The sequence below is a fragment of the Aegilops tauschii genome, chromosome 2 (assembly GCF_002575655.3).
Source record: "Aegilops tauschii subsp. strangulata cultivar AL8/78 chromosome 2, Aet v6.0, whole genome shotgun sequence".
Lineage (NCBI taxonomy): Eukaryota > Viridiplantae > Streptophyta > Magnoliopsida > Poales > Poaceae > Aegilops > Aegilops tauschii.
Genome location: NC_053036.3, coordinates 564,699,227 through 564,842,671, shown reverse-complemented (window position 1 = coordinate 564,842,671; position 143,445 = coordinate 564,699,227). Strand labels below are relative to the sequence as shown.

Here is a 143,445-nt window from a genome sequence, read left to right as displayed (position 1 = left end):
ACGGCCTCCTGTAGCCATGCCCGCCTCGGGCTTAGGGGGTCGTGGGCCGCACTGTGGCCACACCACGTCATGTCGCCGTTATGTAGGAGTGGTTGTGGTCTTGGCCGGCTTCTAGGAGTCGGCGTCCTTCTTGGCCGGCTTCTTGGAGTCGGTGAGGCTGGGTCGCCTTCCGGGAGTTGGCTTTAGTGGTAGCCGGCCGGGGAAGGCGGCCCAAATGCTTGGAGTGCTTGAAGGCCCAAAGGCCTGATAAATTTTCTGAAGAGCCAGGGGTAGTCGGTGAGGCTACCCGTGGCCAAGTACTCCGACACCCTTCCCGCTCAATATTTGGGAAGAGGACCAGGGCCTATATAAGTAGAGCTAGCCACCACAGTAGAAACATCCGATCCGGTCTGGAGCCAACCCACGCTCTCACAAGAACACCTCAACCTCAGGAGGTTGTTCTTCCCCTTGTATTGTTTCTCATCAGCCCAAGAGGCAATCCACCACCACACACTGGAATAGGGTATTACACCACAACAGTGGCCCAAACCAGTATAAACCTCGTGTCTCTCTGTGTTGTGAGTTCGTCGAGTTCGTCCGTGAGATCTTAGCGAGCTAGGGCGTGGATCGGTAGGAGGGAAAGAACTTCGCGCGCACCCCAGAGTTCGAACCTTAAGGGTTTTGCCGGAACCCGAGATCCGACAGCGCTAACAAGCTCGGCAATGCGGTCCAGCCAGTCCTTGTAGAGGTCATCGATGGGGCGGTAGCGCAGGAGTTCTCGCGCCATGCATAGCGCGGCCTCTGCGTCCACGGGAGCGCGACAGACATGAGATGACGAGCCGGTCGGGGTCAGCGATGGAGTGGCGGTGCGGCCGTCCCGCCGCACCGAGGGGTGCAGCGAGGAGGCTTGCTTCTCGTTCCCTGCCGGGCCGGTGGCGGCGTTGACGGCAAGCGACGGAGAACGACGAGGTGCCCCGCCGACGGGAGCCATCTGGGTGACGCGGGTGGCGAGGGCGGCCCTGCGCTCAGCGCGGGCTCGGCGGGCATCCGCCATCGATGCGACGGAGCGATGGGACACGGATCACGGAAGGAAAACTCCGGCGCACCCCTACCTGGTGTGGCAAATGTCGGATCTTGGGTTCCGGCAAAACCCTTAAGGTTCGAACTCTGGGGTGCGCGCGAAGATCTCTCCCTCACAAGTTACGCCCTCACATGCTTCACGATCTCTAGGCTAGCTTGACGAACTTGCAACACAAGGGACACAAGATTTATACTGGTTCAGGCCACCGTTGTGGTGTAATACCCTACTCCAGTGTGGTGGTGGTGGTGGTGGATTGCCTCTTGGGCTGAGGATGAACAGTACAATGGGAAGAACAGCCTCCTGAGGAGACGTGCTCTTGTGCTTGGTGAACTTGAGGGTGTGTGGGGATTGCTCTCTTCCGTCCCCTCCTACTGTGGTGGCTAGTCCTATTTATGAGGCCCCGGTCCTCTTCCCAAATATTGAGCGGGAAGGGATCCCACAACAGCCAATTTGAAAGGGGACAGCTAGTACAGCTTATCCTGACAAAAGTAGTCTTCGCCTGCCAAAGGCTCTCGTGGTGACGCCGCCTTGGGCTCCACGGTGACCTCCGTCCTGTCGTCCTGCTGGTCTTGGTCTTGTTGCACCGATATGGAAACCTTTGCTTGACGCCTCGGTACTCCTCGCCTGCGCTTGCCCCCTTAGCACCAAAGAGGAAACAAGGACATTGTGCGTGTTGGCGCCCGCCTGGTCTCGATCGTCATGGCTCACGTCACGAGAACCTCGCGAGGTTTGCCTTGCCTTGATCTCTCTGCCCCTCGCGAGCCAGCCTGGTGAGGCCGCTCCCGAGGAGGTCTTGTGTCGTCCCCCTAGCGAGGCTTGGCCCCTCGCGAGGGTCTTGAAAGCTTGTTGGTGAAGATGGGTCGTACGGGCCCGCTCACAGAGCCACGCCGTGGGCTGCAGGCAGGCAAGTCTGGGGACCCCCGTTCCCAGAACACCGACAACAAGTGCTAGACCGGAAACACCTTCATCTTGAGTATATTCGGAGTCGGAGTGATAACTCCTTTCGGAGTGATGGTCGGAGTCGGAGCCGGACACCCATTCACCAACATGAGCTTGATGTCTTCGGTTATTGTAGCTCTTTGATGATTTGTCCTTCCTTTCCGAATCCTTGCTTCTCCGAGAGATTCTTTGTTCATAACGATCATCTCTACTCCTTCTCTCTCTTGGTGGTGATTCTTCTCTTCTACTTCTTCTTTTAGGAGAATCTTCTCTTCTTTTGTAGGGAGCCATACACTCATTGGAATAGTGTCCAGGTCTTCCACAATTGTAGCAATTACGCTCACGACTAGAAGATCTTTTGTCATTGTAGGACCTTGACTTGGAACTTCTTTCCTTGCTTCTACTCTTGTAGAACTTGTTGAAATTTTGCACCATTAGGCTCAATTCCTCATTGAAGGTTTGTTTCTCACTTGATGATGTAGGAGCGTCACATGAGGCTTTGTAAGCACCACTTGACTTGTTGTGAAGCTCTTCCTTATCCTTGAGTGACATCTCATGAGCAACAATTCTTCCAATGACTTCCGTAAGCTTGAGATCTTTGTAATTGGGCATCATTTGGATCAATGTGCACACGGTATCATATTTTCCATCCAAGGCTCTTAGGATCTTCTTGATGATGAATCTATCGGTCATCTCTTCACTTCCTAAGCCGGCAATCTCATTTGTGATGAGAGCAAGCCTAGAGTACATTTCAGCGACACCTTCACCATCCTTCATTTTGAACTTGTTAAGCTGACTTTGAAGCACATCCAATTTGGATTCCTTGACGGAGTCGGTACCTTTGTGCATATCAATCAAAGTATCCCAAATTTCCTTTGCATTCTCAAGACGGCTGATTTTGTTGAATTCTTCAGGGCATAATCCGTTGAAGAGGATATCGCAAGCTTGAGCAATGTATTGCAGCATCTTCAACTCTTCCGCGGTGGCTTCACGGTTCGGTTCTCTCCCATCAAAGTATTCACCTTGCAAGCCAATACACACAATAGCCCAAACGGCGGGGTTATGTCCAAGAATATGCATCTTCATCTTATGCTTCCAACTAGCAAAATTAGTACCATCAAAGTAAGGACCTCTACGGTGGTAATTTCCCTCACTAGACGCCATACTCTCCTAGGTTGTGAAACCAAGGCTATGATCACCAAAAGCTATGGAAATCAAGGTAAATGGAGACCAAAGCTCTTATACCACTTGTAGGATCGAAAGTATGTCTAGAGGGGGGGTGATTAGACTACTTGACCAAATAAAAACCTAGCCTTTTCCCAATTTTAAGTCTTGGCAGATTTTAGCAACTTTTCATAAGTCAAGCAATCAACCTACACATGCAATTCTAAGAGTATAGCAGCGGAATGTAAAACAATTGCACATGAAGGTAAAGGGGAGGAGTTTGAGGGAGCAAACACAATGTAGACACGGAGATTTTTTATCCGTGGTTCCGATAGGGGGTGCTATCGTACATCCACGTTGATGGAGACTTCAACCCACGAAGGCTAACGGTTGCGCGAGTCCACGGAGGGCTCCACCCACGAAGGGTCCACGAAGAAGCAACCTTGTCTATCCCACCATGGCCATCGCCCACGAAGGACTTGCCTCACTAGGGTAGATCTTCACGAAGTAGGCGATCTCCTTGCCCGAACAAACTCCTTGGTTCAACTCCACAATCTTGACGGAGGCTCCCAAGTGACACCTAACCAATCTAGGAGACACCACCTTCCAAAAGGTAATAGATGGTGTGTTGATGATGAACTCCTTGCTCTTGTGCTTCAAATGATAGTCTCCCCAACGCTCAACTCTCTCTCACAGATTTTGTCGGGTGGTAGGTGCGACATATGCCAACGGGTGGCTTATCATTGTGGGAGCCAGTAAGACATCGCCGGTGCCTGGAAACGGGATAAGTCGAAGACATGCACGCCGGCGGATCTTACCCAGGTTCGGGGCTCTCCGTGGAGATAACACCCCTAGTCCTGCTCTGCGGGGTCTCCGCATGATCACTAGATCAATACAAGTAGCTACAAGTGCTCCTTGAGCTGTTTGGCTAGGGGAAGAAGAAGGGCAAGGCTAGCTCTCCTTTTCTCTCTATGTGGTGTGTGAAACTATGTGAGATCAACCCTTTGCATGGGTGTCCCGGGGGTTTATATAGGCCTACCCCCCAGGCGTACAATGGTAATCCGGCTGGGCGCGGGTCCCAGCCGTCAGTGTCTGTGCTCGCCGGCTTCTCCGCCGGCCATTGGGGCCCGCCGACTGGTGGGTCCCGCCGGCTGCCGGCCTCTTGGCCGACAGGCCGGCCCCACCTCTTGGGGGCCTTCTCGGCGGCTGTTTACTGTTGCCTCACCTCTGATGACGAGGGCTTTGTCGAGGTAAGCGTGGCTACAGTGCCGCCGCCTTGCGGGCTCTCACTGTAGCCTCACCTCGTCTTGTCTCCTTAATGATGCACATGTTTCGAGGGAAGGAGGTAGCCAGCTATTGGGAGCCGGGTACGCCCCCGGTCGACTAGGGGAGGCCGGGCCACCTTCGAGCGTCTCTCTGGCTAAAGGGGCCCGCCGCCCGCGGGTCGTACTGGCGCCTGTCGTGGGTGACATTGAGGTCAACATGGCTACAGTGCCGCGCCGGACGGGGGATGGCTGACCCGTACGGCGCCCTGTGGCCATGCCTGTTCCGGGATTCGGGGGTAGTGGGCTGTACTGCGGCCACGCCCCGTCTTATCACCGTTACGTGGATGTAGTTTTGGTAGGTGCAGTCTTGGCCGGCTTCTGGGAGTCGGCTCTCTTCATGGCCGGCTTCTGGGAGTCGGTCCTCTTGGGGCCGGCTTCCTGGAGTCGGCCATCTCGTAGCTTTCTTCGGGAAGGTCTTTGAGGCCGGGTCGCCTTCTGGTAGTCGGCCCTGGGGATAGTCGGCCGGAGGAAGGCGGCCCCATGCTCTGGATGCTTGAAGGCTCGAATGGCCTGACAATTTTTTGAAGAGCCAGGGGGAGTCGGTTAGGCTACCCGTGGCCATTTACTCCGACAGATTTGGATATGGTGGAAAGATGATCTGAGTGGAAAGCAACTTGGGAAGGCTAGAGATCAAGATTTATGTGATTGGAATGGAATATCTTGGTCTCAACACATGAGTAGGTGGTCCTGTTTTCAGAAAATGAATGTTGGAAGTGTACGCATGTTCTGATGGCTTTCTCCATGAATGAAGAGTGGGTGGAGGGGTATATATAGCCTCCACACAAAATCTAACCGTTACACACAATTTACCAAACTCGGTGGGACCAAATCATGAAACTCGGTCAAACCGATTCAATTCGTAATGTGACCATTAGGCATTTCGGTGGGACCGACATGTCAACTTGGTGGGACCGATTTCATTAGGGTTAGGGCATAACGTAATCTCGGTGAGACCGATTACACAAACTCGGTGTGTCGGGGGGATGGACCCCGGGCAGGCAACGGAACCCGGGTCCTCTTCAAAAACAACAGGGCTGGCACCGCCCCTCAATACCGGCGCGCGCTTGGCCGGGTCGCTCGACCCGGCCAAGCCCCCCAAGCCGGCCAGAATAGCCGACCCGGCAAGACACGTCGACTTGGCCTCAACAACTGGCGCAAGACAGCCGAACCCGGCACGGCAAAGGCCTCCTCACCAAGCCAGCGCCACCCATGGCATGCTACGTGATCCAGCCGCGGGTCAACTCCCGTCCCATCCAGGCCGTATGACGGGGACAAGACTTCAATGAACGATGACCGAGGCAACAGTGCCCCGCCCATGCCTCTGGTCAGCGGGAACGTGGCAACAGTGCCCTCACCTACCCGCTGACCAGGGCCGGCGTGGCAACAGTGCCCCCACCCTCACCGCTGACGACAGAAAGCAGCAACCTGACGGAGAGCACTGTACGCGGCCTGACTCGGCCATGCCCTGAGGATCAACAAGACGGCGCACAGTCCCCCTAGGCTGGCAGGGCCCGCACCTAGGGGAACCCGGCGAACCACAAGCCCTCAGCGGGGCCCAGCCCGGGTCTCCCGACACCGACTACACGGACCCACCGACTTATAACATTAACATTGTACCCCCGAGGGGTTGGACTATAAAACCCCCGGGAGCCCACGATCATTCGGGCGGGGAAAAAGCAGGAGGACTAGCCACGAAACAGCAACACCGGAGAGAAGGAGCAGCCCAAGCCTTGGCCAGCTTCCTTCCTCCTTCATACAGCTCCAGGAGCAACATTGTACTATCGATCATCCAACTACACTCGGCAGGACTAGGGGTATTATCTCTCCGGAGAGCCCCGAACCTGGGTATGTCCAGCGTCCCCTGCCCGCTCATGCCAACCTCGCCTCTGGAGCCCACCAGCGCCCTCGAGCCTCCTCCTCTCTTTAGCCATCCCTTGGCATCTGCCGCGCGCCCACCACGACAGTTGGCGCCCAGCGTGGGGCAGCTCGAGGAGTTGGCCGGGAGCATGCTTCGGACGGGGCCCTTCTCCTACGCCGACGAGTCCGTCGCTCTGGCGGATGACGTCGTCGGCGCGCTTGTCGCCTCCTTCGCCGCACTGCGCATCTCCGATGCGTTCGCGGCCGACGAGTGCCCCAGCGAGGTGCTCAGCTACTCCGACTCTCCCCTCTCCCTCGGCGGCGGCGTTTCTGCCGGGGCAATGGACGTCCATGTGGAGGTCTTCGTCACCGGCGATGGCGCCTCCTCCTCGTCGAGCAAGACGAGGAAGGCTGCCGAAGCCAGGGCCGTAGCGGATCGGATCGAGCCGTCCGATTCGTTGCACGCCGTCATGCAGAGCCTCCGCATCCCCATCGGCACTGACGTCGACGCCACCAACATCGCTGAGGCCCAAACCCAACTCGAGGAAAGGCGCCAGCAGATGCTGGATCTATCTGAGACGCTCGCCGCCACTCAGCGTCGCCTGGACACCGCTCAGCTGGAGCGCGACGCCGCCTACGGATTCACGCCCGCCGCGGCCGAGCCAAGCCGGGTCGCCGATGTGCGTGCCCGGGGAGGAGCGATCGGCCGGGCCCTCGACGCCGTCCCAACCGTCTACGAGACCCCAGCGAAGAACATGCGCGCTGCCCAGGCAGCCGCAGTCGGCCTGGACTAGCTCGCGGGCGAGGAGCTGAAAGAGCGCATCGGGCGGATGCGCAAACTCCTCCACGCCGCCAACACCCAGCAGGACCACCTCAACCAGCTCGCCAAGCCGGCGGGGTCCGGCTCCACCCGCCTTGGCGGGCCAGGCGAACTTCTGCACACTGCTTCCTCGCCACCCGGCGAGGCGCACTCCGCCCAAGCCCGGACTCGGCGCGTTCTGGCCGCTATAGCCACCGACGGATTGGGCAACGAGCCCGTCCTAGAGACCCAGCGCGGACCCGGCCAGCATGGTCGGCGTCCGGCTCCAACCGACCCGGCCCCCCGTGGCCTGGCCGCAAGTCAACTCGGCCCGCGCGCCATCGACGACACCGACGCTCGCCACCGCCTCGATCAGCTCGCTCGCTCCCTGGAGGTGGAGGAGAGCTGCGCTATCGGGCCGGCGTGCTTCGGCCCGCGCATCCAGGAGGAGCCCTTCCCCAAAGGATTCATGCTCCCCCGCGACACCCCCAAGTACAACGGGACGGTGAAGCCAGAAGACTGGCTCACCGACTACACCACGGCCATTGGCATCACCTGTGCCAATCGTCGTCTCGCCGTGCGCTACGCACCGCTCATGCTCCAAGGGTCGGCCCGCACGTGGTTGAACAGCCTGCCGATGGGCAGCATCAACACGTGGGTGGACTTCGAGGAAGCCTTCGTCCGCAAATTCACGGGGACCTACAAGCGACATGGCCGCCCTAGCCAGCTCGCCATGTGCGTGCAAGGGCCTACGGAGACCGGCCGCGAGTACCTCGCACGCTGGACCGAGCTCCGGAACAGCTGCGAGGGCGTCCATGAAGTCCAGGCGATTTAGTACTTCGTCAGCGGGTGCCGAGACGGCACCCTCCTCAAGCACAAGCTCTTACGCTCCGAGCCGGCCACCATGGCCGCGCTCATGGTGACGGCGGACAAGTACGCCAACGCCGACTCCGCCATGAAGATCCAGGTGGCGCTGGATGAAGCCGGCAAGGCGAAGCCGGTTCCCCTTACAAAGCCGGCCGACGAAAGCAGCCGGCAGCAGCATCACCAGAACAACAAGCGCAAGGCCGACCAGCCGGCGCCGCGTCACGACAACCGGCTCGTCGCGGCCACTGAGCCCGCGGCGAACCCGGCGGCGAAGCGCCGGCAAACCGGCAAGACGGCATGGCAACCTGCCATGAGCTTCTAGCAGATGCTCGACGCCCCTGCAAGCACCACAGCGGCGCAAGACCCTCCACGCACACGCTTCGGCAGTGCGCCATCACCAAGCGCATCATGAGGGGTGTCGTCCCGCCTCCTCCGGCTCCGGCTCCAGGCGCGGGATAACCGCCTCCGCCTCCACCACCGCCTCCGGCTGACGGCGCGATGCGCGACGACGCCTACCCGGACCAGAGCGCGGCCTACGTCGTCTTCACCAGCCTCGGCGACGACAAGCGCAGTGAGCGCCTCCTTCGGCAGGAGGTGAACACCGTCGTCCCGGCCAAACCGGAGTTCATGCATTGGTCGGATCACCCGATCACCTGGACCCGGGAGGATCACCCAGCAGTCATGCCGAGCCCGGGTGGTTACGCCGTTGTCCTCAACCCCACCATCGTCGCGCGGCGCACATGCAAGTTCTCCCGAGTCCTCATCGACGGCGGAAGCAACATCAACATCCTCTACCGCGACACGATGACCAAGCTCGGCCTCAAGGCCGAGGACCTGGAGCCAACCCGAACGATCTTCCACGGCATCGTACCCAGCCTCTCCTGCTCCCCCATTGGTCGGGTCCGGCTAGATGTCCTGTTCGGTGACAGCGGCCACTTCCGGCGCGAACCAATCTGGTTCGAGGTGGTGGACCTGTCCAGCGTGTATCACGCGTTGCTGGGCCGGCCCGCGCTCGCCAAGTTCATGGCGGTTCCCCACTACGCGTATCTGAAGATGAAGATGTTGGGTCCCAAGGGCCTCATCACCATCGCCGGCGATTACTACAAGTCCCTGGAGTGCGCCCGAGACGGCTCCAAGTTGGCCGAGTCGCTGGTCATTACCGAGGAGCGGCGCCAGCTCGACCGAATCGTCGCCCTGGCAGGCGAGGCCTCCACCGCGTCAATCCCGACCCCGGACCCGGCCGACGAGGCCGCCTTCAAACCCTCCAAGGAGACCAAGAAAGTGAAGCTCAACCCAGAAGACCCCAACTGCAGCAAGTACGTTGTCGTAGGCGCCCGCCTCGACAGCAAATAGGATGGCGAGCTCGTCGACTTCCTCCGTGAGAATCGGGATATCTTCGCATGGACCCCCAAGGACATGCCGGGTATCCAGAGGAAGTACGCCGAGCACAAACTTCATGTCCACAAGGACGCCAAGCCTGTCCGTCAACCCCTACGATGATTTTCCGAAGAGAAGAGAAGAACCATTGGTGAAGAGGTCGCCAAGCTTTTGGCGGCCGGCTTCATAATGGAAGTATTTCACCCCGAGTGGCTGGACAACCCAGTCCTCGTCTTGAACAAGAACAAGACCTGGCGCATGTGTATCGACTACACCTGCCTCAATAAGGCCTGTCCCAAGGATCCGTTCGCCCTCCCGCGGATCGACCAAGTCATCGACTCGACCGCCGGGTATGAGCTCCTGTCCTTCCTGGACGCTTACTCCGGCTACCACCAGATCAAGCTGGACCCGGCCGACGCCCTGAAGACGTCCTTCATCACGCCCTTTGGGGTGTATTGCTACATCACCATGTCGTTCGGCTTGAAGAACGCCGGCGCCACCTTTGAGCGCTGCATGCAGAAATGTCTGTTGCCGCAACTCGGCCGCAATATCCACGTATATGTGGACGACATCGTGGTGAAGACCAAGCAGCACCTCACGCTCCTCGACGATTTGAAGGAAACCTTCACCAACCTCTGCGAATACAAGGTCAAGCTTAACCCGAAAAAATGCGTCTTCGGCGTCCCGGCCGGAAAGCTACTCGGCTTCCTCGTCTCGGAACGCGGCATTGAGGCGAACCCAGAGAAGATCAAGGCCATCGAGCGCATGCGCAAGCCGGCTCGGCTGCCCGATGTCCAGAAGTTCACTGGATGCTTGGCCTCGGTCAGCCGGCTGGGCGAGAGGGCGCTACCCCTGTACCAGCTGATGAAGAAGACAAGCCCGTTCGAATGGAACGGCAAGGCAGACAAGGCTTTCCAAGACCTCAAGTGCATGCTCTCCACCACGCCAGTCCTGGCCGCGCCGACCGACAAGGAGCCGCTGTTGCTCTACATAGCCGCGACCTCGCGGGCGGTCAGCACGGTGCTGGTGGTCGAGCGACCAGAGAAGGGCAAGATCCAAGCCGTCCAGCGCCCAGTCTACTACCTGAGTGAGGTGCTCTCCATCTCCAAGCAGAACTACCCGCACTACCAGAAGATGTGTTACGACGTGTACTTCACCGCCAAGAAGCTGAAGCAGTATTTCCAAGAGCACGTCATCACCATGGTCAGCACGGCGCCTATCGGAGAAATCATCGGGTGCCGGGACGCCTCTGGCCGGGTTGCCAAATGGGCGATCCAGCTAGCCGGCCACACCATCCTCTACAAGCCCCACACCGCGATCAAGTCTCAAGCCCTAGCCGACTTCCTCGTCGACTGGACCGAAACCCAGTACTTGCCGCCGCCTCCCGACTCGACGCATTGGCGCATGCACTTCGATGGGTCCAAGATGCGACTCGGTTTGGGGGCCGGCATCGTACTGTCGTCCCCGAAGGGCGACCGGCTCCGCTACGCGCTCCAGATCCACTTCGCCGCCTCCAACAACGTCGCCGAGTACGAAGCCCTTGCGCACGGCCTCCGGCTCGCCAAGGAACTCGGCATCCGGCGCATCCTATGCTACGGCGACTCGGACCTGGTGGTGCAGCAATGCTCCGGCGAATGGGACGCCCGTGACTCCAACATGGCAAGCTACCGCTTCCTCGTCCAGAAGCTGTCCGGATCCTTCGAGGGCTGCGAGTTCCTCCACGTCCCGCGCGCGAAGAACGAAGCAGCCGACACGCTCGCCAAGATCGCCTCGTCACGACAAGCCATCCCGCCCGATGTCTCCCTCGAGCACCTACGCAAGCCGTCCGTCAAGCCATCGCCGGACTCCGAGTCCATCCACGTTCCAGACAACCCAGCCGCACCTCAACCCGGCCCGGGGACTGCTGAACCCAGCCCGGGGGCTGCTCAGCTCGACCCGGCCACCATCGACCCGGACCCGGCCGTCGCCATCCCCGACCCGGGGGCTGCACAACCCGGCTCGGGGGCTGCCGACTCGGAACCCACCCTGGTGGCCGTCTTCGCCATGGTTACGGCTCAATCTTGAGCCCTCTCAATATCAGAACTTTTGGAGAACGGGGTTCTCCCCATGGACAAGACCGAAGCTCGGCAAGTGCAGCGCCGGGCGTCCGCCTATAGCATCATCAACAATGAACTCGTCAAGCACAGCTCCACCAGTGTGTTCCAGCGCTGCGTCGAGCAGGAGCCGGGTATCGACATCCTCCTCGACATACATCAGGGCGAGTGTGGGCACCACGCCGCATCATGATCCCTGGTGGCCAAGGCGTTCCGCCACGGCTTCTACTGGCCCACGGCCCTCCAAGACGCCGAGTCGCTCGTCCTCAAGTGTGAGGGATGCCAGCGCTTCAGCAAACGCAGCCACCAGCCGGCGTCAGCACTCCGCACCATACCGATCGCCTGGCCCTTCGCGGTCTGGGGACTCGACATGGTGGGACCCTTCAAAACCGCCCGAGGCGGCATGACGCACTTGCTGGTGGCAGTGGACAAATTCACCAACTGGATTGAGGCAAGACCAATCAAGAAACTGGACGGGCCAACAGCCGTCCGGTTCATCAAGGACATAGCGGTGCGCTACGGCATGCCGAACAACATCATCACCGACAACGGCACCAACTTCGCTAAGGGCACGCTCAAGCAATACTGCTCCATCTCCGGCATCCGCCTCGACTTGGCCTCCGTTGCGCATCCACAGTCCAACGGGCAGGTCGAGCGGGCCAATGGACTCATCCTGTCTGGCGTCAAGCCGCGACTCGTCGAGCCGCTCAACCGCTCACCCGGCAGCTGGCTTGACGAGTTGCCAGCCGTTCTCTGGAGTCTACGCACCACGCCGAATCGGTCGACCGGGTTCACCCCGTTCTTCCTCGTCTACGGAGCCGAAGCCGTCATCCCGACCGACGTCGAGTTCGACTCGCCGCGCGTCGCGATGTACACCGAAGCCGAAGCCAGAGAAGCCCGCGAAGATGGCGTCGACCTGCTCGAAGAAGCACGCCTCCTAGCGCTCAGTCACTCGGCCATCTACCAGCAAGGCCTGAGGCACTACCACAGCAAGAAGATCAAGCCCCTCGCGTTCCGCGAGGGCGGCCTCGTCCTCCGACTCGTCCAAGAGCAAGCAGGCCAGCACAAGCTGTCCCCTCCATGGGAGGGCCCATTCATTGTGAGCAGGGCCTTGCGCGACCGCAACGCCTACTACCTCATCGACGCACGCAAGTCGAGGAAGCGCAAGAAGGACACCGCCGGTGAAGAAACGACCCGGCCGTGGAACGCGGAACTCCTCCGCCCGTTTTACAGTTAGCCGCACGAGCGTATGTATCAACGCCTTTTGTAAACGCATGAAACTATGGGGTCCCCGAACGAGACTCGGGGGCTGCCTTTTGTCGACCAATTTATTGTGTCCCTATTCTCTTGCATCACTATACCACTGAACCCGGCCACCGGTCCGACTCGCTTGACCCGGGGGCTCGGGGGCTGGCCGGCTCGGTCGCTACCCCGCCGCCTTACTTGGTGATTCCTGATAAAGTTAGGATGCCGCAGTCCCCCACTTCGCCCTAAAGCCACAGATCCAGCTTTGGCTGTCGGCTGGCAAGCACAACGAGCCAAAGCTCCTTTACGCTTCATACACTAAGCCAAAGGTTGCCGGATCGATCAACCCGGTCCGCCATTCATCAAATGAACAGCCACACGACCGGCTGCTCGCCAACCGGCTTTGCCGGATTGCCGCCAGCTCGCCCAGTGGGTGGTTCGCTCGCGCTCAACGTTTCGAGGGACCCAAGTCCTGCGTGCTCCTCTCAAAGAACCAAACTCCTTGTCACGGACCAGAGCCTCGGCCGTCTGACTCGCGGGGGGAGGTTTGAGAAAGGAAAAGCACATGAAATCGGTCCAAAAAACGGAAGGCAAAAAAGCAAAGCACCCACGACATCTGCAAGTATTTAAGAAAACGCCCACGGCCCGAGTTCATTACACCCTAAAACCCGCAGTGGGTGGGTGGACCTGCTATTTAACAAATTTTACACAAAGTGTCTCAGGCATCTCCAGCGCCGCGTCGCGACATCGACGGCTCTCCCCTCGCAGCCTCCGGGTCCAGCGAGGTGCCGGTGCCCTCCTCAGCATCCGCGTCGCGGTAGACGCCCGTCTCCTCCGAGCTCCCCTCCGGATCATGGAGGAGCAAGCCGTAGTCGTCGCCGTCCATGACCCCGCCGTCTTCCGTCCGCTCCGGATGGAACTCGTCGTGGAAGGTGAACTCGGCGATGTTGCTGGCCCGGGAGGCGATCCGGCCGGCTTGCTCCTGCAAGAGCTGCTCCGAACCGGCCCGCTGACCCATCAACGCGTCCAGCTGCAGGTCCGGATGCCAGGACAGCGTGTACCGGAGCGCCATCTCAGCACCGGCACGAGCGGCAGAGATGCGCCACTCGCCAAGCCGGTCCAGCCCCATCTCCAACCAACGCGCCAGGCGCGAGAAGCTACTCGGTTGGATGGAGTCCGGCCATAGGGCCGCCGTCATCGCGGTGCCGGCCTGGGACAGCTGCCCCAACTATGTTCCCAGAACCTGCAGGCGGGCCTCAGTGGTGGCGATGATCTCCGGGAAGGTCCAGGCCACCCGCGGATCCGTCCTGGACCCAACGACGCCGGTCGGGTCACGCTGATAGCGGACGGCTTCCTCCGCCAGCCGCTGCGTCTCTGGGAAGGCCCCTGCCGCAAAGGAAGAAGCGAGTTAGAAGAAGAACAACAAGGCAGAAAGGCCGAATCCCGACCCGGCAAACGACAAGAAAAAAACACTTACTGGAGAAGGACTCTTCCAGGTGATGCGCCTCAAGCAACGTACCGCGCCGCTCCTGCTCGATGGCGCGGTCGCGCTCCTCGAGCGCCTTCTCCAGATCTGTCGCCTTGGCAAGGGCCGCCTTCAGCTCGGCGTCCTTGTCTTCGGCCGCCTTCTCGGCCGCCTCGCGGCGACGGGCCTCGTCCTGACGGGCCCCCTCAGCCGTGGTGACCTACCCCCGTAGGCGATCCACCTCGGCCTGGAGCCGGCCCTTGTCGTCGGCCAGCTGGCCGCGCTGCTGGTCCGCCTCCACCAGGGCCTGCTGCGCCTCTGCCACCTTGGCGGCTTCCGCCTTAAGGAGCTCCACCTCGGCCTCAAGGCGGCTCTTGTGACCCGCCAGCTGCTCATGCAGCCGGTAGGCCTCATCGAGAGACCGCCGAGCCGCGGCCGCCTCCGCCCTCGCCTGCGCCGCCTCGACGCCAAGACGGCCGGTGTCGGCAACGAGCCGGTCGTAGTGATGACCGGCCCGGAGCAGACGAGTCCGCCAGGACAGCACCTCGACTCCGGAAAAAAAGGACTCAGCAGAAGAAGAAAGCAAGACTTAAGATTTGGCCCAACTGTTACACAGTTGGCCCGAATCTCGGGGGCTACACCTAGTGGGTGCGCTAGCGCGCCCCCACTAGAAAAGAGCACAAGGATACCTGCGGCGACACGGAGCTCCTCGTCCTTGGCGGCAAGCCGCTCCATGAGCCCCCGGTGCTTGCCCAGGAGACGATTGTAGGCGGCGACCCGGAAGGCGTCGAGATGCTGAAGAAAGCAGAAATCAGAACAAGGCCAACACTCTAAAGATTCGACCCAACTACTACGTAGTTGGCCCGAACCTCGGGGGCTACACCCAGTGGGTGCGCTGGCGCGCCCCCACAAAGAAGAAAATTGCAAGAAGACTTACCAGGACGGCGCGCTCCAGGTCGCGCGTCCGCTCCACCTCGGCCTGGGCGAAGGCCTCGAGCCGTTCCGTCCGGCCTCGCAGGCGGCGACTGATGGCGTCCAGCGCCGCCTCCTCCTGGGTCTGAGGCCCGAAGACAACGGCGCCCCCGCTCTGCGCCGGCTACGGCACGGCAGCTCGGCGCTCTCCCTGCCGGGGCACCAAGGCGTGCTCCTCGCTGGCCGCTCGCGACGCGGCCAGCACCTCCTCCGGGACGCCCTGCGTCGCCGACCCTTACCCGGACGCCGGGACGCCCTGCGTCGCCGTCTCCGGCCCAGCTGCCGGGGTGACCTGGTGGCGGTGCCTCCTCCAAAACCGGCGGCGCCTCCGCCGCCGCCGCCCGCAGCGTCTCTTCCAAAACGACGCCGCCTCCACCACCATCAGCCCCGCTCACTCGACCACGTCGGCCCGCGGCGGGGTGTCATCCTCCACCCCCACGACCCCCGGTCGGGGATCACCACCTCAGCCCGGCCTCCACGGCCGCGCTCCCTCACCGACGACGGCTCAAAGACCGTCGCCGCCACCACCGTGCCCTCCGGCATCTCGCGCCAGACCGGCTCCGCGCCGGGTCGCGCCCATGCCGCCGCCGCGTCGGTCCAAGCTCGGACCGGCGCCGCGTCCAGCTCCGCCTCGGCCCGGTTCCTGTCCCGCCAGGCCAAGGCTTCGGCGTCATTCGGATCCAGGCCGAGGTCCGAGTCGGCCCGTCCCTCCGCCTCGGCCTGGTCGGCAAGGTCGGACCGGCTCTTGCGAAACGCGGCCCCTTCGGCAGTCGCGGCTTCCGCCGCCGCCCTCGCCAGCATGATTGGCGACCTAGAGAAGAAGACAGAATGAGCAGAAAAGAAACAAGACTAGCTCAAGAAAAAAAACCTTAGCGCAAAGAAGAGATGAAGCTTACCCTGCCAAGACCGGGACCGGGGTTGGCTTCCCGTGCCCGCCGCCGCGCTTCCTCTTGGCCGGCCTCCCGGCCCCGGCCGGGTCCACCGTGCGCTTCGGGGCCCAGGGTCGCGGCACGACGCTGTCTTTCCCATGCGGGCGGCTCGGCGCCGCCCCATGCGAGGACCCGGCTCCGCCCGCGTCGCCGCCTCCCCCGCCCAACGCCACTACACCAACAACTGGCGTCAGCACCGGCCGTTCCGTGCCACGGTCAGCAATTCAAGACACATGAAGAAAAACGCGAGACTTACCCGCGCGACGCCTAGCGCCGGCGTCGCACTCGGCCTCCTCCTCCCCGCCACGAGCCACGGGCTCCTCTGGCGCCACCGGCTCCACCTGCGACGGAGCCCGGGCGTAAGGATGCCGAATCGCGTTCAGAAGTACCCCCCGCGTCGCGTCAGGAAGGATGAGAAGGTGCACGGCAGCAAAGTGAGAAGACCAGACACTCACCTGCGGCGCCAGGTTCGACTGGCTGTACGGTGCCTTGCCGAACCGCCAGTCCTCCCCAAGGTTGGCCTTGGAGATGTCGTTCACACCGCGCGCGACCTGCTCCGCGGATAGCCGCATCAACCCCATGCGGTTGGGGTCTTGAAGGCCGACCATTTCGCCAATGAGGCAGGAGCGCCCCTGAAGCGGAAGGACCCGGCGCAGGATGAACGTGGCGAGGAGGTCGGTGCCAGTGAGCCCCTCGTGCGTCCTCATCACCGTCACCCGCTCGCAGAGATTAACGATCTCCTGCGACGGGCGCTTGGGCGAGTAGCCCTAGTTCGTCTTCGCCCGCAGCGGTGCGATGGCGAAGGCCGAAAGATTGATGCGATCCGCTCCAAGGTTGCGGACGTAGAAGAAGGAGTTCTGCCACTTCTTGGCAGAGTCCTCCAGTGGGATCTTGGGGAAATCCGCCCCGGGGGCTTCGAGATGACGGCGGCGCCGCAATCGGCGAACTCCCCGGCCGACGGGCCCTGCTGCTTCAAGGAGAAGAAGCGCGCCCAGAGGTCGATCGTAGGCTCGACCCCCAGGTACCCCTCGCGGAGGGTGACGAAGCCGGAGAGCTGGACAATGGCGCCGGTGCCAAGATGATGCGGGTGGAGCCCGAAGAACTCCAGGAAAGCGCGGAAGAAGGTGCTCGCCGACAGCCCGAACCCGCGCTCGAAGTGCGTGAGGAAGACCACGTGCTCTTGCCCCTCGGGCCGAGGCCTATGCTCGCCGCGCGGCAGGCGGACACCGACGTCTGTCTCCCGCTGCAGGCGCCGCGTCGCCCAGAGTTGGGTGATGTCCTCGGAGGTGACGTTCGAGCACATCCAGGAGCCCGATGGCAGCGACATGATCGAAGGAAGAAGAAGGAAGATGGACGGCGAAGGAGTTCTGCTCGGAGCAGCGGGCGCCGCAGTGCGTCTGTTGCGAAGAGCGGAGCGAGAGCAAAGGGACAGGAGGGCGCGAGCGAGAATAATGTCCGCCGCCCCCCGCCCCCCCCCCCCCCCCCCCGATTTATAACCCTCGGTTTGAACATGGGGAAGTGGGATCGTCTGCATGCGCCCGTTCCACTACCCCGCAATAAGTGCACGCATACACGCGCAGTAACTGCCTGGGGAAGAGAAACCGGCCCCCGGACGCCGCAATAAATCCGTGCGCTTGGGCCGAGGGCGCGCGGCGGCGGGCCCCAGCCCGTCGCCCGGTACCGTCACGCGCGTGGCCTGTCAGGCCCCTCCGGCTTCCGGGCACCACGTGGCGCCCACGCAAAGCCCGAGGGATTACCCCAAGATTCGGCGGACTTCTCGGTCCCCGCCATGACCGAGACGCCGCGATCCGGTTTCCGAGAAAACCGGCACACAGTGGGCGCTCGCAGAATCCACCTTGCTTAAGGGGGAAACTGCGAAGGCCCACTCATCCGAAGACGGCGGACTTTCACAACTTCGGGGACTACTGTCGGGGGGATGGACCCCGGGCAGGCAACGGAAACCGGATCCTCTTCAAAAACAACGGGGCTGGCACCTCCCCTCAATACCGGCGCGCGCTTGGCCGGGTCGCTCGACCCGACCAAGCCCCCCAAGCCGGCCAGACTAGCCAACCCGGCAAGACACGTCGACTCGGCCTCAACAACTGGCGCAAGACAGCCGAACCCGGCACGGCCAAGGCCTCCTCACCAAGCTAGCGCCACCCATGGCGTGCTACGCAATCCAGCCGCGGGTCAACTCACGTCCCATCCAGGCCGTATGACGGGGACAAGACTTCAATCAACAATGACCGAGGCAACAGTGCCCCGCCCATGCCTCTGGTCAGCAGGAACGTGGCAACAGTGCCCCTCACCTACCCGCTGACCAGGGCCGGCGTGGCAATAGTGCCCCCACCCTCACCGCTGACGACAGCAAGCAGCAACCTGACGGAGAGCACTGTACGCGGCCCGACTCGGCCACGCCCTGACGATCGACAAGACGGCGCACAGTCCCCCTAGGCTGGCGGGGCCCGCACCTAGGGGAACCCGGCGAACCACAAGCCCTCAGCGGGGCCCAGCCCGGGTCCCCCGACACCGACTACACGGACCCACCGACTTATAACATTACCATTGTATCCCCGAGGGGTTGGACTATAAAACCCCCGGGAGCCCACGATCATTCGGGCAGGGGAAAAGCAGGAGGACTAGCCACGAAAGAGCAACACCGGAGAGAAGGAGCAGCCCAAGCCTTGGCTAGCTTCCTGATGGGGAACGTAGCAATAATTCAAAATTTTCCTACGTGTCACCAAGACCAATCTGGGAGATGCTAGCAACGAGAGAGAGGGAGTGCATCTTCATACCCTTGAAGATCGCTAAGCGGAAGCGTTACATGAACGCGGTTGATGGAGTCGTACTCGCGGCGATTCCAATCGCGGAAGATCCGAACTAGCGCCAAACGGACGGCGCCTCCGTGTTCAACACACGTACAGCCCGGGGACGTCTCCTCCTCCTTGATCCAGCAAGGGGAGAGGAGAAGTAGAGGGAGAAATCCAGCAGCACGACGGCATGGTGGCAATGGAGCTCGTGGTTCTCCGGCAGAGCTTCGCTAAGCACTACGGAGGAGGAGGAGGAGTTGGAGGAGGAGAGGGCTGCGCCAGGGATGTGGTGCCACTGCCCTCCCACCCCTCCACTATATATAGGGGCAAGGGAGAGGGGGGCCGGCCCCTTAGATCCCATCTGGTGGGAGGGGCGGCGGCCAGGGAGGGTGGCTTGCCCCCCAAGTCAAGGGGGGCGCCCCCTCCAGGGTTTCCCCCAACCCTAGGCGCATGGGCCCTAGGGGGAGGTTGGTGCCCAGCCCACTTAGGGGCTGGTTCCCTTCCACCTACAGCCCATAAGGCCCTCCGGGGCAGGTGGACCCTCCCGGTGGACCTCCGGAACCCCTTCGGTGGCCCCGGTACAATACCGACATACCCCCAAATACTTCCGGTGACCGTATGATGACTTCCCATATATAAATCTTTACCTCCGGACCATTCCGGAACTCGTCGTGACGTCCGGGATCCTATCCGGGACTCCGAACAACCTTCGGTAACCACATACTATTTCCCATAACAACTCTAGCGTCACCGAACCTTAAGTGTGTAGACCCTACGGGTTCGGGAACCATGTAGACATGACCGAGACACCTCTCCGGCCAATAACCGATAGCGGGATCTAGATACCCATATTGGCTCCCACATGTTCCACGATGATCTCATCAGATGAACCACGGTGTCGGGGATTCAATCAATCCCGTATACAATTCCCTTTGTCTATCGGCATGTTGCTTGCCCGAGATTCGATCGTCGGTATCCCAATACCTTGTTCAATCTTGTTACCGGCAAGTCTCTTTACTCGTTCCGTAACGCATGATCCCGTGGCTAACTCCTTAGTCACATTGAGCTCATTATGATGATGCATTACCGAGTGGGCCCAGAGATACCTCTCCATCATACGGAGTGACAAATCCCAGTCTCGATTCGTGCCAACCCAACAGACACTTTCGGAGATACCTGTAATGCACCTTTATAGCCACCCAGTTACGTTGTGACGTTTGGTACACCCAAAGAATTCCTATGGTATCCGGGAGTTGCACAATCTCATGGTCTAAGGAAACGATACTTGACATTAGAAAAGCTCTTAGCAAACGAACTACATGATCTTGTGCTATGCTTAGGATTGGGTCTTGTCCATCACATCATTCTCCTAATGATGTGATCCCGTTATCAATGACATCCAATGTCCATGGTCAGGAAACCATAACCATCTATTGATCAACGAGCTAGTCAACTAGAGGCTTACTAGGGACATGTTGTGGTCTATGTATTCACACATGTATTACGGTTTCCAGTTAATACAATTATAGCATGAAGAATAGACAATTATCATGAACAAGGAAATACAATAATAACCATTTTATTATTGCCTCTAGGGCATATTTCCAACACTTCCTTCCTCCTTCATACAGCTCCAGGAGCAACATTGTACTATCGATCATCCAACTACACTCGGCAGGACTAGGGGTATTATCTCTCCGGAGAGCCCCGAACCTGGGTATGTCCGGCGTCCCGCGCCCGCTCATGCCAACCTCGCCTCTGGAGCTCACCAGCGCCCTCGAGCCTCCTCCTCTCTTTAGCCATCCCTTGGCATCTGCCATGCGCCCACCACGACACGGTGGGACCGATTTTGGTAATAAGCTAACCAGAGAGTTGGTCAGGAAAAGTCGGTGGGACCGATTCGCTCATCTCGGTTGGACCGAAATGTTACGAAGGGAAACAGAGAGTTTGCAATCCCATCTCGGTGAGACCGAGATCCCTATCGGTGAGACTGAAGTGACTAGGGTTTGTGGCAGTGGCTATGTCAACAGAACTCGGTGGGGCCGAGTTTGACTTTTGGTTTTAAGACATATGTGGATATGAGAAACTGGTTGAGGGTTTTTGGAGCATATCACTAAGCATTTTGAGCAAGCAGGCCATTAAGCAACACCTCATCCCCTTTTAATAGTATTGGCTTTTCCTATGGACTCAATGTGATCTTGGATCACAGAGTATTGAACTTTAGAGCTTGAGCCAATCTTTTGTCCTTAGCATTTTGAGGGGTCCACATTTCTAATTCATGCCATGCCAATCATTGAACTTTCCTGAAATATTTATCTTGAAATAGCATTAGTTCAATGAGCTATATGTTGTTAATAATTACCAAAACCACCCAGGGATAGTTGCACTTTCATATGCCAAGCTAACGGATGGGTCTTGTCCATCACATCATTCTCCTAATGATGTGATCCCGTTCATCAAATGACAAAACATGTCTATAGTTAGGAAACATGACCATCTTTGATAAACAAGCTAGTCAAGTAGAGGCATACTAGGGACACTATGTTTTGTCTATGTATTCACACATGTACTAAGTTTCCGGTTAATACAATTCTAGCATGAATAATAAACATTTATCATGAAATAAGGAAATAAATAATAACTTTATTATTGTCTGTAGGGCATATTTCCTTCAGTCTCCCACTTGCACTAAAGTCAATAATCTAGATCACATCATCATGTGATTAACACCAATAGTTCACATCACCATGTGATTAACACCCATAGTTCACATCGCCATGTGACCAACACCCAAAGGGTTTACTAGAGTCAATAATCTAGTTCACATCGCTATGTGATTAACACCCAAAGAGTACTTAGGTGTGATCATGTTTTACTTGTGAGAGAAGTATAGTCAACGGGTCTGCCATATTCAGATATGTACGTATTTTTCAAATTTCTATGTCTACAATGCTCTGCACAGAGCTACTCTAGCTAATTGCTCCCACTTTCAATATGTATCCAGATCAAGACTCAAAGTCATCCAGATCAGTGTCAAAGCTTGCATCGACGTAACTCTGTACGACGAACTCTTTATCACCTCCATAACCGAGAAATATTTCCTTAGTTCTCTAAGGATAATTTTGACCAATGTCCAGTGATCTCTCCTAGATCACTATTGTACTGCCTTGCTAAACTCAGGGCAGGGTATACAATAGGTCTGGTACACAGCATGGCATACTTTATAGAACCTATGGCTGAGGCACAGGGAATGACTTTCATTCTCTCTCTATCTTCTACTGTGGTCGGGCTTTGAGTCTTACTCAACTTCACACCTAGCAACACACGCAAGAACTCCTTCTTTGAATGTTCCATTTTGAACTACTTCAAAATCTTGTCAAGGTATGTACTCATTGAAAAAACTTATCTAGCATCTTGATCTATCTCTATAGATCTTGATGCTCAATATGTAAGCAGCTTCACCGAGGTCTTTCTTTGAAAAAACTCCTTTCAAATACTCCTTTATGCTTTTCCAGAAAATTCTACATTATTTCCGATCAACAATATGTCATTCACATATACTTATCAGAAAGGCTGTAGTGCTCCCACTCACTTTTTGTAAATACAGGCTTTACCGCAAGTCCGTATAAAACTATATGCTTTAATCAACTCATCAAAGCGTATATTCCAACTCCGAGATGCTTGCACCAGTCCATAGATGGATCGCTGGAGCTTTGTACACTTTGTTAACACCTTTAGGATCGACAAAACCTTCTGGTTGCATCATATACAACTCTTCTTTAAGAAATCCATTAAGGAATGCAGGTTTGACATCCATTTCCCAAATTTCATAAAATGTGGCGATTGCTAACATGATTCAGACAGACTTTTAAGCATCGATACAAGTGAGAAAACCTCATTGTAGTCAACATCTTGAACTTGTCGAAAACATTTTTTCGACAATTCGAGCTTTGTAGATAGTAACACTACTATCAGTGTCCGTCTTCCTCTTGAAGATCCATTTTATTCTCTATGGCTTGCCGATCATCGGGCAAGTCAACCAAAGTCCATACTTTGTTCTCATACATGGATCCTATCTCAGATTTCATGGCCTCAAGCCATTTTACAGAATCTGGGCTCATCATCGCTTCCTCATAGTTCGTAGGTTCGTCATGGTAAAGTAACATGACCTCCAGAACAGGATTACCGTACCACTCTGGTGCAGATCTTACTCTGGTTGACCTACGAGGTTCGGTAGTAACTTGATCAGAAGTTTCATGAGCATCATCATTAGCTTCCTCACTAATTGGTGTAGGAATCACTGGAACTGATTTCTGTGATAAACTACTTTCCAATAAGGGAGCAGGTACAGTTACCTCATCAAGTTCTACTTTCCTCCCACTCACTTCTTTCGAGAGAAACTCCTTCTCTAGAAAGGATCCATTCTTAGCAACGAATATCTTGCCTTCGGATCTGTGATAGAAGGTGTACCCAACAGTCTCCTTTGGGTATCCTATGAAAACACATTTCTCCTATTTGGGTTCGAGCTTATCAGGTTGAAGCTTTTTCACATAAGAATCGCAGCCCCAAACTTTACGAACGACAGCTTAGGTTTCTTGCTAAACCACAGTTCATACGGTGTCGTCTCAACGGATTTAGATGTTGCCCTATTTAACGTGAATGCAGCTGTCTCTACTGCATAACCCCAAAACAATAGTGGTAAATCGGTAAGAGACATCATAGATCGCTCCATATCTAATAAAGTGCGGTTACAATGTTCGGACACACCATTACGCTGTGGTGTTCCAGGTGGCGTGAGTTTGTGAAACTATTCCACATTGTTTTAATTGAAGGCCAAACTCGTAACTCAAATATTCGCTTCTGCGATCATATCATAGAAACTTTATTTTCTTGTTACGATGATTCTCCACTTCACTCTGAAATTCTTTGAACTTTTCAAATGTTTCAGACTTGTGTTTCATCAAGTAGATATACCCATATCTGCTCAAATCATCTGTGAAGGTCAGAAAACAATGATACCCGCCGTGAGCCTCAACACTTATCGGACCGCATACATTGGTATCTATTATTTCCAATAAGTCAATGGCTCGCTCCATTGTTCCGGAGAACGGATTCTTAGTCATCTTGCCCATGAGGCATGGTTCGCAAGCATCAAGTGATTCCAAAAACCCATCAGCATGGAGTTTCTTCATGCGCTTTACACCAATATGACCTAAACAGCAGTGCCACAAATATGTTGCACTATCATTATCAACTTTGCATCTTTTGGCATCACTATTATGAATATGTGTATCACTACGATCGAGATTCAGTAAACCATTCACCTTGGGTGTATGACCACAGAAGGTTTTATTCATGTAAACAGAACAACAATTATTCTCTGACTTAAATGAATAACCATATTGCAATAAACATGATCAAATCACATTTATGCTCAACGCAAACACCAAATAACATTTATTTAGGTTCAACACTAATCCCGAAGTAGAGGGAGTGTGTGATGGTGATCTTATCAACTTTGGAATCACTTCCAACACACATCGTCACATCGCCCTTAACTAGTCTCTGTTTATTTTATAACTCCCAGTTCGAGTTACTACTCTTAGCAACTGAACTAGTATCAAATACCGAGGGATTGCTATAAACACTAGTAAAGTACACATCGATAACATGTATACCAAATATACCTTTGTTCACTTTGCCATCCTTCTTATCCGCCAAGTATCTAGGGTAGTTCCACTTCCAATGACCATTTCCTTTGCAGTAGGAGCACTCAGTTTCAGGCTTGGGTCTAGCTTTGGGCTTCTTCACGGGAGTGACAACTTGTTTGTCATTCTTCTTGAAGTTCCCTTTCTATCCCTTTGCCCTTTTCTTGAAACTAGTGGTCTTGTTAACCATCAACACTTGATGCTTTTATTGATTTCTACCTTCGCCGATTTTAGCATCGCGAAGAGCTTGGGAATTGTTTTCGTTATCCCTTGCATATTATAGTTCATCACGAAGTTCTGGTAACTTGGTGATAGTGACTAGAGAACTTTGTCAATTACTATCTTATCTGGAAGATTAACTCCCCAATTGTAGTACCCAGACAATCTGAGCACATGCTCACTGGTTGAGCTATTCTCCTCCATCTTGTAGGCAAAGTACTGTCAGAGGTCTCATACCTCTTGGCACAAGCATGAGTATGAAATACCAATTTCAACTCTTGGAACATCTTATATGCTTCGTGGCGTTCAAAACATTTTTGAACTCCCGGTTCTAAGCCATAAAGCATGGTGCACTAAACTATCAAGTAGTCATCATACCGAGCTTGTCAAAACGTTCATAACGTCTGCATCTGCTCCTGCAATAGTTCTGCCACCTAGCGGTGCATCAAGGAAATATTTTTCTGTGCAGCAATGAGGAAAATACTCATATCACGGACCAAGTCCGCATCATTGCTACTATCATCTTTCAACTTATATTTCTCTAGGAACATATAAAAAATAAACGGGGAGCTACATCGCGAGCTATTGATCTACAACATAGATATGCTAATACTACCAGGACTAAGTTCATGATAAATTAAAGTTCAATTAATCATATTACTTAAGAACTCCCACTTAGATAGACATGTTGGAAATATTCCCTAGAGGCAATAATAAAATGGTTATTATTATATTTCCTTGTTCATGATAATTGTCTATTGTTCATGCTATAATTGTGTTATCCGGAAATCGTAATACATGTGTGAATACATAGACCACAACATGTCCCTAGTGAGCCTCTAGTTGACTAGCTCGTTGATCAATAGATGGTTACGGTTTCCTGACCATGGACATTGGATCTCGTTGATAACGGGATTACATCATTAGGAGAATGATGTGATGGACAAGACCCAATCCTAAGCATAGCACAAGATCGTGTAGCTCGTCTGCTAAAGCTTTTCTAATGTCAAGTATCATTTCCTTAGACCATGAGATTGTGCAACTCCCGGATACCGTAGGAATGTTTTGGGTGTGCCAAACGTCACAACGTAACTGGGTGGCTATAAAGATACACTACGGGTATCCCCGAAAGTATCTGTTGGGTTGGCACGAATCGAGACTGGGATTTGTCACTCCGTATGAAGGAGAGGTATCTTTGGGCCCACTCGGTAAGACATCATCGTAATGAGCTCAATGTGACTAAGGGGTTGGTCACGGGATGATGTGTTACGGAACGAGTAAAGAGACTTGCCGTAACGAGATTGAACAAGGTATCGGTATACCGACGATCAAATCTCGGGCAAGTAACGTACCGATTGACAAAGGGAATTGTATACGGGATTGATTGAATCCTCGACATCGTGGTTCATCCGATGAGATCATTGCGGAACATGTGGGAGCCAACATGGGTATCCAGATCCCGCTGTTGGTTATTGGCCGGAGAGATGTCTTGGTCATGTCTGCATGACTCCCGAACCCGTAGGGTCTACACACTTAAGGTTCGATGACGCTAGGGTTATAGGGAAAGTTTGTACGTGGTTACCGAATGTTGTTCGGAGTCCCGAATGAGATCCTGGACGTCATGAGGAGTTCCGGAATGGTCCGGAGACAAAGATTTATATATGGGAAGTCCTTATTCAGTTGCCGGAAGTGTTTGGGGGTCTATCGGTATTGTACCGGGACCACCGAAAGGGTTCCGGGGGTCCACCGGGAGGGTCCACCTGCCCCGGAGGACCCTATGGGCTGAATATAGAGGGGAACCAGCCCCTAGGTGGGTTGGGCGCCAAACCCCCCCTAGGGCCCATGCGCCTAGGGTTGGGGGGAACCCTAAAGGGGGCGCCCTCCTTGGCTTGGGGGGGCAAGCCTCCCCCCTTTGGCCGCCGCCCCCCCCTCTAGATCCATCTGGAGGGGGCCGGCCCCCCTCTCCCTTGCTCCTATAAATAGAGGGGGGTGGGAGGGCAGCCGCACCACATCCAAGGCGCAGCCCTCCCCTCCCCAACACCTCCTCCTCCTCCCGCGAAGCTTGGCGAAGCCCTGCCGGAGTACCACGCTGCTCCAACATCACCACGCCGTCGTGCTGCTGCTGGACGGAGTCTTCCCCAACCTCTCCCTCTCTCCTTGCTGGATCAAGGCATGGGAGATGTCACCGGGTTGCACGTGTGTTGAACGTGGAGGCGCCGTTGTTCGACGCTTGGATCGGAATCAACCGCGATCTGAATCGGTTCGAGTACGACTCCCTCATCCGCGTTCTTGTAACGCTTCCGTGTCGCGATCTTCAAAGGTATGAAGATGCACTCCCCTCTCGTTGCTAGTAAACTCCATAGATTGATCTTGGTGATGCGTAGAAAAATTTTAATTTCTGCAACGATCCCCAACAGTGGCATCATGAGCTAGGTCTATGCGTAGTTTCTATGCACGAGTAGAACACAAGTTGTTGTGGGCGTCGATTTTGTCAATTTACTTGTCGTTACTAGTCTTATCTTGATTCGGCGGCATCGTGGGATGAAGCGGCCCGGACCGACCTTACACGTACGCTTACGTGAGACAGGTTCCACCGACTGACATGCACTAGTTGCATAAGGTGGCTAGCGGGTGTCTGTCTCTCCCACTTTAGTCGGATCAGATTCGATGAAAAGGGTCCTTATGAAGGGTAAATAGAAGTTGGCATATCACGTTGTGGTTTTGGCGTAGGTAAGAAACATTCTTCCTAAGAAACCTATAGCAGCCACGTAAAAAATTTGCAACAACAATTAGAGGACGTCTAACTTGTTTTTGCAGCATATGCCGTGTGATGTGATATGGCCAAAAGGATGTGATGAATGATATATGTGATGTATGAGATTGATCATGTTCTTGTAATAGGAATCACGACTTGCATGTCAATGAGTATGACAACCAGCAGGAGCCATAGGAGTTGTCTTAATTTATTGTGTGACCTGCGTGTCACTAAAAACGCCATGTAATTACTTTACTTTATTGCTAACCGTTAGCCATAGTAGTAGAAGTAATGATTGGCGAGACAACTTCATGAAGACACGATGATGGAGATCATGGTGTCATGCCGGTGACGATGATGATCATGGCGCCCCGAAGATGGAGATCAAAAGGAGCAAAATGATATTGGCCATATCATGTCACTATTTGATTGCATGTGATGTTTATCATGTTTTTACATCTTATTTGCTTAGAACGACGGTAGCATAAATAAGATGATCCCTCGTTAAAATATCAAGAATTGTGTTCCCCCTAACTGTGCACCGTTGCTAAGGTCCATTGTTCCGAAGCACCACGTGATGATCGGGTGTGATAGGTTCTAACGTTCGCATACAACGGGTGTAAGCCAGATTTACACACGCAATACACTTAGGTTGACTTGACGAGCCTAGCATGTACAGACATGGCCTCGGAACACGGAAGACCGAAAGGTCGAACATGAGTCGTATAGAAGATACGATCAACATGAAGATGTTCACCGATGATGACTAGTCCGTCTCACGTGATGATCGGACATGGCCTAGTTGACTCGGATCATGTATCACTTAGATCACTAGAGGGATGTCTATCTGAGTGGGAGTTCATTAAATAATTTGATTAGATGAACTTAATTATCATTAACATAGTCTAAAACTTTGCAATATGTCTTGTAGATCAAATGGCCCACGCTAATGTTGCCCTCAACTTCAACGCGATCCTAGAGAAAACCAAGCTGAAAGACGATGGTAGCAACTACACGGACTGGGTCCGTAACCTGAGGATTATCCTCATAGCTGCCAAGAAAGCATATGTCCTTGAAGCAGCGCTAGGTGATGCACCTGTTTTCCTAGCAACTCAAGACGTTATGAACGCCTGGCAGTCGCGTAGTGATGATTACTCCCTCGTTCAGTGCAGCATGCTTTATAGCTTAGAACCGGGGCTCCAAAAGCGTTTTGAGCAGCACGGAGCATATGAGATGTTCCAAGAGCTGGAAATGGTTTTCCAAGCTCATGCCCGGGTCGAGAGATATGAAGTCTCCGTCAAGTTCTACAGTTGTAAGATGGAGGAGAATAGTTCTGTCAGCGAGCACATACTCAAAATGTCTAGGTTACACAATCGCTTATCTTAGCTAGGAGTTAATCTCCCCGGATGACGCGGTCGTTGACAGAATCCTTCAGTCGCTCCCACCTAGCTACAAGAGCTTTGTGATGAACTTCAATATGCAGGGGATGGAAAAGACCATTCCTGAGGTATATTCAATGTTGAAATCAGCGGAGGTGGAGATCAAAAAGGAACATCAAGTGTTGATGGTCAATAAAACCACTAGTTTCAAGAAAGGCACGGGTAAGAAGAACTTCAAGAAGGACGGCAAGGGGGTTGCCGCGCCCGGTAAGCCAGTTGCCGGGAAGAAGCCAAAGCATGGACCCAAGCCTGAGACTGAGTGCTTTTATTGCAAGGGAAACGGTCACTGGAAGCGGAACTGCCCCAAGTACTGAAGGAAATATGCCCTAGAGGCAATAATAAAGTATTATATATTTCCTTATATCATGATAAATGTTTATTATTCATGCTAGAATTGTATTAACCGGAAACATAATACATGTGTGAATACATAGACAAACAGAGTGTCACTAGTATGCCTCTACTTGACTAGCTCGTTAATCAAAGATGGTTATGTTTCCTAGCCATTGACATGAGTTGTCATTTGATTAACGGGATCACCACATTAGAAGAATGACGTGATTGACATGACCCATTACGTTAGCTTAGCACCCGATCGTTTAGTATGTTGCTATTGCTTTCTTCATGACTTATACATGTTCCTATGACTATGAGATTATGCACCTCCCGTTTACCGGAGGAACACTTTGTGTGCTACCAAACGTCACAACATAACTGGGTGATTATAAAGGTGCTCTACAGGTGCTTCCAAAGGTACTTGTTGGGTTGGCGTATTTCGAGATTAGGATTTGTCACTCCGATTGTCAGAGAGGTATCTCTGGGCCCACTCGGCAATACACATCACTATAAGCCTTGCAAGCATTGTGACTAATGAGTTAGTTGCGGGATGATGTATTACGGAACGAGTAAAGAGACTTGCCGGTAACGAGATTGAACTAGGTATCGAGATACCAACGATCGAATCTCGGGCAAGTAACATACCGATGACAAAGGGAACAACGATTGTTATGCGGTCTGACCGATAAAGATCTTCGTAGAATATGTGGGAGCCAATATGGGCATCCAGGTCCCGCTATTGGTTATTGACCGGAGAGGTGTCTCGGTCATGTCTACATAGTTCTCGAACCCAAAGGGTCCGCACGCTTAAAGTTACGATGACAATTATATTATGAGTTTATATGTTTTGATGTACCGAAGGTTGTTCGGAGTCCCGGATGAGATCACGGACATGACGAGGAGTCTCGAAATGGTCGAGACGTAAAGATTGATATATTGGACGACTATATTCGGACACCGGAAGTGTTCCGGAGAAGTTTCGGATTAAACCGGAGTGCCGGAGGGTTACCGGAACCCCCCGGGGAAGTATTGGGCCTCGGTGGGCCTTGAGGGGAGAGAGAGGGCAGCAGCCATGAGGTGGCGCGCCCTCTCCCAAGGGGAATCCTAGTTGGACTAGGAGGGGGGGCGCAGCCCCCTTTCCCTTTCCCTCTCCCTCTCTTTCCTCCCCCCCTTCTTTCCTAGTAGGACTAGGAAAGGGGAGTCCTACTCCTACTAGGAGGAGGACTCCCCCTCTCTCCTTGGCGCGCCTAGGGCAGCCGGCCTTCCCCTTGCTCCTTTATATACGGGGGCAGGGGGGCACCTAAGAACACACTTGATATACAATATTTTAGCCGTGTGCGGTGCCCCCCTCCACCAGATTACACCTCGATAATACCGTCGTGGAGCTTAGGCGAAGCCCTGCGTTGGTGGAACATCATCATCGTCACCACGCCGTCGTGTTGACGAAACTCTCCCTCGACACTCGGTTGGATCGGAGTTCGAGGGACGTCATCGAGCTGAACGTGTGTAGAACTTCGGAGGTGCCGTGCGTTCGGTACTTGATCGGTCGGATCGTGGAGACGTACGACTACATCAACCGCGTTGTGATAACGCTTCCGCTGTCGGTCTACGAGGGTACGTGGACAACACTCTCCCCTCTCGTTGCTATGCATCACCATGATCTTGCGTGTGCGTAGGAAAAATTTTGAAATTACTACGTTCCCCAACAGTGGCATCCGAGCCTGGTTTTATGCGTTGATGCTATGCACGAGTAGAACACAAGTGAGTTGTGGGCGATATAAGTCATACTGCTTACCAGCATGTCATACTTTGGTTCAGCGGTATTGTGAGATGAAGCGGCCCGGACCGACATTACGCGTACGCTTACGCGAGACTGGTTTCACCGTTCGGAGCACTCGTTGCTTAAAGGTGACTGGCGGGTGTCTGTCTCTCTCACTTTAGTTGAACCGAGTATGGCTACGCCCGGTCCTTGAGAAGGTTAAAACAGCACCAACTTGACAAACTATCGTTGTGGTTTTGATGCGTAGGTAAGAACGGTTCTTGCTAAGCCCGTAGCAGCCATGTAAAACTTGCAACAACAAAGTAGAGGACGTCTAACTTGTTTTTGCAGGGCATGTTGTGATGTGATATGGTCAAGACATGATGTGATATAATGTGTTGTATGAGATGATCATGTTTTGTAACCGAGTTATCGGCAACTGGCAGGAGCCATATGGTTGTCGCTTTATTGTATGAGATGCAATCGCCATGTAATAGTTTTACTTTATCACTAAGCGGTAGTGATAGTCGTAAAAGCAATAAGTTGGCGAGACGACAACGATACTGCGATGGAGATCAAGGTGTCGAGCCGGTGACGATGGTGATCATGACGGTGCTTCGGAGATGGAGATCACGAGCACGGTGCTTCAGAGATGGAGATCACAAGCACAAGATGATGATGGCCATATCATATCACTTATATTGATTGCATGTGATGTTAATCCTTTATGCATCTTATTTTGCTTTGATTGACGGTAGCATTATAAGATGATCTCTCACTAAAATTTCAAGATAAAAGTGTTCTCCCTGAGTATGCACCGTTGTGAAAGTTCTTCGTGCTGAGACACCACGTGTTAATCGGGTGTGATAGGCTCTACGTTCAAATACAACGGGTGCAAAACAGTTGCACACGCGGAATACTCAGGTTAAACTTGACGAGCCTAGCATATACAGATATGGCCTCGGAACACAGAGACCGAAAGGTCGAGCGTGAATCATATAGTAGATATGATCAACATAGTGATGTTCACCATTGAAACTACTCCATCTCACGTGTTAATTGGACATGGTTTAGTTGCTTTGGATCACGTAATCACTTAGATGATAAGAGAGATGTCTATCTAAGTGGGAGTTCTTAAGTAATATGATTAATTGAACTTAAATTTATCATGAACTTAGTACCTGATAGTATCTTGCTTGTCTATGTTAATTGTAGATAAATGGCCCGTGCTATTGTTCCGTTGAATTTTAATGCGTTCCTTGAGAAAGCTAAGTTGAAAGATGATGGTAGCAATTACACGGACTGGGTCCGTAACTTGAGGATTATCCTCATTGCTGCACAGAAGAATTACGTCCTGGAAGCACCGCTAGGTGCCAGGCCTCCTGCAAGAGCTACGCCAGAAGTTATGAACGTCTGGCAAAGCAAAGCTGATGACTACTCAATAGTTCAGTGTGCCATGCTTTACGGCTTAGAACCGGGACTTCAACGACGTTTTGAACGTCATGGAGCATATGAGATGTTCCAGGAGTTGAAGTTAATATTTCAAGCAAATGCCCGGATTGAGAGATATGAAGTCTCCAATAAGTTCTATAGCTGCAAGATGGAAGAGAATAGTTCTGTCAGTGAGCATATACTCAGAATGTCTGGGTATAATAATCACTTGGTTCAACTGGGAGTTGAACTTTCGGATGATTGCGTCATTGACAGAATTCTTCAATCACTGCCACCAAGCTACAAGAGCTTCGTGATGAACTATAACATGCAAGGGATGGATAAGACAATTCCCGAGCTCTTCGCAATGCTAAAGGCAACGGAGGTAGAAATCAAAAAGGAGCATCAAGTGTTGATGGTCAGTAAAACCACTAGTTTCAAGAAAAAGGGCAAAGGGAAGAAGAAGGGGAACTTCAAGAAGAACAGTAAGCAAGTTGCTGTTCAGGAGAAGAAACCCAAGTCTGGACCTAAGCCTGAAACTGAGTGCTTCTACTGTAAGCAGACTGGTCACTGGAAGCGGAACTGCCCCAAGTATTTGGCGGATAAGAAAGATGGCAAGGTTAACAAAGGTATATGTGATCTACATGTTATTGATGTGTACCTTACTAATACTCGCAGTAGCACCTGGGTATTTGATACTGGTTCTGTTGCTAATATTTGCAACTCGAAACAGGGACTACGGATTAAGCGAAGATTGGCTAAGGATGAGGTGACGATGCGCGTGGGAAATGGTTCCAAAGTCGATGTGATCGCCGTCGGCACGCTACCTCTACATCTACCTTCGGGATTAGTTTTAGACCTAAATAATTGTTATTTGGTGCCAGCGTTGAGCATGAACATTATATCTGGATCTTGTTTAATGTGAGACGGTTATTCATTTAAATCAGAGAATAATGGTTGTTCTATTTATATGAATAATATCTTTTATGGTCATGCACCCTTAAAGAGTGGTCTATTTTTAATGAATCTCAATAGTAGTGATACACATATTCATAATGTCGAAGCCAAAAGATGCAGAGTTAATAATGACAGTGCAACTTATTTGTGGCACTGCCGTTTAGGTCATATCTGTGTAAATCGCATGAAGAAACTCCATACTGATGGAATTTTGGAATCACTTGATTTTGAATCACTTGGTACTTGCGAACCGTGCCTCATGGGCAAGATGACCAAAACACCGTTCTCCGGAACTATGGAGAGAGCAACAGATTTGTTGGAAATCATACATACAGATGTATGTGGTCCGATGAATATTGAGGCTCGTGGCGGATATCGTTATTTTCTCACCTTCACAGATGATTTGAGCAGATATGGGTATATCTACTTAATGAAACATAAGTCTGAAACATTTGAAAAGTTCAAAGAATTTCAGAGTGAAGTTGAAAATCATCGTAACAAGAAAATAAAATTCCTACGATCTGATCGTGGAGGAGAATATTTGAGTTACGAGTTTGGTCTACATTTGAAACAATGCGGAATAGTTCCGCAACTCACGCCACCCGGAACACCACAGCGTAATGGTGTGTCCGAACGTCGTAATCGTACTTTATTAGATATGGTGCGATCTATGATGTCTCTTACTGATCTACCGCTATCCTTTTGGGGTTATGCTTTAGAGACGGCTGCATTCACTCTAAATAGGACACCATCGAAATCCGTTGAGATGACGCCTTATGAACTATGGTTTAGCAAGAAACCAAAGTTGTCGTATCTTAAAGTTTGGGGTTGCGATGCTTATGTGAAGAAACTTCAACCTGATAAGCTCGAACCCAAATCGGAGAAATGTGTCTTCCTAGGATACCCAAAAGAGACTGCTGGGTATACCTTCTATCACAGATCCGAAGGCAAGATATTCGTTGCTAGGAATGGATCCTTTCTAGAGAAGGAGTTTCTCTCGAAAGATGTGAGTGGGAGGAAAGTAGAACTTGATGAGGTAACTGTACCTGCTCCCTTATTGGAAAGTAGATCATCGCAGAAATCAGTTTCTGCGACACCTACACCAAGTAGTGAGGAAGTTAATGATAATGATCATGAAACTTCAGATCAAGTTATTACTGAACTTCGTAGGTCAACTAGATCAAGAACCGCACCAGAGTGGTACGGTAATCCTGTTCTGGAGGTCATGTTACTAGACCATGGCGAACCTACGAACTATGAAGAAGCGATGGTGAGCCCAGATTTCGCAAAATGGCTTGAAGCCATGAAATCCGAGATGGGATCCATGTATGAGAACAAAGTATGGACTTTGGTTGACTTGCCCGATGGTCGGCAAGCCATTGAAAACAAATGGATCTTCAAGAAGAAGACTGACGCTGATGGTAATGTTACTGTCTATAAAGCTCGACTTGTTGCAAAAGGTTTTCGACAAGTTCAAGGGATTGACTACGATGAGACCTTCTCACCCGTAGCGATGCTTAAGTCTGTCCGAATCATGTTAGCAATTGCCGCATTTTATGATTATGAAATTTGGCAAATGGATGTCAAAATTGCGTTCCTGAATGGATTTCTGGAAGAAGAGTTGTATATGATGCAACCAGAAGGTTTTGTCGATCCAAAGGGAGCTAACAAAGTGTGCAAGCTCCAGCGATCCATTTATGGACTGGTGCAAGCCTCTCGGAGTTGGAATAAACGCTTTGATAGTGTGATCAAAGCATTTGGTTTTATACAGACTTTTGGAGAAGCCTGTATTTACAAGAAAGTGAGTGGGAGCTCGATAGCATTTCTGATATTATATGTGGATGACATATTACTGATCGGAAATGATATAGAATTTCTGGATAGCATAAAGGGATACTTGAATAAGAGTTTTTCAATGAAAGACCTCGGTGAAGCTGCATATATATTAGGCATTAAGATCTATAGAGATAGATCAAGACGCTTAATTGGACTTTCACAAAGCACATACCTTGACAAAGTTTTGAAGAAGTTCAAAATGGATCAAGCAAAGAAAGGGTTCTTGCCTGTACTACAAGGTGTGAGATTGAATAAGACTCAATGCCCGACCACTGCAGAAGATAGAGAGAAAATGAAAGATGTTCCCTATGCTTCAGCCATAGGCTCTATCATGTATGCAATGCTGTGTACCAGACCTGATGTGTCCCTTGCTATAAGTTTAGCAGGGAGGTACCAAAGTAATCCAGGAGTGGACCACTGGACAGCGGTCAAGAACATCCTGAAATACCTGAAAAGGACTAAGGATATGTTTCTCGTTTATGGAGGTGACAAAGAGCTCATCGTAAGGGGTTACGTGGATGCAAGCTTTGACACTGATCCGGACGATTCGAAATCGCAAACCGGATACGTATTTACATTGAACGGTGGAGCTGTCAGTTGGTGCAGTTCCAAGCAAAGTGTCGTGGTGGGATCTACGTGTGAAGCAGAATACATAGCTGCTTTGGAAGCAGCGAATGAAGGAGTTCATATCCGATCTAGGTGTCATACCTAGTACATCGGGACCAATGAAAATCTTTTGTGATAATACTGGTGCAATTGCCTTAGCAAAGGAATCCAGATTTCACAAGAGAACCAAACACATCAGAAGACGCTTCAATTCCATCCGGGATTTAGTCCAGGTGGGAGAGATAGAAATTTGCAAGATACATACGGATCTGAATGTAGCACACCCGTTGACTAAGCCTCTTCCACGAGCAAAACATGATCAGCAGCAAGACTCCATGGGTGTAAGAATCATTACTATGTAATCTAGATTATTGACTCTAGTGCAAGTGGGAGACTGAAGGAAATATGCCCTAGAGGCAATAATAAAGTATTATATATTTCCTTATATCATGATAAATGTTTATTATTCATGCTAGAATTGTATTAACCGGAAACATAATACATGTGTGAATACATAGACAAACAGAGTGTCACTAGTATGCCTCTACTTGACTAGCTCGTTAATCAAAGATGGTTATGTTTCCTAGCCATTGACATGAGTTGTCATTTGATTAACGGGATCACCTCATTAGAAGAATGACGTGATTGACATGACCCATTACGTTAGCTTAGCACCCGATCGTTTAGTATGTTGCTATTTCTTTCTTCATGACTTATACATGTTCCTATGACTATGAGATTATGCAACTCCCGTTTACCGGAGGAACACTTTGTGTGCTACCAAACATCACAACGTAACTGGGTGATTATAAAGGTGCTCTATAGGTGCTTCCAAAGGTACTTGTTGGGTTGGCGTATTTCGAGATTAGGATTTGTCACTCCGATTGTCGGAGAGGTATCTCTGGGCCCACTCGGTAATACACATCACTATAAGCCTTGCAAGCATTGTGACTAATGAGTTAGTTGTGGGATGATGTATTACGGAACGAGTAAAGAGACTTGCCGGTAATGAGATTGAACTAGGTATCGAGATACCGACGATCGAATCTCGGGCAAGTAACATACCGATGACAAAGGGAACAACGTATGTTGTTATGCGGTCTGACCGATAAAGATCTTTGTAGAATATGTGGGAGCCAATATGGGCATCCAGGTCCCGCTATTGGTTATTGACCGGAGAGGTGTCTCGGTCATGTCTACATAGTTCTCGAACCCAAAGGGTCCGCACGCTTAAAGTTACGATGACAGTTATATTATGAGTTTATATGTTTTGATGTACCGAAGGTTGTTCGGAGTCCCGGATGAGATCACGGACATGACGAGGAGTCTCGAAATGGTCGAGACGTAAAGATTGATATATTGGACGACTATATTCGGACACCGGAAGTGTTCCGGAGAAGTTTCGGATTAAACCGGAGTGCCGGAGGGTTACCGGAACCCCCCGGGGAAGTATTGGGCCTCGGTGGGCCTTGAGGGGAGAGAGAGGGCAGCAGCCATGAGGTGGCGCGCCCCCTCCCAAGGGGAATCCTAGTTGGACTAGGAGAGGGGGGCGCAGCCCCCTTTCCCTCTCCCTCTCCCTCTCTTTCCTTCCCCCCTTCTTTCCTAGTAGGACTAGGAAAGGGGAGTCCTACTCCTACTAGGAGGAGGACTCCCCCTCTCTCCTTGGCGCGCCTAGGGCAGCCGGCCTTCCCCTTGCTCCTTTATATACGGGGGTAGAGGGGCACCTAACAACACACTTGATATACGATATTTTAGCCGTGTGCGGTGCCCCCCTCCACCATATTACACCTCGATAATACCGTCGCGGAGCTTAGGCGAAGCCCTGCGTCGGTGGAACATCATCATCGTCACCACGCCGTCATGCTGACGAAACTCTCCCTCGACACTCGGCTGGATCGGAGTTCGAGGGACGTCATCGAGCTGAACGTGTGTAGAACTTCGGAGGTGCCGTGCGTTCGGTACTTGATCGGTCGGATCGTGGAGACGTACGACTACATCAACCGCGTTGTGATAACGCTTCCGCTGTCGGTCTACGAGGGTACGTGGACAACACTCTCCCCTCTCGTTGCTATGCATCACCATGATCTTGCGTGTGCGTAGGAAAAAATTTGAAATTACTACGTTCCCCAACAAGTACTTAGCGGATAAGAAGGCCGGCAATACCAAAGGTATATGTGATATACATGTTATTGATGTGTACCTTACCAGCGCTCGTAGTAGCTCCTGGGTATTTGATACCGGTGCGGTTGCTCATATTTGTAACTCAAAACAGGAGCTGCGAAATAAGCGGAGACTGAGGAAGGACGAGGTGACGATGCGCGTCGGGAATGGTTCCAAGGTCGATGTGATCGCCGTCGGCACGCTACCTCTACATTTACCTACGGGATTAGTTTTAAACCTCAATAATTGTTATTTAGTGCCAGCTTTGAGCATGAACATTGTATCTGGATCTCGTTTAATGCGAGATGGCTACTCATTTAAATCTGAGAATAATGGTTGTTCTATTTATATGAGAGATATGTTTTATGGTCATGCCCCGTTGGTCAATGGTTTATTCTTATTGAATCTCGAACGTGATGTTACACATATTCATAGTGTGAATGCCAAAAGATGTAAGGTTGATAATGATAGTCCCACATACTTGTGGCACTGCCGCCTTGGTCACATTGGTGTCAAACGCATGAAGAAACTCCATGCAGATGGACTTTTGGAGTCTCTTGATTATGAATCATTTGACACGTGCGAACCATGCCTCATGGGCAAAATGACCAAGACTCCGTTCTCCGGAACAATGGAGCGAGCAACCAACTTATTGGAAATCATACATACTGATGTGTGCGGTCCAATAAGCGTTGAGGCTCGCGGTGGTTATCATTATGTTCTCACCCTCACTGATGAGTTGAGTAGATATGGGTATGTCTACTTAATGAAACACAAGTCTGAGACCTTTGAAAAGTTCAAGGAATTTTAGAGTGAGGTTGAGAATCAACGTGACAGGAAAATAAAGTTCTTACGATTAGATCATGGGGGAGAATATTTGAGTCACGAATTTGGCACGCACTTAAGGAAATGTGGAATTGTTTCACAACTCACGCCTCCTGGAACACCTCAGCGTAATGGTGTGTCCGAACGTCGTAATCGCACTCTGTTGGACATGGTGCGACCTATGATGTATCTTAACGACCTACCGCTATCATTTTGGGGATATGCTTTAGAGACTACCGCATTCACTTTAAATAGGGCTCCGTCGAAATCCGTTGAGACGACACCGTATGAATTATGGTTTGGGAAGAAACCTAAGTTGTCGTTTCTGAAAGTTTGGGGATGCGACGCTTATGTCAAGAAACTTCAATCTGAAAAGCTCGAACCCAAGTCGGAAAAATGCGTCTTCATAGGATACCCTAAGGAAACTATTGGGTATACCTTCTACCTCAGATCCGAAGGCAAGATCTTTGTTGCCAAGAATGGATCCTTTCTAGAGAAAGAGTTTCTCTCGAAAGAAGTAAGTGGGAGGAAAGTGGAAATTGATGAAGTACCGCCTCTCGAACCGGAGAGTAGCGCAGCGCAGGAAAATGTTTCTGCGGTGCCTGCACCAACTGGAGAGGAAGTTAATGATGATGATCAAGGAACTTCGGATCAAGTTACTACTGAACTTCATAGGTCCACAAGGACACGTTCAGCACCAGAGTGGTACGGTAACCCTGTCCTGGAAATCATGTTGTTAGACAATGGTGAACCTTCGAACTATGAAGAAGCGATGGCGGGCCCGGATTCCGACAAATGGCTTGAAGCCATGAAATCCGAGATAGGATCCATGTATGAAAACGAAGTATGGACTTTGACTGACTTGCCCGATGATCGGCGAGCCATAGAAAATAAATGGATCTTTAAGAAGAAGACAGACGCGGATGGTAATGTGACCATCTATAAGGCCCGGCTTGTCGCTAAGGGTTATCGACAAGTTCAAGGGGTTGACTACGATGAGACTTTCTCACCCTGTGACGCCCCCGATTTGACCGTACACTAATCATGCACGCAAATGTGTACGATCAAGATCAGGGACTCACGGGAAGATATCACAACACAACTCTAAAACATAAATAAGTCATACAAGCATCATAATACAAGCCAGGGGCCTCGAGGGCTCGAATACAAGTGCTCGATCACAGACGAGTCAGCGGAAGCAACAATATCTGAGTACAGACATAAGTTAAACAAGTTTGCCTTAAGAAGGCTAGCACAAACTAGGATAGAGATCGAACGAGGCGCAGGCCTCCTGCCTGGGATCCTCCTAACTACTCCTGGTCGTCGTCAGCGGACTGCACGTAGTAGTAGGCACCTCCAGTGTCGTAGGAGTCGTCGTCGACGGTGGCGTCTGGCTCCTGGACTCCAGCATCTGGTTGCGACAACCAGATAGAAAGGAAAGGGGGAAAAGAGGGAGAGAAGCAACCGTGAGTACTCATCCAAAGTACTCGCAAGCAAGGAGCTACACTACATATGCATGGGTATATGTGTAAAGGGGCATATCAGTGGGCTGAACTGCAGAATGCCAGAATAAGAGGGGGATAGCTAATCCTGTCGAAGACTACGCTTCTGGTCATCTCCATCTTGCAGCATGTAGAAGAGAGTAGATTGAAGTCCTCCAAGTAGCATCGCATAGCATAAATCCTACCCGGCGATCCCCTCCTCGTCGCCCTGTTAGAGAGCGATCACCGGGTTGTATCTGGCACTTGGAAGGGTGTATTTTATTCAGTATCCGGTTCTAGTTGTCATAAGGTCAAGGTACAACTCCGGGTCGTCCTTTTACCGAGGGACACGGCTATTCGAATAGATAAACTTCCCTGCAGGGGTGCACCACATAACCCAACACGCTCGATCCCATTTGGCCGGACACACTTTTCTGGGTCATGCCCGGCCTCGTAAGATCAACGCGTCGCAGCCCCACCTAGGCTCAACAGAGAGGTCAGCACGCCGGTCTAACCCTATGCGCGCAGGGGTCTGGGCCCATCGCCCTATGCACACCTGCACGTTGCGTACGCGGCCGGAAGCAGACCTAGCCCCCTTAATACAAGCGCGAGCTTACGGTCCAATGCGGCGCGCGCCACTCAGTCGCTGACGTCAAAAGAGCTTCGGCTGATACCACGACGCCGGGATACCCATAACTACTCCCGCGTAGATGGCTAGTGCGTATAGACCAAATGGCCAGACTCAGATCAAATACCAAGAACTCGTTATGCGTGTTATGTCGAAGTAACCGCGGACGCCGTCCAGGGCCAGGCCCACCTCTCACCTAGGCGGTCTCAACCTGCCCTGTCGCTCCGCCACCAAGATCCACTTGCGGGTACTCCTACGAGCCGACCCGACTTTAGTCATCACATGTGTCATGTATATAGTATATAAGTATATACCCGTGATCACCGCCCAGGTGATCACGGCCCGATAGTATAGCACAGCAGACGGACAAGAATGTAGGGCCACTGATGGAAAACTAGCATCCTATACTAAGCATGTAGGATTGCAGGTAAAGGTAACAACAGTAGTAGCAAGGATAGGCTATGCATCAGGATAGGATATCGGAAAGCAGTAACATGCTACACTACTCTAATGCAAGCAGTATAGAGAAGAATAGGCGATATCTGATGATCAAGGGGGGCTTGCCTGGTTGCTCTGGCAAGAAGGGTTCGTCGTTGATGTAGTCGATCACAGGGGTACCGGCAGCGGTCTCAGGGTCTACCGAAAAGAAGTAACGGAGGGGGAACACAATAAATAACAGAGTAATCAAAGCATCACAAAGCGTAACATGGCAATACACAGTGCTAGAGGTGACCTAACGCAGTATCAGGTACTACTGGAGAAGGGGGCACACATCCGGGAAAGTATTCCCGGTGTTTCGCGTTTTCGGACGGGCGGACCGGAGGCAAAATGTTGCATGTTCGCTATGCTAGGGACGTGTGGTGAACGAACGGACTGCGTATCCGGATTTGTCTCGTCGTTCTGAGAAACTTTCATATATAAATTATTTCTATCTGACTTACGGTTTATTTTATATGATTTTCCAAAGTTTTATTGATTTTCTGAAATTACAGATTTATTTTAATTCGAAAATTAAACGGGAAATTGCTAGGTGCACATGGTGCACTGCACCCAGAGTGCACCAGAGGGGCTGACTGGTGGGACCAGTCAACTGCACAGACAGCAGTTGACTGGTACACCTTGACCAGTCAAAGTGGCCGCCTGGCCCCACTTGTAAGTGACTCAGGGGGAGTTTTATTTAATCTAATGTTTTAGCTTAAGTTAATGGCCTTGGGCCCAGGTGTCAGTGGGGTTAGTGGGGGTGATTAGTAGCTAATCTAAGTGCCATGTCAGCGGCGCACCGGCGCGCTAACGACGGCGAGGCGGGGTACGCCGGCGACGACCGTGCGGTCGCCTCCGACCTCGGTTTGCCGCGCGGTTGTGTGCGTCAGGAAGCTGGCGAGGTGGCGCGTCGACTGGGACCGGTGGCGTCGCCGGAATTAGCCGGAGCTGGCCGGAACGGCGACGAAGAGCAGCGGTGGCGTTCGGGGAGGGGTGCAACGTCGGCGCTACGGGGCAGAGGTGAGGCGTGCGAGTGTGCGTCGTGCTCCTGGGAGCACCAGGAGAACGGTGCTGGGGTCGGGCGAGGCCCACGACGGCCATGGACGCGTCGGCGGAGCTCATCGGCGGCGGTGGGGGTACGGGCATGTCGCAACTACGCGTGCGAGCTCGAAATCAAGCCCGGGAAAAGGGGGAGAAGGAGCGCGCGCTCACAGTGAGGACGAGGTGCTGCTGGGCTTAAGCCGGGGCGGAGTGACGACGGCGAATCGAGGCGGCGAATGGTGGCGGCCGGAGGATGAAGAAGGTCCCGCTCCACTCGCTGCCGTGGCGCCGAGCTCGCACGGGGGCGCGTGGACGACGTAGGGGAGGCAGACGGAGCTCATGGACTGGATCTCGGAGCGCGGGGTCGACGTTAGCCGCGGCGGCGAGCAAAACCATGGCGACGGCGGCTCGGCAGTGCGCGGGAAGGAAGCAAAGGCGAGGGGGAGAACGAGAGGGGCGGCGGAGTGAGGAGCTAGGGTTAGCAGGAGGGAGAGGGGGCTTTTTGTACTGAGGGGGAGGTCGTGGATGGCTTCCACGCAGGGCTCGGGTGGCCATGGCCGGGGGGATGAGCGCCACGATCCCCCCTGCCTCCCTGTAGCAGAGGAAGGGGACGAGGGGGTGGGCTGGCCCCTTTTGGCTAGATGGGCCAAGTGGCCCAGGAGGCTCTCTTTTTGTTTTAATTTTTGTTTAGCCTTATCCTTTTTCATATTTTTCTTTTCTGATTTAATTTTATTTCCCAAATTGTTTTAGTTTTGTAAAATATTCATTTAGTACCTAAAATAGTAACATTAATTATACCACTGCCACAATAACTTTGGGACCTAGCTAAGGTAGTTTAGTATTTTATAAAATATAATAGGGGTATAACTAATTGTTTTTGCTGTTGTTGTCATCACTTTAGGGTATTTAATTATTTTAAAAAGATGTTGTTTCTCCACCAATATCATCCATGATTTATTTGTCACATTAACAACATTTTATTTTTAATATTTGAAAATATTTTATTGTTTGCTTGATTTTGAATTTGAATTCGAACCGGTTTCGAACTAACTCGAGATTAGCAACTATAATCGAGGTGACGTGGCATCATTAGCAGAGGTTCACTGTAGCTTAATTATCCGGGCGTCACAATTCTCCTCCACTACAAGAAATCTCGTCCCGAGATTTAAGAGGGGAAGTGACGGGAAAGGGATTTGGTCACGAAATTCTAACGAGCGTTCTCTATCTTGGTTGCTCTTCTCGAAGCGGTTGATCTATTACGTTGATGTCTTCATTTTCCTGCTTCAGGTCATCATGATGAAGCTGGCATCCTTTCTTCGGGAACTCCATCGTACTTACGAAGGACAAGGGGTAACTTCGGAATAACAGACCTCTGAACGGTTGACTATCTGGTTGATAACATCGAGGAAGGTGGCGGAAAGTAACTCTCGAATGGAAATTTAAGACAATATCGAGAGCAATGTAAGGAGGTATCGTGGGGAAGTTTCGAGCGGGTAGGCAATCGTTTGATGCCTGAAGGGTTCTGAGCAACGGGACTAAGTATTGTGTCTGATACCAAAATTGATGATCTCACGAAAGGTGGCACGTGAATTACATACGAAGCCAAGCGTGAGGAATAACCTTGGGAACAGGGGGTGTACAAGAGAGTCAGGTTTCGATCCTGTGGAACTGTGGGTTATGGGCCCACCATGTGGGGGTTTTTTTTTGAAGCAGTGACATGTTGCACGGTCATGATAGCAAGGCATGTCAGAGAGTACCCTGTCAGTTATGTCGGCAACACGTTGGTACCAAGGGCGAGGGACGAAGAGAACCATTTTCCTGCTCGTTGAAATGAGGCGGACCATTAGGCAAAGTTCTCGTCCATCGGTGGCTACCGGGATGTCATCAACAATAGTAACAGGGTCTTGCTGTCAGAATTGTACACCGAGGTGTTTACATAAGCAGGAGAATATTTCTGCTTAGCTCATATAGAACTCAAGAAGGGTTAAACAAAACAATGGAAAGGAAAATATCATCATCAGATTAAACAGAACAATGGAAAGGAAAATATGTTAAAACACATATTTCAGGGGTATTTCCTTCCCAAGGACCAGCAGAGCATGATATCCATGATAGGATATAATGTAGAAAACCATCTAGGTTAGGGGGGAGGAAGTTCATGACATTACCCAAACAGCGGTGTTTGGATAATTGAGCAGGAAACATTTAGCATTGGGCTTCAAATGTTCCTGTTGAAAATTGGAGTACCATAGACATGCTTCGAGATAGCATTGACATGGTCAACAGGTGAAGATCAGACTTTGGAAACAAAAAGAATCCATCAGGAACAACCTATAGAATAAGTCTTACAATTTCCTCACGGAAGAATGACTAACCTTGTCAAAAAGGAAACTATAACAATAGGTCCCCCGGCCAGGCGTGCTAGGCATGACATCACCTTACCGGGTCATATAAAGACCAATTTTATAACTCTTGGAAATATGTTCCAACCATCGTATCTGACCGAGATTCAGTTCTGATTGGTGTCAGGATACCTCAGACTTAGGATGCCTGAGAAGAAAAGGTGCGGCACCATTTGACGAGATGACATTGTAAGATTCTCGGGAAATGAACTATGGAAGCGAGTTCTGAAACAAGAGTCCATCAGTAAACCAACGAGAGGATGAGGAGGTGACTGATTGACTCAGCGATAATCCATTGAGATTTCCAAAAGATGGATTTCCACAACTATATGAACAAGGAGATAACACTAACTAGATCGAATGACTTAATGATTTATGCTCGAGGAAAACATACACAGTTAAACATTGGTTGAAATGTGCACCCGAAATATGGGCTAGGTAGCACGATCAATGTTCGAATGATGATTCATTAAGCCATAGACGTAGAATGAAACTATAGACCAATAACTTCAAAGCAATAGGGTTGCTAGAAGTTTAGAATTTACACATCACAGACCATTTGTCGGTATTTCGTTTAGAAACAACACGGGGACCCAGAAAGAATGGTGATGGCGAGAAGTATCACTGTACCAGGAATTCTTAAGAGGTGGAGTAATGCTCACGACATTCTTGACATCAAAGATGGTAATACTCCACGGTAGAACATAACATAAGTTGGATAGCAGGGAAATCAAGATACAACACAAAATATGAACAAGTTTGTGTTGGGGGGAGGCAAGAATGTTGTCGATGATAACACAATTCATCGAGGGGCAAGGATGGTATTTCTCATCCTGAATTTCAACACACAACTTGGAAGAAGTCAAATTGTTGACAATGATCACGACAAGTTTGTCGAGAGGTTTTCAAGAAGATGTAATTGATCGACGATGACATCAAGTCAAAGGAATGATGAAAGCGAAAGGTTATTGGAACCACGGTTAGGACACAAACTCGAAATCAAGTTTGCAGTTCAAGGAGAAGTGATATGACGAGGAAGATCGACGCAAGATTAGCTCACTGTCGAAATTTGTGTGCTGGGAAGGTCCGGGTAGCACAGTTAAAAAGTTTGCACGATAATGATATAGCCGATAAGGCTAGGAATGACTTGAAGGATTATTAAACTCGTAAGCAACAAGAATTTCTTAGAGTTATTGAATCGGAGTGCGGAATCGATTCGCTTATCGGTGTTCTCGAGTGACTAATAACTCAGAGCCCGTGGAAAATTGGAATCAGTGAGAATGTAGCACTTGATGAAAAACTCATAAGAAGTTATGCAGTTCCATGATAATCTCGAGATACCAGGGGGTAATACTCGACGACAGATCAAGGTAAAGGTTGGACTAGGGTATTGCCCTGCAGAAGACAAGTGCTCAAACTTGCACGAGAAACGGAATCAAGGAGAAACATGGTCAGAACCACGTCCACGGATACCAGATGAACTTATTACAAGGGGGTAATTAATATAAGAGAAGCTTCCATGATAGGATCTACATCGTGTCCACGGGCATGAACACAAAGGTTCAAGGTCGACTCCCACTTCTTCAATGCATAACCTTCCATTCGCCTCTCGTATTTGATAATGACATTAGTTGTCGAAAGTTTTACCTGGTGAAATACCAGATGAGTATGGCCTGTGAAATCTTTCGGGCTCACATAGATTAGGTAAGGCATTGGTTCAACCCATCGAGGCATCTTAGGAACATATACCACAATTTTTTTTGGAGTAATTAACACAAGCTCGAAAGTAGAGCATGGTTCACAAAGCAGAGGATACAATTTACCAAAGGCATCATGTATCCGAGGAAAAGCTCACAAGCTTATTTAATATGAAGGACATTGTCGGATAAGATCCGACAAAAGGGTCTGGTGGTCCACAAGGGATCTGATGTGAGCATTAGTACTCAACCAGAGGAAGAAAGAATGCCAGGAGATCAGATTATAGAAACAACTGACTAACTCAAAGCTCAATGCAAAGGAATTATAATTTCAAATTCAAGGGATCGGAAGCAAACGCTCTGATTAGGGATGGATAAGTTGAGTAGACTTAGGGGTACAATCGATGGCAAATTTGATTGGTCGAGATCCAGCTCACGTTTAAAATGACGTCTGAGCCGGAAGGATGAATACTAGGATCTGATTGAGGATTGCGAGCATTCGCAACAAATTGAATCAACGGTCTCAAAATGATAATGACAAGAGATGCCAATAAGATTACGAGACTTATGGGATTAACCATAATGCAAGCAAACAAGAATTTCAAGAGCAATAGGTTGCTGAGGATTTTCGAAAGATCGAATGGTATTTCGAAGACTTTGTGTAATACATGAATCATTTGGGGATGAGCGGATACTCGATAAGTGCGAGAAATTATTCGTAGGGGTATTCAGGTGGCAAAGAACTGCAAGGTAGTAGGCACAAAGTATTCTCGGGGTATTTTGTATTAACAAGATCGACTGGGAATAAAAGTAAGAATGACAGGTGTAAGTATTTATCCATAGGGATATTTTGGTGGTAGGGAATTGCAAAGGCAACGGGCACAAGATCTTGAGAGAATATCGGAGAGTATCTTCGAAATCTTCTGATGCAGTCGGCGATCATCTGGACTGAAGGGGCTCTCCGGGAGATAGTATTTTCGAGAACCTAAAGTTAGTTTTGTTTTTAGCAAAATCAATTTACCCGAATAGAAGAGAGTCAGAGTCCCAGAGTATAGACGAGGAATAAAAGATCCTAATACCACCCAATGGCGACGTGGGCCCGTAAGCCACACAGCCATGTTAGTAAAAGTTTTTCAATGACTAGACTCGACTTCGGCCAAGGAGTTGGAAAGGGGGATTCCTACAGGCAGTTGGCTCTGATACCAACTTGTGATGCCCCGATTTGACCGTACACTAATCATGCACGCAAATGTGTACGATCAAGATCAGGGACTCACGGGAAGATATCACAACACAACTCTAAAACATAAATAAGTCATACAAGCATCATAATACAAGCCAGGGGCCTCGAGGGCTCGAATACAAGTGCTCGATCACAGACGAGTCAGCGGAAGCAACAATATCTGAGTACAGACATAAGTTAAACAAGTTTGCCTTAAGAAGGCTAGCACAAACTAGGATAGAGATCGAACGAGGCGCAGGCCTCCTGCCTGGGATCCTCCTAACTACTCCTGGTCGTCGTCAGCGGACTGCACGTAGTAGTAGGCACCTCCAGTGTCGTAGGAGTCGTCGTCGACGGTGGCGTCTGGCTCCTGGACTCCAGCATCTGGTTGCGACAACCAGATAGAAAGGAAAGGGGGAAAAGAGGGAGAGAAGCAACCGTGAGTACTCATCCAAAGTACTCGCAAGCAAGGAGCTACACTACATATGCATGGGTATATGTGTAAAGGGGCATATCAGTGGGCTGAACTGCAGAATGCCAGAATAAGAGGGGGATAGCTAATCCTGTCGAAGACTACGCTTCTGGTCATCTCCATCTTGCAGCATGTAGAAGAGAGTAGATTGAAGTCCTCCAAGTAGCATCGCATAGCATAAATCCTACCCGGCGATCCCCTCCTCGTCGCCCTGTTAGAGAGCGATCACCGGGTTGTATCTGGCACTTGGAAGGGTGTATTTTATTCAGTATCCGGTTCTAGTTGTCATAAGGTCAAGGTACAACTCCGGGTCGTCCTTTTACCGAGGGACACGGCTATTCGAATAGATAAACTTCCCTGCAGGGGTGCACCACATAACCCAACACGCTCGATCCCATTTGGCCGGACACACTTTTCTGGGTCATGCCCGGCCTCGTAAGATCAACGCGTCGCAGCCCCACCTAGGCTCAACAGAGAGGTCAGCACGCCGGTCTAACCCTATGCGCGCAGGGGTCTGGGCCCATCGCCCTATGCACACCTGCACGTTGCGTACGCGGCCGGAAGCAGACCTAGCCCCCTTAATACAAGCGCGAGCTTACGGTCCAATGCGGCGCGCGCCACTCAGTCGCTGACGTCAAAAGAGCTTCGGCTGATACCACGACGCCGGGATACCCATAACTACTCCCGCGTAGATGGCTAGTGCGTATAGACCAAATGGCCAGACTCAGATCAAATACCAAGAACTCGTTATGCGTGTTATGTCGAAGTAACCGCGGACGCCGTCCAGGGCCAGGCCCACCTCTCACCTAGGCGGTCTCAACCTGCCCTGTCGCTCCGCCACCAAGATCCACTTGCGGGTACTCCTACGAGCCGACCCGACTTTAGTCATCACATGTGTCATGTATATAGTATATAAGTATATACCCGTGATCACCGCCCAGGTGATCACGGCCCGATAGTATAGCACAGCAGACGGACAAGAATGTAGGGCCACTGATGGAAAACTAGCATCCTATACTAAGCATGTAGGATTGCAGGTAAAGGTAACAACAGTAGTAGCAAGGATAGGCTATGCATCAGGATAGGATATCGAAAAGCAGTAACATGCTACACTACTCTAATGCAAGCAGTATAGAGAAGAATAGGCAATATCTGGTGATCAAGGGGGGGGGGCTTGCCTGGTTGCTCTGGCAAGAAGGGTTCGTCGTTGATGTAGTCGATCACAGGGGTACCGGCAGCGGTCTCAGGGTCTACCGGAAAGAAGTAACAGAGGGGGAACACAATAAATAACAGAGTAATCAAAGCATCACAAAGCGTAACATGGCAATACACGGTGCTAGAGGTGACCTAACGCAGTATCAGGTACTACTGGAGAAGGGGGCACACATCCGGGAAAGTATTCCCGGTGTTTCGCGTTTTCGGACGGGCGGACCGGAGGCAAAATGTTGCATGTTCGCTATGCCAGGGACGTGTGGTGAACGAACGGACTGCGTATCCGGATTTTTCTCGTCGTTCTGAGAAACTTTCATATATAAATTATTTCTATCTGACTTACGGTTTATTTTATATGATTTTCCAAAGTTTTATTGATTTTCTAAAATTACAGATTTATTTTAATTCGAAAATTAAACGGGAAATTGCTAGGTGCACATGGTGCACTGCACCCAGAGTGCACCAGAGGGGCTGACTGGTGGGACCAGTCAACTGTACAGACAGCAGTTGACTGGTACACCTTGACCAGTCAAAGTGGCCGCCTGGCCCCACTTGTAAGTGACTCAGGGGGAGTTTTATTTAATCTAATGTTTTAGCTTAAGTTAGTGGCCTTGGGCCCAGGTGTCAGTGGGGTTAGTGGGGGTGATTAGTAGCTAATCTAAGTGCCACGTCAGCGGCGCACCGGCGCGCTCACGACGGCGAGGCGGGGTACGCCGGCGATGACCGTGCGGTCGCCTCCGACCTCGGTTTGTCGCGCGGTCGTGTGCGTCAGGAAGCTGGCGAGGTGGCGCGTCGACTGGGACCGGTGGCGTCGCCGGAGTTAGCCGGAGCTGGCCGGAACGGCGACGAAGAGCAGCGGTGGCGTTCGGGGAGGGGTGCAACGTCAGCGCTACGGGGCAGAGGTGAGGCGTGCGAGTGTGCGTCGTGCTCCTGGGAGCACCAGGAGAACGGTGCTGGGGTCGGGCGAGGCCCACGACGGCCATGGACGCGTCGGCGGAGCTCATCGGCGGCGGTGGGGGTACGGGCATGTCGCAACTACGCGTGCGAGCTCGAAATCAAGCCCGGGAAAAGGGGGAGAAGGAGCGCGCGCTCACAGTGAGGACGAGGTGCTGCTGGGCTTAAGCCGGGGCGGAGTGACGACGGCGAATCGAGGCGGCGAACGGTGGCGGCCGAAGGATGAAGAAGGTCCCGCTCCACTCGCTGCCGTGGCGCCGAGCTCGCACGGGGGCACGTGGACGACGTAGGGGAGGCAGACGGAGCTCATGGACTGGATCTCGGAGCGCGGGGTCGACGTTAGCCGCGGCGGCGAGCAAAACCATGGCGACGGCGGCTCGGCAGTGCGCGGGGAGGAAGCAAAGGCGAGGGGGAGAACGAGAGGGGCGGCGGAGTGAGGAGCTAGGGTTAGCAGGAGGGAGAGGGGGCTTTTTGTACTGAGGGGGAGGTCGTGGATGGCTTCCACGCAGGGCTCGGGTGGCCATGGCCGGGGGGATGAGCGCCACGATCCCCCCTGCCTCCCTGTAGCAGAGGAAGGGGACGAGGGGGTGGGCTGGCCCCTTTTGGCTAGATGGGCCAAGTGGCCCAGGAGGCTCTCTTTTTGTTTTAATTTTTGTTTAGCCTTATCCTTTTTCTTATTTTTCTTTTCTGATTTAATTTTATTTCCCAAATTGTTTTAGTTTTGTAAAATATTCATTTAGTACCTAAAATAGTAACACTAATTATACCACTGCCACAATAACTTTGGAACCTAGCTAAGGTAGTTTAGTATTTTATAAAATATAATAGGGGTATAACTAATTGTTTTTGCTGCTGTTGTCATCACTTTAGGGTATTTAATTATTTTAAAAAGATGTTGTTTCTCCACCAATATCATCCATGATTTATTTGTCACATTAACAACATTTTATTTTTAATATTTGAAAATATTTTATTGTTTGCTTGATTTTGAATTTGAATTCGAACCGGTTTCGAACTAACTCGAGATTAGCAACTATAATCGAGGTGACGTGGCATCATTAGCAGAGGTTCACTGTAGCTTAATTATCCGGGCGTCACACACCCGTAGCAAAGCCGAAGTCCGTCCGAATCATGTTAGCAATTGCCGCGTTCTATGATTATGAGATATGGCAAATGGACGTCAAAACGGCATTCCTTAATGGTTTCCTTAAGGAAGAATTGTATATGATGCAGCCGGAAGGTTTTGTCGATCCTAAGAATGCTGACAAGGTATGCAAGCTCCAGCGCTCAATCTATGGGCTGGTGCAAGCATCTCGGAGTTGGAACATTCGCTTTGATGAGATGATCAAAGCGTTTGGGTTTACACAGACTTATGGAGAAGCCTGTGTTTACAAGAAAGTGAGTGGGAGCTCTGTAGCGTTTCTCATATTATATGTGGATGAAATACTATTGATGGGAAATGATATAGAATTCTTGGAAAGCATAAAGGCCTACTTGAATAAGTGTTTTTCAATGAAGGACCTTGGAGAAGCTGCTTATATATTAGGCATCAATATCTATAGAGATAGATCGAGACGCCCCATTGGTCTTTCACAAAGCACGTACCTTGACAAGATATTGAGGAAGTTCAATATGGATCAGTCCAAGAAGGGGTTCTTGCCTGTATTGCAAGGTGTGAGATTGAGCACGGCTCAATGCCCAACCACGGCAGAAGATAGAGAAAAGATGAGTGTCATCCCCTATGCCTCGGCCATAGGGTCTATTATGTATGCCATGCTGTGTACCAGACCTGATGTAAACCTTGCCCTAAGTTTGGTAGGAAGGTACCAAAGTAATCCCGGCATGGAACTCTAGACAACAGTCAAGAATATCCTGAAGTACCTGAAAAGGACTAAGGATATGTTTCTCGTTTATGGAGGTGACGAAGAGCTCGTCGTAAAGGGTTACGTCGATGCTAGCTTCGACACAGATCTGGATGACTCTAAGTCACAAACCGGAAATGTGTATATTTTGAATGGTGGGGCAGTCAGCTGGTGTAGTTGCAAGCAAAGCGTCGTGGCGGGATCTACATGTGAAGCAGAGTACATGGCAGCCTCGGAGGCAGCACATGAAGCAATCTGGATGAAGGAGTTCATTACCGACCTAGGAGTTATTCCCAATGCGTCGGGCCCGATGACTCTCTTCTGTGACAACACTGGAGCTATTGCCCTGGCCAAGGAGCCCAGGTTTCACAAGAAGACCAGGCATATCAAGCGTCGCTTCAACTCCATTCGTGAAAATGTTCAAGATGGAGACATAGATATTTGTAAAGTGCATACGGACCTGAATGTCGCAGATCCGTTGACTAAACCTCATCCACGAGCAAAACATGATCAACACCAGAACTCTATGGGTGTTCGATTCATCACAATGTAACTAGATTATTGACTCTAGTGCAAGTGGGAGACTGTTGGAAATATGCCCTAGAGGCAATAATAAAATGGTTATTATTATATTTCCTTGTTCATGATAATTGTCTATTGTTCATGCTATAATTGTGTTATCCGGAAATCGTAATACATGTATGAATACATAGACCACAACATGTCCCTAGTGAGCCTCTAGTTGACTAGCTCGTTGATCAATAGATGGTTACGGTTTCCTGACCATGGACATTGGATGTCGTCGATAACGGGATTACATCATTAGGAGAATGATGTGATGGACAAGACCCAATCCTAAGCATAGCACAAGATCGTGTTGTTCGTCTGCTAAAGCTTTCCTAATGTCAAGTATCATTTCCTTAGACCATGAGATTGTGCAACTCCAGGATACCGTAGGAATGTTTTGGGTGTGCCAAACGTCACAACGTAACTGGGTGGCTATAAAGGTACACTACGGGTATCCCCGAAAGTATCTGTTGGGTTGGCACAAATCGAGACTGGGATTTGTCACTCCGTATGACGGAGAGGTATCTCTGGGCCCACTCGGTAAGACATCATCGTAATGAGCTCAATGTGACTAAGGGGTTGGTCACGGGATGATGTGTTACGGAACGAGTAAAGAGACTTGCCGTAACGAGATTGAACAAGGTATCGGTATACCGACGATCAAATCTCGGGCAAGTAACGTACCGATTCACAAAGGGAATTGTATACGGGATTGATTGAATCCTCGACATCGTGGTTCATCCGATGAGATCATCGTGGAACATGTGGGAGCCAACATGGGTATCCAGATCCCGATGTTGGTTATTGGCCGGAGAGATGTCTCGGTCATGTCTGCATGACTCCCGAACCCGTAGGGTCTACACACTTAAGGTTCGATGACGCTAGGGTTATAGGGAAAGTTTGTGCGTGGTTACCGAATGTTGGTCGGAGTCCCGGATGAGACCCCAGACGTCACGAGGAGTTCCGGAATGGTCCGGAGATGAAGATTTATATATGGGAAGTGCTTATTCAGTTGTTGGAAGTGTTCGGGGGTCTATCGGTATTGTACCGGGACCACCGAAAGGGTTCCGGGGGTCCACCGGGAGGGTCCACCTGCCCCGGAGGACCCTATGGGCTGAATATAGAGGGGAACCAGCCCCTAGGTGGGCTGGGCGCCAAACCCCCCCTAGGGCCCATGCGCCTAGGGTTGGGGGGGAACCCTAAAGGGGGCGCCCCCTTGGCTTGGGGGGCAAGCCTCCCCCCCTTTGGCCGCCGCCCCCCCTCTAGATCCATCTGGAGGGGGCCGGCCCCCCTCTCCCTTGCCCCTATAAATAGAGGGGGGTGGGAGGGCAGCCGCAGCACATCCAAGGCGCAGCCCTCCCCCTCCCCAACACCTCCTCCTCCTCCCGCGAAGCTTGGCGAAGCCCTGCCGGAGTACCACGCTGCTCCAACATCACCACGCCGTCGTGCTGCTTCTAGACGGAGTCTTCCCCAACCTCTCCCTCTCTCCTTGCTGGATCAAGGCGTGGGAGACGTCACCGGGCTGCACGTGTGTTGAACGCGGAGGCGCCGTTGTTCGACGCTTGGATCGGAATCAACCGCGATCTGAATCGCTTCGAGTATGACTCCCTCATCCGCGTTCTTGTAATGCTTCCGTGTCGCGATCTTCAAAGGTATGAAGATGCACTCCCCTCTCGTTGCTAGTAAACTCCATAGATTGATCTTGGTGATGCGTAGAAAAGTTTTAATTTCCGCAACGATCCCCAACAAGACATCCCTCTAGTCATCTAAATGATCACGTGATCCAAATCAACTAAACCATGTCCGATCATCACGTGAGATGGAGTAGTTTTCAATGGTGAACATCACTATGTTGATCATATCTTCTATATGATTCACGCTCGACCTTTCGGTCTCCAGTGTTCCAAGGCCATATCTGCATATGCTAGACTCGTCAGGTTTAACCCGAGTATTCTGCATGTGCAAAACTGGCTTGCACCCGTTGTATGTGAACGTAGAGCTTATCACACCCAATCATCACGTGGTGTCTCGGCACGACAAACTGTCGCAACGGTGCATACTCAGGAAGAACACTTGTACCTTGAAATTTAGTGAGATATTATCTTATAATGCTACCGTCGTACTTAGCAAAATAAGATGCATAAAGGATAAACATCACATGCAATCAATACAAGTGATATGATATGGCCATCATCATCTTGTGCCTTTGATCTCCATCTCCAAAGCACCGTCATGATCACCATCGTCACCGGCTTGACACCTTGATCTCCATCGAAGTATCGTTGTCATCTCGCCAACTATTGCTACTACGACTATCGCTACCGCTTAGTGATAATGTAAAGCAATTACATGGCGATTGCATTTCATACAATAAAGCAACAACCATTTGGCTCCTGCCAGTTGCCGATAACGGTTACAAAACATGATCATCTCATACAACACTTTATATATCATCACGTCTTGACCATATCACATCACAACATGCCCTGCAAAAACAAGTTAGACGTCCTCTACTTTGTTGTTGCAAGTTTTACGTGGCTGCTACGGGCTTAGCAAGAACCTTTCTTACCTATGCATCAAAACCACAACGATTTTTCGTCAAGTGTGTTGTTTTAACCTTCAACAAGGACCAGGCGTAGTCACACTCGATTCAACTAAAGTTGGAGAAACAGACTCCCACTAGCCACCTGTGTGCGAAGCACGTCGGTAGAACCAGTCTCATGAACGCGGTCATGTAATGTCGGTCTGGGCCGCTTCATCCAACAATACCGCCGAATCAAAATATGACATGCTGGTAAGCAGTATGACTATTATCGCCCACAACTCTTTGTGTTCTACTCGTGCATATAACATCTACGCATAGACCTGGCTCGGATGCCACTGTTGGGGAACGTAGTAATTTCAAAAAAAATCCTACGATCACGCAAGATCTATCTAGGAGAAGCATAGCAACGAGCAGGGAGAGTGTGTCCACGTACGCTCGTAGACCGAAAGCGGAAGCGTTATATCAACGCGGTTGATGTAGTCGTACGTCTTCACGATCCGACCGATCTCAGCACCGAACGTACGGCACCTCCGTGTTCAGCACACGTTCAGCTCGATGACGTCCCTCGTACTCTTGATCCAGTTGAGGCCGAGGGATAGTTTCGTCAGCACGACGGCGTGGCGACGGTGATGATGAAGTTACCGGCGCAGGGCTTCGCCTAAGCACTACGACGATATGACCGAGGTGTTGAACTGTGGAGGGGGGCACCGCACACGGCTAAGAGATTGTTCGTTGTGCCTTTGGGGTGCCCCTGCCCTCGTATATAAAGGAGGGGAGGAGGAGGCCGGCCAACAAGGGGCACGCCAGGGAGAGGGGAGTCCTACTAGGACTCCAGTCCTAGTAGGATTCGGCCCCACCCTTTTTTCCTTCTACCGGAGGGGGAAAAGGGGAAGGAGAGGGAGTAGGAGAAGGAAAGGGGGGTGGCGCCCCCTTCCAAAGTCCAATTCGGCCTCCTCCCTTGTGGGGGGGCGCACCAGCCCCTTGTGGGCTGGTTAGCCTCCCTCCTATGGCCCATAAGGCCCATATCTTTTCCCGGGGGGTTCCGGTAACCTCCCGGTACTCCGGAAAAATGCCCGAATCACTCAGAACCATTCCGATGTCCGAATGCAACCTTCCAATATATGAATCTTTACCTGTCGACCATTTCGAGACTCCTCGTCATGTCCGTGATCTCATCCGGGACTCCGACAAACTTCGGTCATCAAATCACATAACTCATAATACAAATCGTCATCGAACGTTAAGCGTGCGGACCCTATGGGTTCGAGAACTATGTAGAAATGACCGAGACACATCTCCGGTCAATAACCAATAGCGGAACCTGGATGCTCATATTGGCTCCTACATATTCTACGAAGATCTTTATCGGTCAAACCGCATAACAACATGCGTTGTTCCCTTTGTCACGGTATGTTACTTGCCCGAGATTCGATCGTCGGTATCATCATACCTAGTTCAATCTCGTTGCCGGCAAGTCTCTTTACTCGTTCCGTAATGCATCATCCCGCAACTAACTCATTAGTCACATTGCTTACAAGGCTTATAGTGATGTGCATTACCGAGAGGGCCCAGAGATACCTCTCCGAAACTTGGAGTGACAAATCCTAATCTCGATCTATGCCAACCCAACAAACACCTTCGGAGACACCTATAGAGCATATTTATAATCACCCAGTTACGTTGTGATGTTTGATAGCACACAAGGTGTTCCTCCGGTATTCGGGAGTTGCATAATCTCATAGTCAGAGGAACATGTATAAGTCATGAAGAAAACAGTAGCAATAAAACTAAACGATCATTTATGCCAAGCTAACGGATGAGTCTTGTCCATCACATCATTCTCCTAATGATGTGATCCCGTTCATCAAATGACAACACATGTCTATAGTCTGGAAACATGACCATCTTTGATAAACAAGCTAGTCAAGTAGAGGCATACTAGGGACACTATGTTTTGTCTATGTATTCACACATGTACTAAGTTTCCGGTTAATACAATTCTAGCATGAATAATAAATATTTATCATGAAATAAGGAAATAAATAATAACTTTATTATTGCCTCTAGGGCATATTTCCTTCAGGAGGCGCTCCACGACCGCAGTTGGATCGCCGACCTTCGTGGGGCCCTGACCCCAGGTGCACTCGCCGACTACGTGCACCTGTGGAGACTGCTCCGGCCTATTGCTCTCTCCAACTCCCCCGACCGTCTGCTCTGGCGATGGACCGAGAATGCCAAGTCTTGTTACCGGCCTTGTACGCTGGATCTACTACGCCCCCTTTCTGGCGCCTGACGTGGAAGTGTTGGGCTAACCTGCACGTCAAGATGTTCACCTAGCTCGCCGACCTCGATCTTTGCTGGACCGCCGCTAGGCTTGCCCGGCATAGCCTGCCGCACAATGATCGTTCCGCCCTCTGTGACCAGGCGGAGGAGACCATGCAGCACATCATCATTGGCTGCCCATTTTCTCGGCAAATATGGCATGACGTGCTTGCTTGGGTGCGTGCTACCACCCCCCCCCCCCCCCATCCGGAGAGGAGGACTTCCTCCCTTGGTGCATGGCGGCCCTCGCTGGATCCCCTGCTGACCTTCGCAAGGGCCTTGCCACGCTCGCAACGCTCACGGCGTAGTCCATCTGGAAACACCGCAACTGCTGCGTGTTCGATGGTGATACCCCCTCCATCTCGAGGCTATTTGCGTCTATCCAGGACAAAGCTAGAACCTGGGCCAGGGCAGGCGCTCGAGGACTAAATCTTCTGCTAGCATAGGGATGTATTTGTACTTGGGCTGAGCATCCCATCTTCTAAAAGGCTCCGCGGCTCCTCGTCTTGCCTCTGAGCACAAGACTTCGAGCCCGCACCCCCCCCCCCCCCCCCCCTCTCTTCTGCTGTATGCTTCCTACCTATCAATGAAATGATATGCACTCTTGCGTATTCGCGAAAAAAAGGCAATAAGCAAGATGCAATTGCAATATTCCGTAATTAAAAGGTCGGGGGAAGCTCATCGGTTGCTTAGCGCCAGTCACGAGAGTGACACTCATGTGATAGCAAGCAGATAAAACTAACAAACCACTTGCAATAAAGAAGGTTGGCCCGGTCTTGGCGCCATCTGAGCTAACAAGATCGATCGTCCAAACCAGCAAACTCAGCCAAGAATCAATCAGACCTCGTCTTGGTTACAACCGTTGATAGGGTCAAGCTCCATACAAAAACGCCTAGCTAATAAGGGTATGGCCCTGAGAACAATGCAAAACCCGGCCGGCCTGAGAGCCGGAGCGAGGCGCTGCCCGCCAAAACCCACCATTTGGACGCACGCCGTGCGGCGCGACCTATTCCCGTTGTTGTCACCTCGGCGAATTCGTCCACGTATCAACGGCGGGCAATCGCCATGGCCCATGCCAACAACTGAGCAACAACCACCGGTGCAGCTGCACTGCTAACAGAGACCCGGCCCTTCTTCCGTAATCGCCGTTCACTGCCTGCGCCACTGGGGCACCCATGGCGCCGCCGTCGTCCTTGCTGCGCGACCTGCTCAGCGTCGATGGATTCAAGAAAAACCGCAAGCAGCCGGACAACAACCCCTCGGCCGCGCCGCGGACCACGAGCATGCCCCTCCAGCACCGGCGCCCCACCAAGCCCGCGCGGTCCCAGTCCGACGTCCAGCACCAGCAGGCCCGCGGCCGCCTCAACCTCGACACCAACGGGGACGCCGCCGGCGAGGAGCCGACCCCGCGACGGAAGTCGTCGGCGTCGCTGAGGACCGCGACGAGCTACAAAATCAAGGACGGCGGCAGCGGCCCCGGCGCGATACCGGCCCTCGACGAGTCCGCGCTCAGCGCGCTCATCTCCCTGGCCGCGGGCACGGTGAAACAGTTCGCCAAGGACGAGGCCTTCCGCGCGTTTCTGCGGAGCGGCTGCACGTCGTGCGTCGGCGAGTCCGACCACCGCGCCGTGCTGGACCTCCGCGTGACCGTGCAGACCGTGGAGAGGGCCGCCGCGGTCGGGGAGGCCCTGCTCGACCCGCGCGAGCTGAAGCGCGCCTCCCTCCGGCTGCACTCCCTGGCGTCCCTCGACGCGGACGAGGCGCTCGCGGTGACCGCGTCGGGGGTGCCGCACGAGCGCCTCGCCGCGTGCGCGCACCTCTACATGTCCGTCGTCTCCAAGCTGCAGAAGAAGGACCACTCCTCCGCCGTACACGCCCTGGAGGCCTTCTGCCTCGCGCCGCGCGAGGCACGGACAGTCCTTCTCCCCGCGCTGTGGGACAGGCTCTTCCGCCCGGGCCTCTCGCACCTCAAGGCATGGCGCGACAGGGAGTCGGCGGCGGCGAGATCGAAGCCGGACGCGAGGGTGAAGGACGTCGTGGAGAAGCTGTTCGTCGACGCGCTGGACGAGGGCACGCGCGCGCTCGCGTGCTACTACAGGGACTGGCTGCTGGGGCGCACCGAGGCAATGGCCCTCCCGTCCGTTCCCGCGCCTCCGAGCACGGCTCCTCCCGCCACCGCGCCGAGCACCGCCCCTGCCAGCGCGACGAGGTTCTCGACGTCGACGACGTACGACATCGGCTCGGACGTCGCGTACAGCTCCGGTACCCCGAGTCCTGCCATGTTTGTGATCGAGGAGACGCCGCGGCAACCTGAGCGGGTGCTGGAGGAAGGCAGGGCTGCAGACGCCGACAGCTCAGGGAGCGTGTTCCACGAGTGTGACGACGGCGAGGTGAGGAGCTGCAGTCCCACACCACGGGGAGAATCAAGCGAGCCCATGCCTCCTAATATGCTGGCCAACGAGGCATTTGAACCACGGGTAAGAGGCGATTTTATCTGGAAGGAAGCTCAAGTTCGTGCTCATGCATACTGAAAGAATTCACACTCCACAATCTTTCAGATCGAAGATGAACGGGGCAAGGGAGCAGAGGAGTCAACGAGCTACCTGCCGGCTCGCGACATGTCAGCCATTGACCTCCTCACACTCGAGTTCTGGTACGAATCCTTCTCACTCCGATTTCCCACTCCTTATCGGTACAACACATACTGATCCATGTTTGATTGGGTGTGAATTTTCCAGTGAAGGGCCGCTCCAGATCAGTGGCAGTGTCACCGACGGCGGCCAAGTCCAAGCCACCATTTTCTCCACCACCCCGAGCGACTTCCTCTGCCCACTGACGCGGCAGATCTTCAACCGCCCGGTGACGATCGAGACAGGCCAGACGTTCGAGCGGCACGCCATCGTGCACTGGTTCGACAGAGGCCTGCGGACGTGCCCCGTCACGGGGCAGGAGCTGGAGGCCCTGTCGGTCCCGGACACTAACCGCGTGCTCACGCGCCTGATCGACGCCTGGAAGGAGGAGCACTGCCGGAACCTGCGGGCCGCCGACGGCAGGGCGCCGGAGGAGAAGCTGAACGTGGCCGTCGTCGACAGGGTGCTCCATTCGGGGCTCAGCGTGTCGGAGCAGACGGAGAGGGCGCGGCACCTCATGGCGATCGGCGGCGTCGACTTCCACCTCCACAGGCTTCGGGACGGGAAGGAGGAGGAGCAGAGGGCGCGCGCCGCCGAGCACCTGCTGCTGTGCATCAGGGCGGAGGGTTCATGCAGAAACTACGTGGCTGTGAGGGTTCATGGAGAGAGCGTGGTCCGGCTTCTGCAGAGCGAGGTGGTCTCGGCGAGGAGCGCCGCGGTGCGTCTGCTCGTTGAGCTGCTCCGGCTGAGAAGGTAGAATTCATTTGTGATTGACATGAAAATACATACGTACATGGTTCTGTACTTGTCTGTGTTTTTGTCTGATGAATGAAACGTGCTAACTGTCGCAGGAGGGGAATGGTGGAAATGTTCATACGTGGATTGTGCACGGCGTTGGTCACCGAGACGATGGACGTGCTACTCCAGCGTCTTCGAAGCTCGCCGGTCGAAGAGCGAGCTCTCGTTGCTGTTCTGCTGTTATACTTCGATCGCACACTGTCACTGGTATGCTGCATCAGCCCTACACATTTTGTTGCTGCACACTTTTCTTGTCAGTGTCGTGGAACAACGAGATATAGTCTGAATATCTGTAAAAGCATGTTTTCATTCTGCTCAAGTACTCAAGAAGTATGACCAAAAACATACTAGAAGTATTCTGAAACTCAGTCTGTAAATTATGTGGCAGGACGAGCCTGACAGAAGAAACAGCAGCGTATACAGAGAAGAGGCAGTCAGGATCCTCACAGAGTCTCTGAGACGCTGCCTGATCGACGAAAACGTGGTGCCCAACACCCGGAAAGCTCTGCTGATGCTGGGAGGGCATTTCTCCTTCTCAGGCGACCTCCTCGCCGAGGACCGGATGCTGGAGCAGGCCGGCTTCGCCGACGACACACCTTCCTCCACACCCGTCACTTCCGACGCAACAGTGCAGGTACCGCGTGCAATACCGACGCATGGTTTCAACGGTTTCTGAGTTCTGACTACACTCACTCAACGCACTGGTGTTCTCTTTGCCGTGATTAGGAGACGGAGGCGGCCGAGACCGAGGCGTGGCAGGAGCACGTGACGGCGGTGCTCCTCGGCAGCGGGAGGAGGCCGTTCCTGGCGGCGCTGTCCGGGTGCCTGGCCTCGCCCGACGCCGGCCTGGTGGCGGCGTGCCTGACGACGGCGGGGTGGCTGAGCCGCTCCCTGGCGTCGACGCGGCTCCGGGACACGCACACGGACATGCAGCTCGCCGCGTTCTCGGCTCTGGTCCCGCGGCTGAAGCGGTGCCTGGCCGGCGGCGCCGCCCACCTGCAGCCCCGGCACAGGGTGCTCGCCGCCGTCACGCTGCACAACTTCAGCAAAATCCCAGGTAACTACTCTAATTATCACTTATCAGCGCCTCGTATCGACCACGAAAACCGCACGAAACTATCAAATCATTAAGCATTCATTGAGACACGACGTCGGAGCTGAACTACTCCATTGACTGACGGACTGAGCTACGTGCAGACTGCAGGGTGCTGCTGATGCTGCTGGCGGACGGGCTGCGGGGTCACCTGGCCGACCTCGCGGAGCTGACCCGGACGGCCGGTCAACTGTACGCCGAGCTCCACGAGTGACGACGACGACCTCGGGCCCGCACGCGAGTCGCCGGGGCCGGCCGGCCTCTCGTGCTCTCCGCGCGGAAGATTCAGCGGAGAAAAGTATGCGCGGGAGGCGCTGCTGTTCTTTGACTGTTTCAGGCCAGGGCGCACACGGATATGCACGCATGCCTGCTGGAAATGAAATTGTTCTCGACTCTTTTAGTAGCAGCTTCGTCGTCGACAGCGACGAGGGCTTAAAGGCTAAGATCCAACTGTGCAGTGTGATTTCTTGAAGCTTGTACAGAACACTGAGTATGTACGATGAGGCGCCGGCCGGCTGTAAATACGCAAGTTGATGCTTTAGACAGAGACACATTTGTGCAAGTTGCTTGTGCTTTTTCCAGGCCATGTGCTGCTTGTATATGAAATGAAATATCATCGGTCTTTGAATTGATTATTTCCACTTGGAAAATCTGTGCGGTGGATTAGGGTTGGCCTTTTCTGGAGCTACGAGGGCATGTACAATGGTGGTATATAGACACATATGTCCCATGATAAAAAAAAAATAGCTTAGGCATTATCAAAGAATATAAAGTAGTCTCACACTACACATCCAATCCTACTTTTCACTTCAACTTTTTCAACTTCATACATCAGACCCCACCTTTTCTCTTCAAGTACCTGCTTCCTGCAGAGGATTCCACATCCCTATGCGAACGTATTTTTTCTGACATCCGATCCTACATGACATGCGAGGCATCACCTTGAGGCTATGAACTGCCATGCCCAAACTTGCACACATAGCAAAATTCGGTCAACAAAAATGGATTTTGCTAGGGTGAGAGTCACTGGCGGAGCTATGTTGAGGCCGAGGGGGCCGCTGCCCCCCCAGCCTTGGACCACACTCTGAAGGGAAAAAAATTAGGTAGGGCTTAGATGAGATTTTTTTTAGCAATTTACAACCCCAAACACTCATGTTTTTGCATTGGTCCCCAGCAATACAACCCATTAACGGTCGCGTAAAGAGCGTCCTCTGGGTTATGCCACATCGATTCTACTGTCCCGAAGGAAAAAGTTAAATGTGATGGCCCATCGATCCCTGCACTTTTCATCGCTCACACGCAAGCCTCCCCTCGTCTCCTCTCTCATGAGCTCTCTCTCCCCCCACGACCCCTCGCTGCCGCCACCACCCATGCCAGCCGATTCCGGCGAGTCCCGGCGGTGGGTGACACACCAACGACTTCCCCTCGCGCCGCTCCTTTCTCCATCCATCCAAATCGGTCGCTACAAGCCTTCCACGCTCGCTCCTGACCCTCAGCCGTGGCTAGGGTTTCGGGTGCGGCGTCCCCTTCGTTGCCGGCAAGGCTCAGGCAGCATCCGGCGGCTCGTCTCAGCTTGGGGCAACTAGCGCTGGCGAGCAACCCTCCCCCGTTGCTAGGGTTTTGGCCTCCGCGTGCGGCTGCTCGAGCTCTGTCACTTCCTCCCAAGCGGGGCTCGTCTGGTTGAGCGGTGGCGGAGCAGGCCTGAGCGCGCGGCCACCAGATCGGCACAGGCATAGCAACAACGAGGAACAGTGGCGTTGGCGGATGCCCTCACTCCCTTCTTATGTCTTCTCTCTCTATCCCTCGGCACATCCTCTTTGAATCGGGAACGTCTCTGCCGTCTTACTACTACACCTTAATATGTTTCGCATGATTTGCTTCATGAATTACTTTGATGTGCCTACTTTGTGGAGAGACCTTTTTTTTCTTCCTAGATGTTCATCTTAGCTTACTACTGCCTGATGCCTGAACTTTGAATTCTAATCGGCAACAAGTAGTTGTATACATGCAACAAGAAAAGAAATCTCACTTGTATATTTTCGGTTTCAACACATGCACCATGGCAATCTTTGGTAGAGTAGGAAAAATGCTCATAACTATGTATTAATCATAGTTTCTGACGATTGTTTCTGACGATTCGTTGGTCATTTATTTTGCAGAGATCTGCTTGCAGTTCATACTTCATTGGTACCATAGTTTAATGTACTATCTATCATGTATGTATATGATGACTCCTTTTATCCTTGAAGGCATTGGAGTTCTTAAAGGGAAATGTTAATGATGGTGTATGAAATGGTATGTCGAAAGGTGTGCTTGTTTGGGCATTATTATCCCTAACTGAAGTTCTGTTGTGTTGTTATATTCAAGAGTACAATTCTTTGCTTCCAGTTTCTTGAAGGTAGCCATATTCTGTTACTTATTCCCTGATGATTTTAAAGGTTATGTGTACTATCAAACTGAATGTGACAACACTGGCTTATTCGTAGTTCTCTTTTCTTTGCCTAGAATTTATGATTTATGGCTGATGTCAATTCCATCTTTTTAGGTGCTTGTCAAATATAGGTGGAAAGCTTGACATGGAGGAGCCACAGAGGTTTGCAGAATATGTTTCTAGGTTGGCCCTTGAGAGGGAGACTGAAGCAAACTCCAACATGTTTCAGGTGCACGTCCTTTGTCCCTTGTGGCCGTCTCCCTAGCAAACCTGGAGCATTGTACACTTTGGTATATGTGGTTAGTCACTGATTTTAATGGCACTTATGATAGTCCGAGCACATACATGCTTGGTTTTACTTCAGTTAAATTCGTGGCATTCTATAATTACTAAGAACTAATTTATGAAAATTGGACCTGAAGAAAGTGTGCCTCTCTATTTTGTGCAGATAACGACTTCAGGTTACATATTGTGACTAGATTAATTAGGCTTACACACTGAGCTTTTTCATTGTTTCACTTAAAGAAATTGAACTGTTGTTGTGTTAATATATTTAGGCATCTTTGAAGACTTTCTTGTCACCGTCCCTCCCCGGTGATCTTGAGGGACAAATCAGGTAACCGTCTACTTCTATATGTTCACAAATAGACTGGTTATGTATCTGGTATAGATCGTTAGTACTTTGCAATAATTTGATAAGATACTAAAATCAAAGGTATGGCCGCTATTTGGTGAGCAGGGTCAGCTATAAAATCGAGAAGAAGACAGGGAGGAGTGATGGGTCTGCACATACCTATAAGAAGATGGCCTGAGGTGATTTGCTTCTGTTTTCATGATATACATGTGTAGGCTCTGTTGCTACAAAATTTTGTTGATGCCGTGTTATAAATTTCCGTTCTTGTAATTTATCTCATCTAATGATCTCGAATCTAGGTGAGAGTTTGGTACTGCAATTTGGTTACTACGACCAGTAGCATTTTCTTATATGGAATTAACATGTCGTAGTTTGTCAATATCATCTGAATTGGACCATCTGACATTTACATCAAGGAGAACAACAAAATGCTTAGAGGTATAGATTTCTGTTCGTTTAGATTTCAGCACATAGTATTTTAGTTTTTTGCACATCTCTTTCATGTTGTGACGTTGTTTCATTAGTGTTGATTATAAGTTTGCTGATTTTGCGCCCGGCACATTTGGAGGATCATGAGACTGGCACCATGGTTTTAGTTGGAACATATAAAAGATTGTCAGAAAACCTAAAGATAATCATATCATAACCTGCATTTTCTAAGTAAGAAAATAAGGATGCACTGATTCTCCATAAGCTCATCAAACGACTTGTGCAAGACGATACAAATGGGTGGAAATAGTAACTCAGAAAGTCGAACCAAATAATTAAAACCAGTGAGGTACTTTGTTCATTTTTGTATGGAAACTTTTAAAAGATATCATAACCAGCATACAATGGGTGGAAATAGTAGGTCAGAAAGCCAAACCAAATAATTAAAACCGGTGAGGTACTCTGTTCATGTTTTTTTATGAAAACCTTTAAAAGATGCCATTACCAGCATGTGGATTTGCATTTCTTTTTAACTGTCCAGCTCTTAACAATTGTTGCTTTGTAGTGGCCATAGATGAAAACTACTTTTAGTCAGATTTCCTATTGCACACTGAATTAGTTCCATGTATGCGTTTACACCTCTTTTCAACTATGTGATACTGTAGAAATCAAGAACCGTAACAATTCACCATTTAGATACTTCATATCTCACTTGCAAATATGTTCCCTTCTTTGTACCCTATATATTAGATATTTTTTAATAATTTTAGGGTCATCCTAATTATTTCAAATTTTAGGCCATTCTAAACTATTTGGAATAGTTTGCCAGCATTGCTGGAGACAAATCCAATATGCATCAGTTACTGTAATATTTCTGGAACCATGTTATCACCACATATTTTAACTGAAATGAATGTGATTAAATTCATATCCTTGTTAAGATAAGGATAGGTACAAGTGGTATGATTATGGGAGTACTTAATAAATTAACAAAAATAATGTATTAGACAATTCCTTTGAACCTTCAAAAGGATGAATTCGATTACCGCATTCAAAAGATAGCTAAATGATTCAGTTTAGTAACTCTACATGTAGCATGTTCTGCAATAACAGGGAGATATTTGATTGTGATCAATCCTGCAGCTAATTGTCACAGGATTCATTGTCTGCTTGGATTCCTTTCTGTCTTTGCTCATCATTATGCCTGCAAGAATTGTGATGACTGTTTGGCGAGCTGAAAACTAGGTGGGTTCACGATGATGCCGTAAACTTGATGATTTACACATAGATTATGTGCATTGCTATGGAGTATTATTTTGTTATGTACAGATTAGTCAGGGTGTGTACTGCTATGGGAGAGGAGCTCCCAACTCACGCCCTAGAGTGTGTGGAGGAAGCAGGGGGCGGTGGCCTTGGAGAGAGGGTTGGGCGTTTGCGACAGCGGAGGAGGAGCCACGCTTGCTGGCTGCAACAACTGCTCAGAGTGGAGGTGGAGCGAATCAGCGGGTTCACGCAAGGCCTGGCCGAGGGCAGCGAGTTTAGGGGCAGCCGTGCCTTGCATACTTCCAGGGTAACTTGTGCTAGCTTTTAGATTATTCATCTTCGTTTTACCCTGTGAATGATCTACTCGGATTAGTTACGAAAGGACACAGCTCAGCTGCTCTAATCTTGTTTTTTAATAGTTGTCGTAGATCTCTTAAGATTCATTTTCTTCGGTGTCAACTTTTTGCGTTGTAAGAAACCATTGCATAAACACGTGTCATGCATGGCCCAAACAGGAAAGTGAAAGGGGCGCTATCCCATCTGACACCGCCGAGCTTCCGCTCAGGCGGCACGCCACGGGCGCGCCCCAACCACTAGTTTGTACCAAGCTCCGCCACTGGTGAGAGTGAGTCATAGATCTATTGGCAAGATGGCTTTAGATGCTCGTCACTGTCTGTCCTTCGCGTGTACGCCAGCGTAATCTACTTTGGTCTTCAACTTTCCCGTGCACTAAACAGGTAGGTTTTGGCCTTATCACGGCGATTCACATGGCGTTAGGATTAGTCTTTGCACTGTTTCTCCTCGATGAAGAGCAGACTTGCAAGCATAGCAAAGACAATCCTGACTTGTTCCGCAAAAATAAAATAAAAATACAATCCTAAGAGCAACTCCAATGGGGTGACCCAAACGGACGCGCGATTTGTCCACTTTTTATCTGTTTGGGTCGGTCAGGCGGACGTGCGCGTCCGCATTTTAAAATGGGCCGGCTTGACCGCCCAATGGGGAGGCCGACCAAAATGTGCCGCCGTGAAAAAATAACAAGTTGCACGAAATAAACATAATTAAACATAAAGTGGCCGGTCAAACGCCAGCCAAAGTCCACCTAAATCTAATAAACATTAAATAAAACATTAAAAAAAGTCCTGAACAGGGCCTGCTGCCGCCCCGCACGCTGCCCTAGACGTCGTCGGCCTTGCTCTTGCCCTTACCGTCGACGCCGCCGTCGTCGGTGAGGTCGATGAAGACCGGAGCAGGGCCAGCCCACCCGAACGCCGCCTGGTACGCTGCCAGGGCAGCCTGCTCCGGCGTCTGCTGGGGCGGCGGCATTGCGGCAAGCCGCGCGCGCTCCTCCTCCTCGAGCCGGAGCGCCTCCGCGTCGCGTTGGAGCATGGCCTCGTAGCGCATCTGCTCCTCGCCGTCGGCCTGCTCCTGGCGGAGCCAGTGCTCCTTCCACCGCTCGAGGTGGGCCACCTCTTCCTCCGGCGTCGCGGCGAAGTGGACGGGAGGCGCACTCACCCACTCGCGGTACTGGCCCGTCCACGAGTAGGCCTCCTCCGACCAAGTGGGTGGAGGCGGGGAGCGCTTACGCGTCGGCTCCGGCTCCGGCTTGGGCTGGACGGGCGGCGACAGTGGCGGTGGCGGCACGAAGAGCGGAGTGTGGACGGAGTGCCCCGCCGCCGGCAGGGCAAGGGCTTGCTCCAGCCCATCCCAGTGCGCGTCCTCCGCGAGGCGGCTAGCCTCCAGCGCGTGTTGCAGGGCCTCCTCGAGGGCGGCTTGGTACTCCGCCTCCGCCTCCATGTCCTTCGGCTCTACCTGCGGGGGCGGCGGTGGGAACGGCGGCGGGACGGCGTCGACACCCGAGCGTCGTTGCTCCTCGTGTTCGAGGGCGAACCACGCCTCCTAGTTGGGGGAATCGGCGGCGTACTCTGGCAGCCGACGCTGCTCCGGCGTGAGCTGCGCGCGGCGCATGCGCACCTCGTCGTCGTGCGCCCGCTGGGTACGCGGAACCGCCGGCACCGGGATCCGCTGCGGATCCAGATGCCAACGGTGCGGCAGCGTGACATCGGGGTACGGCAATGGCTGCCTGTACTCCCAGTGCCACCGCGCTTGGTGCACCGGGATGTGCAGGCACCGGCGACCAGGGCGGAAACGCATCGCCGCCGGAGGAGGAGGGGGAAGGGGAGCACGGGAGGACGAGGCGCCGGGGGTGCCCTTGCCCTTGCCCTTGCCATTGCTGCTGCCGAAGAGGCCCATGGGCGCGCTAGGGTTTGCGGTCGCCAGCGAGGAAGCAAAGGGAGTGGTGGGGGGCCAGATGTGGACGAGAGAAGTGGATGAGGCCGACCTTGCCGCATGCGTGGTTTAAAAAGGACGCTTCCACTGGCTGACGCGTGGGCCCGCTGTCGGTGGTCGTCATAAATAAGACAACCGATGGCGGTTGGTGGCCACCAGGTGGGGACGCGGCGGACGGCGAGGAGACGCGCGGCGCGTCCACGCCGACGCATTCCAGGCGCAATTTTGGGCCGGAAATGGGTCGGCGCGGACGCTAGGCGGACACGATTTGAGTTTGGGTCGCCGCGTTGGGCCGCCATTTTTGTCCGCGCCGACCCAAACGGACGCTGGCGGACGAAATGGGTCGCCCCATTGGAGTTGCTCTAATTTCCTGAGTCCCAGTCACAGATATTATGCAGTGCATGCATGCATCACAGAGGACCTGACCGTAATTATTCCATACGATGGCTTTGGGGGCAAAATTTCGTGTTTTGACCCTTTTCACGTATAAAATCGAGATCTGACCCCGTTATGAATTTTTTTCGACATTTGACCCTTTTGGCTACCGCCGTAGACCCCGACGGTAGGGATGTACAGGCTACCGCCGTCCACCCTGGCGGTAGGTTGCTTTGACGGCCGTCTGGCCGTTAACGGGGTCTGACGTGGCAAAGGGGCCTACCACCGCCCGCCTTGGCGGTAGGCTCCAACACCCTACCGCCGAGGTCTCTGGCGGTAGGGTCCTGGAGGATAAGGTTTGGTGGGGTCCACTCACCACCCACCCACTCCACTCATCTTCTTCCTCCCCGAGCTCTCACTCTCTCCCCCTTTTCTCCCCCACCCAAGCACCCACTAGATCCCCCTTCATTGCTTGAGATTTGTCCCGTGGATCGAGGCCATTTGCATCACCCAAGGTACCTCCCCCATCCCCCCTTCATTTGGTTGGTTCAAATCATCTAGTTTTGTTGGAATCAACTAGTTTTGCAACCCCCCTAGTTCTTCCTCTAGTTTAGCATTTATTGTGCATTTATGGCACATTTATGGGGCATTTATGGTGTATTTATGGTTGACCTAAGTAATATGTGTCACTCTTTGTTGTGGCAAGCTAGCTTAAGTGTTAGGGTTTGGGGTTTAGTTAGGTTAGGGTTAGGGTTAGGGTTAGTGCTATGATTAAGGTATAGTAGATCTTAGATTCAAATGTTATATTTTAGATGGTTCATCCATATGAAATGGCCGGTCCATGGATGACTCAATTTTGTTTCGTTGTTTTTAGATGGATAAACTAGTGAATGTGCATTATTTGGACAAGGCGGCTTTCATGGATGGAAATGCCGACGAAGGGGAGGAGGCCATGGTTTTTTACACAAGCCCGAGCTATGATGATATTGTCGTGGAAATGAGAAACGTCCTCAATTGGATTAACCCAAGTGATGGTGTGAAGCTTATTGAGCGATATGATGTGGGAGTGGGAGTAAAATCCCGATTAAAGAGTATGCCCATCACCTCTCAATTGCATTGGGATGTGTATAAGGAGAAAGTTGAGGGATCACAAGACAAATCACTTGAGTTATTTTCCACAAGACAAGTAAAGGTTGAAGTTCCTCGGCCACTACTCGACTTGAACCGAAATGTGTCCTCCCCAATACATGATGCTGTCGTGGTGTATGACCACAATGCGGCTAGCCAACCACCAAGTAGCCAACCAAATGAAGAGGACATCAATGCTAGAGCAATAGTTCTTGTAGGTGATGATCATGTTGGAGATGAGGCCGTTGCTCATGTTGATGGAGATGCTATTGCTCAAGATGATGTGTATGCGGAAGAAGAAGAGATTCATTACAATCCCATTGGTGACTTGGATGTCATTGTGCATCAACAAGACATGGACCGGAACCTCCCTTATAGCCGTATGTGTAGGTATGAGTCGGATGATGAGGGTCCACCGGAAGAATTGGATGAGGATGGATTCACGCCGCAAGAAAATCAAATTTACAAGAAGGTAATGGTAAGGAAAGAGGACCCTCTTTGTTTCGTGATCTTAGCCTTGCCGACAAGGCCGTTGTTGATGGTGGCATGAGGTTGGGCTTGATTGAACCATCACCTTGCCCGAGGATGGGTGATCCAAGGCCACCGGGTGAGGACGAGAATGCTCATTTAAAGAAAGGGATCAAGTTTGGTTGTTTGCAAGAGTTCAAGATATGGTTGAGTGACTATGCCATTCGAAACCATGGGCCGTTCGTTGTTGGTCATTCCAACAAAAAATTGCGCTACACAATCAAATGTGACAAAGAAGGTTGCCCATGGAAGGTCCGTGGAAGAAAGATCAAGGAAACCGGGCAATGGGAGTTGAAGAGTTGTGTGGCCACCCACAAGTGCATACCACCGGAGAAAGCGGACCGAAGCAAGGGACACCGCCAACTCACGTCCGAGTATCTAGGCTATAAATTGTTGAATGAGATATCCCATGATCCAACCGTGAAGGTGAAGTTCATCATGAGTTCGGTCTTCGAAAGATTCGGGTACCCGGTCAAGTATGGAAAGGCGTGGATGGCGAAGGCAAACTCTATAAGGATGTTGCATGGTGATTATGTCGCCCCGTACAACATTCTTCCGAGAATGTTGGGAGCCATTGCTCATCGGAACCCGGGCATGCGCCATAGGGTCGACTCAATCGAGGGAGTGTTTCATCGAGCTTTTTGGAGCTTTGGGCAATGCATCGATGCATTTAGGCATTGCCGCCCCGTGTTGTCAATTGATGGCACGTTCTTGACCGGAAAGTACAAGGGCACGTTGATGGTAGAAATGGCCCACTCGTCCAATGGCAATGTGTTGCCGGTGGCATTTGCATTGGTGCCTTCCGAGCACGATGATAATTGGCAGTGGTTTATGGATCATGTGGGGACGAAGGTGATTGGCCCCAAAAGAGAGGTGTGCATCATATCGGATCGCCATCATGGGATTCTCAAAGCAATAGAAGTTGACATTCCAGGCTATCCGAAGGTCCAACACCGTTGGCGCATGAGGCATTTCGTGGCAAACTTTTACCGTGCATGCAAGAGTAAGGAGTTTTGCAAAGATCTTACCCATGTTTGTGTGGCATTCAACACCGACACATTCCAAAGCCGCTATGATAAGCTATTCAAGGCGTTGGAGAAGAACAAAGGAGGGAGAGAATTCTTGACAAGGAATTTTCCGGAGAAGCATAAGTGGTCACGTGCTTACGACGAAGGAGGTTTCCGATACGGAGACATGACAAGTAACATGGTGGAATGCTTCAACAATGTGCTCAAGGGTGTCCGTTCCTTGCTGGTCACTGCGATAAATATACCTTCTTCAAGCTCAACGAGTATTTTCTGAGGCATTCCGAAGAGACGGCCAAATGGATAGGTGAGAAAATGGAATTTCCCTTCAAAGTTGAGGATTGGTTGAAGCATCAAGCGCGCAAGTCTTGCCGTCAAAAAATCATTAGTTTCAATGAAAAAGAATAAATCTACCAAGTCGATGAGCCGGGTGGCACAACAAGGGACAGCATGACTTACGGTGGAGTAGCATATGAGGTGCGCCTCAAGACCCGGTGGTGTCAGTGCGAGAAACCTCACAAGTATCATTGGCCTTGCTCGCATGTCATGACCGCCGCAAGGTTCAAAAACTTGAAAGTATCCGATGGTACCACCTTGCGGTTGCATGAGTTCACATTGGAACGAACGAGGTTGACATGGGCTCCTAGGTTTCATCCCTTCCTAGATCAGTCACAATGGCCTGAGTATGATGGGCCACACATCGTCCCCGACCCCGAACTCGTGGTGCCTACAAAGGGAAGAAGAAGAAAGAAGAGGTTTAGGGGTGACATGGATGACCTAGCTGGATACACCGGAATGAAACAATTTGGTAGCGGCCATTTCATGGAGGCACCGGACATCAATAGTTGTGGTAAATGTGACGAGCCGGGACACAATGTTAGGAAATGCACGAAAAAGCCACGAACCGATGCCAACACTCCGGATCCTAGTCAAAGTGGTGCCCGAAGAGGAGGTACCGGTGGCACACGAGGAGGTAGGAGTGGTGCGCGTGGAGGACAGACGAATCTTGGCGGTAGTGGACGAGGAGAGAGTATTAGAGGGCATGGGGGACGGTCGGGTACCGGTGGCCGTGGTCGTAGGACGAGAAGGGTTGCTAGAGGAAGGCCTATTGACATCTTGCTTAACCCAGATGGTTGAAATAATGTGAATGGTACTTGTTATTTGGTCTTGTTTATTTGTTTTTGTTTTTGCATACATACATGTTATTTTACTTTACTAACTACCAAATTTGTCTTTATAGGCATGGCTTCTTCCAGTTCCGTGACGAGGCCACCGTGTGCTAACCGTGAGGACATGCCGGACAAGTGGACAGACGCCGAGTTGGATAAGGTGAAGGACAAAGATATGAGAACTCCATCATGTTGGTGTGGAGATGTTTGCAAAGTTAAGGTATCCACCGACCGCAAGAAATCATGGACGGAAGGAAGAAGATATTTTGTTTGTCCCAACTATGCCTACGGTCGTCTGATACGTCCATTTTGCATCATGCTTTTATATCGATATTTATCGCATTATGGGCTGTTATTACCGAGCGAAGAAAATACCAGAGGGGGCCCACACCCTGGCCACGAGGGTGGGGGCGCGCCCTACCCCCCTGGGCGCGCCCCCCTGCCTCGTGGTCCCCCTGGCAGGCCTTCGGTGCCCATCTTCTGCTATATAAAGTCTTTAGTCAGAGAAAAAACCATAAGCAAGCTTTCGGGAAGAAACTCCGCCGCCACGAGGCGGAACCTTGGCGGAACCAATCTAGGGCTCCGGCAGAGCTGTTCTGCCGGGGGAACTTCCCTCTGGGAGGGGGAAATCATCGCCATCGTCATCACCAACGATCCTCTCATCGGGAGGGGGTCAATCTCCATCAACATCTTCACCAGCACCATCTCCTCTCAAACCCTAGTTCAACTCTTGTATCCAATCTTTGTCCCAAAGCCTCAGATTGGTACATGTGGATTGCTAGTAGTGTTGATTACTCCTTGTAGTTGATGCTAGTTGGTTTATTTCGTGGAAGATCATATGTTCAGATCTATTATGCATATTAATACTCCTCTGGTTATGAACATGAATATGATTTGTGAGTAGTTACGTTTGTTCCTAAGGACATGGGTGAAGTCTTGCTATAAGTAGTCATGTGAATTTGGTATTCGTTCGATATTTTGATGAGATGTATGTTGTCTTTCCTCTAGTGGTGTTATGTGAACATCGACTACATGACACTTCACCATTATTTGGGCCTAGAGGAAGGCATTGGGAAGTAATAAGTAGATGATGGGTTGCTAGAGTGACAGAAGCTTAAACCCTAGTTTATGAGTTGCTTCGTAAGGGGCTGATTTGGATCCATATGTTTCATGCTATGGTTAGGTTTACCTTAATACTTCTTTTGTAGTTGCGGATGCTTGCAATAGGGGTTAATCATAAGTGGGATGCTTGTCCAAGAAAGGGCAGCACCCAAGCACCGGTCCACCCACATACCAAATTATCAAAGTAACGAACGCGAATCATATGAACGTGATGAAAACTAGCTTGACGATAATTCCCATGTGTCCTCGGGAGCGCTTTTCTCTATATAAGAGTTTGTCCAGGCTTGTCCTTTGCTACAAAAAGAATTGGGCCACCTTGCTGCACCTTGTTTACTTTCATTACTTGTTACCTGTTACAAATTACCCTATCACAAAACTATCTGTTACCGATAATTTCAGTGCTTGCAGAGAATACCTTGCTGAAAACCGCTTATCATTTCCTTCTGCTCCTCGTTGGGTTCGACACTCTTACTTATCAAAAGGACTACGATAGATCCCCTATACTTGTGGGTCATCAAGACTCTTTTCTGGCGCCGTTGCCGGGGAGTGGAGCGCCTTTGGTAGGTGGAATTTGGTAAGGAAAAATTTATATAGTGTGCTGAATTATCGTCAAGCTAGTTACTATGGAACATAATCCTATGAGGGGCTAGTTACTATGGAACATAATCCATAGTAACAAGTGACAGTAAATTTACTGTCACTTGTTACTATGGAACATAATCCTTTGAGGGGCTTGTTCGGGGTATCTTCACCCCGACCAGTAGAGCAAAGAGTTGCTCCTCAACCTACTGAACCTACTGAAAATGTTTACTTTGAAATTCCTTCGGGTATGATAGAGAAACTGCTAGCTAATCCTTTTGCAGGAGATGGAACATTGCATCCTGATTTACACTTAATCTATGTGGATGAAGTTTGTGGATTATTTAAGCTTGCAGGTATGCCGATGATGTTATCAAGAAGAAGGTCTTCCCTTTATCTTTGAAGGGAGAGGCATTGACATGGTATAGGCTATGTGATGATATGGGATCATGGAACTACAAACGATTGAAATTGGAATTTCATCAGAAGTTTTGTCCTATGCATCTTGTTCACCGTGATCGTAATTATATATATAATTTTTGGCCTCGCGAAGGAGAAAACATTGCTCAAGCTTGGGGGAGGCTTAAGTCAATGTTATATTCATGCCCTAATCATGAGCTCTCAAGAGAAATGATTATTCAAAATTTTTATGCTCGGCTTTCTCTCAATAATCGCTCCATGCTCGATACTTCTTGTACTGGCTCTTTTATGATGAAGACTATTGAATTCAAATGGGATTTATTGGAAAGAATTAAACGCAACTCTGAAGATTGGGATCTCGACGAAGGTAAGGAGTCAGGTATAACACCAAAGTTTGATTGTGTTAAATCTTTTATGCATACCGATACTTTCCGTGAATTTAGCACTAAATATGGACTGGACTCTGAGATAGTAGCTTCTTTCTGTGAATCCTTTGCTACTCATGTTGATCTCCCTAAGGAGAAGTGGTTTAAATATAATCCTCCCATTGAAGTAAAAGTAGTTGCACCTATTAAAGTTGAAGAAAAGACTATCACCTACAATGATCCTATTGTTCCTACTGCTTATGTTGAGAAACAACCTTTCCCTGTTAGAATAAAGGATCATGCTAAAGCTTCAACTGTAGTCAACAAAAGTAATATTAGGACACATAAAGCCCCTAAGCAAGTTAAAGTTGAACCTAATATTGCAATGGTTAAAGATCTCTTGACTGATAATATCGATGGGCATCTTATTTACTTCTGTGATGAGACTGCTAGAATTGCTAAACCTGGTGCTAAAGATAAACATAGACCTGTGGTAGGCATGCCTGTTATTTCTGTTAAAATAGGAGATCATTGTTATCATGGCTTGTGTGACATGGGTGCTAGTGCTAGTGCAATACTTCATTCTTTATACGAAGAAATTATGCATGATATCGCACCTGCTGAGATAGAAGATATCGATGTTACCATTAAGCTTGCCAATAGAGATACTATTTCACCGATGGGGATTGTCAGAGATGTTGAAGTCTTGTGTGGGAAGGTTAAATATCCTGCTGATTTTCTTGTTCTTGGTTCCCCACAAGATAGCTTTTGTCCCATTATATTTGGTAGACCCTTCTTGAACACTGTTAATGCTAGGATAGACTGCGAAAAGGATGTTGTTACTATTGGTTTGGGTGATATGTCTCATGAGTTTAAATTTGCTAAATTTAGTAGACAACCCCGTGATGAGGAATTGCCTAGTAAAGATGAAATTATTGGTCTTGCTTCTATTGTTGTGCCTCCTAATGATCCTTTAGAACAATATTTGCTCGATCATGAAAATGATATGTTTATGAATGAAAGAAGGGAAATAGATGAAGTATTCTTTAAACAGGGACCTATTCTGAAACACAACTTGCCTGTTGAAATCCTAGGGGATCCTCCTCCACCTAAGGGTGATCCCGTGTTTGAGCTTAAACCATTACCTGATACTCTTAAATATGCTTATCTTGATGAAAAGAAGATATATCCTGTTATTATTAGTGCTAACCTTTCAGAGCAGGAAGAGGAGAGATTATTGAAAACTCTGAAGAAGCACCGTGCTGCTATTGGATATACTCTTGATGATCTTAAGGGCATTAGTCCCACTCTATGTCAACACAACATAAATTTGGAGAAAGACGCCAAACCAGTTATTGATCACCAACGACGGCTAAATCCTAAGATGAAAGAAGTGGTAAGAAAGGGAATATTAAAGCTCCTTGAAGCAGGTATAATTTATCCCATTGCTGATAGTCAGTGGGTAAGTCATGTCCATTGTGTCCCTCAGAAGGGAGGTATTAGTGTTGTTCCTAATGATAAAGATGAATTGATTCCGCAAAGAATTATTACAGGTTATAGGATGATGATTGATTTCCGCAAATTAAATAAAGCTACTAAAAAAGATCATTACCCTTTGCCTTTCATTGATCAAATGCTAGAAAGATTATCCAAACATACACATTTTTGCTTTCTAGATGGTTACTCTGGTTTCTCTCAAATACCTGTGTCAGCTGAGGATCAAGAAAAGACCACGTTTACTTGCCCTTTTGGTACCTTTGCTTATAGACGTATGCCTTTTGGTTTATGTAATGCACCTGCTACCTTTCAAAGATGCATGATGGCTATATTCTCTGATTTTTGTGAAAAGATTTGTGAGGTTTTCATGGATGATTTCTCCGTTTATGGATCATGTTTTGATGATTGCTTGAGCAACCTTGATTGAGTTTTGCAGAGATGTGAAGAAACTAATCTTGTCTTGAATTGGGAGAAATGCCACTTTATGGTTAATGAAGGCATTGTCTTGGGGAATAAAATTTCTGAAAGAGGTATTGAAGTCGATAAAGCTAAAGTTGATGCTATTGAAAAGATGTCGTGTCCCAAGGACATCAAAGGTATAAGAAGTTTCCTTGGTCATGCCGGTTTTTATAGGAGGTTCATTAAGGACTTCTCAAAAATTTCCCGGCCTCTGACTAATCTATTACAAAAAGATATACCTTTTGTTTTTGATGATGATTGTGTGGAAGCATTTGAAATACTTAAGAAAGCATTAATTTCTGCACCTATTGTTCAGCCACCTGATTGGAATTTACCCTTTGAAATTACGTGCGATGCTAGTGATTATGCTGTAGGTGCTATTCTAGGACAAAGAGTTGATAAGAAATTAAATGTCATTCAATATGATAGTAAAACTCTAGACAATGCCCAGAGAAATTATGCTACTACTGAAAAGGAATTTTTAGCAGTTGTATTTGCTTGTGATAAGTTCAGACCCTATATTGTTGATTCTAAAGTAACTATTCATGCTGATCATGCTGCTATTAAATATCTTATGGAAAAGAAAGATGCTAAACCTAGACTTATTAGATGGGTTCTCCTACTACAAGAATTTGACTTGCATATTATTGATAAAAAGGGAGCTGAGAACCCCGTTGCAGACAACTTGTCTAGGTTAGAGAATGTTCTTGATGACCCACTACCTATTGATGATAGCTTTCCTGATGAACAATTAAATGTCATAAATGCTTCTCGTACTACTCCTTGGTATGCTGATTATGCTAATTACATTGTTGCTAAATTTATACCACCTAGTTTCACATACCAGCAAAGAAAAGGTTTTTCTATGATTTGAGACATTACTTCTGGGATGACCCACACCTTTATAAAGAAGGAGTAGATGGTGTTATTAGACGTTGTATACCTGAGCATGAACAGGAACAGATCCTACGCAAGTGTCACTCCGAAGCTTATGGAGGACACCACGCTGGAGATAGAACTGCACGTAAGGTATTGCAATCCGGTTTTTATTGGCCTACTCTCTTCAAAGATGCCCGTAAGTTTGTCTTATCTTGTGATGAATGTCAAAGAATTGGTAATATTAGTAGACGTCAAGAAATGCCTATGAATTATTCACTCATTATTGAACCATTTGATGTTTGGGGCTTTGATTACATGGGACCGTTTCCTTCCTCTAATGGGTATACACATATTTTAGTTGTTGTTGATTATGTTACTAAGTGGGTAGAAGCTATTCCAACTAGTAGTGCTGATCATAACACCTCTATTAAGATGCTTAAAGAAGTTATTTTCCGAGGTTTGGAGTCCCTAGATATTTAATGACTGATGGTGGTTCACATTTTATTCATGGTGCCTTTCGTAAAATGCTTGCTAAGTATGATGTTAATCATAGAATTGCATCTCCATATCACCCACAGTCTAGTGGTCAAGTAGAGTTGAGTAATAGAGAGATCAAATTAATTTTGCAAAAGACTGTTAATAGATCTAGGAAGAATTTGTCCAAGAAACTTGATGATGCATTATGGGCCTATAGAACTGCATATAAAAATCCTATGGGTATGTCTCCGTATAAAATGGTTTATGGAAAAGCATGTCACTTACCTCTCGTACTAGAACATAAGGCATATTGGGCCATTAAGGAGCTCAATTATGATTTCAAACTTGCCGGTGAGAAGAGGTTATTTGACATTAGCTCACTTGATAAATGGAGAACCCAGGCCTATGAGAATGCCAAATTGTTTAAAGAAAAAGTTAAAAGATGGCATGACAAAAGGATACAAAAGGGTGAGTTTAATGTAGGCGATTATGTGTTGCTATTCAACTCTCGTTTAAGATTTTTTTTGCAGGAAAACTTCTCTCTAAATGGGAAGGTCCTTACGTTATCGAGGAGGTCTATCGTTCCGGTGCCATAAAAATCAACAACTCCGAAGGCACAAATCCGAAGGTGGTGAACGGTCAAAGAATCAAACATTATATCTCAGGTAATCCCATAAATGTTGAAACTAATGTTATTGAAACCGTAACACCGGAGGAATACATAAGAGACACTTTCCAGAACGGTTCAGACTCCGAAAAGTAATAGGTATGTGGTACGGTAAGTAAACCGACTCCAAAATAGTTCTAATGGCAATTTTTCTCCGTTTTGGAATATTTAGAAAAATAGGAAAATAAGAAGTAGTCCGGGAAGGACACGAGGCTTCCACGAGGGTGGAGGGCGCGCCCCCCTGCCTCGTGGGCACCTCGTGTGCCCTCCGCACTCCGTTTTCTTGCACGATACTTCTTTTGGTCGGTAAAAATTCATTATATAACCTCCCGAAGGTTTTGACCACCGTATCATGCAATTATCCTCTGTTCTTGTTTCGAGCTGTTTTTCTGACAGATCTAGATCACCATGACGTCTCCAAGTGCCCTCAAGGACAAGTTCTTTGAGAAGGTCATCAACCCCTACCTCGCGGAAGTGCTGCAACATCCTCAAACCATTGAGATGCATGAGGGGTTGCTGCACATCCGCGATGTTGAGGGACCAAGGAGGACCGGAAGCGTGGAGACAAGGCTCGAGGCAATGGAGCAACAAGTTTTCAAGTGTCAAGAGATGGTGTAGCGTGGACTCGACTCCAATCACATAATGATCACGGAGTTTACCAACAACCACAAGCTAGACGCCAAGGACATTGGGGAGGCCATCTTCAAGCTTCATGAGAAAATCGAGCACCTCCAAGCCCAGATCTATGACCTGCAAAACCAAAACTGTGAGTATGAATATAGATTCAAGAGGATGAGTTTGGCTGCAGATTTAAGGATCCCGGAGACTCGATCATCCTTCTATGATGGTGAGCCTATGCCTTGGAAGAGGGACGACAAGCCTACATCATCAACAATTCCTTCACCAACAAAAGAGATATGATCACATGGGTATGGGCACTCCCCTTGGCGACTGCCAAGCTTGGGGGAGGTGCCCCGGTATCGTATCACCATCACACTCCTATCTTTACCTTTTTCTTAATTTGATCCTTTTAGTAATATCTTGATCTAGTAGAATAAAGTTTTAGTATGATTCAGTTTTGAGTTTTGCCTTATGATCCCTCTATGTAATCGAGTCCGTGAGCTATATATAATAAAGATTAGTGTTGAGTCAAGGACTTGATTATCTTGATATGATCTTGAGGGAATTAAAGAAAAGAGAAAGAATAAAAAGAAATAAAAGAGATCATATTGATCTTATTGAGAGTAATGACTTCACATATAAAGAGTATGATGATTAAAAGTTGTTGAGGGTTGACAAACATAGGTTTGGTCATCGTTGCAATTAATAGGAAGTAATAAAGAAAGAGAGGTTTTCACATATAAATATGATATCTTGGACATCTTTTATGATTGTGAGCACTCATTAAAATATGACATGCTAAAGAGTTGATGTTGGACAAGGAAGACAACGTAATGGGTTATGTTTTCTTATATCTGAAATAAAGTATATTGTCATGGATCACCCAACATGTTGAGCTTTCCTTTCTCCCTCATGCTAGCCAAATTCTTTGCACCAAGTAGAGATACTACTTGTGCTTCCGAATACCCTTAAACCCAGTTTTGCCATGAGAGTCCACCATATCTACCTATGGATTGAGTAAGATCCTTCAAGTAAGTTGTCATCGTTGCATGCAATAAAAATTGCTCTCTAAATATGTATGACTTATTAATGTGGAGAAAATAAACTTTATATGATCTTGTGATATGGAAGCAATAAAAGCGACGGACTGCATAGTAAAGGTTCATATCACAAGTGGCAATATAAAGTGACGTTCTTTTGCATTAAGATTTCGTGCATCCAACCTTAAAAGCACATGACAACCTCTGCTTCCCTCTGCGAAGGGCCTATCTTTTACTTTTTGTCTTATTCGTTATGCAAGAGTCATGGTGATCTTCACCTTTCCTTTTTACATTTTATCCTTTGGCAAGCATATTGTGTTGGAAAGATCCTGATATATATATCCAATTGGATGTAAGTTAGCATGAATTATTATTGTTGACATTACCCTTGAGGTAAAAGGTTGGGAGGTAACACTATAAGCCCCTATCTTTCTCTGTGTCCGATTAAAACTCCATACCTATAAGTATTGCGTGAGTGTTAGCAATTGTGAAAGACTAAATGATAGTTGAGTATGTGGAATTGCTAAAAAGCTCTTATATTGACTCTTTCCGATGTTATGATAAATTGCAATTGCTTCAATGACTGAGATTATAGTTTGTTGGTTCTCAATGAAATTTCTGATTCATACTTGACATTGTGAATAGATTATTACTTGAGCATAAGAAATCATATGACAATATCCATAAATGTTGCTGTTATAAGAATGATCATGGTGCCCTCATGTACGTATTTTATTTTATCGACACCTTTATCTCTAAACATGTGGACATATTTATCGTTATCGGCTTCCGCTTGAGGACAAGCGAGGTGTAAGCTTGGGGGAGTTGATACGTCCATTTTGCATCATACGTTTATATCGATATTTATCGCATTATGGGCTATTATTACACGTTATGTCACAATACTTATGCCTATTCTCTCTTATTTTACAAGGTTTACATGAAGAGGGAGAATGCCGGCAGCTAGAATTCTGGGCTGGAAAAGGAGCAAATATTAGAGACCTATTCTGCACTGCTCCAAAAGTCCTGAAACTTCACGGAAGTCATTTTTGGAATTAATAAAAAATACTGAGCGAAGAAAATACCAGAGGGGGCCCACACCCTGGCCACGAGGGTGGGGGCGCGCCCTACCCCCCTGGGCGCGCCCCCTGCCTCATGGGCCCCTTGGCAGGCCTCCGGTGCCCATCTTCTGCTATATGAAGTCTTATCGTCCGAGAAAAAACCATAAGCAAGCTTTCGGGAAGAAACTCCACCGCCATGAGGCGGAACCAATCTAGGGCTCCGGCAGAGCTGTTCTGCCGGGGAAACTTCCCTCCGGGAGGGGGAAATCATCGCCATCGTCATCACCAACGATCCTCTCATCGGGAGGGGGTCAATCTCCATCAACATCTTCACCAGCACCATCTCCTCTCAAACCGTAGTTCATCTCTTGTATCCAATCTTTGTCCCAAAGCCTCAGATTGGTACATGTGGGTTGCTAGTAGTGTTGATTACTCCTTGTAGTTGATGCTAGTTGGTTTATTTGGTGGAAGATCATGTGTTCAGATCTATTATGCATATTAATACTCCTCTGATTATGAACATGAATATGATTTGTGAGTAGTCACGTTTGTTCCTGAGGACATGGGTGAAGTCTTGCTATAAGTAGTCATGTGAATTTGGTATTCATTCGATATTTTGATGAGATGTATGTTGTCTTTCCTCTAGTGGTGTTATGTGAACGTCGACTACATGACACTTCACCATTATTTGGGCCTAGAGGAAGGCATTGGGAAGTAATAAGTAGATGATGGGTTGCTAGAGTGACAGAAGCTTAAACCCTAGTTTATGAGTTGCTTCGTAAGGGGCTGATTTGGATCCATATGTTTCATGCTATGGTTAGGTTTACCTTAATACTTCTTTTGTAGTTGCGGATGCTTGCAAATGGGGGTTAATCAAAAGTGGGATGCTTGTCCAAGAAAGGGCAGCACCCAAGCACCGGTCCACCCACATACCAAATTATCGAAGTAACGAACGCGAATCATATGAACGTGATGAAAACTAGCTTGATGATAATTCCCATGTGTCATCGGGAGTGCTTTTCTCTATATAAGAGTTTGTCCAGGCTTGTCCTTTGCTACAAAAAGGATTGGGCCACCTTGCTGCACCTTGTTTACTTTCATTACTTGTTACCCGTTACAAATTACCCTATCACAAAACTATCTGTTACCGATAATTTCAGTGCTTGCAGAGAATACCTTGCTGAAAACCGCTTATCATTTCCTTCTTCTCCTCGTTGGCTTTGACACTCTTACTTATCAAAAGGACTACGATAGATCCCCTATACTTGTGGGTCATCATCGTCCTCGTCCAGCTCACGCCTATGATGTACCGCCGGTAAGTTGTTCAAGTTAAAAAATGTTGTCAACCATTGAATCTATCTTACTAATGACCACATTTGTTCTTTATTCGTACGTAGTCGCCGCCTCCACTTTGTAAGTACTTCACATGGATAGATCAAGATGTGCCAGAAGATGTTAAGAAAGATCAACATCGAGATTGTCTAAGGAAGCAGCGGTTGTTTGAAGAAGCATTTCAGAGAGGCTTGGATGAAGAGCGTCGTGAAAAGGAGAGGATGGAGCGAAAGAAGTGTGAAGAGGAGAGGGCACGCAAGGAGAAGATTGCTCGTCAAGAGGAGAGAGCAAGAAAGCTTGCAAGGGCTCGTGAAGCCCAAGAGAAGGATGAGGCACGCGACAAGAAAGGAAAATGGCCTCGTGTGACTCAATAAGGCCTTACTTTCGAAAAAGTAGTCATGAACTATGCCTTCGCTTTGAGAAACATGTGATGAACCGTGTTTGATTTGTGAAACTTGTGTTGAACTATGTACTTTATTTGCGAAACTTGTGTTGAACTATGTCGTCAACCGTGTCTTTGATTTGTGAAACTTGTGCTGAAACTATGTCATGAACTACATATGTTATGCTGCTATTTTTGCTGTCAATTAGAAACGATGAACACGATGGAAAACAGAGTAAATTATAGCTCTGCTTTGCACCCTACCACCAGAAGCCCCGGCGGTAGGTTATGACACCCTACCGCCATAAGGCCTGGCGGTAGGCCGCGAATCCCAACAGCTAACCTGCTGGAGCGCAAAATCTCCCTGTTTTGCGGTAGGGTTGGCTAGCCTACCGCCAATGGCGACGGCGGTAGGGTGGCCACCCAAACGGCTGCTCTGCTGTGACCAAAATATGCATTTTTTTGGCGGTACGGTTGGCCACCCTACCGCCGCAGTCCCTGGTGGGAGGGTGGCCACCCAAACGGCTGCTTTGCTTCTTCTCCTGTGATCAAAATATGCATTTTTTGGCGGTAGGGTTGGCCACACTACCGCCGTAGCCTATGGCGGTAGGGTTGGTCACGCTACCGCTGTAGCATATGGCGGTAGGGTGCTGATCCATGTCCCACTTCATTTATTTTATATCCCTTTTCCTTTCCATTTCTTACAAACTTCTATGAACTAAGCATCCACAAATGATCGAGTAGCAAAGACATAAATAACTGAGCATAGTTCATTACATCTACAAATGACACTCTTCTAGCGATTCATGTCCCCCTTCTAACGATTCGAATGACATAAGTTCAAACTACAAATGATCAAGTAGCAAAGACATACATAACTGACCCATGTCCCCCTTCTAGCGATTCGAATGACATAAGTTCAAACTACAAAGCTCAAGCTCGAGCATACATTTTCTACTTCGGAAAGAAAGATCTAAAACGCATAAGACGTTCAATTTGTGCGTCACGATCAGGATTAGGCTTCAGTTGATAATCCGACGATCCCGCCCAATTCTCCAACACACCTTTCGTTTCGCCGAACCAGGCCCATCGAGCACGGCGTTCCGGAATCTCTGACTTGCCTTGTCTAATTGCCCATCCAATGACCTGTCCGGGTTTTCTCAAGTCCAGCTTGCGGAATTCTTCTATGTTCACGGAGAAAAAGATCTCCGTTGCCACAGAATGTCTGCAAGCATATTCCTTCTCATGCAGCTCATTAAGTATCTTCTGTTTTTCTTTCACAAGCCTACGGAAAACTTTTCTCTCCTTAAGATCAGAAGGTTCCTCCATGAATGGATACTTGTTGAAATCCATCATGGCAGCAAACTCCTCATCATTGCTCTTGAACCATGCTTCAAGCTCCCTCTTGATACCAAGTTCTCGCTCCGGTACAATCTTCTCAGACGCTGCCGCCAAACTCTTAGATGCAATGCCACAACACTTCTCATATACTTTCTTCAACTGCTCCGGGGTCATGTTTTCCATGCTACATGAAATGGAACAAACCATAACTCAAATCAAATGATACAATACAAACACAAAGCGTAACTTATTTATAATGACCTAGGTTACATAATGTTCTCACTGGTTCAAATGACATAGGTTGCATAAATGATAAGGGTACATGCCATTACAATCCAAATGACACTACAACATCATTTGTTTCAACCCCCTCTACTACTCCATCAACAATACATCTTTGTCGTACGGCCCGGGGTTGCAACAAATGACATCATTTCTTTCACGGACCCAAGCCCAACGAGTTGCCCGACTAAGTATCGCCGACGATGGTTGCCTAACTAGCCAATCAATGATCTGGCCAGGGTTGTTAAAGTTCATCTCATTCACTTCATCCCTTGTTCCACACAATGCAATTTGTCTTGCAAGAGCGCGTCTATGATTTTTCTGTTCATTCTTGAGGTTGCTTATGTTTTTCTCTTTAGCTTGGTATAACTTAACTCGGGCATCGTCGCACTTCGACACATAATACTTTGAAAAATCTCTACAAGCCGCATTCAATGCATCAACGGCTTTGACCCACAAGTCCATCTTTTCCTCAATGACTGCACGTTCACGCTTCATCGCCGCCTCCGCGGAAGTCTCAACAAAGATGATCGATCCCATCCTACAAGTCGAGGGATTACTATAACGGTCATCCAAGGCAAAAATCCTAACCGTCTCTTGACAAAAACTATAACCCTAGGAGTAGATCGAGCTATAATTCGAGAGGTAGCTACTCTAACAAAACCCTAATTAAACTATAACCATAACGTACGTCATATAGGCATTTACTTAAGCATAACCATAACCTTAACTCTAACCATGTCATTAACCCTAACAAAACCCTAAATGATATGTCTTACTACCCAAACAATGCTAGTGACACAATACATTGTCAAAGCACAAACATTACCCTAAATGCATCATATACATTGATTTCACCACAACAAAACCATGAACTAGTGATTTCAACAAAATGAGCAAAATGCATGATTTGAACCAACCAAATGAAGGGGGGATGGAGGAGCTACCTTGGGTGATGCAAATGGCCTCGATCCACTAGCCAAATCTCAAGCAATGGAGGGGGATCTAGTGGGTGATTTGGTGGGGGAAAGAGGGGGAGAGAGCTTGAGCACAAAAGAAGAGTGGGGTGAATGAGTGGGTGGGGGAGCAACACAGCCCCCTCCCTCACAACCTTATCCAGGAACCTACCGCCAGACTGCCCGGCGGTAGGTTGCGAGAGCCTACCGCCATAGACGGCGGCGGTAGGTCCCTTTGCCACGTGTACACGGCCGTTAACGGCCAGACGGCGTCAGGCAACCTACCGCCGGGGTGGACGGCGGTAGGTCCCTTTGCCACGTGTACACGGCCGTTAACGGCCAGACGGCGTCAGGCAACCTACCGCCGGGGTGGACGGCGGTAGCCTGTACATCCCTACCACCGGGGTCTACGGCGGTAGCAAAAGGGTCAAATGTAAAAAAAAAAAATCATAACGGGGTCAGATCTTGATTTTATACGTGAAAAGGGTCAAAACACGAAATTTTGCCAGCTTTGGGCTGTACTAGTATTAAGACCTGCGATCGCAATCTTGGCCTATTGTCCTTGTTTTCTCTTTTCTCACTTCGAGTACAAGATCTAAGCCGATCACGGATGACACGGCCACATGAAGGCGCGTCTGCTTCGCTCGCCAGCGGGTGACCGATTGGAATCTTTGCCTGGACTCCTTGCCATGCGACTGTAGAAACCACACGAGTCCTCGCTGGCTGCTACAGCCAAGGTCTATTCAGATTCACCCATCCGGACAAACATCTCGCCGTCCTCCCAAGCCGGGGCGCATGTGATGAGCGCGGCAGTGCACCCTAGCTAGCGCCTAGCGGCGTGCAGGGCAGGGAAGGCAACGCATCTCTTTCCCGGACGGAACCCCGCACGCGGCTTCCAGACACCAGATCCATCATTCGTTCGTTCAAGCAGTTAGTTGCCGTGGCGCGTATGATGCAACAATCTAATCTTGGAGCCGTTATCTATCCATTCCATGTGCGGGTCGTCCCCGACCATGATTGCGGCGAGCATCGTACGTTGTAACCAACGCCCGCGTAAGGCTGGCCTTGCCAGCATCAGCACAGTTTATTAATGTGCTATATGAAAAAATTATCATTCCGCGTAAGGTTCGGCGCGGCATCATTGTCCGTCACGGCGACAGTGAGATCGAGCATCACCCCGCGGCCGCAGATCATGTCAACTCCTTTGTGCTACTAGTACCCCCAATTATATCGGCCCTCAAAATAAAAATAGAAAATCGACCCCTTCCTTTCGGCATTGGAATATCTTGCTCATTAAGCTTGTCTGACGAGGCTGGGACCTTCGTACGCAAACAAGGTATCCGGGGGGATCTACCAAGCATCTTTCTACTTCAGTCGATCGATCTAGAGAGGCGCCTTTTGTTGTCGTGGAGAAGGATACTCCATCATGGAAGGAAGAAAGTTACGGAAAGCAATAGGGGAAAGAAAAAATGGAAAAGGGGACGCCGGACCTACATATATACAGTAGGTTCCTACAGAAAAGAGGCAAAGGCGCTGTCTATTGGTACTGCATTTGCTTTTCAGAAAGTGAATGAATATCCTGCAACTTGCACGAGCGGGGAACAGCTCTATTTCTGTGGATAAAAAGGTTTTACGTCTGGGAAAGGAAAGGGGACGGACAGGCATGGTGTGACCGGTGGAGGTGCTAGCAGGATTCAGATTATAATTCGATTCGTGTCACAAACGATAAAACCTTGGTGGTGACGGCACGATCGTTTGCCGACGGCTAGTGGCTCACCAATTATCTTACTGATGACATGGATGATAAAGGATGTGCTTTTGTTATCGACACTACTGTTGTTACTTTTGTTAGTCCCGATGGCTAGGACCGCGGAGGATATTAATGTCGACCACAAAGATGTAGACGGTGGGAAGCTTGGTAACCAGGGGTGGATTAACGAGTTGTTTGGCTCGTTAAGCTCGTGCTGGTTAAGTTTGTTAAGCTTAACAATCAAAAACCTTGTTTGGCTCGTAACGAGTTGTTTGCCTTTTTTATTTCTTTTGCGAACGCGCAACAGATTTCACGTCTTTCCGTGGTTAGAGAGCTTCCACGGAAGCACAAAGGTGGGCAACCCAAACACACCAGTGAAACACACAACGCCCTACACACAGATAGGTCCTACCTCCAAATGTCCGACAACCCTTTTGCACCAGAGAGCTTCCAAAGCTCAACCCCGGCACCTATTCGTCTGCAAAGCTCATGAAAAACCACCGCTGATTGCTGAAAAACGCGACCATTGCACTCCTTCCAGAGCACCCACACGGTGAGAAGGACCATGGAGTCGAATCCCTTCCTCTTGGCTTTGGGGACGATTGCATGAGTAGCCAGCCACCACTCCACAATGGCGTCGTCAGCTTCTGGCATGTGTTGATCAAGACCGCAGCGAGCGAGGCCATAGTGCCACACCTCTATAGAGAACACGCACCCCAATGCAGGGTGATTAGATGTCTCATTGTCCTGGTTACATAGTGGGCAGGTGACATGCGACTGTAAACCATGCCTCATGCATTGTTTTCTTGTTCGGCTCGTGCTCGTTAAGCTCGTGCTTGTTAAGCTCGCGAGGTGCTCGTTAGTAGGAACTACCCACTTTTGTATTAGCTACAAGGTTTGTGGCCTATAACTGGTGTGATTTTTATGAAAGGGGATGATGATCACATGAGGAGATGCATTAGTTGATGCCTCCTATGAACTGGGTTGGGTCGATTAGATTAAACAGAGGAGTTGAGGTGCCACCAAATATTGCCACTTAAGATAAAAAAAGACATGTTGTGTTGTACAACCGAGTTTAAAGAGCTACTCGTCAAACTTGTTAACTCATTAACTTTGAGGTCCAGTGTGTCGTGCTGATCTTGAGGATCTTCGACATATGTTGTTCTCTTGTGATAGAGCAAAAGCGGTGCGGGATGAGCTAGGCCTGAGAGCCACCATCGACACGGCTACGACACATGGGCGGTCAACAGATCTTCCGGGCAAGGTCAAAATCCCAATTGCAAATGGAATTGAGATGGATATGGTCACATGGTACTTATGGTGGGATCGCTGGAAAATCACTCATGAAGAAAACTATGGTTCCCTGGTGTGGTCACCTATGAGCATACGAGGTATCGTGGCGAATGCACTTGCTACTAAGGTGAAAGCACCAATGAGAAAATCAAGGTGGGTCAAACCAGCATCTGGACTCATACAATTGAATGTAGATCCTAGCTATCATGTTGATGATGGTGCCGGAGCTACGGGGGCACTGCTAGTACATTGGTTTCATTGCATCATCTTGTTCATATAAACAACACGGCATGTATGTCGGTTCTATGGAGGCGTACACACTATTGGAAGGTTTGCGGCTCGCCGATGAGTTGGGCATATTTCCAGTTGCTCTGGAGAGTGATCCCCTGAAGATTGTCCAACCTATTATAGATCCTTCGGAATACCGTGCATCCATGGCGGTGGTAACAAATGATTGCCCTAAGTCGATGAGTTCTTTGGGCAGGGCGATGATTGCGCATTGTGTTCGGGAAAGTAATGCTAGCGCTCATTATCTTGCTCGAGTGGGTTACAGAGGGAAACGTATTGGGGTGTGGCTAGTGGCGGAGGCAAGGGGGTGCTGGCAGGGGCCTTGCCCCCCCCCCCCCCCCCCCTATGCTCTCACAAATACACCTATATGTACTCCTAACCCTCCACTTGTCAGACAAGATTACCTAGGTTTAGGTGATTTGGCCCCCTCTAACATTATACGACATGTTTTGGCCCCCTCTATATTCAGTTTCTGGCTCCGCCACTAGGTGTGGCGCGAACATCCCTCTAATTTCTTATATGATTATTTTTTAATAAAGGTCATCCAAGTTTTTGTTTTAAAAAGGAAATAGGCAGAGCTACCGTTGGTTTTATCGGAGAGAGAAAACACATAGAACAGGATCAGGCTATGCGCGCACACGGATGAAACAATGGAAACACACTCACTACAATCAGTCCGTGAAATGTGTACGCGTACCTAGTGCTGCCAGTCAAAGATTCTACAAGTCAAAGCCAGCAAATTCACATGTTCCTGCACCCATTTTTAAAGTTGAACTCTTTGCTTTGATACTACCGTAGATCTGATCCCATGCATGAGCGGATAAACATTGGGTTATCTGCACACCACACTCTCCTGTGCCTTGCACGTACACTCAGAAGCTTCCCCTCGGCTGGAGCTGGAGGTCACATCCGTGCACACGGAACACAAATTTCCTCGTGTTTCATCCGTATCTTGCTTGTATCGCTCTCTATATGTACCCCTTCTTTCTTGTTTATTTATACGTATATAAAATGAACATCTCTACGCGGAAGTGTCGTCGGTATATGCCTGCATCCGTCTTTCTACTTTCTGTGCTCAAGCTGCTTTCGCCGAAGGACAGGACGGCCAGTGAGGCAAGCAACTTTATCTGAGCTGCTGGGCAAGCAGGTCCGACGTCAGAACGGCGCACGCCAAGCCGCCGTCACGGACACGCGGGGCCGCGCCGCCCTCGGGCCCGCACGCAAGCGACACGCAGACGGGCGGGGCCAGTCGACGTGAGCAGCCGAGGGAGAGAAGCATCGGCGCAGCCCGCAGCCACGGCCCACGGACAGCCGCACGGCACCTACCTACCCGCCGGCGGGCGCGCACGTTGCCTCGGGGCCGGGGTCGGGGCGGTTCATCAGGCCTTTCCGCGCGGTCTACGCACGGCGGGTCACCGGCGCGCGGGTCCACCCGTCCCAACCCCCACCACCACCTGACCACCCCCAGGCCCCAGCTGCCATGAGTAGAGTTCAGTGTACCTGTCCTCTTCGCAAGAACCGAGGCGGGGTGCCGACCTCCGCCTTCGCGTCACCTTCCATCCCTCCCCACCACCCGCAAAAATCCAAGGCGACGCACGCAAACGCAAGCTCACTGTACCAACTAAATAAACCGGCGTATCCTTCCTGAAATCGAATAAATAAACGGCTCTCCTTTTTCAAAAAACAGCTAAAAATAAACGTCATTCTTCCAACAAAAAAGTTGAAAAAACAGCACTAGTTTTTCCGAGACGGTGATCTTCCTTTACATTCCCCGCGATCGCACGGACGGCGAGGCTGACGGCCGCACGCACCGCGGTGCAGGTCGCGGCGCCAGCGTACGTCCGTCCAAATACGTAGGTCCAATCAATCCACACGCTCCGGGTCCGGGAGAGGCAATCCAAACAGTGGCGCTACTAGCTGTTGGCACCCGCTAGCTGCTTTCCCAGGCCAAACGTGACCGCCGGGTGGAGACGAGAGGAGCGGAGAAGAAGCCGCCATGAAGCAGCCTCTGCCTTTCCCACCTCCTCGATAAATCCATCCTCCCCAACGAACCCCACCCAGCTCCCTCCCTCCCTCTCCTCTCCTCTTCCCTTCCTCCTCCACCCAGCCAGATCAGACTTCAGAGCAGAGGTCGGTCTCGCCGCTTTTGCTCCCGCTGACGGTCCCGTGAGAGCGAGGCGAGGCGAGGCGGCAACCACCAACCAACCGGGGCGTGGGCCGGAGCTGCCTTTGATGCGCCAGGCGCGGCCTCCCCCCGTCCTTTGATGGGCAACGCATGCGGCGGCTCCCTTAGATCCAAGTACCTGCACAGCTTCAAGCACCCCGCCTCCCAGCGCCACGACCCCGACCGCGACTACGACCACACCAACCCCGCCGCCGACTCCCCGAAGAAGCAGCAGCCCGGCTCCCAGCCGACCGCCAAGACGGACGGCCACGCGGCCCCCGCGCAGCCCGCCGCGGCCATGAGGCGCGGCGGGGCGGGCGCCCCCGCCGACCTCGGCTCCGTCCTCGGCCACCCCACGCCCAACCTGCGCGACCTCTACGCGCTGGGCCGGAAGCTGGGCCAGGGCCAGTTCGGCACCACCTACCTCTGCACCGAGCTGGCCACGGGGGCCGACTACGCCTGCAAGTCCATCTCCAAGCGCAAGCTCATCACCAAGGAGGACATCGACGACGTGCGCCGCGAGATCCAGATCATGCACCACCTCTCCGGCCACCCCAACGTCGTCGCCATCAAGGGCGCCTACGAGGACCAGCTCTACGTGCACATCGTCATGGAGCTCTGCGCCGGCGGCGAGCTCTTCGACCGCATCATACAGCGCGGCCACTACAGCGAGCGCAAGGCCGCCGAGCTCACCAGGATCATCGTCGGGGTCGTCGAGGCCTGCCACTCGCTCGGGGTCATGCACCGGGACCTCAAGCCCGAGAACTTCCTGCTCGCCAACAAGGACGACGACCTCTCGCTTAAGGCCATCGATTTCGGCCTCTCCGTCTTCTTCAAGCCTGGTGAGCTACTGCTGCCTGCTGCGCCTTACTAGTACATTAATCCTTCCTGCTCTAGTCGGTCAACGACTACGATATGCTTAATTAATTAGTTTGGTACTCCTACTACTGTACAGTAGGAACGAAACTAATGCCCGCATAATTAACTGTGGTTTGGCCCGCGATTGGATTTGGATAGTACTCCTAGATGCTTATCTGTAATCATGTCACTAAACTATGAAGGATTAATGAAGTATTAATGGTAATAAGTCATGAGAACTTTTACGCGATGACACTGGACAACATTCCCTTGATGCGATTTCACACTAGTCTTTCTGAAATACTACAAGTTCACCGGGAAACTCATCCTAGATTCCTAGTTGAATGGCAGTGGGAAAGTCTGAAACTGATGGAAGGCTGCCTTGCATTTAATAGTCATCCGGTAATGGATATTTGGGGGGAGAATATTCTCTAGCAGTCTATTCTAGAATCTACATGGAGACTTTCCGCTTCATATGGTTACCGTAAACTTTGTGATGCACTCTACAATCATGCCTCCCTTTCTCATTCTTGCATGTACTAATTCTTTCAGGCCAAATCTTCACCGATGTTGTTGGAAGCCCATATTATGTAGCCCCAGAAGTGCTCTGCAAAAAATATGGGCCAGAAGCTGATGTATGGACCGCTGGTGTAATTCTCTACATTCTGCTAAGTGGTGTACCCCCATTTTGGGCAGGTGTGATATTCTTAACCCTTCAATTAACTTGGAGCTTGTCTTCTGACGATTGTAGGCTTACCTGTTTTATGAACGTATATAATGCAGAGACACAGCAAGGAATATTTGATGCTGTACTGAAAGGTGTAATCGATTTTGATTCTGAACCCTGGCCTGTGATATCTGACAGTGCAAAAGATCTGATAACAAGAATGCTCAATCCTCGCCCAGCTGAACGCTTGACAGCACACGAAGTTCTATGTTAGTTTCTTTCACTACCTTATACTCCTGGTTTCACTCCTTCTATACTCCTCAATGCGTTTTCATTTGACATACTTGCAACCGTTGCATTCAGGCCATCCATGGATTCGTGATCAGGGAGTTGCTCCTGATCGTCCTCTTGACACAGCTGTCTTATCTCGCATTAAGCAATTCTCTGCGATGAATAAGTTGAAGAAGATGGCTTTGCGGGTGAGTTCAATTATTTTTAAGCTCAAGTTTTTAATTGCCTGTTTTGGATCCACGAGCTTGCAAGGAGGCTATTTTTGGCATTCGTCTCTTCAAAAGATTCTTGTTCGCTCTGTCAGAATTGCTTTACATATTCATTCTTTGCCAGTTGTTGAATGATCTTCTAGACGAAATAGTACTTTGGCTGTTCTATCTGTTCTGTTCAAGCTACCTATGATTTTTATTGGGCTGTCAGCCTGTCACCTACTGATCAAAGTGCTTACCTGACTGGATTCACATTATCTTGTACTAATATGAGCTATATTCTTGATCATATGCTTCCATTCTTCCTTTGTATGACAATATGACATGAGGGAGTTGTCAAAACAAACTGTATTGAGTACTGAAATACTCCCTCCGTCCCATAATATAAGACCATTTTGCAAGCTATGTTAGCTTGCAAAAAGGTCTTATATTATGGGAGGGAGGGAGTATGTCGTTGTGTGATGAAGCATACCTAGTGAATTATGCATTAACTAATATTTCGTGATAATTCTACCAGGTAATAGCTGAGAGCCTCTCAGAGGAGGAAATTGCAGGGTTGAAGGAAATGTTCCAGACTATGGACGCCGATAACAGTGGTGCAATTACATATGATGAGCTCAAAGAAGGCTTGAGAAAATATGGCTCCACATTGAAGGATACCGAGATTCGTGATCTTATGGACGCGGTGAGTTAGCCAAAATCTAATAATACTGCCTTGGATTTCTTAGTCTTAAATGACCTAGTACGGTAGTACCTTAAGTCCCCTAAGCTTAAATCCTTGTGAAGTAGAAGCTTTTAAAGTCTCTTGGAAACTTGTGCTGCCTCCGGCCAGCTCATATATTACATGAATATGAGGAAATTGGGAACTAGGCTACTTAATGTGCAAGCTGTTCTTATTATAGTTGCATATTTTTGTTGGTGGCTTTCTTTAGGGCATATATGATTAGGAAGCATGCAGTAGACACCATTTTACCTTTAGATTATTCCCTTTGTCTGTTTTGTTGCAAATAGTGGTATAGAACTGTACTTCTGATATGCAAAACTGGATTTCTGAGAGCAAGTGCTATAATACATTGTTGATACCATTTTAAAGCACCTGGCATTTGACGTGTCCTGAGAATTTGTGCTTGTGCACCAGCAGATGCGTATCTGTGAAAGTTATTACTTAGGTGACTAGTGTAGTAAGTTTACAGAAATTTCCTCTGATGGCTGATAAGTTATAACATGGAAAACGAAGAAACTTACATATCCCTTTTGTACCATTTGATTCATTAGGCGGATGTGGACAACAGTGGGACCATTGACTATATAGAGTTCATCGCTGCAACATTGCATCTGAATAAACTGGAGCGTGAGGAACATCTAGTGGCAGCCTTTTCATATTTCGACAAAGATGGAAGTGGTTACATCACAGTGGATGAACTGCAGCAAGCTTGCCAAGAGCATAACATGCCAGATGCTTTTCTTGATGATGTCATTAAAGAAGCTGACCAGGACAATGTAAGTGTGGTCTTAATTCTGTATGTTTATTATTCTCTAGATATGGTATATCTTGGTTACCTTTTAGCCAATTACTGTCTTCCTAATAGCTGGGATATGTAAAATCAATGCAAGTTGTGGGATGCAATAGAGCTTATTCAGTAGTCCCTCAGTAAAGAAATATAAGAGCGTTTAGATCACTATTTTAGAGATCTAAACGCTCTTATATTTGTTTACAGAGGGAGTACTAGATACTTGCAATTAGGAACAAATACTTGCTGGGTGTGGGAAACAATAGTAGGCCAAATACTTGTCTAATAAATTCCACTTCAAGATGTGCACTCTATTTGAGCACGGTTTTTGCGGAATCATTTTTTCAAATTCCAGTGGATATAGATTTATGCCGTATAGTGCTGCTCCAAAAGATAGTTTGGCCCAGAGAGGCTGTCTTCATCAGCCAACGCAGCTCATTTGCTAATGAATGTTTACGGTTCTGTTAGTAACAAAAATAAGTTAGTTGCGTGAACTGCCTGACCTGATTTTGCTCTCTTTTGTCAGGATGGGCGCATCGACTATGGAGAATTTGTTGCCATGATGACCAAGGGCAATATGGGGGTGGGGCGAAGAACAATGAGAAACAGCCTGAATATCAGCATGAGAGACGCACCTGGTGCAATCTAGACTTCCACGATGTACATACAGCTTGTGGCTTTAGCTTCTTCCTGTCTTCCTGCTCTACCAAGACTTCCTGCGATTTTCGAATCTTGTAAAATGCCTGTGTGGATGTGTGTTTCTGGGGATTCTGATTTAGCTCGTCAATTGATTCGACGGAACGCATGCTAAGCTGGGTTGAAATGATCTCACACGTTGCTGCTGCTTAATCCCTGCAAAATGTTCAGTGAATTACCTCCTACTATATCTCCCTGGAATTGTTAACTCTTAAAATGGCTTGTCCCAATGAAGCATGTCCAGTTTGATGAACAGTCCTGGATGTGATGTTACTTCCTTTTCTCTCTACATATCACTCGCCATGCAACCGTGTGAACTCGATATGCTTATTGTCAATATGGCATGACCAAGCCTCTGTTTTCTAGTGTATGCTCGCTGTCCCTGGCATCCCCACTGCATTCTTTGCACATAGCTATCACATGGGTTTTTCATCGGTGCTTTCAAGGTTCAAGGAAACCAACTGGCGAACCTAAACCTCAGACAAATAGTGGACAGATATAACACGCATAATAATCAAAGAGTAGAAATTTTACTCCTCTGTGGTCTCAATGAATCTGACAGGCTACAGAGCAAAGAACTAGAGGGAGTTTTCTGTGGTCACCAGTAGTCCCCGCAAGAGCAGGAACCACCTTTGAAGTGGTGAAATCGAACGGCATCTCGAATCACAAACTCCCGACCAGTCACCGTCGATATCAACTTGATCACCGTGTGGCAGTCACCGCAAATGCGCAGGTTCTTCATTATGTGGATGGGCATCCAGGCAGGCAAGTTCATGATCCCAAAAGCCACGGCCAGCTTCTCGCTGTGATGGATCTCAGACCGCAGGGACTCGGTCCTCACGTATCCGAGGTGCGCGATCTTCTCCATGAGTTCATCCAGCTTCTCCCGAATCGCGATCACCTGAGGGTGGCTCACGTCTTCTGCTTTGAAGACGTGAACTTTGTTCTTAACTTCCATCCAGCTGTAGCCGGGATTTTTCTTTATCCCTTTGTCTCGCATTAGCTTCCTGACTTGTGCGGAATCATCTGATTTGCCAGCATCAGCATAGATCTTTGCCAGAAGCATGTAGCCTCCAGAATCAGGCGAGTCCAGGTCGAACAAGTGCTTAGCTGCCAATTCTGCGAGGTCATTGTTGCCATGTGTCTTGCAGGCGCTAAGAAGAGCCCCCCAAACCTCAGCGGTTGGTTTCATGGGCATCTCGTCGATGAGATTCTTGGCTTCGATCAAATTCCCTGCACGGGCTAGAAGGTCCACCATGCACGAGAAATGCTCCAACCCTGGAGATACGTTGTGGTCCCTCTTCAACATATCGAAATAAAACTTTCCCTCCTGCACGAGTCCAGAATGGCTGCAGCTTGACAGAACTGCAACATAGCTTATGTAGTCAGGTTTTGCCCCTTTCTTCAGCATGTCATCAAATATCTCTATAGCTTGCTTCCCCATGCCGTGCTGTGAATAACCGGTGATCATGGCATTCCAAGAAACCAAATCCTTCCGACTTAGAAGCTCAAATATTTTTCGAGCTTCTGATATCCTTCCGCATTTGGAGTACATTGTGATAACCGCATTCACGACTGAGGTGTCTAAGATGAGACCAACCTTTACAGTATGACCAATAATTTGATCTCCAAGTTTATTTGCACCCATATCCGCACACCCTCTGAACAATGTAACATAAGTAACCCAGTCAGGTATGACATCCTTCTCAGTTAGCATAGCACTATACATCTTGAGGCCATCTTCCTCAGCTCCATGTTGTATGTATGCCCCCAACATTGCATTCCATGTAATTACATTCCTTGTGGACATGCCATCAAAGAACTCACGAGCTTTCCCTATGTTCCCCACTTGAGAATATGCAGTAAGCATGCCAGTCCATGATACAATGTCCCTTTCGGCCATCGAAGTGAATATAGATTCAGCATTCTGGAGATTGCCACATTTTGCATACATAGAGATAAGGGAATTAGAGATGACAACAGCTCGGGTGTGACCACTTTTCAGAGAAAGAGAATGCAGCTGCCTCACAAGACACATATCCATCCTGTTGGAGCAGCCACTTATTATAGTTGCCAGTGCAAACTGATCAACTGTCATCAGCTCGGCTCTCATCTGATTGAACAGTTTGAGAGATTCACTGAAGCAACCATACTGCAAGAATCCCCCAATAAGAACTGTCCATGCCACAGTGTTCCGACCGCGTAAGGAACTGAACACTCTCCTTGCTTCCTTAAAACAGCCACATTTTGCATATAGTTCAACCATAGCACTGGCAACGTATGGGTCAATGTGCGGTAGGCTCCGAATCACCTGAGCATGGAGTTGCTTACCCCATCCTAATGAAGACAATTTAGCACATGCAGTCAGAGAACTAGTGTATGTTGTTGAATCAAGACGCACACCTCTATTGTGCATGTCTACAGCCATACAGAGGGCTTCTCTGGCTCGCCCACTCTGAGACAATGCGGATACCATCATGTTCCATGAAACAACATCTCGTTCAGGCATGCTCTCGAAAAGCTCAAGAGCATGATCAACACCGTATGACTTGGCATAGCCCGCTAGCATACTGTTCCGGCAAAAAATAGTTGGCCTTTTAATCTGACTGAACTGCTTCGAAGCAAAATCCACAGCCCCACATCTCACGAACATGTCAACAATGGCAGTCGCAACGTCAGGGTCGTCCTCGAAACCAAACTTGGTTAACAACCCAAGCAGCTGCGGCGCCACTTCCTGCCACCCGAGAGCGCCGCAGGACTTCATGGTGCAGCCGAAAGTGAAGGCGTTTGGCAAGGAGTCCCCGCTTCGGTGCATGGACATGAAGGTCTCCAGGGCATCCATGAACTGGCCGCTCTGGAAGTAGCCGGACATGAGGGTGTTCCAGGAGGTGACATCTCTCCTGGGCATTCTGCCGAACAGCTCCACCGCATCGCTCAGGCTGCCCAGCTTCGCGTACCCGTTCATCATTATGTTGTGGGTGATGACGTTGGGCTCGTTGATCTCGCCGCGCAGCAGGCTTCGGGCGTCGGGGAGGGCTCCGCAGGAGAGGTAGGCGTGGAGGAGCGTGTTCTGGAGGAAGACGGCGGACGCGAGGCCCACGCTGACGAGGCGGCCGTGCAGCGCGCGCGCGCCGGAGAGCGCGCCGCGGGCCCCGCATGAGCGCAGCGCGTCCGCGAGCGCCTGCGTGACGGCCATGTGGGAGGCGGCGGCGGGAGCGGGGAGAGGAGGGGGAGGAGGAGACGGCGGTGGCGCCCATGGCGTCGCCACCATTCAAACGCAGGCCGCGGCGGAGGTGAGGTGGACGTGAGGCGGAGTATGACAAGTGGGACCGAGATGTGTGAACCTTGCCTGGGTGTGGACCAAAAGGTACGTACTGGCGCGGATACCGTTTTCCAAATGTGAAAGCGTAAAGTGTTCCTTGCCTTGCCTGCTCGCCGCCTTCTGTAGTTCTGCTCCGTCGTCTGCGTCTCTCTGACCCTGTCCTTGCTCGCGAGGCGCGTCCCAGCTCGATCCCACGCCGGGCGAGGAAGAGGAGCGCTAGGGTACAGGGTTTGGGGGCGAGGCCATGGAGGAGGGGGGAGACGGATCCCTGGAGGCGCGGCCCGGCGTCCTGCTCGTCGGCGCCCCCGGCGTGGGCAAGCGAACCATCCTCTCCCGTGAGATCCCGCCCCCTCTCGCACTCCTCCCTCTTACATCTGTACATGTCCTGATTGCGGTGCGTGCTTAGAGTTCGAATCCGCCGTTTCCCGATTACATCGTGCTGCTAGTGAGAAGATTTCGTGGTCTGTTGGTGATTACTGATTTCAATAGGTTAGTAATATGGGGTTGACGGGGGAGGAGAGAATCAAGTGTTGTAGTAGCTGATAATTTAGTTCCATTTCCAGTTTCATCACTGGCTTGACAAATTCCTTCGTGGAGTTTTAGGTTTATATGATTTTGCACATCGTGTGTATTTATTCACATGAACTGCAGGGTTGCTTGGACACCTCTTATTTTCTTATCATCTCCATATCATCATGAACTGCAGGGTTGCTTGGGGCGGAAGTGCCGGACACATCCGACTTGTCCTCCGGTGTGCTATGTCAGGGGTATGTGCTTGAACGCCTACACGGCGAATCATTGTGTGGTGTACTTGCAGAATTAGTGGACCTAGTTTTCAGTTAAGCTGACATATGACAGAACCTCTGTTGCTATTGATTGGTATCCAGGTGGAAAATTGACACCAAGTACTACTCTGCTGATATTTCCATTTGGACAGCACATCTCAAGGAAGGGTTTTCTCTTGGCTCGCTCCCTCATCTGGACCAACTGGCTGCTCTTGTTATGGTCTTCGATATGAATGATGTCAGAACAGTGAACCCGTCACACATTCTTTGATTCTTACTGTTATGTCTAGTTCCATTCTCAATCTATAATCCTTTATTCAACTCTTTTGAACCTTGTAATTACTGGTGTTCAATTGTTTGATCCTCAATTCTGCAGTAGGCTAATCGTATCAGCAATTATGCAGGAATCGTCCTTACATACCCTCCGAAATTGGGTTGGTAATATTGATGTCCAGAGGTTTGAAGTTGTGCTGTGCATCGGAAATAAAGCAGATCTTGTGCCTGGCCATGGTGCGCATGTAGAGTACAGGAGGCGCATGCAAAGGATTGGCGAGTCAAGTAGTGATCCACATCCTGAATATTTGGATTTTGGGATAAATGAAAATGAAGGTTGTGGTTTGTTATCAGAGGAAGAACCACAAATAGAGATCAGAGACTCCACTTTGAAGTGGTGCATTGAGCATAGTATTGAGTATATTGAAGCTTGTGCTTCCAATGCTGACTTTGACAAATGTAAGTAACTAAGTTGTCCTGTGGGCTGCAATTGTTCGACAAAACCACATTATTTTTATCTTTTACCATCATCTCACCCTACCATGTGTTTAAACTGAAGATCAGCTAATTAGGTGCACACTTAGTATATAATGATAATGCTCATCTTCAAGTCAATTGGCTCTTTTATGACTTCTTACTCGTCTGTTTTTTCTGATACTTAACATACTTCTGCATACTATTTTGCATCACACTTTGGGGTGCCATCAACCTGCTTTTCACCATCGTACATTTATTTACCATCTCTATTGTGTATGATTCACTTAGCACTGTGCTTCTTTTTGACATTTTTCTGTGGTGATTATGATCCTTCTTGGAGGGCCTATGTTTTGTTAGTGGCATCGTAAGCTTGCCTTCTTAGTGAAGCTCTGGACATCGAGCTTCTTAGTAGAAAAGGTCATGAAGCTTAAACTTCTCTGGAAAATGCATGTAGCGGAACCGTGTTTGGGAAGATTTAAACCTTTGTAAGCTTAAACTCAAGCCAGACCAAATTTGGCCTATGTAGATTCCCCATTTTTTTTCAGCGCTGTAGTATCTTGGAGATCAGTAGCACCCAATTAATTAAAAGTCACATTTTATATTGGTATTGGTCTGTTGATCAAATTGCATTTGGTATTTTTCATGGTAATTTATGTCTGAACCTGCAAAATTGAAAAGGCAATTCAAGTCCATATTGTTTTATACCATATTACTGCTTAGTATTAAATGCCATACACCAAAAGGCTAACAAGTTAAATGGTTGATCCACATGCATGGCATCGGTGGCTGTTTTTATTGTGTGTGAATTATGAAATTTTATTATAATTGTTTGACGGAGTCTAATAAAAGGCACCTATTTTCTATCCAAAGTTGAATATTGCGTGTATTTAAATAGATCTTTTGGATGCTCTTTCAATTCTGAACTGTCGTCTGTTTATAATTACCAACAGGCCTATCAGTGGATGGTGATAGCCAAGGCCTAGAGCGACTCTTTGGAGCCCTTTCTGCACACATGTGGCCTGGAATGATTCTGAAATCTGGAAATAAAATTACTAGTCCATCCTTGGTCGAAAAAGATGGTGAGTTATATAAGAAAACAATATAATTACACGTTTAACCATAAATTATTAAAGTAGCGCCATGGTTTTGTGATGAGTCATGCTTGCTCTAACAAACAACCATATGATGTGCAAAGCTGGAGCGATTTTGATAATTAGAATATCTTGCCCTCTACAGTTCCATTATTGAATTTAGAACCCTGTATTTGGCCTTAATTATTCTGTTTTCTACTGACAGAATCTACAGATGATGAATTGACTTATGAATTTGACTACGAGGTCCTATCCCATGCATCTGATGAGCAATGGGAATTCGTCGGTGAATCGAGTACATCAAGAAGCTTGGAAGGATTGGATGAAGCTAAATCTATGCAGGACAACACACAGCAAGTTGTGAACGGCAATGCTAGTTCTTCGGCGCCCAACCCTCTTCCAAATGACAGATCTACAGAACCTGCTGAAGAAAATCCTGTAACTCAGAGTCACACAACTGAAGATAGTAGTAATCATGTGGATAACACTGGAGCAGATACTTCTGAGGACCAGCGAACTGACACCCCAGAGGTCAATGCACTGTTTGAGGATGATCATTATGGCGTAGATGATCTGGAGCGACTAATGTCAGAGATTGGCAACATGCGCTCCAACCTAAGGCTCGTTCCTGACTTCCAAAGGAGGGAGATGGCTGCCAAGATAGCCATGAAAATGGCAACCATGTTTGGTGATAGTGACGACGAGGGCTTCCATGCTGTCTAAGCTAAATTGCTTATCTTCACACAGGATTACAGGTTATGGCAAGCCTATTTGTACAGGGAGATCGGCATCATGCCACCTAGGCATTTTTTATAAAATCCTGATGCCATTTCCCAGCAACACAAATTTTGTACCTCATAGTGCTTCCAGATATTTAGTCATTTTACCTTCTATAGAGTTATTCATACTTTCTACTGTTATAGGGTTTGTGCTGTATCATTAAGAATTTAATCTCTCTTGATTCTTGAATCAACTAGCTATTGTATATGTAGCTTATCAAATGTTCTGTTACTATTGAATTGCGCAAAATATGAGTGATAAATGAGAGCATCCAACCAAATTATCGTATGGTTCTACGAGGCTGAAAATGAGATGGTGCATCTGGAGATCTTCGGGCAAAGAAAATATCAGATATGCAACAGCACATAACAATAACAGTGCCCCATATCATGTGTTCAGTACGTAGGTCTATTGTTCCAAAACTCCTCTATCTACAGCTAAAACCTGACAACACTACATAACAAAACGAAATGCCAAGGGGTTTATACAATTCACACTGTTACTGCCCTTCCAAGCTTTTTGATAGTGAACCATTGTCAGAGCTCTCGGGCTCGGGCTCGGGCTCATGCCCTAACATTGGTTGGCCATTTTGGTCATTCACCATGTCAGGTTTAGACTGTTGCAGATTCCCAGATGGCTCGTCTGATAACTTCGATGATCTTGCACTATGTTGCATACCCCTTGGACCGTTAGAGAATGGTTTTACCTGCGAAACATGGTAGAGATCAGGGAGAGTTATTCCAGACGGCATGGTAAAACAAATCAAACTATTGCTAGTTCAGTTATCAGATTGAGCTTCAAACTTCTAAAACAACTCATTTATCCTGCCTGCAGAGAGATCTGTAAACAATATATTAATTTGAAATAGTAGCATACTTTTTTCTGGATTGTGGCATCGGGCAAATTAAGAATACTAAGTTAATTGCAAACACTCACATCATTTGAAGCCTCTAGCCTTGCCCGCAAAGCTTCATGTTCAGCTTTAACACGGGATGGGACGCCATCCTTTTGATAAACATTCCTTTTGGCAGTCTCCTCATCTACTTCAACCGAACCAGCAGCAAATGGGTGGTTTACTGGAATCCATCTAACTGTCTCTGGATCGACATCTGGTGGCAGGGGATCACCTTCTTTAAGAAACACAGTGGGCCTTTTCCACTGATATGCATGTGATCTCCTTTTCTGATGCATTGTCTGTTGTTCATTTGTAAGCCGGACAGGAGCCATGCGGTACTCCTTGCCAAACATCTGAGCAGTAGAAGTACCTTCATCGATCTTGACTAACGAATTATTGAAAGGATCATTGTACACACGTGGTTTTGCACTGCAGGAGTTGCCTTAGTCAAAATTATTGCACGATTTAAAGAAAATATTAGACAATTACAGTAGAAGAGTTTTCACAAAAAAAGAAAAGAAAAAGATAGGTTAAAACTTAAAAGTAGGCTTGGAAACCAGCAAAACAATTTTTGTCTATCCCTAAGGTTTTATTGACCATGATCACTATCACTAGTCACATAAAGTAATATTACAATTTCCATAGCAGCCAACAAGAGTGAGACGTGGATTTACAATGGCATAAAGCTAGTTACTAGACACATGAAAAAGATGACAGTTCTTCCTCAGAGAAGAATTCACCCCCTATAGTTTCACATGAACAAGATATATTAGTTCTGAATGTTTTGTAAACATGATTCAGAATACAATAAAATGTTCTTAGAAAAACAACCAATTCCAAAGCATAACATCAAAAGTGGATTTGAGTATGAATTCATTATAATTTAGAGCAATAAAAGATGTAGTCAAACCACATATTCCAAGAAAAATAGGTTTCTATACTGTCTTCATAAATACTCATTTGAGTAAACCTCTAAGCCCAAATCATCATATGAAAAACTATGGCAGACAGTGCAGAAGAGAATCCAAACTGAAGTTTGACAAGATAGCAAGACATACATCCCACGTTGCCCAGATTTTAGATGCCCGCGCCTTACTAGATCAGAAACAGAACCACTACTATCTTGCTGTTGAGTTCTTATGATGACCTGTCTTGCGAGAGCAGCCAAAAATGCAATGCCGAAACCGAAACCGGCAATGGAATTTAGTCCAATGGTTTTCCTCATCTGCATGAAAAGATAAATAAGAGAGTATTTCTTATGTAAGGATAGAACACCATACGACATGGTCACATGAGTATAACATGGTACAGTATTGGGTACTGGTGAAGAGATAATTTAGGTCTTATTATGCTGTAAAGAAAAGAAAAAGGCCACATCTCAAACTGCCCAAACTGCCTAAAATGTCAAAAGCCATGTGACTGCTGGGGGTCCTGATGCATTGCAGATTGCTCATGAGCAGTGAACTAAAAGTCACCAAAGGAAGAAAAAACAGCGGGCGTGGGGGCAGCAATCCGATGACATGCTATCATTAAACATCTCACTCTAAGTACCAAGGCCATTTTTCCCACTTAGCATTTCAACAAACCATTAAATAGACCAATTTCGGTAAGGCGTCATTTCAAGGTAAGCCCAGACTACAGTTTGAGTATTTTTCATACATAATATCAAGGTAAGAACATACAGTACACATCTACACAAACTTATCTTCTTTATATCTGCCACATTTTTGTGCACTAGGCTAACTACATTTCCACAAGGAAAAGCCCTAGCAAGTTCAAACTGTTTACAAGGCGCCACATCGTCCCCCCCTCTACCAATTTCCTGAACAACAAGAGCTAAACCTAACAAGCAACCACAGCTCAGGCCTGACAGTGGCCAACCCTCACAGTCCAAATGTGCAGAAATAACAAGCAAGAGAAACGGGCCGCGTTACCGAGACAACAGCAGGAGGCACCGAGGCGACAAGCGCCCTCAAATCCCCCACCCTCCTCTCCAGAGCCCCGATCCTCCGCTCCCCGTTCGGGGCGCCATTCGTGTCGCTCGAAGCCCTGATTGGGCGGGATCGCCTCGGCCTCCCGCGGAAGCATCTGGGCGGGATTAGGCGGACGGGGGCGGAGAGGGAGACGGCGAGGGAGGCGGCGAAGGAGGCGGGCGCCATTGCCGCCCTCGCATGGAGGGGGTAGCTAGCTAGGCTAATGGCCTGGGACTGGGAGTGCTCAGGGACGGTGGAGGTAGGGGGAGAGGGGATGGAGAAGACGGAGGAAGCAAATGGAAATCGCAGAGGGGTCACTCGCAGCGGCCAGCGGGCCTGGGCCGGCCCTGTATGGAGTGTAAGCATCGGAGAGCATCCTGATCGTTCATGATAAAGCTGACGGCGAAGATCAGCCAGCGGCCCAGGGTTGTCCTACCTATCCGTCGGAGGAATATGCTGATGCTGGACCGAGCGATGCAAACGGCTGGAGAGAGAGATGAACCAAACGATTCGGGATTGGATCGAGCGCGACCCGTCCCATCCCGTCCCGTAGTTCCCCCACCCACCTCCCTCCGCCGGCCGGTAGGCGACGCGCCCCGGAGCTGCTAGCCCCCTCCAAGCTTCCCGGCCCGTCTCCCCTTACCAGCGCGACGAGGGTCCCGGCGGCGACCGGGGTCCGGCAGCCCTAGGTATGGGACACCAAATCACACGATTCTATCTCAGTTGATTGATGTATATATTAAATTGGACGGTTATATGCATATCTGTGGTTGCAAACGATATTTAGTCCATCCTTTTCGTTGTAGCATCAGGGTTCCCCGTCCACACATTTTCCTTCGCTCCCAGATACGGCAAAAGACAAACACTGCATTGTGTAGGCTGCAACAAGTTCAGTTGATTTTGCCGTGACGTTCCTGACGCTTGAACAATCAAAACCATCGTTTACTGATTTTTTCTGCGTAATTTTGGAAATTGCGATTCCGAAATTTCATTATTCAGTGAATGTGCAGTTAGTCTTGCAGTCTTTTTTTTATGTCATTTAGAAATTGCTGCAATGGTAGTCTTACGTGAACAATTTGTGCAAGATCTCATCGATGGAAATTGCAGTTTTGCAGCTAGAAATTTCAAGTGCTTGATTTATTGCATGTCTCCGTACATTTCTCACATTCGCACTATGCATGGATTTAATTTGTTGCCAGATTCTTGCTTTATTAATCGGGTCTCTAACTGTTATGCCAGGGAATGAACTTGGGACAACATGCCGATGACATGCCGGGTAATAATGGTAGTGGCAAGCAGGCTGTTTGGACAACTGCCATGTCGTCCTTTGTGCTTAAGTTCATGGCTAACCTAGTGACTAGTGGAACTAGAGCCTCCAACAGTTTCAGGCAAGTTCACCATAAAAGCTGTGCAAAGGCTTTGAACGAGCGTTTCAAGCTTCAAGTAACTGCTGCTCAGATTTCTAACCACCTTCGGAAGTGGAAAAGAATATGGGGAAGGGTTAACAAGCTCAAGAACTTAAGTGGTGCTCTTTGGGATGAGCATACATGCACCATTGTGCTTGATCAGGAGCATTATGCCAGTCACGTTAAGGTAGGATTGCACCGTATGTTGTTTCCACATGGTGGTGTCATTGTTGCTTCTGTTTTGTCTAATATTTTGTGTATTACTTGGCAGGACCACCATAGTGATGCAGACTTGTTGAACACTCCGATTGAGCACTATCATCAGATGGCTACAATCTGTGGCAACGGTATGGTTTCAGGTGTATATGCTAGCAGGAGTAGCAATGAGCTTCTTTCCACAGACGTGGCTGATGATGAATTTGAAAATGAAGATACCAATGGGGAGAGTGACCCTCTTACTACAAATGTGACTGAGAATGAAATGGAAAACAGAAAAACTAGTGAAGCGAGTAACCCTCTTGCTATAGTTGTGATCGAGAATGGCAAAACCTGTGAAGAGGCCACAAAATCTTTTACTAACACTGATGGAGGAAACTTTGGTGATCCCTCTGGCAGCTTACCACCACCAAAGAAGGCCAAGGTAAACCATGATGACATGCCCAAATAATATTGATTGTACTTGTATAGTTTCAGCTATATCTGGTTAAATTCTAAAAGGTTATCCAACAAATGGAGTAGTTCTAACTGAAATGTGGTAGTTACAAACTTTCACAGCTAGTATCAATTGTTACAGCTCGATACCTGTGGTCTCGCAGTTAGCATCTGGACACTGATCACCAATTTATCTCCAAATTATATGTAGAAGTCAATCATTTAGAGAAATACAAAAAACACAGATGACACAGATGATTTGAAAAAACGTTGATGATTGGGGAACTTGCAAATATTCAACTTGATCACCTGATGGACAGTGACAAGAGTTCTTTGTCATGCTTACTTCATCATGATACATACAGCATAGACCTACTCTTATTCTCTGAAGATAATGCCTGCCTTGATGTATTGATTTTTCTATGTGAAATTTGAATGCTGCAGTTTGCTACTAAATTAAACCTGTATTATGATTATACTTTCTCAACAAAATAACATCTCCTTATTTATCCCAGATGTCTCACTTGGATTTATCACAACAATGCGATGCTCCAGCTATGCAGCCAGACGTGGGTATATCACATGTAAGCTTTCTTCAAAGTGCTTTCACCACACAAGGACTTGCAGCCCACTGTCACAACAAAATAAGTAGAATGCATGCCAGCAATTGCTCCAGTCGGCTTCTCATTTTTATTTGGTAGATCCCTTCACCACTTACCTAGCTAGAGCCAGAGGTCCTTGACATTGACTGTCTGGGGTAGCTTTGTAAAAAGGATATTAACCTCCTATAGCCACCGATTTGAAATGTGAGTGTCAATTTGAATTCTTGATGATGCAATCCCATTCTTCCCCTTCACTACTCAAGTGGACAATGCCATAGTTGCATCACAATTGGGTTCTTTCACAACGGAAGGAAAGAGCCACTGTTTTATTCTACTGGGAAGTACCTGGGCACCTCACATGTGTAGGTAGCGGGGAAAATATCCAGTGAAACCAAGTCATGATGAAAACTCCATAGAAACCATGTATAAATATAATAGTTCTATACACATGTAAAATGTTGGGAGCATGATGTTCTACACATGTAAAATGTCAAGCTCGAACTCATAATCATTTGGGAGGCATGTAAAAACAGATTCAGCATGAATAGTGATGTTTACAGTTTGCAACCATTCATCATTGCTGAATTTGCTCATACCTCTCAAATGAATTTGACTTGAAATTTTACATGTTTGTAGAATCTCACCTCCCCAACATACTGTTTTGTTTCCTTCTCTACCGGACATTTTTCCTGTAGGTTGCATATGGATTAGGGAGGAAGTACATGATCATAGACACATGCTCAAATTCCAACAACACCTTGCCAAAATATCGGTTCTCAAAACCACTATGACCATTAGTTTGTAATGCCTATATGTAAAATATTGTTGTTATCATTTACTATAATTTTGCTTATTTATAATTTATTTGATATGGTTGGCAAATTATTGTTTATTACCAGATTCTTGTTTTCTTAATCAGATCGTGTTGTTAATTCGTAGGGAATGAACTTGGAACAGCATGCGGATAACATTGGGGGTACTAATGGTGGTGGTGGGCAACTTGTTTGGACAAATGCCATGTCAACCTTTGTGCTTCAGTTCTTGACTAACCTAGTGGCCAGTGGAACTAGACCCTCTCATGTTTTCAAGCAAGTTCATCTTAAAAGTTGTGCTCAAGCTTTGAGTGAGCATTTCAGGGTTCAAGTGAATGCTGCACAGATTTCTAACCATCTTAGGAAATGGAAGAAAATGTGGAAAAAGGTTAACATACTCAAGAGTTTAAGTGGCGCTCTTTGGGATGCGAACACTTACACCATTGTGCTTGATCATGAGCATTACACAGCTCACGTTAAGGTAAGATTGAAGCTTATGTTGTTTCCCGGTTTTGGTGACATTTTTGCATGTACTTTGTAATCATTTTCGTGTATTACTTGGCAGGACCACCATCATGATGCCGACTTCTTGAACACTCCAATTAAGAACTATCGTGAGATGGCGTCAATCTTTGTCAAAGGCATGGCTTCATCCAGGCCAGCTAGGAGTAGCAATGAGTCTCTTGCTAGAGACGTGCTTGAGAATGGAATCGAAAACGAAAACGTGAATGGAGGGACTGACCTTATTGCTAAAGGAGTTGAAGGGGCCGCAATGTCTTTTACTAACACTGATGAAGGAGACAGCGGTGATTCCTCTGGCAGTTTGCCACCCCCACCCCGACCAAAGAAGGCCAAGGTAAAAAATGATGACAGCCTGCTATGCACGATGACCCGTGTTCTCGATCGCCTAGCAGAAGCCATAGAGAAGTGCAGTAGGAGAGACACTGATGTCCCCGACGACCTTTGGGCGAACATGAAGGGCCTCCCGGGGTTTGAACAGGAGCATCTTGCCCACTACTATGCTTATTTGTGCGAGAATGCTCACGTTGCCAGGGCATTCGACAAGCTTAGCGTGCCTCACAAAACGATCTGGGTTAATAGGTACATCAAGAACCACCTCTCGGCCTAGTTGGTACCTACAATGGTAGGGTTGGGCTATGGTAATACTTCTCTTGTAGTTTTTTGTATGAACCATGACATAGAAATGCGGCTGATCTTTATATGCGTGATCCTGTACATGCTAGAAGATGCCATGGTTTGGTATGATAATTGGAGTTGGAGGATGTCACATGCTGAATGCCTTGTTAAACTGTTAGATCAGGCAGGCATGGCAGGATGAGCCAGGAAGGCAAAGTAATTTTATGTTTGATGTTTTAACTGATGCTGTTCTCAGCTCACTTGGTCATTGTTGCCATACTGTTGTTGGGACGCTTGCTGGTATGTTACTAGTGACGACTGATGAGTGGCATGTGATGATGTAATGCAATTTCGTACGCCAGTTTTGCACTCAGAATTCGATAGAGAACAGAGACGCATATTTAAGCAAGGAGAGTTTGACCTTACAAGCACTAAAAATATACTCCCTCCGTCCCATAATGTAGGACGCTTTTTAACATTAGTGCAGTGTCAATAAAATGTCTTACATTATGGGACGAAGGGAGTATATACTTGCAGATAAGATCACTGACCAAATCTCCGACAGCAGCCAAATACGTACTAATAATCAGTTGTCAGCAGATGGTATCCGGTGCTGGTACTGTACTTGCCAACTTTCAGATGCAGCTGGCGATGCCTTACAAGTTTTATATTTTTTGTTGAGAAAAACATGCAAATTTATTCAACAATAGAGTACCTGGGAAAATACCAGGGTACCTGCCAGTATAATTGATACGTCCATACACGCACGCGTGGTTGGTTACGATCGACTTACGAAGCTTCGCGGTTAGAGCAACTCCAACGGGCCGACCTAAACGGACGATGCATTTGTTCGTTTTTTGTTCGTTTGGGTCCGCCGCCCGCCCGGCGTCCGACAGTATTGTATTTGGATCGGCAGTGCGTCCAACACGCCGACCCATCTCGCGAGAGCCACTTCTTTTGCCTTGGTCTTGGTGTTGGCGGCCTCGATCTCTAGCATCTTGGCTTGCTTCTCCGCCTCGAGCTCGAACATCTTGGCTTGCTTCTCGGCGTCAAGATCAAGCCTCCTCCTTTGGATCTCCATGAAAGCACCCATTTGCTTCGCCTTGAAACGCCAGCGCTCCTCCTCCCTTGAGTCCTTCTTATTTATTATGCCGTCCACGCTTGCGATCAAGGCGTTGGTGACGGCATCTCGCTTGTCCTCCTTCTTGGAGTTGGTCTTCCCCCGCGGCCGTGCCGGCTCGCCCTCCCCAACATCCTCCACGACTTTCTTCCCCCCACGTGCCTTGAGTGCGGCATATTACGCCTTGAACTTCTCCTCGTCCTTGATGACCCGATAACAATGGGAGAGGTTGAAGCACTTGCCATTGTGTTGAACCTTGAATGTCTCCAAAGCTTGAAATGCCTACAAAATGTTTCCATGCAAGCATATGAGCAAGTGATATGCAAATGAACACGTAAAGGATGATCTTGATGACACAAAAGAGGGCGGCTTGCTTGCTATCATACCATGTCTTGCATGCCGATGCCACTCGCGGGGCGGGCCTTGACGCTCTCAAGGGTGGTGCAAAACTTGTTGCACTCTTGTTGGATCACCCTCCACCGCTTGGAAATGGAGACCCATCCGCGCGTGCTCACAAATTGGTAAGGTGGAAACTTCTTGCGCTCATGAAACTCTCGGTGCACACGAGTCCAAAAGGTTGAATGCTTTTGCTCGGCGCCCGTCTTTGGGTCTTGTCCAATGTCTCGCCAACACTCGCAAAGAAGCTTGTCCTCGGCAGCTGTGTACGCCTTCATGCGCTTGCTCTTGCGCTTCGGCTTAGGACTGGCGGCTTGGTTGGCGAGCTCGTCCTCGAACAAAGGCTCCACTTCGATGTCGCACTCGTCCTCTTCCTCTAGCCCATAGTCGTCCGGAAACTCGTGGTCGAGGGGGAAGCCGTCCAGGTCGTATCGACCTGATCACGCATGAAGGCCGCCTGATCGGGATCATAGCCAGCGGCCGGCGTGAACGCCCCGCGGCCGTCCTGGCTTTGTGTCTCGTCGGGATCGTAGCTAGCATCCGGCGCACCACCCTTGAAGATGAGGTTTTGCATGTAGTCCTCGTCGACGGCGGACGGCATTTCCTCGAACGGGTTACGGGCGTCCGGGAGCCCGCCAGCCGGCGTCTGCCGCGTGCGTTTCCTCGTGCCGCCGGATGACGAGCCACTGACCACCGGGGTGGCGTTGAGGTCGATGGACGCGGGCGCGGGCGTGGAAGGCGCGACCACGCTCACGTCGGGCGAGCACTCCCCGGAGAGGCGGGAGGCCTGCGAGTAGACGTGGAAGCCGGGGATCGGGTTGCAAGCCGACGCACGGGGTGAGTCGGGCAGCACCATCCGAGGAAACGCCGACGAGCCGGTGCTGGCCACGGCGACGGCGGCTTGGACGAGGCTGTGCTGGCTAGGGTTTACCCCTAGCATGTAGAGCGCCTCCCTCGTTGCCGCCGCGACGCGGGTGTTGGTGAACTCCTGCGGCGCGGCGGCGGCCTGCGCGGCGGCCTCATCCCTCGCGTCCGCGGCGTGCCTTCGGCCCTTCCTCTTGGCCGACTCCCTTGCCCGATGTTCGGGCGTCAGCGCCTTCTTCGGCTTGGTCGCGGCGGCGGTCTTGCGCGGGGCACGAGGATTGCCTTTCCTGGAGGGGGCGACGGCGCCGGACGAGGCGAGGGAGGCGAGGCCGGCGACGGCGTCAAGGTCGAGGTCGATGGCGTCCTCCATGGCTGGTTGGGGAGCGGGAGCGCGCGCAGGCGAAAGTGTTTTTGGGGAAAATGGAGGAAAATGGTGGTGACTGCCACCGACCGACGGGCCCGGGGAAAGGAGTAGGCGTGCGCGCGCGTCCATCTCGTGTCCGCGCCGACGCGAATCCGGCTTAAAATTGGGCCGGGAATAGGTCGCCCGCGGACGAAAAAAGGACTCGCGTCCGTTTGGATCGACACGTTGGGCCGCCACTTTTGTCCGCACCAACCCAAACGGACGCGAGCGGACGAAATGGGTCGTCCCATTGAAGTTGCTCTTAGTACCACTCGTATTGCACTGGAGGCCAGCTTGTAGTTATGTTGCAGCTTCCCGAACCCCCAATTTACCTCTGAATTCCGTTTACCTTACACCGTTGAAATCAATCATCGGGACGACGAGGAAACGGACGCGGCCAAGCGATCGTGGGTGATGATGGGACAGCTAGCAAATGTTTGACTTGATCACTTGACGGAGAGTGACAGGAGTTGTTTGCCAGGCTGAAGTGTCATGCCACATTCATAACAACCCTATTACTATTACTATAATTCTCTGACGAGAATGCAGTGATGCCTGAATCGGCTAGGCCATTTTTCTGTCAAATGGAATGCCGACATTGTAAATTTCCGTCAAGCTTCTTCTTCTTCTACGATTACTTGCTTAAGAGCATCTTCAACAGGTGCGCGATTTTAACGACGCGCTGGAAAAATCACTTTTTTTGCGCACGCGCAGCCGGAACGGGCGCTCCGGCGGACGCGCAAAAAACGCGCGTGCAGTATAGTTGATTCAGCGCGCGGAGCAAAACGGTATCGCGCCTCACTTATTTCGTGCACCCGCTCCCGCACGCGACTTTTACCAACCGCCAGATCCAGGCGCTGGCGCTGCCGCCTGCGCCTCCCCGTTTGCTCCGGCGACCCGACGACGCTTCCCCGGCCCTATCCTCGCGCGCCGCAATTGTTTCCTCAACCTCCTCTCGTCGCTGCCGTCTCTCGAGCGCGTCATTCCTCCGACGAACAGCGCCCGGCCGCCCACTGCCGCTCGGCGCCCACAAGGTGTTCAACAAAACGCTTGCAAGGTATGTCTTGCTTCAACTTCATATTTTGTAGATGAATTTGGTGCATGTTGTTTGTAGTTTTATATAGACTAGTTTAAATTCAATATTGTAGATGAGTTCATCATATGATTTTTCAAACCAAGAATTTGATATTCAAAAGGAGGACCATGCAATGATCCTAGATATGCAAGTCAAATGTTGTTTGTGCTGGGCGCGAGCGTTGTATATTTACCGCGCCTGTTGGAGCTGCTCGTGCGCGCAATATTTTGCAGCGGCCGCTGGAGCCAGCACTCCGCTGCGCGCAAAAAGTTGCTATTTCGGCGCTGTAAAAGTTATTTTAGCGCGCCGCGCGTTGCGTGCCTCTTGGAGATGCTATGACAAGATGACGCCTACTACTCATTGATCCCACGACATCGTAAATTTCCGTCAAGTTTCCACTTCTAATTGCTTGCTTAACAAGATGACGCTCCATCATCGAGCATGCGTGCAGCTCCGTTCCGCTCCATCATCGCAATTCAAAGTCTCACTTGGCGCCGGTCGTCTAATCCCCGGACTTCTCTGGTTCACACCGTTGGGCAGCATTGTCACTGTCGCTGTGTACGGCATACATCCTCCCTCCCTCATGGACAGTCATGGCTGAGGCTGACAACGCTACCACATTTCCCCTGCAAGCAATTCCTCAACCCCAACATATGCCACCACCACACCTCGTCTTCCATCCCATCCCATGTTGCAGAGAAGACTTGCCATGGCCGATCGCAGCATGACCCTGCAGCTAGCCTTTGCGGCCATCCTTCTCCTCATCCTGTGCGGCAGCACCTGTAGCTCGCTGCAGTTCGCGTACCAGAGCTTCGACGCGGCCAGCGAGGCCGACTTCAGCTTCACCCCGGGCGCCACCATCTCCAACCGCTCCCTGCAGATCACGCCCGACGCCGGCGACATGGCCCACCGGTCGGGGAGGGTCATGTACGCCAGGGAGACCCTCAAGCTCTGGAAAAACAGCGAGCGCACGGCGCTCACCTCGTTCAAGACGGAGTTCGTGCTCAACATCGTCCCCAGGAACGGCACCGGGGAAGGCATGGCCTTCGTCCTCACCAACAACCCGGCCCTGCCCAGCGACAGCAGCGGGCGGTGGCTCGGCCTGACCAACAACCGGACCGACGGCAAGGCGGCTAACCGGGTCGTCGCGCTCGAGTTCGACACGCGGAGGAGCTTTGAGGCCGACCTGGACGGCAACCACGTCGGGCTCGACCTCAACGGCGTGCGGTCCGTCGGGCAGATGCCGCTCAGCAACTTCTCCATCGTCCTCTCCAGCGGGGCCGACGTCGATGTCACGTTCGAGTACGACGGCAAAATGATGAGCGTCCTCGTGGTGCAAAGGGGGCTCGCCTTCACCTACGCCTGGTACGCCGACCTGTCGCGGTATCTCCTGGACGACATCTCCGTGGGTTTCGCGGCTTCCACCGGCGAGTTCGCCCAGCTGAACCAGGTCAAGTCCTGGAACTTCACCACGGTCGACGATGCGATCGCCGGAGGTGACGGTGGGTATCGGTTGAGGCGCCAGAAGATATTTCTCGCCGTGCTGGTCCCGCTCACCGTCGGCGTGCTGCTCATGGCGTTGCTCGTGTGGAGAAGGCTGACGCGGCAGACGAGGCTGGCGTACCGCAACCTCGAGAAGATGATCGACGCCCATGGCCCCGTCAGGTTTAAGCTCAGGGAGCTCAGGAACGCCACCGGCGACTTCAGCGACGGCCGTAAGCTCGGCCGAGGCGGCTCCGGCACCGTTTACCTCGGGTATCTGAGGAGGATGAGCATGGAGGTGGCCGTGAAGCGGGTGTCCACGAACGTCAACTCCAACCGCGGCGAGAAGGAGTTCGTGGCGGAGGTGAACACCATCAGCAAGCTGTCGCACCGGAACCTCGTGAAGCTGATCGGCTGGTGCCACAAGAAGGGCGAGCTGCTGCTCGTCTACGAGTACTTCCCCATGGGCAGCCTCGACAAGCTCCTCTACGCCAGAGAGAGGGCCGCGTCGTCGACGTCGTCCATGTCGGCGTCGACGGACACCCCGGAGCTCACATGGGAGCGGCGGTACAAGATCATCCGCGGCGTGGCGTCGGCGCTGGACTACCTGCACCACGGGAGCAGCCGGCGGATCCTGCACAGGGACGTCAAGGCCAGCAACGTGATGCTGGACGAGGAGTACAACGCGCGGCTGGGGGACTTCGGCCTCGCCCGCGTCATCCAGCACGACGGCGCCACGCACCACTCCACGCAGGTGGTGGCCGGCACCCGCGGCTACATGGCGTACGAGAGCTTCTTCACCGGCCGCGCCAGCCTCGACACGGACGTCTACGCGTTCGGGGTCTTCGTCATGGAGGTGGTCAGCGGGAGGAGCCCCAGCAACGCCGTGCAGTACCAGTACATCCACGACAGCGACCACCGTGGCGGTGGCGAGGAGGAGTACTGGAGAGGCGGGCGAGGGCGACACCCCCCGCCGATGCACATCGTGGACTGGATGTGGATGCTGTACGGCGAGGGGAAGGCGCTGCAGGCCGCCGACCCGTTGCTCAGCGGCGAGTTCGAGCAGGCGCAGGTGGACTGCGCGGTGAGGCTGGCGCTGGCGTGCTGCCACCCGAACCCGAGGGAGAGGCCGTCCATGAGGACGGCCGTGCAGGTGCTGATCGACGGAGCCCCGGCGCCGGAGCCCCCGCTGAACAAGCCTGCGTTTGTTTGGCCTCCGGGTGGCAATCGGCAGGAGATGGAGCTGCCGGACGTCGGGCTGCTGTTCACGGGGGACGCCGGGCAGCACAGTAGTTTCTGCTCCATGAGCTGTTCCATCTCAGGGAGGTGACAAGTTTGGGGCATGGAAATACTGTTGCAGGATTGATGCCTTTCCTGTTGTTATCTTAGATGGCCAGAATCAAATGTACATTGATTGATGATTCTTTCTAGTTCACCCTAAAAAAGGTCTTATATTTTGAGATGAATGTAGTATTAAATTCTCATTTCTTTATTTCTTAAAAGAGATGGACATTTTGAGACGGTGGTAGTATTGCATTGTAGGGGAAATGCCTTTTGATTCCTGGGTGTATACACTTAATATGGGGGAAAGTAATAATTAAAAAAATGTGAAAAGTTTAGAATTTTTTTAGAATCAACTTGACTTTCTTTTGCACAAGTATATAATTTTTCAAGATTAAAGGTTACTATTTACACTATTTTGACCCAAAATTTTGCTTTTTATAAAAGAAGTTCTTTTCAAAAATATTTTCATAATTTCTATTTAATTACTATTTTTTTCATATAGGGTGTATATACACCCATAGACCAAACGTTCATGTCCTGCGTTGTAGTCTTTATTGTTCCTGCCTTCCTGGTTTCTTTAAAGCAATTGCTAAATTTCAGTTAGCTGAAAATGATTTCTGCGCGAGTCAATATCCTGAGCACTGAGCCGGAGACGAAGCTGATGCGGCCGCCGCGGTGTCTCAGACAAGGCGAGGCGAGTAGGGAGCGAACCAATAAGGGGACAACACCACTGGCCGCAGCGTCACCGACGAAGGGAACTCTAAAGCTTGATAGCAGCAGGTGTGGGGGAGAGGGAGGGTTCATCGACGCCGAAGAAGGAAGGCTTAGAAGGAATATCGGGACGACGACATGTCGACGGTGCACGACGGTTAGGCTAGTGGTGGCACGTGGATCGCTGATAGAGGAATAGGAACACAAGAACGGCTGGAACTCTGGGAAGATAGAATAAACTAAGCTTAAGTGGTGGGAATCAACGAGCTGAATTACTTTATTTATAATATATATACCTATGGCCTTTTTCAATTTGAATAAAACATTTTTTCCCAAACAACTTAAAATAGCTTGTCCCTTTCTTTAATCATACAAGAAATAGTTTCGTATTATAAAACGAAGACAAAATATAATTTTGTTACGCATTTGGTAACCATCAGGTGCCTGAAAATTTTCTTTGCACCAGTCGCTTCCGCTTCGCGCCAGTCCGAAGGTGTGGACATCGTGAGGAGCGCCAGCCAATGCCGAGGCTGAGTCATGCAAGAGCGGGAGCCGGTGAGAGCGAGCCCAAAACTTGACAGGTGTCGGGGGCTCGCTGCAGTTGCTACAGGTAGGGGGCTTAGAGGGATGGTCATTGCGGCAACAAGCAATGGTGGTGGGGAAGGTTTAGGGGAGGGTGGGGCGGCGCACGGTAGCACCCGCCGGCTACGGAAGCAAGCGGTTGGGGCAAGGTAGGACCATACCCTTTGGAAGAAATAAATCAATACCCTCATCATTGAAGCAATTTGGAGCAACTTCCCATTTGAGCACATTTTTATTTGGCGCACCAGAGAAGAAAACGACGTCTAGTACGAGCATGAGTGCTCGTACAGGCGGTCATACCAACCGCCGCCACCTCCCCTGGTCAATCCAAATAACTTTCGTGAAGGGGCACACACAATCAGAGGCAAGTAGAGGCAGCCAGATGCCACCAGAGAGGAAACTCCACCGCCCGAAGAAAGGAGAAGGGATCTGGGAGAGAAGAGCTTCACTTATATTTATTCCGGCCTTCTCCGATCTTCACCCCATTTCATTCCTTAACAACATCATCATCAAGAGAGTTATTTCAATTTGTAAGACTAGCATTTGCAACTCTATTCATACTTATTCAAAGATTGAGATCGACTCGATCGTACATGCTATTGTGGTTCCTTGCAATATTATTGACACGATTCCTCTTTGTTCAATCTCTGTGTTTATTGGTTATTCCCTACGTATGTGTTAATAATTCTCCATGGGCGTGGGAGGTCTAGGGTTTTGGAGAGATTCATTTGGGCCCATTCTATATGTCGTTATTTGTGAGACTACTCCTATGATTGATTATTAAGTTGTTTATCTATAATAAGGGCAATGTGTCTTGTCCAATTTAAGGGCCCAGGCAATATGATCCAAATACCCTCACAGGTAACACATGTCGTTTAGTGAATCCATGACCTCTAGGTGACAGATAATTGTTATATGAGCGAAGATGATATGGGAATAACGGAAATCCATGACACTGAAAGCGTTGGCCCGATCTCGCGACCTTAATTGTTGAAATGATCATTCATATGGCAACTTCAATGTAGGACAACAAAGGGAACAATCCCTGCATGGAGGAGTTCAATAGGAGATCCGCTTTATAAATAAAGCAACCAACACGAGCATCCAACCAGTAGAAAATTACCACAAAAGAAAGTCTGCTGGGGCAACAGGCCAAGCATGCCCAATTTTTTTAAAATAAAGGTAGAAAAAAGACCACCAAGTGGCCACATCATGCTGGGGGCTGCGGCGAAGAGAGGCGATGTGCAGTGCCATGCAGCGCATCCAACATCTACCCCAACCGGTCGCGGTCCTGCTGTATAGCCAATGGGTGCTAGTGTTGTCTTTAGGTTACCCACAGTAGACCTGAGGGGCCGCCTTCTCCGGGGTCATCGGCACCCGTCCGCCCAACCCGACCCTGGAGCAGCACAACCGCGCGCTCTAGCGGGAGGCACGGGCGGAGAAGGTGACGGAAGCAGAGCCAGACCACCCTTGGGGTAGCCCACGGGAGTGTCGGAGTGGGCCGTGGGAAACCCCAGACCAGGCGGCACCGACGTGACAGGCATCATCATTTCCAGAGGCCGCCGAGCTGGGGACAGCGAGGACCCTGGCGGCGCGGAGACGACGGGGCATGTTCATTCATCCCCACACTCAGAGAATCCTCCTCCTCCTCCTCCACGCCCTGGAGGCGAGGGGAGCCCACATAGAGGATCGGAAGAATAGAAGCAGGACTGGCATCAGAGGCGGCCAAGGAAGGTGTCAGCACAGGGCCAAGCGCGAGAGAGGCACCCGGCAAGGATGTCTGCCCCGACACGACAAGGTCGTAGCGCCAAGATGGGGGCGATGCGGTGACTGCTGATCGCCCCCCCCCCTCTTGTCCGAGGACTATTCAAGGGTGAACCGCCTATAGAATATATAATCATGAACTAGAATCACATGGAAAGGTAACTGGTATTATCGTTGCACTAACACACTTGATGTACATCATGATCCAAAGTTTCGTCACGTCTACCCTTTCTACTGCAGTCAAACCAACTAATTATTTTATTCTTTTACATTTTACGTTCTTTACTTTTGTGTCATTTACCTTCTTTCGTCTGCAACCAATTTCAACACACATTTGGTATATTTGTACTCCTAGAACAATTGTAATCCCTTTAGGTATTCAAACAGTTAATTCACACAAGACCTGTGACAACTTGTGTGAGACAGAAATGACAAGAGTAATACTCTCCTCCACACCTCGTTGGGAACAATAGCTAATTGGATACTTAATGAATTTTGCTAAATGGTCACGTATGTCTTGCAGGCCATCAGTAACCTCATCGAAGCCGCCTCATGAACAAGATCTTTAGGCTCGACAGAATGTACATCTGCACTCCAACACAAGTCCAATCCCTAAGTGAGACTGTTTGTGAAACAAGAGCAATGGTTGTCACATGTCCTCAAGATATATGCGATTTTGAAACCAGACTATCACAATTTGGCTTCGTTGTCTAGCGGCATAATGAAAAAGAAGGCAAAGATTATGGTGCTTAACCAGATTCTACAGCATGAAAACCTATCCCTCAAGTCCAATGATTGTGCTTCTCAACTTCTAAAGGTGCATTTATCTTCACCGACTATAAACTTTTATGCCAACTGATCTTTTGTTGTATGTTTGTAATTTATCATGTATGTGTAATTCATTTGTTGTGACATAACATTTTTCCCAAACAGACTGCTAATAAATGAGAAAAATAGTGGGGGGGGGGGGTACTTGGGCGAAACAATCTTGTACAGTTAACAACCCGAAAGCACCACTAGTCGCTAACGGGTCAAAAGAGACCATTGGTCTTAAATAGGCCAAAAGCACCACGGGAGGTTAATGGGCTGTTAGGGCATACTTATCTCTTAGTGGTTTTGGTGATTGATGACAATGCATTTTGCGGACTAACTGTGTGCATTGAGTTTTCAGAGATTATTAGATGGCTCGAGACGGTTTGTTTCCCCTCGGTGATTAAGAGTGAAGACGGTTATTTTTCGGCGATTTCTTTTTGGTGGAATTGAGTCGTAGGAAATCTGTACTATTAAGAGGGGGTCCGCATTTGGAAAAGTTAGGGTGGAATCAACACGTATACATTTACATTTGCACCCTCCTTCCTTCCCGGCAATTTGGAGTTACTTTTGTGTTCTGCTTGGGGCTTACTAGAAGCACATAAGCGGTAGTACCGCGGTCACGCCCAATATGCGATACTATCCTAAAGAGACTCGAAGGTCCCACCAAGGATAGAACCGCATATTGACACGCTTTTGCAAGGTGGATATCATTACATCAACATTACATAATAGATGGGGATACATACAAGGCATCCACATGCCGCAAGAATACATCATACATAAGATCAACATCCGACTACGGATGAAACACAAACAGAAGCTCAAACGACATCCACCCTGCTAGCCCAGGCTGCCGACCTGGAACCTATCCCCTGATCGAAGAAGAAGCAGAAGAAGAACTCCAAAACAAGTAACATCGCTCTCGCGTCAAGAACATCGCAAAACCTGTACCTGCAACTGGTGTTGTAGTAATCTGTGAGCCACGAGGACTCAGCAATCCCATTACCATGGGTATCAAGACTAGCAAAGCTTAATGGGAAAGGAATGGATAAGGTGGTGAGGTTGCGGCAGCGGCTAAGCAAGTATGGTGGCTAACTTACGCAAATAAGAGCGAGAAGAGAAGCAACGGAACGGTCGTAAAACTAGCAATGATCAAGAAGTGATCCTGAACTCCTACTTACGTCAAACATAACCCATAAACCGTGTTCACTTCCCGGACTCCGCCGAGAAGAGACCATCACGGCTACACACGCGGTTGATGCGTTTTTAATTGAGGTCAAGTGTCAAGTTCTCTACAACCGGACATTAACAAATTCCCATCTGCCACATAACCGCGGGCACGGCTTTCGAAAGATAATATCCTGCAGGGGTGTCCCAACTTAGCCCATTATAAGCTCTCACGGTCAACGAAGGATATTCCTTCTCCTGGGGAGACCCGATCAGTCTCGGAATCCCGGTTACAAGACATTTCGACAATGGTAAAACAAAACCAGCAAGGCCGCCCGATGTGCCGACAATCCTGATAGGAGCTGCACATATCTCGTTCTCAGGGTAACACCGGATGAGACATCCTACGAGTAAAACCAGACCTCGAGTTTCCACGAGGGGGCCCCGCAGTCTACTCAGTTCAGACTAGCACTTAGAGAAGCACTGGCCCAGGGGGGTTAAAATAAAGATGACCCTCGGGAGCGTGACTCCCAAGGGAAAAGGGCTAGGTGAGGCAAATGTAAAACCAAGGTTGGGCCTTGCTGGAAGAGTTTTATTCAAAGCGAACTGTCAAGGGGGTCCCATAAATCACCCAACCGTGTAAGGAACGCAAAATCAAGGAACATAACACCGGTATGACAGAAACTAGGGCGGCAAGAGTGGAACAAAACACCAGGCATAAGGCCGAGCCTTCCACCCTTTACCAAGTATATAGATGCATTAATTAAATAAGAGATATTGTGATATCCCACCAAAAACATAATCCAACATGGAGCAATCTTCATCTTCACCTGCAACTAGCAACGCTATAAGAGGGGCTGAGCAAAGCGGTAACATAGCCAAACAATGGTTTGCTAGGAAGGGTGACAAAGGTTAGAGGTTCATGGCAATTTGGGAGGCTTGAAGAGCAAGTGATAGGTAGCGCAGCATAGCGATAGAACGAAGCAACTAGCATAGCAATGATAGTAGTGAGATCCAAGGTGACGGTCATCTTGCCTGAAATCCCGCTAGGAAGAAGAACGAGTCCATGAAGAAGATGAAGCCACGAAGACGAACGAATCCTCACGATCGCAACGACACGGGAACTATCGAGAAGAAGCACACAACATGGTAAACACCCCACATGTCGGGGATATACCCCGCGGTATGACCCGGCCGGAAGTATGACCCGGTCGGACTTGTCGCTTCACCGTGACCCACCAGAGGACTGGCGACTCACGGGTCTGGCGGCTCACTGTCAGACGACTCACGAGCCTGATGACTCATGGATGGCCCCGATGGCGGGTCATATAGAAGACAAGGCCCAAGGCCCAGAAGGCCGGCTCACGTTTATGATGGGCCGGCTTAAGAAGAAAGGGATGACAAATATTTCCTTTACGAGGAAGCGAGACCCGGACTTGTAATCAACTTGTAAGAGAAGATAGATTAGTCCAAGTCCTACTAGGACTCCACATGTAACCCGCCCCTCTAACTTATATAAGGAGGGGCAGGGCACCCGAAAGAGAGAGAGGCAACAAGAAATAATCTCTAGGGCTAAACACCGAGAGCCGGAGCCGGCGACTCTCCCGTGATCATAATGAGACCTAGCCTCAAACAGCACGTAGGGTTGTTACCGGATGATGTTTCCCGGGCCCGAAGTTGTCTAAACCCTTGTCTTGTGCGTTGATCCACCCTGTGTCTCTCATCCCAATCAACCCCTCTCAAGCTACTACATAGATGCGCTGGCCTCGCGACTAAGTCCTCACGCTAAGGACATCTGCCGTGACAATTCTACGACAGTTGGCGCCCACCGTGGGGCTCGCGCACGGTGGTGTTGAGTTCTTGAAGGGATATTTTCTAGGGTTCGAGAAGTTCGCAATTTTGCCGGTTTAAACTGGCGTAGAAAATTCACACCAACGACAAGTTCATCATTCAAAGATTCACGAAGGGTTCTGCAGTGGCGGGTGTGAGATGAAGACTATTTTAGGATTACACCTGTGCGCTACGGCACTACCGTAAGCCGCCGCGATCTACAGAGGCTACATCAAAATTGTACGTCGGTTGCTGTGTCTCATCGAAACCGACTACAACCCGGACGAAGAGTTAAAACCGCCTGGGTTGACCCGCCACGTCTTTGTTTTGAGCTGCTTGCCGCATGATGAGCCGCTTCCGCTGCGGCCTCGAGCTGCTGTCCCCGCGGCCAGCCGGAAGTCGGGCCGCCACTACTGTCCTTGAGCCCGGCTGTCGCCGCCCGTCAAGCGCTGTTGCTGTTCCTTGTTTCTGAGTCGTCGTGGCTGCTATTATATTACCATCAAAATCAAAGTCCTGGGCGTACGCCGTATCTCTCCAGCCTGAAGAGACATCGTATGGAGAGTCATCGCAGAAGTTGTCTCACATGGAATCTTCCAAAAGAGATCAAGGAATTACTTAAGGGAAGAATCCAGTGCTAAAGCATCCAAATCAGTTTTTTTTACTCTTTTTTCAATGGACATGTCCACTGACGGCAGCTACTAATACGTGAAGCACCGTAGTGCTACTAGATGACCAGCACGGAGAACAGGAATTGATTGCTACTCCACGTGATACCCAGACTTTTTTGGGACAACTTGAGATGTGGATGTGCGTAGAGTAAACCGACAAGAGGAGGATTCGGTCGATTTCGTCGTGGCCGCCTGCAACTTGGACTCGGACAGGTGTCGTGCGTTGACAACACACGACCCGGGGTCAGATCTGACACGAGCTCAGTTTTTACGATCGAGCCGCCCTTGCGGTCTGCTTCGGCCATCTGCTTATGCGAGGAAAGAAAGAAAGGAAAAGGGTCTGGTTGGAGTGTGAGCCAGTTGAAAAAGTTATCTACAGGTGCTACTTACTGATCATCAGTCGTCCGAACAAAATCAGATGAGGCGTTATACTGCGGGTATAGAGCGCACTGGCAATGTTCTTGTACCGGCGTTTCGTCCGCGCCATACTGCCCGCTGAACGAACGTGTACAAGTCGCCATCCTTATGACCCGGTTACATCAACTAACCGGGACCATGCCCGCGATTGACTCGCCGTCCGCACGGCTTACTGTGCTTGTGATTGATTTTTCCGTCTGCACCGTTTGCAATGCCGCGGCTGACTGTACCTACCGGGTGATTTTTATGGTCAGCTTGTTATCACAACTGGATCAACCTCCGACAAAAACCAGGTGCCATTCACCTTATTTTTAAGCACATATTAATTCATCCGAGCATAGCTACTTTGCCCTGTTGTCTTTTATATGCAGGAAAATTATCCATCACAAAGTGGTATTATACCGCGGAGATGGAGACACGCCAAACATTATTTGGCACAGGTGGTTGTCCTTACTCAACGGATTCCCGCACCGGCTTACAACGTCGTGGCCGACTCGCTGTCCGCGCCGGCTTACAACGCCGTGGCCGACTCTTGCGACCGCGCCGGCTTACAACGTCATGGCCGACTCGCTGTCCGCGCCGGCTTACAACGCCACGGTCGACTCACCCGTCGGCACCGGTTTACCACGCCGCGGCCGGCTCACCCGTGAGCGACTTTAACTTCACCTAGCAATCATTAATTTCATGGCGGATTATTTCCGGCCTGGCACATCAGGTGATATCCATCTAAAATATATTTTATTGGTACATATTATTTTTCATCAAAAGAGCAGTTTATCTTTGTCTTGGTCTGCGATATTGTTGATGCAGGACAATTGTTCACTACATCAAAACGACGTGGTTAACTCGCCCGACCGCGCCGGTTTACAACACCGCGGCCGGTTCATCTGTCTGAGCCGCCTCTGATGCTAAGGTCGTCTTTTGCGTCCGCCTCTCGCGGCCTGGTCTACATCGACACACCAGGACTGCATTTGTCTGCATGAGAGGATTATTGAATATGAGCAGGTCACTACTTGGGAAGCCCGGTTTTCTTCCAACAGCTTGGAGGAAAATTGTCATGTGTTATCAGCCGCCGTCGACACTGGACGGCTCAATGGGCATGCACACAAGTCGCCGCCACTACAGTTTGGTTAACTTCAAAACATCCAGTTGGAAGGAACCATTGGCCGAGTTGCTGACACGGCTCATACGGGGTCATTTATAACCCGCCGCAGTCACCTCAATTTTCTGTGGATTCACATCGCGCTATCAACACCAATGATATACACCTTATGCTATGGTCAATATGGAGAATCTCAAAGCCAACTCCTCGAGTCGTCTTGAGACTCGGGGGCTACAATGATATGACTCGGCAGCATTGGTCGGTTTCAATGCATTCAAGAACTCCGGGTCATTGGAGGGAAAAATAACCCGGTCCCGAAGGCTACCGCCATATTGGTAAAAAGTTTAAAGGCCGTCAGAAAATTTCCGGTTTAAAAAGAAGGATTCCGGTTTAGATCCAGCTCAAGAGACTTGACATCTCCCACAAAGCGCCGAAGCTCTTAAATATCCGGTTTAAAATCCGGTTCAAGGGAAATTTATCTGCCACAAAGTTTTGAAGCTCTCAAATCCGGTTTAAGGTAAATTTGTTTATCACAAAGCTTTGAAACTTTCAATATCCGGGTTTTCCGGTTCAAAAAGAATTTATCTCTCGCAAAGTTCGAGTTCTCAGGAAAAAATTAAAGGGACCAAAGAGAGTCTGTTTCAAGGCACAACTCAAATATAGGTACCCTGCTTTAATGACCACTGGGAGCTGATCGTATTCGAATTTAGCTTAACCCTTTGGGTGTGACCCTGATCGTATTCGAATCAGAGTCGTTAAATATTATCATGATCACTAGGGGGCTTCCTGTTTAAACATAGGTCGTATTCGAACCAAAGAGAACATAGCTGTCGATACCCTTTTGATCGGCACACTGCCGAGCTCATTGGGGAGTTTCTTGGTCATATTTGAACCATAGCTCAACCCCCTTTGGGAACCGACGTGGATCGTATTCGAATCAGCGTCGTTAAACAACTCTCAAGGTCATTTGGGGGCTTCCTGTTCAAACATAGGTTGTATTCGAACCAAAGAGAACATAGCTGTCGGTACCCTCTTAATCGGCAACGCCAAAGCCACTGGGGGCTATATGATCGTATTCGAATCTTAGCTTAACCCCTTTGGGATGGTTTTCTGATCGTATTCGAATCAGAAGCCTCAAAAGTTTTTGAAGTCTCTTTTTGCAAACAATTTTTGGATTTTATTTGAAGCTCTTTTTTCATATCTAAAGTGTATATGAGTGGTTGCTATTTAACCCGGCTTGATTTTCGATGATAAATCGCCACCTTATGACAATCATCATCTATGTGAAAGCATTGGCTTCTAAGGATCGGATTATCACCCTTACTGCACATGTCATGTAAACCGGCAGTACAAAATCAATATCACAGTGGTTATATGTGAGATATTATGACCCGCCCTGCGGTAAACCGCCAAGGGATCTTGTGGTCTACTTGTGTGCAGGATAAGACTACATTTGGGTGGTTACCCGCCCTAGCTTTTAACGTTAAGTCGCCAGGGCATATGTTGTTTAAACTCTGTGCAGGATTTACAGGGCTATGACTTACATAAATGATTAAGTTCAAGCCCATCATCAAAGATTGAAATTGGTGTCTCAAAAGGGTTATCAATTCTTGGTTTTCTCAAAGGCTATAAGCCGCCGGGTTACAAAAATTCCGGCTTACAATGAAGGCGCATTAAGTCGTCATTGGCCAAGAGCCGCCAGGTATTCAAACTCCAGGTTTACTTGTCAACCGATGAGGTATTCAAATCTTGAATAGCCAACATGGCTGGATTTCTATTGTGATTATCAATAACCAGTGTTATGATTGAGGTTTTCAAAATCGCTTCAGCGCGACGGCTATTATTGTTATCAATGGGCATGATTTATTTTACAATGGAGGAAATAGTCCCGAGTCGCTGCAGGCTTACGACCCGGCACTTGGGGGCTACATTGTTCAAATCGAGATTACAACGAATATACAAGTCGCATGTCACTGCCAGCATGCACCATGGCACTTGGGGGCTAATGCAAAGTCATTCTTTTTGGCTCAACTTATTGAAGACCCGACTCATCACATTCTAAATGAGCCGGCCCTTAGGGGCTACCAATTGCTCCTGTCAAAAATTCGAGGTACACAAGCCTTAATCCATTATATTGAAAGATCCACTATTCAGTTGGTAGAGTACAAAGCTCTTAACCTTGTGGACGTGGGTTCAAGCCCCATGGTGGAGATTACATTATATACTGTTATTATCAATGATCATATTTACAAAATCCCTGCTCATTATTGCATAATGACCCGGCCCTTGGGGGCTACGCTGGTTGAAGTTTATATGAGCATAAGGCAATTACAAGTCCCAGGTTGCTGCAAGCATGACAACCCGGCACTTGGGGGCTACATAATATGGAGTATTCAGTTTTTACTAGTGACTGAGATGAACAATATGGATTTCTTCAAAGTGGCAGCATTTATATTGAAGCAAGTCTTAAGCCATCACTTTGTTCTCCTCAAGACTTGGGGGTTACAGGTATTATATTATTATTGAAGAAATATTTTCAAATTCTTTGTTTTAGCAAACCAGATTGACCCGGCGTCACCAATCATTATGACCCTGTGTCTACAACCCGGCGTTATCAACATGAACCGGTGTTGGCAACAATCATGATCCGGAAGTATCAGCTTTTATAACCCGACAATTTTGGTACTCATAAACCGGCAAGTTTTATATCTTTAAGCCGGCTGAATATAAGTTGAATGTTTGAAGACCAATATTTTTGTCAAGTCAGAGCATTGAAGGCCGACTCAAATGGATTATTTCTTATAATATTTCTCTACAAAAGCCAATGTCAGCAAATTGGTTATGAAGCTGGCCTATTGACCCGGATTTTTCAAAGGAAGTATCTGGATTTTTTTGCATTGGCAAAATTTGAACATATATACTAAAGAGATTTGCTATGAGATTATGGATACATATCAAGAAGGAAGATGACAAGGACCTAAGGATGATCAAGTGCCGGCTTCCCAAGAATATTTAACCCGGAACACAACCTGTCAAATTTGTTCTTGTGTTTATATTGCAGATTAGTTTAACATGGATAAATCCAAATTAAACTGGGGCTAATGTCGGGGATATACCCCGCGGTATGACCCGGCCGGACTTGGCGCTTCACCGTGACCCGCCAGAGGACTGGCGACTCACGGGTCTGGCGGCTCACTGTCAGACGACTCACAAGCCTGATGACTCATGGATGGCCCCGATGGCGGGTCAGATAGAAGACAAGGCCCAAGGCCCAGAAGGCCGGCTCACGTTTATGATGGTCCGGCTTAAGAAGAAAGGGATGACAAATATTTCCTTTACGAGGAAGCGAGACCCGGACTTGTAATCAACTTGTAAGAGAAGATAGATTAGTCCAAGTCCTACTAGGACTCCACATGTAACCCGCCCCTCTAACTTATATAAGGAGGGGCAGGGCACCCGAAAGAGAGAGAGGCAACAAGAAATAATCTCTAGGGCTAAACACCGAGAGCCGGAGCCGGCGACTCTCCCGTGATCATAATGAGACCTAGCCTCAAACAGCACGTAGGGTTGTTACCGGATGATGTTTCCCGGGCCCGAAGCTGTCTAAACCCTTGTCTTGTGCGTTGATCCGCCCTGTGTCTCTCATCCCAATCAACCCCTCTCAAGCTACTACATAGATGCGCTGGCCTCGCGACTAAGTCCTCACGCTAAGGACATCTGCCGTGACAATTCTACGACACCACACATGAACAAGGCATGATACTCAACCAAGTATGATGCATGACAAGGCTACATGAAGCTACTCATGACAAGAGATGATGCATACAAGAACAACACATCAAAGCAAGTATAAATGATGCCGGAACTAACATATAACAATTCCGGTAAGTCCTCATATGCAAATTTTGAAATTGGTCCAGATCTGAATAAGCCTTATGTTCAAGTTGTTAAACAGCAAGTTAAGATGCACCAAGATGATCTACACGAAATTCTAGTCAAGTTACATATAAAGTTCATTAGATGCGGAGCTACGGCCTAGAAGATATGAGCAAAAGAAGTTAAACATGGCATTGATGCAAAATGCATCCAAACATCAAGCAAACACATTCAAAACATGGATCCAACAATGTAACATGAAACTACATGCAATTCTAAGCAAGTTACATATAGAACATACTCAAAACGGAGCAACGGTGCAACAAATACACTCCAAACAAGATATAACAACAATCTGTCCAAAACAGCAACTAGGCATCTAGCAAGCATCAAAACAATATGCTACAGCAACTCAACATGAAAGAAAAACGCATGGTCGTGATGTACAGGTAAAGTGCAACAAAACATGAACAATAAGCTATCTCCAGAAATCACTAGAACATGCTCAAAAGGACATGGCAAGATTGCAAATAATAACAGTTTCACAGACTTAGCAGAAATCACTGGACATGGCAGAAATAACATCAGGTTGCAAAGTTTAGAGCTATCAAACAACATGCTACAGGAACTTATCATGGCAACCAAAGGCATGGAATGAATCTACTAATTGCATAGAACAAAAGTCCCTTAGTGATCATGAGCTAAAAAGGCACAGAAGATATTATGACACCCAGGTAAACATAGCAAGTTATATGACAGATTCAGACTTGGTGAAAATAACAGGACATGGCAGAAACAACGATAAGTAGGCATGTCGGTGAGCTTGAACCACTCACCACAAAGCATTACATGGCATGGCAAGGTAACCAACAGAAAGATTTCATAAATATGAAGCTAAGCATGGCAATAGCATAGTCATAGGGTACATATAACACTAGTAACAACCATGGCAAAATTGATTTAACATGTAAACAATCTGCCAGGAACATTTTATAGCAAAAGTAGAGTAAGATTAAGACATGCTAGAACACTCCATAATTTCAACCATGAGCATGGATGGATAGAGAATAACATGTGTAACAAAACATCCTTAGTGAACATCTTCAGATTATGCATAGAACTCATGGAGACAGCAGGTTTACATGGCAAAAAAATATAACAGACTCGGACTTAGCAGAAATCACTAAGTCACAGAAATCAGCAACATCACGGAGGCTACTTTGCATGCTTGTGCTAGTCACCAAAGAGCTCCTAAAATACAAGACTTGCACCACTGTAAAGATGGCATGATGTAGTTCAAAACACATGTAGAGCTCATGCTCATAGGATGCACACACAAAATGCAATGAAAAAGACAAATCATCAAGTTCTGTTAACAGACAGCAGTTAACATCATATAGCACTCTTGCAACGATGATTAGGGCATCAAGATGAACTCAAACAAGCATGGCATAATGGAACAAAATGAAGCGAATCTCACGATAACATTTTGACATATTATATGCATGAATCGGAGCACCGAGCACGAAGTTATGGCATGATGAACAGGGCAACATAATGCAACAATTTCGGGACTTAGAGAAAATTCGAGGGGGGGGAGTCAACCTGCGGATCTGGATCTGGCGCGGAGAACGAGGTCCGCCGGCATCTTCGCCGGAGAAGAAGAGGAAGGCGGGCGGAGGGAGACGCGGGGCGAGGCGCTAGAGAGGCGGGGCGCGGGCCCTGGTCGCCGGCGGGAGGGGCAGGGCGGCGCAGCTGCGGCGATGGCGGCGGAGGCGCGGGGCGGCCTGGGCGCGGCGAGGGGCGATGGCGGCGGGGATGGAGGCGCGGGCGAGCGCGCGGGGTCGGGTGGCCGGCGGCGGCGGTCGCTGGCGAGGCCGCGGGGAGGCGCGTCTGCGGGCGGCGGGCGGCACCGGCGAGTGGCAACGGCTCCAGCGACGCTCGGGAGGCGCCAGGTGGAGGGGTCGGGCGAGGCGCGGGGCGGCGCCCGCGCGGGCCTGGGCGGGCCGCGCCTGGGCCTGGCGGGCCGCGGCCGCGAGGACGACGACGGCGGACAGGTGGCGGCTCCGGATTGGGCAGAGGCGGTGGCGGACATGTCCGGGCGTGAGGGTGGACGTGTCCATCGGCGGGAGGAGGAAGAAGCTAGGGTTTCATCCGCGAAAAATGGAAGGGGAGGTGTTTATATAGGTAGAGGGAGGTAGGGATGTCCAAATGAGGTGCGGTTTTCGCCCACACGATCGTGATCGAACGGCGGAGAGCATGGAGGGGTTTTTTTCTGGGTTTGTGGGCTGATTTGGAGGGGTGTTGGACTGCACAAAAGAAGGGGTTTCGGGCTACGCGGTTAACCGTTGGGGGCATCAAACGACCTCCAAATGAAACGAACTTTGACGGGCGGTCTACCGGTGCTATACCAAGGCCACTCGGCAAATCTCGGCCCATTCTGAAAACGTTTTTCTCCCGCTCACGAAACAAGGTCTGAGAGGGGCGACGGGCGCGTGCGAGTGTCGGATCGCGAAACGGACAACGGGGAAAAGGACCGGATGCAAGTTTTGAAAAACATGATGATGCAATGCAGATGATGACATGGCAAAATGCAACACGCAAGACAATGACATGGCAACGACGGCGAATAAACGGAAGACACGTGGCGCATCGGATCCGGGGCGCTCCAACCGCGCTGGGGGTGGTAGTATCGCTCGAGCGGTACTGCCGCCCTCTAGTGCTTCGAGCACTGCCGCTTGTTTTACGTGTTCTGTAAATGAGCGGTAGTTGGGCGTTAGTAGCGAGCGGTAGTACCGCTCGTGCTACCACCCCACTACCACGGATTCATTGAACCCTAAAGGGCTGAGAGGTAGTACAGCTGATCCGTAGCGGTAGTACGCAACCTCATCCGTCCGGAGAACCGCTTAGTTTTGTGCTTCCGTAACCCCGTTCCACGAAAGTAGAGCGGTAGTACTGCCCTGTGCAGTACCGCCGCTCTACTGTCTCTACTACTGTAGTTCCACCCCAGTTTGCAACCCCTAAGCGGAAATACCGATGGTGGAAATGGTAGTACCGCTCCGATGGCACTACCGATCCTTTCATGGGCCAAAAACACAACGAGCCACAAATGTGCCGCATATGGGCTGAAAGGTAGCATGGACCATAAAAATGCCCGAAACGCATTACGAATCGTATCTGCCTCCAAAATAGTAAGGCTCGTAATGGGCCAAAAGCGCTACCAACCATAAATTGGCCCAAAATAACACGGGTCGTTAAGGGGCCGAGAGAGACCGTCAATCATAAATGGACCCAAACATACCAGAAGTCATTAACACGTCGAAAGACACACCGGGCGTAAATGTCCCAAAGACACGTCAGGTCGTTAACATGCCAAAAGACACCTCGAGCTGTAAATTGCCCAAGGAAACCACTTGTCGTTAACGAGACGGTAGGCACATCAGGGCATAAATGAGACCAAGGACACCAAAGGCTATTAACAGGTCAAAAGACACCTCATGCCGTAAATGGGCCAAAGGAAACCACATACTGTTAGTAGACCGACAGACACATCAGGCTGCATATGGCCCAAAGATACCACGGGAACTTAAGAGGCCAAAAGACACATCGGGTTGTAAATGGACCCAAATACACCACGAGTCCTTAATGACCCGTAATTCATAGACATTTTTTGAATTTGCAAAGTTTTTGAAAAATGTTCTTGTTCATTTTTTTGTGATTCGCAAACATTTCAAAAAAAGAATATTTTTTGAATTCGTGAACCCTGTATTATATTTCAAAATTTGCAAATAATTTTTTAAAATATTTTTTATTTTGTGAACGTTTCTAAATTTCCAAAAATAATAATAAAATCATGAACATGTTTAGGAATCTTGTACATTTTGGGAATTCACAAACATTGTTTATATTCGTGATTTTTTTGAAATCATGAACATTTCTTGGATTGGCAAACTTTTTGTAAAAATAGGCAAACATTTTATGAGTTCCCAAATATTGTTTTAAACTAGAACATTTGATTGAATTTATGATGTTTGTTAAAAAAATCACGATTTTTTTAAACACCTGATCTTTTTTCAAAATTTGAATTTTTTTTATAAAAGATTTGGAACTTTTCTGAAATCCCAAATTATTTTAAAGAAGGAAAAACGAAAAGCAACAAAATTAGAAATTAAAACAATCAGGGCGTCCCGTCCCGCAAATTGGCTGGCCCAAAAACACGTGCGCGGATTAGATGATGCGTGTTTCCTTCCTATTCAGCGTGTAGGTTAACACGGCATACCCTATTCGGCGCCCGCTGTGCTGGTGAGAGGTGTTTGAGCAAACCGGCGCACCCCCACCCCTCCCTGGGCTCGGCCCATTTTCTTTTTTCCGTGAGATTCGATCGTACCTCGCGGTTCAGCACCAACAGGAAGAAACAACCGGATAACGTAATTTCCATGTATGCAAACACTTATTTTTCTTCTTTTGTTGTGCGCCAAATGTAACGCTAAGAACAGGACTCTGGGTTTCTTTTTTACTTTCAGTTGTGTTTTGTCAGTTTTTTTATTTTTTACTTTTTGTTTCCAGGTTCTTTTTTCTTTTTAAAATGCGTGAACTCTTTTCAACTCCATGAAATTTTCAGTTTTTTGCTAAGTTTCTAGTTAACTTTTGTTAATTTTCATGAATTTTATAGCAAACTGTTTATTTTTTCAAATTTATGAACTTTTAAAAAAATTGATGAACATTCTGTAAAAATGTATGAACTTTTTTTCATATTTGTGAACTTTTTTGAAAATTGATAACATAATCAAAATCGATGAACTTTTTCCAATTTTCCTATTTTTTCTCAAAATTGATGAGCCTTTTTCTAATTTGATGAATTTTTTTCAAAAGCCAGAACTCTTTTCGAAATCCCGTTAAACCTTTTTTAAATTTGTGAACTTTTCTCTAACATGTAAAATGTTTCTGAAAATCCGTGAACTTTTTCCAAAATTAATGAAGTTTTTCCAAAATCGTGATTTTTTTTAATCAAAATCGATGAATTTTTTTCAGGGGTAGATCTATAAGTCATTTGTGTGAACTATTGAGATTGACGTACAAGCAGTTTTTAGGGGTAGACGTATAACTTTCCACGATCGAACGAAGTCCTTTTTTAGAATTCTCGATCGAGCGAAGGTTTTATGGGCCCGCTCACTAGGCGTCTCCTTAAGGCTCCGAACTTCTAGGATAGCGAGCACGGGAGGTGCTAAACGGCTCCTTTAGCGCCGATTCATGGATCCGGCGCCTACGCAGAAGGCTGACTGGGCCAGCCCATTAAGAACGAGTGCTCCTCGCACGTCGGGTCGCTCGTCCCTCGCATGTCGAATCCCTCGTCCTCGCTCGGGGTGTTCATCGTTAGTTGACTGCTGACCGTTACCATCGACTACCAGCCACGTTGTTGACTGTCGACTTTTACAAAAACGTTCATGAAAAGTTCAAAAAATAATCGAAAAAGAGTTCGCGAATTCAAAAAAGTTCACCAATTTTGAAGAAAAAAAATCACATATTTGAAAAAAGTTCATTGATTTTGAAAAAAGTTCACGATTTTGAAAAACAGTTCATCGATTTGTAAGAAAGTTTGTCAATTTGAAAAATAGTTCACCATTTTGGAAAAAAATATTTCACCATTTTAAAAAAAAGTTCATCGATTTGAAAAAAATATTTCACAAATTTGAAAAAGTTCATCGACCTTTTTAATAAAAGTTCACCTATTTGAAAAAACTTCATCAGTTTGAAAAAATGGATTTAAGAAAAAGTTCACCAATTTGGAAAAAGTTCATCAGTTTGAAAAAAAAAGGATTTAAGAAAAAGTTCACGAATAAAAAACCGGCCAAAAAATCGAAAGAAAAAAACGAGTAAAAACGAAGAAAACCGGCCAAAGAAAACTGGGAGAAAAAGAAAAGGCAGAGCGATCTTTTCAGGTTTGCAATTTGATGAGCAAACAAAAAGGAAAAAAAAAAGGTGCATGTGGCCACGACCTGTGATATGACCCAGCTGGTTATCGCGGCAGTGGAACCAGGTTCGAATCCCACGTACTGCTAGTTTTTGACCTTTGAAGAACGCAAAGAATAAAATGAAAATGGGCCAAGCCCATGCCATAGCGGATTTGTGCGCCGATTTGCGGGGAATGAAGAAATGGGAGTCTTAAGCGCCCGTTAGGAAATGCCCAGTACAACTCTCGTCGCCAGCGCAACTTGAGACTGGCCCAGCAAGCGAAGACACGACTGATTTTTTTCTTTTTTTATTTCGGTAGGTTTGATTGCATTTAAAGAATCTACAAATATGAGAAAAAGGTAAATTGTGAAAATTTTACAGTTTATTAGTTTTAAAAATGTTCACGAATTTAAAAGAAAGTTCGTCAATATGAAAGAATATTCTCGAGTTCAAAAATATCTATGATTCAATAAAACGGTCCTGAATTCCAAAAATGTTCATGATTAGAAATTGTACATGAATTTTAGAAAAAGGTTGAAAAACAAATGTTAGTGTATTTGAAAATTATGCACATATTAAAAAATATTTTTCGCAAATTTTTAAAATGTTCACGAAGTCTAAAAAATCATTAGCTAAAAAAATGTGTAGTAATTTTTCAAAAATACCATGAATTTTATAAAATGTTCGTGAATTAGAAAAATTATAGATTAGCAAAAAATTTAGGAATTCAAAATATTTGCGTATTCAGAAAATGTTCACCAGTTTTATAATAATTGCGAATTCAAAAAATGTTTGTGATTCTTGTAATGCAAATTCGAATAAATGATTCATGAATTCAAAAAATGTTAACGAATACGAAAATGTTTGCGAACTCATAAAATTAAGTTATAAAATGTTTATGAATTTTAAATTATTCGTGACTGTGGAAACTATTTGCAGCTTGAAGCAAAAATAATAGAACTAATAAGCTGAAAAAAATAAAAAGAGAAAGAAAAATGAAGAAGAAAGAACTCAAAAACAAAATGCCTATCAACTAGGAAAACCCTGTTGAAAAAAAAATATGGCATGGAAACTTCCCAAAACCGTTCTACGTGCTCGTAGGAACCCTTTTACTATCTCCCCGTGCTCTAGCTAAATGGGCCGGCCCGCTCGACATGCATGTAGGCGATCGCGACTTTAACACTTGCAAAAGGTGATACATAATATTAGTGTCCTCTAGCTGGCGCATACAGATTTCATAAGTCGCACATGCTCCGCATTCCCCCGTCTCTGCCTTTCTCTCATGGTCCAGGTCCACCATGGCTCCGCTCCAACGCTACACATGATACAACCGCCCGAACGCCTTTGATCACGCCGTCATTCTGCACTGTCGTTCCTCGGTCAGACGACGTGCATACCACGCCCAACGGCATATGAGGGCATCCATCCGCTGCACCGAGTTGCTATTCACATATTCGTCTTGGAGGCTTGCAACAACCAACCGTGCGCCCCTGATAGTTAGTTTACTTGGAGCATCTGCAAGCGGAATGTGCAAATCCAGGCCCCATACATTCACGGACGCGTCCGCGGACAGTGACTTGTCATCCCTTAAAGTTCCGCGTCCACAATTGTGTCCCTCAAACTAATTCCTCAAAACCATACTTGGCATTCAACGTTAACCCATAAAAAAATCGACACGTGCAATTGACACACATGTCATCAGACTACCAAAAAATGACATGTTCTACTAACTACGAGCGATACAACAATGGAGGAGGTTTATCCACGGTCACCCTTGCCCTTGTTCTTGCTGTCTTGGTTGTGAAAGTACTCGTCGAAGACGTGATACGTTTCCATCGTATCTACTTTTCCAAACTCTTTTGTCCTTGTTTTCGACTCTAATTTGCATGATTTGAATGAAACTAACCCGGACTGACGCTGTTTTCAGCAGAGTTGCCATGGTGTTATTTTTGTGCAGAAATAAAAGTTCTCGGATTGACCTGAAAACTTACACAGAATATTTTTGGAATGTAAAAAAATATTGGCGCAAGAATTATCCAGAGGGGGTCCACCCAGAGGCCACAAGCCTGGGGGGCGCCCCCCCGGGGCGCGCCTAGAGGGCTTGTGGGTTCCCTGGACCTCCTCCGACCTCAATTCCAACTCTATATAACCCTATTCGGGGAGAAAAAATCGGACAGGAGGATTCATCGCGTCTTATGATACGGAGCCGCCGCCGCCTCCTGTTCTTCATCGGGAGGGCTGAGCTGGAGTCCGTTCGGGGCTCCGGAGAGGGGGATTCATTGTCGTCATGATCACCAACCTTCCACCATCACCAATTTCATGATGCTCACCACCGTGCGTGAGTAATTCCATCGTAGGCTTGCTGGACGATGATGGATTGGATGAGATTTATCATGTAATCGAGTTAGTTTTGTTAGGGTTTGATCCCTAGTATCCACTATGTTCTGAGATTGATGTTGCTACGACTTTGCCATGCTTAATGCTTGTCATTAGGGCCCGAGTGCCATGATTTCAGATCTGAATCTATTATGTTTTCATGAATATATTTGTGTTCTTGATCCTACCTTGCAAGTTGTAGACACCTATTATGAGTTATGATCCGTATAACCCATGGTGACAATAATTGGGATTCTTTCCGGTGATTACCGTAGTTTGAGGATTTCATGTATTCACTAAGTGCTAATGCTTTGGTCCGGTTCTCTATTAAAAGGAGGCCTTAATATCCCTTACTTTCCACTAGGACCCCGCTACCACGGGAGGGTAGGACAAAAGATGTCAAGCAAGTTTTTTTCCATAAGCACGTAGGACTATATTTGGAATACATGCCTACATTATATTGATGAATTGGAGCTAGTTCTGTGTCACCCTAGGTTATGACTGCTACATGATGAATATTATCCAACACAATTATCATTGCTGATCCATTGCCTACGAGCTTTTCACATATTGATCTTTGCTAAGTTACTTTGCCGTTGCTGCTGTTACAATCGCTACAAAACTGCTACTGTTACTTTTGCAACCATTACCGTTACTTCCATATTACTTTGCTACTAAATACTTCGCTGCAGATATTAAGTCTTTCAGGTGTGGTTGAATTGACAACTCGTCTGCTAATACTTGAGAATATTCTTTGGCTCCCCTTATGTCGAATCAATAAATTTGGGTTGAATACTCTACCCTCGAAAAGTTTTGCGATCCCCTATACTTGTGGGTTATCAAGACCTTTTTCTGGCGCCGTTGCCGGGGAGCATAGCTCTATTCTCTTAGTCACTTGGGATTTCTATCTGTTGATCACTATGAAGAATTTGAAAGATAACAAAACCAAGATTTTTCCCTCTAGAACGAGGGGAGGTAAGGAACTGCCATCTAGCTCTGCACTTGATTCACCTTCTGTTTTGAGTAAATTTGCGACACCTACACCTGCTGTTGATTCTGATATGTCGCATGTTATTGATGATGCTACTTCTACTATGAATGTTGCTTACGATGCTACTACTTTTCTTGATAACATGTGCCACTGGGTGAATTTCTTGATGAACAACTTGCTAGAGCTAAAAATATTGAGTATGCTGAAGATGATGATATTTCTGAAACTGGTGAAATTAATTGAAAATTTTGAGACACCTGCTAGACCTAGCTCTCCTAGATATGAATTGCCTGATATACCTGAGGGTTATGTTATGGATGGAGAGGTAGCTAGGGACTTTCTTGCTTGTAAGGATAGAGATGATCTTAAGAAATTACTATGCAAGTGGAAGGAAAAATCTTTGAATGCTAGAATGCAATATGATCCTATGTTTGCTACTTCACCTATCTTTGTTACTGATAAATATTATGAATTCTCTGTCGATTCTGAGTTAATTAGTTTGGTTGAATCTGATCCTTTCCATGGTTATGAATCTGAAACTGTTGTGGCACATCTTACTAAATTAAATGATATAGCCACCCTGTTTGCTCATGAGGAAAAGATTCGCTATTACTATATTCTTAAGTTGTTTCCTTTCTCGTTAAAGGGTGATGTTAAGATATGATTTAATTCTCTTGCTCCTGATTGTGTGCGTAGTCCCCAGGATATGATTTACTACTTCTCTGAAAAATATTTTCCTGCTCATAAGAAACAAGCTGCTTTACATGAAATATTTAACTTTGTGCAAATTGAAGAAGAAAGTCTCCCACGAGCTTGGGGGATGCTTCTCCAATTATTAATGCTTTGCTTGATCATCCTGGAAGTGCGTTATATCGACTAGAGGGGGGGTGAATAGGCGGTTTTTACAAATTCGTCACTGAGGAAATACAACTTGAGGAATTTGCGGAGTGACGAACTACTAGCAGCAGAATAAGTACTCGGGTGCAAGCATAACATGGCAGTAACACAGTCATCATGATGAAATGAAACAAGCACATAGCACATGTAGCGTGTAAACAGGATGAGCAGTGTGACGCCCCCGATTTGACCGTACACTAATCATGCACGCAAATGTGTACGACCAAGATCAGGGACTCACGGGAAGATATCACAACACAACTCTAAAACATAAATAAGTCATACAAGCATCATAATACAAGCCAGGGGCCTCGAGGGCTCGAATACAAGTGCTCGATCATAGACGAGTCAGCGGAAGCAACAATATCTGAGTACAGACATAAGTTAAACAAGTTTTGCCTTAAGAAGGCTAGCACAAAAGTAGCAATGATCGAAGAGGCAAGGCCTCCTGCCTGGGACCTCCTAACTACTCCTGGTCGTCGTCAGCGGCCTGCACGTAGTAGTAGGCACCTGCAGTGCCGTGGGAGTCGTCGTCGACGGTGGCGTCTGGCTCCTGGACTCCAACATCTGGTTGCGACAACCAGATAGAAAGGAAAGGGGGAAAAAGAGGGAGAGAAGCAACCGTGAGTACTCATCCAAAGTACTCGCAAGCAAGGAGCTACACTACATATGCATGGGTATATGTGTAAAGGGGCATATCAGTGGACTGAACTGCAGAATGCCAGAATTAAAAGGGGGATAGCTAGTCCTGTCGAAGACTACGCTTCTGGTCATCTCCATCTTGCAGCATATAGAAGAGAATAGAGTGAAGTCCTCCAAGTAGCATCGCATAGCATAATCCTACCCGGCAATCCCCTCCTCGTCGCCCTGTTAGAGAGCGATCACCGGGTTGTATCTGGCACTTGGAAGGGTGTATTTTATTCAGTATCCAGTTCTAGTTGTCATAAGCTCAAGGTACAACTCCGGGTCGTCCTTTTACCGAGGGACACGGCTATTCGAATAGATAAACTTCCCTGCAGGGGTGCACCACATAACCCAACACGCTCGATCCCAATTGGCCGGACACACTTTCCTGGGTCATGCCCGGCCTCGTAAGATCAACGCGTCGCAGCCCCACCTAGGCTCAACAGAGAGGTCAGCACGCCGGTCTAAACCTATGCGCGCAGGGGTCTGGGCCCATCGCCCTATGCACACCTGCACGTTGCCAACGCGGCCGCGAGCAGACCTAGCAACCCACACGATCACGGCGGTTACGTCAAAGCGGTCCAACACGGTGCGCGCCACTCAGTCGCTGACGTCACGAAGGCTTCGGCTGATACCACGACGCCGGGATACCCATAACTACTCCCACGTAGATGGTTAGTGCGTATAGACCAAATGGCCAGACTCAGATCAAATACCAAGATCTCGTTAAGCGTGTTAAGTATCCGCGAACGCCGACCAGGGCCAGGCCCACCTCTTACCTAGGCGGTCTCAACCTGCCCTGTCGCTTCGCCACAAAGATACACTTGCGGGTACTCCTACGAGCCGACCCGACTTTAGTCATCACATGTGTCATGTATATAATATATAAGTATATGCCCGTGATCACCGCCCAGGTGATCACGGCCCGATAGTGTAGCACAGCAGACGGACAAGAATGTAGGGCCACTGATGGAAATCTAGCATCCTATACTAAGCATGTAGGATTGCAGGTAAAGGTATCAACAGTAGTAGCAAGGATAGGCTATGCATCAGAATAGGATATCGAAAAGCAGTAACATGCTACACTACTCTAATGCAAGCAGTATAGAGGAGAGTAGGCGATATCTGGTGATCAAGGGGGGGGCTTGCCTGGTTGCTCTGGCAAGTAGGAGGGGTCGTCGACTCCGTAGTCGAACTGGGCAGCAGCAGTGTCGGTCTCGTAGTCTACCGGAGAGAAGAGGGGGAAGAAACAGTAAATACAATGCAAACACAAGCATGACGATGCGTGACATGACAGTGAGCGGTGCTAGGGGTGTCCTAACGCGACAGTAGGTGGTACCGGTGAAGGGGGGGAACATCCGGGAGGTATTCCCGATGTTTCACGTTTTCGGACAGACGGACCGGAGGGGGAAAGTTGCTAGTTCGATAGGTTAGGGAGGTGTGGTGGACGAACGGACTGCGTATTCGGATTCGTCTCGTCGTTCTGAGCAACTTTCATATAGAAAACATTTTCATCCGAGTTACGGTTTAAAAGATATGAATTTTCAAAGTTTATTTGAATTTCTGGAATTATTTAATTAACAGAAAAAGGGATATGACGTCAGCATGACGTAGGAGTGACGTCAGCGGTCAACAGTCCGGGTTGACTGGTCAAACTGACACGGGGGACCCACCTGTCATAGACAGTGGGTTAACAGAGGATTAAACTAATTAGTTTTTAGTTAATTAACTACTGGGCCCACCTGTCAGTGAGAGATTAATTAAACTAATTATTTTTATTTAAAAAACATTTTCTTTTTTAATTTTTGCGGCGGGGCCCGCATGTCAGTGACTGGGCCTGCCCAGTCAGCAGTTGACTGGGTCAACCCAGTCAACTAGGGCCCGTGGGGGCCACTGGCAGTGAGCCAGGGGGGCCCGGCCGGCCACGTCGGCAGGGCACTGGAGAGGGGCTCCGGCGAGGTCCAACGCGG

The 143,445-nt window shown here is 48.8% G+C and overlaps 7 protein-coding genes and 1 long non-coding RNA gene across 10 annotated transcripts; 6 read left to right on the top strand and 2 right to left on the bottom strand.

The window, feature by feature from the left end:
* The first annotated feature begins 58,753 nt into the window (after positions 1 to 58,753).
* Positions 58,754 to 62,989, top strand: LOC109738403 (putative E3 ubiquitin-protein ligase LIN). The gene is made up of 7 exons (XM_020297506.4): positions 58,754 to 60,295; positions 60,377 to 60,471; positions 60,557 to 61,201; positions 61,300 to 61,453; positions 61,635 to 61,880; positions 61,973 to 62,303; positions 62,444 to 62,989. The coding sequence occupies exons 1-7, from the start codon at positions 58,994 to 58,996 to the stop codon at positions 62,551 to 62,553; spliced, it is 2,883 nt and encodes a 960-aa protein (XP_020153095.1). The 5' UTR covers positions 58,754 to 58,993; the 3' UTR covers positions 62,554 to 62,989.
* Positions 62,990 to 64,865: 1,876 nt separating this feature from the next.
* LOC123497151 (uncharacterized) lies at positions 64,866 to 67,268 on the top strand. Of its 2 annotated transcripts, XR_012203310.1 has the most exons (6): positions 64,866 to 64,999; positions 65,328 to 65,386; positions 65,510 to 65,583; positions 65,776 to 65,842; positions 66,977 to 67,078; positions 67,163 to 67,268. It is a non-coding gene; the product is annotated as an uncharacterized lncRNA (long non-coding RNA). The 2 variants fall into 2 exon arrangements; XR_012203311.1 differs by lacking the exon at positions 65,776 to 65,842.
* Positions 67,269 to 92,168: 24,900 nt separating this feature from the next.
* LOC109738406 (calcium-dependent protein kinase 13) lies at positions 92,169 to 97,072 on the top strand. Its single transcript, XM_020297510.4, has 7 exons — positions 92,169 to 93,427; positions 93,996 to 94,139; positions 94,227 to 94,379; positions 94,474 to 94,589; positions 95,128 to 95,295; positions 95,886 to 96,110; positions 96,648 to 97,072. Exons 1-7 carry the CDS (start codon positions 92,686 to 92,688, stop codon positions 96,768 to 96,770), a joined length of 1,671 nt encoding a protein of 556 aa, XP_020153099.1. The 5' UTR covers positions 92,169 to 92,685; the 3' UTR covers positions 96,771 to 97,072.
* Positions 97,073 to 97,328: 256 nt separating this feature from the next.
* On the bottom strand, positions 97,329 to 100,148 carry LOC109738404 (pentatricopeptide repeat-containing protein At3g26782, mitochondrial). Its single transcript, XM_020297507.4, has one exon. It carries the CDS (start codon positions 100,086 to 100,088, stop codon positions 97,416 to 97,418), a length of 2,673 nt encoding a protein of 890 aa, XP_020153096.1. The 5' UTR covers positions 100,089 to 100,148; the 3' UTR covers positions 97,329 to 97,415.
* Positions 100,149 to 100,211: 63 nt separating this feature from the next.
* On the top strand, positions 100,212 to 103,825 carry LOC109738407 (uncharacterized). Its single transcript, XM_020297511.4, has 6 exons — positions 100,212 to 100,474; positions 100,846 to 100,906; positions 101,027 to 101,162; positions 101,329 to 101,656; positions 102,625 to 102,753; positions 102,971 to 103,825. Exons 1-6 carry the CDS (start codon positions 100,384 to 100,386, stop codon positions 103,486 to 103,488), a joined length of 1,263 nt encoding a protein of 420 aa, XP_020153100.1. The 5' UTR covers positions 100,212 to 100,383; the 3' UTR covers positions 103,489 to 103,825.
* Positions 103,826 to 103,875: 50 nt separating this feature from the next.
* On the bottom strand, positions 103,876 to 106,756 carry LOC109738408 (protein MULTIPLE CHLOROPLAST DIVISION SITE 1). Its single transcript, XM_020297512.3, has 4 exons — positions 106,375 to 106,756; positions 105,499 to 105,665; positions 104,482 to 104,869; positions 103,876 to 104,251 (listed from the first exon to the last, which is right to left on the bottom strand). Exons 1-4 carry the CDS (start codon positions 106,597 to 106,599, stop codon positions 104,045 to 104,047), a joined length of 987 nt encoding a protein of 328 aa, XP_020153101.2. The 5' UTR covers positions 106,600 to 106,756; the 3' UTR covers positions 103,876 to 104,044.
* An 80-nt stretch (positions 106,757 to 106,836) lies between these two features.
* On the top strand, positions 106,837 to 111,261 carry LOC109738405 (uncharacterized). 2 transcript variants are annotated; one of them, XM_020297509.4, is made up of 7 exons: positions 106,845 to 107,102; positions 107,653 to 108,006; positions 108,091 to 108,166; positions 108,251 to 108,459; positions 108,986 to 109,054; positions 110,012 to 110,365; positions 110,450 to 111,261. In XM_020297509.4, the coding sequence occupies exons 2-7, from the start codon at positions 107,656 to 107,658 to the stop codon at positions 111,011 to 111,013; spliced, it is 1,623 nt and encodes a 540-aa protein (XP_020153098.1). In that variant the 5' UTR covers positions 106,845 to 107,102; positions 107,653 to 107,655; the 3' UTR covers positions 111,014 to 111,261. The 2 variants fall into 2 exon arrangements, with proteins under 2 accessions (XP_020153097.1, XP_020153098.1); XM_020297508.4 differs by having other exon boundaries at positions 106,837 to 107,102; positions 108,091 to 108,459.
* Positions 111,262 to 115,389: 4,128 nt separating this feature from the next.
* On the top strand, positions 115,390 to 117,875 carry LOC109738410 (probable L-type lectin-domain containing receptor kinase S.5). Its single transcript, XM_020297513.4, has one exon. The coding sequence runs from the start codon at positions 115,568 to 115,570 to the stop codon at positions 117,689 to 117,691; it is 2,124 nt and encodes a 707-aa protein (XP_020153102.2). The 5' UTR covers positions 115,390 to 115,567; the 3' UTR covers positions 117,692 to 117,875.
* Positions 117,876 to 143,445: the final 25,570 nt, after the last annotated feature.

Coding starts and splice junctions, on each gene's coding strand:
- LOC109738403 (XM_020297506.4), top strand. CDS start 58,994: ATGGCGCCGCCGTCGTCCTTGCTGCGCGACCTGCTCAGCGTCGATGGA. Junction 60,296..60,376: donor ACGAGGCATTTGAACCACGG/GTAAGAGGCGAT, acceptor ACAATCTTTCAG/ATCGAAGATGAACGGGGCAA. Junction 62,304..62,443: donor CAACTTCAGCAAAATCCCAG/GTAACTACTCTA, acceptor AGCTACGTGCAG/ACTGCAGGGTGCTGCTGATG.
- LOC109738410 (XM_020297513.4), top strand. CDS start 115,568: ATGTTGCAGAGAAGACTTGCCATGGCCGATCGCAGCATGACCCTGCAG.
- LOC109738407 (XM_020297511.4), top strand. CDS start 100,384: ATGGAGGAGGGGGGAGACGGATCCCTGGAGGCGCGGCCCGGCGTCCTG. Junction 101,657..102,624: donor CAATGCTGACTTTGACAAAT/GTAAGTAACTAA, acceptor AATTACCAACAG/GCCTATCAGTGGATGGTGAT. Junction 102,754..102,970: donor ATCCTTGGTCGAAAAAGATG/GTGAGTTATATA, acceptor TTCTACTGACAG/AATCTACAGATGATGAATTG.
- LOC109738404 (XM_020297507.4), bottom strand. CDS start 100,088: ATGGTGGCGACGCCATGGGCGCCACCGCCGTCTCCTCCTCCCCCTCCT.
- LOC109738405 (XM_020297508.4), top strand. CDS start 107,656: ATGAACTTGGGACAACATGCCGATGACATGCCGGGTAATAATGGTAGT. Junction 108,007..108,090: donor ATTATGCCAGTCACGTTAAG/GTAGGATTGCAC, acceptor ATTACTTGGCAG/GACCACCATAGTGATGCAGA. Junction 108,460..108,985: donor CACCACCAAAGAAGGCCAAG/GTAAACCATGAT, acceptor TATTTATCCCAG/ATGTCTCACTTGGATTTATC.
- LOC109738406 (XM_020297510.4), top strand. CDS start 92,686: ATGGGCAACGCATGCGGCGGCTCCCTTAGATCCAAGTACCTGCACAGC. Junction 94,140..94,226: donor TGTACCCCCATTTTGGGCAG/GTGTGATATTCT, acceptor TATATAATGCAG/AGACACAGCAAGGAATATTT. Junction 95,296..95,885: donor TTCGTGATCTTATGGACGCG/GTGAGTTAGCCA, acceptor TTGATTCATTAG/GCGGATGTGGACAACAGTGG.
- LOC109738408 (XM_020297512.3), bottom strand. CDS start 106,599: ATGGCGCCCGCCTCCTTCGCCGCCTCCCTCGCCGTCTCCCTCTCCGCC. Junction 105,666..106,374: donor TGCCTCCTGCTGTTGTCTCG/GTAACGCGGCCC, acceptor CTTTTCATGCAG/ATGAGGAAAACCATTGGACT. Junction 104,870..105,498: donor AAATCTGGGCAACGTGGGAT/GTATGTCTTGCT, acceptor CAACTCCTGCAG/TGCAAAACCACGTGTGTACA.